Consider the following 143,822-nt stretch of genomic DNA (forward strand, 5'->3'; position numbering starts at 1 on the left):
CACTGAGAACATATGTATGTATCACAGTTAGTTAGTGCGAGCACCCTCTGAAGTAGCAGAATACAATTTTTTTTTTTACAATTTTTTTTTACTTACAACATTTTTTTATGTTAAATGATCAGATCATGATCAGACTAGGAGATTCACACCTGGTCCTGTTGCAAGGACAGCCAAAAGGTGAATGAGAGCAATAAAAACAGAGCCCAACAGTGCCAGATATGAATTAGTACTTCTATGCCCAACCGATTGCATTGTCATATATGTAACAATATTGACCACAATGGCAGTGAATCAACATTCAATAGACAAGATCTGATACCATTGCCCCTGACACTGAACCCTAACCCGTCTTTACACACACATTGCTGCATTTACAACCACAAAATAGGCTAATGAGCCGATAAGCCCCCTTGTGAGCAGCAATAAGCAAGATCAATTCACATTAGATCAATGTAACATCGCTCTGATTGTGGAAATCCTCGAGCAATTAGATAGTGCTCGAGGAAGGCGGCGTCCTCGTTCGTACCCAATTATGATTGGGTCAAATGTGCTTAATTGGTTGTCTAGTTTGTTGATTATCGTTGAGGCAAGTAAATCACCCTGCTTATCTTACTGATAGCGGAGAGGACCCTTGTTAATTCTGATTGAGTCAGCGGTAATAGTTGGTCAATTAAAAAGCAAATACGCCATAATATTGTGGTCGGTGTTTCGGGATAACCTCCGAAGTGATTAGTGAGAGGAACAGGCAGGATGTCCACTTCTGGAAAATTGAGGCGTTTCACTGAAGACTGACTGTTCACCATTTAAAAAGGGAGGCAATTGAGCTGAATTTGAAACCTTAGGATTTAAAAAATAAGTTGATTTCTGTTATTTTAACCAGCAAATTAGCACACAGATGTTTTTTTTGTGAAATTTAAGTTATTAAGTTTTACAAAAGTGTGAAACCTCATGGCTAGGATGGCGGCCATTAGGAAAGAGGAAAGAGAGAGAAGCTTTTTATGTCTATTTTTTTTGTGTTCAAATTTCACTATAATAATACTCAAATAATTGGATAAGCTTTCTGACTCTAAATGAAGCTTTGTGGCACCCTTTATTGGCCGCTCGCCACTGAGAAGGAGCCCTTCTGCTGTAAATACGACAGGCAAGATGTCTAGTTGTGAATATGACACTTACACCCATGTGGCTGTGCTGGCGTTGAGCGCGGCAGAGAGGTCAAAGGTCAACCGCTGGACTGTACAATAGGGGCTTCTCATTCCGGTATCAGATCGGAATAGGAACGATGGATTCCAAATTCCGGATTCTTCACAGATCGCCAGACCCGCTTTGTGTCGGGTCGAAGCCTCCCGATGACCGACAGCTCTTAGAGAGCCAGAGTCTGAATAATTAACCACAATGGAATAATAAACACGCTGTTCTCACAAGTTCTCCTCATTCTAAAAATGTCAAAAGCAGATGGCACGCTGCCTGCGGCAAAACACTTTGGCGTAGAGCGAAGAGAGAGGCGAGAGTGGGGAGAATGGGGAGAGCATAAAAAAGAAAAAGGAAGGCAAGATAAAAAATATAAGTCCAAGTGTTTTATGCAGAAAGATATAGATGAATGGAAGCCCCAGTTTTTATTTGTGACTCCTTAAAATGGATGAAAAAATGAGGTGAGTCACAAAAATAAAGTATAAAACTGCAAAGGGAATAGAACTGGCTTTGCTTCTATTTGCAGTTATGGATCATGCATGAGGTGATAGTGTATGTTGTATTGTATCACTGCATCACTAAAAACAGAAAAATAGGACAGTGATGGAAGCAACAAAGCAGGTCGAAAAACAGAGATGCTCACAGACGAACACAGATAAAATGTGTTGAGCCGAGAGAATACGAGCCGTTGAAAGTTGCATACACGCCCAACAATAAACAAATATGCCCGTCCACACGGTTTACTTTCTCTTGTCTGTTTGAGAGCAAATACGTCTGCTGCTGTGATGGGCGATCTTGTGTTTATCCATTTATTACTGTGGTTAAACGCCTTCTACATTTAGATTGAAGTCATGTGCACGCCATGGCCACTGAAAAGAGCATTGGCAAATATTTAAATTGCTTTGCTTTCCTGTCATCTTCTACTTCAACCCTACTTAGCATGGCAGGCTTTAGACTTCTCAACGTGGGAAAGTGACGCACATGTCGTTGTACGAAAGAGATTCTCCGCACGTGAGAGACACACACCCCAAAAAAACTAAACAAAAAGTGTCAGGAATGGATAAAAACAGTTTATTTCTCTGCTGTAACGTAAGCAAATTCATAACGTTAGCATAATAGGCTAACGCTAGCTAGCTACAGTAGCAGTGAGACAGAGTCAGACAGAGACTCTGGACACCAGCTAGAAATGTAAAGCCTGCTTTTGTCTACTTTGGCCTCAAATCAATAGCATATAATTGTTTTAATTACTAAAACTGCTACTTGGCTGTTTGAACATGTGACCTCTCCGCTACATGACAATCCACCACCACAGAGCTAGCTTGTTTGTACGGCGTATCGATGCCCATAGAGACCCACGGAGGGAAAAGGAATATCGGGTGGAGGTGCAGCTGAACACAGAGATGCAGTGAGGCGGGTGATGTGGGTGAGGCAGGTGAGGCGGTTGAGCCGGTTGCGGCTTGTGAGGCGGGTGATGTGGGTGAGGCGGGTGAGGCTTGTGAGGCGGGTGATGTGGGTGAGGCGGGTGAGGCTTGTGAGGCGGGTGAGGCGGCAGCAACAGTGATCACCCGACTGCCGTTGAAGGAAGCTGAATAAAACTTTCACACGTCTGCTCAAATATCTCAACCAAAAACCCCGACTCCTTTGCAGTCCGCTGGCCGAACTGATGCCAAATGTGTATTTGTGTTTGCATGTGTATTACTGTGTTTGTGTGCATGCAGTATATGTGTTTGTGTGTACAGTTAGTGTGTGGGAATGCCAATGTGTGGGCCTCTATCCGGCTGCTTGCACACCTGTGTTTACTGTGTTTCTCTGCCCTGCTTGTGTTTATTTGTGTAAATGTGAGTGTGTTTCTAAGATAAGATAAGATAGGATAATCCTTTATTAGTCCCACAGCAGGATTTGCAGGATTACAGCAGCAGAGTGGATAGCGCAAACGACCAAACAAGAGACGAAACAAGATCAAAACAAGTATAATAAATAAGTAATCACACAGTAACGGTATAATAAATTTGTTTCCAAAAATTATGTCTGCTCTTGCGAGGCTCGTTTGAGAATGGAGATATGTTTTGTAAGAAGGCTGTTTGGCTCGACCTCTTTAAAGAGCAGTCTGAGGGATAAAACTTGTTTTTTAGGGTTACGCTTGAATTTAGGTTAGGTCAAGCTTAGTGATTTAACACATCCCAGCAAAGAAGAAGATAAAAGCGTAATGGCACAATCTGGGGATGAACTGGATTTAAACATTTTATCATGTTGGGTGGAAAATTTACATCTGTGAGATGACAAAAAATACCGTTAAAGACACACAAAAAAAGCATCTTGATTTTCCCACTAAAGTTGGCACACTGTGACCAAAATCACAGAGTAATGGGTTTGACATTTTCCTGTTACTCACAGGTAACAGGAAAATGCAGGTTCATTTCCCAGTTTTGTCCATAATTTCTATCTTTTAATACAAAATTCAACACACCAAATGAATTGCACACAGTCGGCCAAAGTTTTAATCAGGAAGTTGGCCCGTAAACTGTGATTGAGCTAATAATCGCCTATTCAAGGTGAGCGATGCAAACCTTTGTTTCAATCTGTTTGATCAGTTTCCAGATGCAACGCCAAAACTAAAGCTAGAGACTTAAGTGGTGTGTGTGTGAGACAGTCAATCATCATTTAAGGATATTGTTCCAACTTTAGGGACTTCAATGAGCACCCTCTCAAGTAATGGAAGTACACCCGTGTGTTCCCCGTCTCTCTGGGATCGTGCTGTTAGAGGACGCAGCCATGCTCGCTGTAATGCCCCGATAACAGAGACCCTGCGGCCAGAAAAAGGATTAATTAAGGGGCCAGACTGGGACCCTCAGGGGAGGGCGCCCCCCTCCACTAAACACACAGACACCGGTGTGAATAAATAAAGCGCATGTGCACATGCATAGCCTCATAAACTTACGCACAGGTAAGCATGCCCCAGGAACACACACACACACACACACACACACACACACACACACTCACAATCGGGTTCAAAACATTCCTGTCTGCCCCGGCGGGTTTACATGCTTCTCTAACTAACACTGGCAGCGTTTGTACGACTCCAGAGGAAACACCTTGAGCACTTAACGGAAGCTTTTTACTCGCCTGCCTGGGCAGCTCAACACACTCATTAAGTTCCTTTCGTTTATTAGACCAAACGTATCGTTTCAGGATGAAAAGGTCTGCGGACCGAGGAAATGGAAGAAAATAAATCAAAAAGTCTAATCTGAAAATCTAATTCACCTGCATGAGTCAATTGTGTTTGTGCAGCCCTTTATCATAGTTATCATCTTTAACGGAGTGTAAAAAAAACAAGAAAACAAACGATTCAGGTATCCCAACATGAGCTATGCTGGTGTATTGCTCTTCAGGTAAAATAAACGACACAGAGGATTTGAGCTCAAATCCTCTTATTGCACGAACGAATGTTATTCGCCTTAAAATAAATCATTTTTTCTGACACCCTGAGAAATGAGGTGTAAAAATGGATGTGTCTGTATTTATGGGAAATTCATCAAAAGATTACAATGTCCAATAAAAAATAGCAATTCATTTGTCAGCGCTGTTCAGCCCCTGAAGGTGTCCCATATTAATCCTCGTCCAAGTGATTCAGCTCTCACCTTGTCGGCCATCGAATGAGAAGTAATACGATGTGTTGCCATAAAAAGGGAGCTCAGTCAGAAGTGACGAAGTTCCTAATCAGATGCTGCACTTCTTTTTTTTTAAGGCAGTGGTGTCGTGTATTCGTCGAACCAAGATCTTTCAGATTGAGCCGTTCGCCAGACACAGGCGCTGAAAAGTGATATTCACTTCGGAGTATCTGGTTCCTAGATTATTTTGTGCGACGGATTCTATAGATAACGTATCGAGTGGCTCGTCGCTGCAGAGGCAACACAGTGTGTCCTTACTGACCAGTCTCATTTGTTCTCCCGCACGGCTACGCTTTGTGTGATGTGGCTTTCTATGCCGGATAAACAGTCCTTTATGCGAAGGAAGGTTCCCAACTGAGAGAAACTACCCGGACGTATCTAAGTGGTATGCATTCTCTAAATGCTAAGGAAAGGTGCTTCAATGCGTCCTTTATTAGCTCCTTTAGCTTTATAGTAAAACACTGGACCTTCCTTCACATTTAAAGTGACGCAGCATTCGGCCCTTCACGAGAACAAGCGATCATGACGCAGATCATGTCAGTTTCAACAATCTGTAAAACTTAGAGAAAAGTAACCACGACTTACTATAACAATGGAACGTGAGCGCCAGAATATATCAGGACAACATAACAAAGCAATGCATAGTGCACTTTATACACTTTATACGTATTGTAGCAATGCATAGTGCACTTTATACATGTTTCTGGTCAATACTGTCACTATATTTTTTGCCTTGAGTTTATTTTATTTTTTTCCCTTTAACGTGTATTGTAGTTCTGTGTTAGGAGGACCCAGCAAAAAAAGCTTTTCATTGTACAGAATAACTGCCTGTTATCTGTGCATATGACAATACAAATATCTTGAATCTTGAATCTTGAATCAAAGGCCTCTCTGGTATAGGCGGCAATCGAACCAAAGACCCTTCGGCTAATTAATTAGTGCAGTGCGTTGCGGCACCACGAGTATTTACTTATCATAGAACACATGCATTCTACACTAAAAAAATGAAATTCGTAAATCACCATGTCCATTTCTTCATTGTTTTGTAGGTATAACATTACTGGTATTCCATTCGTACGTGTTTGCAATGTTTTTTTCGACACCAGGATATTCCAACTGTCCCTTCTCAAAGTAGATAAGTCAGAACAACTGAGAACTCTGTGAAAGATGTGTAGCCGATTTAAAACAATAAACATGACATTTGGTATGAATTCCAGCCAGTAATTCACTCTGATCCCATTTTAAACAATAATCTTATTATAGCAACAATTATGTAAAAACTATAATCGGATTATCTAAATCAGAAGAAGTGGTACGATCATGAAATTGATTGGCACAAATGGCCACATTCGTACTCGATCAATCTCACCACAAGGTCCATTTAGTAGCTCTTCCAGCGCTTTCGTTGATATCACATGATCTTCCAAGTCTGCCTTATTTGTGTGGTATTCTAAATGTTCAAATTTCCATTCTCACTGAGCACTTTGAGGATTTTAATCTGCTGCTGAAGATTATGTGTGTGATTGAAAGCTCCAGAACATCTACTAAATGGACCATGTCAAGAGATTCCAAATTCCAAGAAGAGAAAGTTAAACCTCTTAACCCTTTTTCTTCTTCTTTTTGTATCTTATATGCTTGGGTTTTGCCCTGCGTCTTGCCTTTCAGGCTACATACAGATTGCCTACCTTATTGCTGGAAGGTTTTTTATGGGCAGTGCAATATGCAGCCTGAAAGACAAATCTGCTGAAAGTACACCAAGGTGCAAAACGGTTTCTGTGAATTAACTTTTTCTACTTTCTTTAAGTAAAAAAATAAGTCAAATAAGGTGCACAGGAAGCTAAAATTAATTCAGATGTACTACATGCATGGAGGCTTTGGTTTATCAAAAACACTGAAGGTCAGACCATCTCAGTCTTAAAATAATCACGGTCAACCTTTGAATTTCGTCTGCTCACCGGGGACGACTCACACAGAGAAGTTTCAACAACCGAACCGAGATGCTCTCAGTATTAATAATAAATAATGCATTTTGTGATGTGTGCGGAACAGCAGGCCGGTACAGATACAGGACTTTGCTCCCGTAATCTTCCCGTCCAGACCATTTTAATCCAGAGTCTGCTGGCATCTGGCTGTCGGACATCTACAAGTAGATGAAAACCTTCGCGCCAAGGGCAGCTCCCTGGAGCCGGGCCCAGACCCGACAAAACCCTCGTCCATCTGTCTCCATCTGGCACCAGCGGTCGCGGTGGTCAGAACCACGGCTAACAGGCGGCACAATAAAAGCCTTTTTTTTTAATGTTTGACCTTTATTAAAGAGCGCTTCAGGCTACAATTTTCATCATTTGAGATGCGTCTTCCTCTTATTGAGCTGGGGGCTGCTGGCTCAATAATACGTGGCAGCGAGGAGGAGGTGGTGCTGGGGGTGAGAGGTCATTTTGAACTTCACACACTCCCTCTAATCTCACCTCTAATCTAAAGTACGGTAGCATTTTCGTGTGTGCACGCACGGGCGCTCCTGCACATCGAAATCAATTTGGTTCCAAGGCACATTGAGACAAAACACACCCAAAAAAAAGCACCTTTGCACTAATGCATCAAAGTGGCTGAAAGTTGGCCAGTGTTCAATGTTTTTGTTTGTGTGTGCGCTTCTTCTGCAAAGAGGGCGGGCATTAACCCAACAGGGGAAGTGGCAAAATGTGTGTGTGTGTGTGTGTGTGTGTGTGTGTGTGTTTGCAGGCCAGCCATGGTCAAGCTAAGAGGTTTGTTAACATGCAGCATTAATCTTGCTTGGGCTCACATCCACACGTTGCAAAATAAATGGAAACACACACACACACACACACACACACATTCCCTTAGTTCTCTGCGGCGAGCTGAGATGCCCGTGAGTACATTTTTAATCACAAGCTCTCTAATCACTCAGGCCCGTCTTCAACAGCAGAACCTCCACTCACACCACACGAGGAAGGCCCGTTGGTGACGGCGACCTCCGTCACCGACACCGGCGCTTCCTGTCGACGCCGAGACCAAAGACAACATTTCTTTTCTCTGCGCTCCGCCTCCGGAAGGTTTTCTGGTTGCTGGCGTTTGTTGTTTTTTCTTCTTCTCCTTCTTCTGTGAGCACACTCTCAGGAGACTCTGAGCGCGGCGCTGCTTTGCCGTTCCTTCAAAGCTTAGCTGCTGCTGCTGCTGCGGGTTCTGTTGCTCTTCTTCTCCCCAAATCACCATCAGGAGGAAGGGTTTTTTTCCCGGCTCTTCTCGAGACGCATCTCTCGTCATCACATGTAATAGTGGCATCTTAGTTTAAATAACGCTTCAAGGTGAATTCAATTACTCTTTTTACTATACATCTATCAACTAAATATAAATCAATAAACAGAGTGTGTTAGAACTTCTTTGACCTGTCGCTAAAAAATATGAATTGATTCCTTGATTAGTTCATTAAGTCATTTATCTGAGGATTTGCTGCTTTTGCATTTTGCATGATTTTAAATTGAATATAATTTGGCGCTCAGACTTTTTCTGAACAATCAATATCAATGACTGAACAGAAATTTGATTAATGGCAAAAACAAATTGTAAATTGCAGCCCTAATGCTGGTCATACAAACAAAAGATTTCATTCATATTGATGTAAAACTGGAGAAGGAAACTGTTTATTCTTGCACGGCAGCTGGCTTCTCAAGATGTCACGAGATCAAGCGAGATTGAAAATCCATCTTGTCGCGCTTCCGAGTAAATGCGTCCGTGTCCGGTGTAGAGCCAGAGCACCGACCAATCGGTGTCCCGCGAGGAGCCACTGGAGCGGTTTAGGTGTGTGCGAGATGGCGCGGATGTTCAGGCCGATAATGGCGGTTCCTCAGGAGATTATAGCGAAGATGCTGCTGCGGCATCCGTTATGTCAGGACTGGAGAGCATTTCTTCATTAGGACGCTGGCGGCTTTTGTTAATAGAACAAATGCTTTCGCTCTTTTCCAGAATGGCATTTGATTGACAGATGGTTCAACCAATCACCTGCCAGGTATTTTTTTTAATTTCTTATTTTGATAAGTAAATGTGATTATTCACACCAAGTAATATTAACTAAACTACGTAAGTAAACCTGGCAACTGGGCGGTATGGCCAAGCATTCATATCACGGTATTTTGTAAGATTCTGGCGGTTTCACCGTATATCACGGTATTTTTTTTTACTGTGTCGTGATGTTTTACCCTGTTAGTTGAGCGTTAGTTGTGGGTTATTCATTGTTGTTATAAAGTTAGAAACCATGACTCAGTTTCAATACACGTAATACAAGTAGCTATGAAAAATACATGTTGCTGCCTGCCTAAGAGCGACAACTGTACTAGACTCAATAAACGTCTAAAAAAAAAAAATGTTGTTACGGCTATATGACGGTATATGAAATCTCTATATATAAAGATTACTATCAAATGCTGAGTAAAGGAAGTAATCTCAGGAAGAAATTTTCAAGTCAAATTTACTTGACCATTTTGGATGAAAAAACATTGTTATTAGTAAGTAAACTTAACTTAAAAATTGTCTGAGTAAAAATTACTTAGAATTTCTGTGTGGAAATTGTTACCAAGCTTTTTTTAAGTAAACACTACTCCAAATTTTTTTCAGTGTGGCGGATCCGGTTAACAGAGACTGGGACAAATGGAGGAATTTATGTGACATACCAACATTTCTAAGTCTTTTTACTCCCGGGAGGAAAGCTGTAAACCGGCGCTGCTCTTTTGGCTCGGGGCCCGGCCGTCTTCGGGGGCCGCTGCATGTACTGTGCAGCGAGCAGCCACAGAGCTGTAGATCATATAGTCATATAGTCCACATTGTATAAATAAACTCCTTTCCCAGAGCGGCGGCCTTTAAAGGGCGCCCTCGGTCTCAAAAGACCCTTCTGATGAGGTTTAACACAACGATGCAGTGAATCTGAGTCAGCGCTTTATCATATCGACTTCTTTCCAGACGCCTTGCGAGCGTGTGTGAGGCTTTTATTTACCAGAGGTGTGTCACTGTTCTAACCCTCCCACACACACACACACACACACACACACACACACACACACACACACACACACACACACACACACACACACACACACACACAAACGGATGCCTCCATTGTTATTCTTTGCATTGTTATTCTTTGCATTGTTATTCCCCAAACAGAGCAAACATTCATCACTCGGTCTTGTGTCTTCCTTGCGGACATGCCGGGAGGGAAGGAGCCTTTTCAGGCTTGAGCTTGTAAAGGACCTGCCGCAAAAAAGGCTTTATGAAGTCACCTCCCCTCCTTTCCTTTCTCCTAACCTACTTCCTGAAGAAGAGGAGGAGAGGGACCGACACAAGGCGAGGAGACAGATAGACAACCAGGACAGGAGCGGGAACAGAGCGCATGTGTCCATAGTCTGGCTTATTTGGTAAAACCAAAGAATAGCTAATGAGATTTATACATCGGTGTATTCATCACTTGCAGATCATTTGTGAATGGGTGTGTGTTTGCCCCCTGCTGATCTGACTGTGAGTGAAAAGTGCCATCACAGCTTCCCAGTGACACAACACAGAGAAGAAATCCCCTTGCAGTTGAGAAGCTGCAGAAACAGCTACTGTTTAGCATTTTTTTGTTTGATTAAGGAGTCAATTATCTTGTGTTGCCCGTCTGAGCTGGAAGAATGACCCCCTCCTCTGCTGCTCTTCCTGGCATTCATGGGTTTTTTTTGGGGAAGGGTGGGATCTTTTAATCCAAACTGAGGCTCTAAAAATATCCTGGATGCAGATGCATTTGGGATTTTGTACATTTCTTGTCCATTGTCAAAAATCTATGACGTTGTTATCCTGAAGATTTGATCAAATCAGAGTCTCCCTGCATGTGGTGTTGGAGCTCTTCATTATCAACGCTGCCAGCTGCTCTAAATACAAACCTGCAATGCCATATTGACAAATCTAATTGATGTTGTAACACCAAACAGGGCAGATGGAAAAGAAAAAAAACTTCTGCCAACTTGCATGCAACAGTAAACTAATCAATGTATGGATCAAATCTGCCTTGTGGAAAATGATTGAGCACGCATGCAACAATTGGGGCCACAAAGCTGCAGATATCAATAGTTTGTCATGAATTGTTCCTCCAGGTGCAAAAAAAAAAAAAAACAAGAGTTCATTTGCTTTGGTAATATTGGGAATTTAAATCCGGCTGAAGGTGTTTACACACTCATAATCTGAATGAGCAGGCACATAATCGATCATCCAGAGGAGCCTCAGGCGCTCAAGGAGACGACCCCCTCCATCTTCTATCATCCTCCTCCTGAACACACACACACACACACACACACACACACACACACACACACACACAAACACACACACACACACACACACACGAAGCGTGTAACCTAACGGGACATTAACAACAACAAAAAATCTCCTCAAGAGGTCTCACACCGCGAGATGTGATCAGATTGGATGTTTTTTTGGGGGGGAGTGGTGGTGGGTGCGTGCTGAGTGAAATCACTCCGCCGGCGGCGCATCTCCAAACCGGTACACATGTCTGCGCCGTGGATGCATTTCTTTCCTGGAGACAAAGTGTCATCCGTTCAGCCGCTTTTATATCACAAAAACGGCGCGGCTGTCGGTGCGTAAGAGAGAGAGAGAGAGAGAGAGAGAGAGAGAGAGAGAGAGAGAGATAGAGAGAGAGAGAGAGAGAGGAGCTTCTGGCACGAACAGAAACACGTAAACGCGTCCAAATGAAGCCGCCACACCGGACCCGGTTTCCTTTTTTTAAAATATATATATATATTTTTAAAGGCGACACCAGACATGTCTTTACTACTACGAGTCCACTGTGGGGATTAGAGGCGCCATGTAGGACAGGCAGGGATGCTGATATTACACAATGGGAACACACGGTCACCCACCTTTGTCATCCCGGAGCTGTGATGTGATGTGACCGTCGTGGCGGTTGATTCCTCCCGCTGGACGAGCTCCGTGTCCCGGCTGCCTGCTGCCCGCTTTCCTCTCCTCCTCCTCTCCTTCTCTTCTTTTTCTTCTTCTTCTTCTTCTTCTTTTTCTTCTTTTTCTTCTTCTTCTTCTTTTTCCTCTTCTCCCTTATTGTTATTATTATTATTGGTAGGAAAGCCTCCGGTCCTCCTCCTCCTCCTCCTCGCCTACAGTTGGCTGTCCCTCATCTGTTCGGTGTCGGTGCTGCTGGTCGTTCAGGTGTCGCAGTCAGTGAGGCAGCAGATCTGCTGTCTGTCTGTCATCAGAGGCTCCTCGCGACTCCTCTCCTCGTGCAACAAAACGGGAGTCGGTCTCTCTCTCTCTCTCTCTCTCTCTCTCTCGCTCTCTCTCTCTCTCTCCAGCCAATGCGCGCGCGTTTGTGCCTGTGATGCAGGGATGAGTACTGCTGCTGTGCTTGGGGGTTGGCACGCGTTCACGCACGCACACGGCAAGAACATAAGGTCCTCTCTCTCTCTCTCTCTCTCACACACACACATACTCTCACACACACGTGCACGTAAACGCGCGTGGACAATCCTAGCGGACACTGTGCCTATTTGATACACTTCTAATACCTCTTCTCACACTGCTTGTGTAGATGTAAATGCACTGAGCTGTCTTATAAAAAAGCATCTGTCATGCAAATAAAGTTCATTTGAGTTTGATGTAAATGTAGCAGCAGGCCAGGGGCTCCTTTCATGATTAGAGGGCCCGAGGCCACACCAGGAAAGAGCCCCCCCGCCCGCCCCCCTCATGCATTATTCTCAGCCTTTTCCCAACAGAGAATGTTATTGTTATTCCTGAGGATGCTCATTGTCATGTATGCAGCGCTCATCTCCGTCCCCTGCCCCAAAGGTGTCTGTATTTGTATCCGACCAAAAGTGAGAAAAGACAGCAAGGATCTGTTTGCTTCTCATTTGGCAGTACTTGTCAGCGTGCGGAAAACAAAATGTCCCCCAAATTGGGTTGTTACTGCCATCCGGCATAACAAAGGCGTAACTGAGCGCTTCCAAAAACCCCGGTACAAATCACTGATTTAAATAAATCTGTTTCACGTCAGCTGGGCTGGAAGGCAACAACTACCCGGTTCACGGTTCGGGTTAGAATTGCTACTGCGTTAAAAGGATCTCTGTTGTCGTGGTAACAGAGCAGAGATAACCACTTTGAAAGACCACAAGGTTAAAAAAAAAAAACAACGGTAATGGTCGGACCCCTGCGTGATGTCACCGGGGTCATCTTGGTTTTGGGCTTTTAGACTTTAAAGTCGGGTCAGAAAACCTGCATGTTACTGCTGACTACTGTCTCTAATGTCTTTTGTCTCTGTGGTCTTTAATGTGTTTTTCATATATGTCTGACGAGTGTTGACGCTGAAGGGAAATGTATGATCCAGTGTGTGTGTTGTTTTTGTATCACTCGGCCGATACAAGTCAGGAAAGTATTGAATGTTTCTTGTGTTTCTTGTTTTTTTCATGCTAATTTGCTGGAGTGCCCCATTAATGGCTCGTCCACGGGTATCCTGGTGTCTCAGATGTTGAAAACACTATCGCAGCTTGAGGAAGTTATTTCTCTCTCTCTCTCTCTCTCCTCATTTCCAGCCCGCCTTCTTCTGCACACGATCTAATAAAAGCCACATTAAAAAAAAGGGCCCTTTTTTTGTTGGACAATAGTACATTTTTTTATGCTCACCCAGTTCCATGCCATTGGGGCCCAAACTGTGTCCATTTAAATCCATTGTATTTTGTCATCTACATTTACATTGAGCCCTTTATGTGCCTTTCTGTTCGTCACTACTGCGACACAAAGGCAAGTTCCTCTCTTTTTATTATCATCATTTCCTTCCACAGTTCCAGTCGAGACTCATAAGGAACCACTGTACTTACAAGACAATGTATTGCTTGTGACCTTTTGGTGTGCTTCTTGCTTTTACCTCCAATTAAATCCTACATTTTGATGTTGTATTAGTTCCCCTCTGTAATGAGGTGCTTCTCCAACAGAAGACACCTTCTGGACGCTGGTTATTTGAGCGATGATCGTGGCTCTGGAGCGAGATGATTAATATGAGGCGTTGTGTTTAGTGGGCAAACTATTACCCCAGGAAGGAACAGGAGACTTTGATTAGGCAACGCTGTGTCTTCTTCCTATTGATCCCCCGGTGATGAGCTGTAGAGTTTGTCCACAGCGTGTTAAACACCCCAGTTGCATTATAATTTATTGTTTTTAGCTTGTCTGTGGGTCACGCTTGATCCCACTGTGCTGAGTGGACAATATTAGTTCAAGGGGCTTTTATTTTCTTCTGATCGACTGGATGGATTCTTTTGTTTCCTCTCCTGCTTTTGTTGTTGTTGTTATTGTTGTTGTTGTCATGGCCTGAGATTGATTTAAGGGAGAGACGTTTGTAATGTGTTTACGATAAAGACAGCTCTTCATAAGTCTTTAATAAGTCATGCGCTTGAAAACGCATAACTCTAATTGACTTTATCCACACAGCAATCAGGCAAAGAGGACATGATGGAAGGTGGAGAAGCGACTGCGCTTCGAGAAACGTGATGAGCTGTGTTAGTCGCGGTCACTGTCGGGTTTGTGTCGGTTCCTGAGGTTTGTGGTCACGTATCGATGGCCGAAGAGAAAAACCTCCTATCTGAAAATTCACTTTTTTTAGAATACAAAAAAAAGCCTTGTTTTCTTGAAGAATGCTATTTGTGAAGGATACCCAATACAACACTTAAAAAAAAAGACAAAAATATATAGAAGGATACGAGGATTTCTCTCTTTTCCCGGATCATTCAGCACATAGGACGTTTTTGCACTTTGGCCATCGATATGAGCTATCTGCACGATGAGCATCATCATTTTTGGAAGTGTTTTATGATCTTTTTGGATTTTGGATTTAAAGGCTTCTTGCTCTCCCTACAAATGTCCATCTTTATGTGACAGACCTGTCCTCTGTATTTTCTCCAAGAAGGCTGCAGAGGGCTTGTGTGTGCGTGTGTGTGCGTGTGTGTGTGTGTGTGTGTGTGTGTGTGTGTGTGTGTGTGTGTGTGTGTGTGTGTGTGTGTGGGGACTCCGCTGCTAGACGCCGTCCCCCCAGACACGCTTGGCTTCATCTTCCATTTGAAGCTGTCAGGGTGCAATCAGCAGACACGGAGGCCGCTCTGGCCGGGCTGTGACATTGCTCTGACCTCTGCGGGGTCCCTCACACCACTAGCAGGCCCCTCCCCATGAGGTCGCGGACGCCGTCGCCTGGCAAAGCGCGGTCGGCCGGGGTGAACTGTTCGATTCCCTTTGGGATCAGCCGAGCTGTAAACAGTTTGCTCTTGTGGGGTTGTGAGGCGCGCTGTGTGCGTCACTGCACGCGGCGTATTTATAAATATTTCTATTATTGAGTTTTATTGGCCTCTCTGCAATCTGTCAGGCTCCAGCAAAGACATACTTATTGAATTTCATTTTATCTCATATGCTACTTGGACTTTTTTTTTTTTGGGGGGGGGATATTCTTGCAAAAGAAACTTTTGTGTGTTCATGTTTTGACATTCTTGATGGATGGAAAGCTGCTGTGTGGGTTGACAAAGTAACTGTACACTGATAATTAAAGCTTTTAAAACCTCTTTATAGCCCAGACATCAAGCTAAACACATCACGTGTTGGAGATATGAGGTTGTAACCTGAAAGCAGTGATACACTACCTTTTTTAAAAACATGCTTTGTTGTTGTTTCATGGACGTTTATTAACTGCATAACTATTGAGCCGAATGGTTCACAACACAACCAACAAGACAGATCTGTTTACTGCACAATCTGGATTTCGTGCACTCTTAGTTCAACATTTGTCAACAAAAACACGTCCCCTACATTTGTTTTAATGTGTGAGAGGAAGTCTGTGATTGTATCTGATTCCTAAATCATTTGATGTGTTTAAAGAACAATGCCGCTTTATATTGCGGCAATTGCCTCAATGACAACAACAGTATGTACATGATTGAGGAATTGGAAAAATGTGTTAAAAGCTATAATGAACCACTTTTTTTTTGCAATCTGGCATTTGTTTTTGCCATCAAAAGTTGCTTAATGCGTAAATAAAGGAATGTTGGACACTTTCCTGCAACTTAGCGGGACCACGGTGAATCTCTGGCACTGCAATACTTTCTATTTGAGCCTCCATGTCTCTGGGATCAACAACACAAGTCAGAACTATGGGCGTACCTGATGGTTCGTTTAACAAGAAAGACCACATTTGTTCATGACGCACCTGTTTGACAGGAGCTTTTGGTCACAGCACATGATCTTCCTCAGCACACAGTGTGCCCAGCTGTCATAGAATTGTATATGTGGATATTTACATTGTTTCTGAACACTTTCCGGGTCTCTCATTTCAATACGCAGCGTGTCAAAGTACTTCAAAAAACAATGAAACTACAAGGTCCTCTTGGAAATGTAGACGGCAATAATTTTGAACTACTGTCAACACTGAAGACCTTTTTAATCTGAAGTTTCAAAGAGTGCTGCTCTCAAAGAGGGATTTTTCCATTGGATGTTAGTTTATTGCAGAAGAGAAGCTCTGTGGCGAAAGAACAAACGTTTATCATACTTCTGATCATCATCCCCTATGAAAAGCTAACGTTAACCGAACTGCACTGCGGTCACATGACTTTCCTTCACCCCTGAGCCACCTTCTTTACGACACGTGAAATCTTCGAAATTCACAAGAGTTTTTTTTTTTGTTCTTTTACTGCCGTATTTAATGCCGTGGAACGAAACGTTCAAAATCTCTTAAGCTTGTGTTGATCGCAGACCTTCTTTCAGGCGTCGAGCCAAAATCCCATTTGAAGAGAACCCACTGACTTTAAGACGAGGGAACCAGAAGTCAGACAAACATGCTAACTCATTTCTGGGTTCTAGGACTCCTGCAGGATCCTATAATTGATAACAAAGCCCTCAAAGCAGCACATGGCCTATTTCTCTGACCTGCTTATTTTCAAATTATACTGTAGGTTACAGCCAAGGTTAAATGAAACATATTTTTGATGGTCCTACAGCTGCTTGAATACTGGAGACACGACTGTTTGACGAACTCGTGAGCGTTTCCGTCCTTTTTGCTGTTGCCTGAAGGTCACTGTGTCGTCCTCGCGCTAAAAATACAGTTTTGCTTGCGTTTAGTCGCTGAAACAAGAGCTGCTTCACCTTCTTGAAGTTTTTTTTTAATAAGAAGAACATAACAGACTTCAGGACAGCGCTAACAGGGTGGAGGGGGCAAAGAGGGCGGGGCCAGTGCCTCATTTAGTGCAGATAATACCTCCACTGTTCCAAACAGGGCTGTCAACGCTTCCTGTCAGCACTGCTGCACACACACACACACACACTGACACACACTCTTGTCTTTGTCAACTTCTTCCTCCTGCTTCTCCGTACCTCTTCTTCCTCTTTCATTCCCTCCATCCTTGCTTTCTCCTCCTTTTTTCCCTCCGTCCGATTCTGCTGGGGACAACGTTCGTGTAGTGATTAGGTTTCTCTGTGTGTGTGTGTGTGTGTGTGTGTGTGTGTGTGTGTGTGTGTGTGTGTTGGTGAAACCCCCCCTCCTCCTCCCCTGGGCTCAGGTGTCACAGAAGCTCTCCTTTGAACGGAGAGCTCAGTGCCGGGGATCAACATGAGGTTTTAGACAGTTTCCCATGTACTGAATAAATTAACTGTGTTTGTGTGTGTGTGTGTGTGTGTGTGTGTGTGTGTCTGTGTGTGCGTGTGTGTGTGTGTGTGTGTGTGAGTGAAAGAGACAGAGAGAAAAAGACTGCTCTGCACACAAAACACACAAGGCAGTGTTTTGAGCCTGGTGGCTCAGCCCCCTTAAAGCCTGTGGTCATATTACTGAGCGCGGGGTCAAAGGTCAAAGCCAATGAGCCGCCACATACAGAAGGAGCTGTGTTCTGACCGAGCTGCCACTCCGGCTTCCTTCTGTGTAGAACATCGGCCTCTCAGTGTTGCTTTGACGCGGACGACGGACACGTTTTCTCCGCATCAACACCCACCGTGGATGAGCGCACGCACGTGCACGGCGGCGGCGGATATGTGTGTCACTGTCGAAACTCATCATCCCAAATTAAGGTGGAGGAGGTTTGATGTTAGGATCTTTTATTTTAGGCTCACGACCCAGATTTTCTTCTTTTTTTCGCCACATCACGATCATCTGCTACCTCTTGTGGCTTATCTCCACTATCAAAGAAGATGAAAGGAGATGTGATATGGATGTATATAACACACACACACACACACACACACACACACACTGGTCTCCTCTGAGAAGCAGTCATCAGCTTAGTGGTGGTCTCTCTCTTACCGAACGCTTTAATCTGCAGATCGACTTTGTTACAATAATCTATACACATTATGAAATTGAACTGGAGGCCACAACCTAGCGCATGAAGCAATCACTATTACTGCTTCAACCTTCAGGGTGGTTTATCCAAACGCTGCAATCTTCTGTGTCCAGATAACCCCCCTCATCCTCCTCTTCCTCTGACCCTGATCTGATTGTCAGTATATTAGTGGATTGCGTGATTCGGCCCATTTATAAGCCTACTTTTACATGAACGTGTTTTGCCAACCTGAAGTCAGCTGATGGTTTCTTTTCTTTTTACCATTGTAGGAAAATCAGCTTTCAGAGATTTTAAACATGGGGGACATATGACATATATATTATATATATATATATATATATATATATATATATATATACCATAATGATATGCCTATGAGTCCTATGATATGCCATCATAGGACTGCTTCGTATTTGCTTTCCCATCTTCTTCAAATGGCCTTCCTTCTGCGTCAATATTTATCTTCTTCAAAGTCAAGTCAAAGTCAAAGTCAGCTTTAATGTCAATTTCCATTTGTGCAAACATACAGAAGATTGAAAGTACGTTTCTCTCCTGTCCAACACAAAGTGAATTGTGATCATAATAATACTAATAAAGTGCAAAACAGTTAAAACAAAGTTTAAAAAATAACAACATATCAATTAGGAAACTATAATAGACTATAAGTCTGTATTATAGAAGCAGTCAGACATGGAGTTTACAGCATTCAGACATATGAGTCTAAAAGAGGACGGAGTGGGAGGGTGGGGAGAGAGTTCAGCTTCCTGACAGCCTAGTGGAGTAACTGGTTGACAGCCTAGTGGAGTAACTGGTTGACAGCCTGGTGGAGTAACTGGTTGACAGCCTGGTGGAGTAACTGGTTGACAGCCTAGTGGAGTAACTGGTTGACAGCCTGGTGGTGCGAGCACGGAGGCTCCGGTATCTCCTCCCAGAGGGCAGGAGGCTGAAGAGACCGTGTGAGGGGTGGCAGGGGTCGCTCACAGTCATGGTTACTTTGTGCGGGTGTCATATATGTCCTGCATGGAAGGGAGTGAGGGGAGTGAATTTGGTGCTGCTCACTCGCTCTATGTCAGCGCCATTGATGATCAGTGGTGGGTGTTGAGTGGGGCCTCTCCGGAAGTCAACAACAATCTCCTTGGTCTTGCTGTTGCTCAGGAGGAGGTTGGTGTCTCCGCACCACGTGGTCAGAAGGCTGACCTCCTTACAGTGGTAAACCACACATCTAACATGTGGGAAGTCTTTTTTTTAGAGAAGAAGAAAAGTTGATAACACTCATATTCTCCTTGAAAACTTTCAAACCATTAAAATGATTTATAAATATATTATCACCCAACTTAAAACAAGGCTCAGAATATATATATATATATATATATATATATATATATATATATATATATATATATATATATATATATATATATATATTCTGTTTGCTGCATACATCTACTACTGGCCTACTGTATTACTAGCATGATTAAGTATTGATACTAGGAAGTACATTTACTGAAGTATACGTAGTTTTCACTTTCTACTCCACTATATATCAGAAATAAATACTATATAAACAATTACATTTTTTTACTTTGCAGATTAGATTTTACATATGGTGTAAAATATATGATCATCTTATAAATTGTATGGTTATATATTAATATAAATTGTATGGTTATATATTAATATAAATTGTATGGTTATATATTAACCTACTAGACAGAATATAGAGTGAAAATTAGCTCCACACTGACAAACTACAATAAAACAATTAATTCCGCATAGGGAGATTTTATTTAAATAATCGACGTTTTGATAATAATACTTTCTTATTATGTTTTACTTATTTATAAAGAGTAAAAATCCCCCTTATACGTCTCCTCCATGTGACACGCAGTTGCGGGTCGTCGACACGTGGCGGCGGTAACGAGCGCTGACGTCACCGTCCTGACGTCACCAGCATGGCGGCGCCCGTTCGCACTTTCAGCCGCTTCGCTTCCGCATCCAGAAAAGTGGGAAGTTATCTTTTTAACTCAGTTCTCATCGCCCAGGCGGCGACGTGCGGCGACAGAATGGACTCCGTGGGGCCGACCAAGGTTTGACTGCACTTCACGTCATTAAATAACGTCACCACGGAAACACGACACATTCAGCTGCTCGCGTGATGTGACGGTTAGGTAACGGGCGATAAGCTCGCGTGCTGTGACGACGTTCTTACGTGTTGTTTTGCATGCAGGTGTTTCACGCTTGTTTACTCCACAGCTGGAGTTCGCGGTGCAGATGACGTGTGAGAGCTGCGCAGTAAAAGTCAGGGCTGCTCTGGAAGGTAAACCAGGTAAGAGAGCACCCACATACAATAACACTATTTAATATGGCAGGAATCATAAAGAGGGACAACTGTCAAATGAATTCATCGATTGAATGCTAAACTTGTGCACAACAGATGTGCACAAGGCAAGCATGCAGTGCAACAGGTATGACAGTTAAATGCCTCTAGAAATCTATATTCATATAGTATGCACACCTTATTAGAAAAACAACACATTTTAGGGATGGGACAATATAGGGTTTCGAAAACACTTTAAATTCCCTTTTATCGGATGAATATTATCACTCGAGTGACACATAGAGCCTGATTTTATAAATACAGGAATTAGCTTGTGAGAAAGAAAAATTGTACACTGTTATTTTTGTTGTTATTCTTTCTGTCATTTATTGTGATTGTTTTGATTACCTCATTTAAGATTGCTTGTTTGTTGTGTTACGTTCACTAAATAGATGTGTCATCTCTGTGATGCAATATCAATATTATTTAGTTAACAGAATGCAAGTTAAAGTGATTCCAGTGTGTTGTAGTGCTATTTTGGGGAGATTTTTAGGCACATTTTGTTGATAATCATATCATGAAGTGCAATTATTTTGGCCAAGATTATTGTGACATTCATTTTTCATATTGTCCCAACATCGTCTCTCTTATCTCCTATAACTATTACCTAATGTCGTAGCTATTTACAGGAAACTTGATTAACCTGTTGAGCCCTAGCCCTTTTATATCAGGAAAATCAAGAAAAAAATCATGGTATAAATCCCTCCTCCCCCCCCAAAAAAAAAACATGTTAGGTATCAAATTAAACATAAAAATCAGGGCTACAATAATATATAATCCCGATGTACAACCTCTAAACACAACTCAAACAATAAATAGGGTTAGGGTTATTAGGAGTTAGGGTTAGGGCTTAAATGGCTACAGCAGATCATGTTCGTCCTTTGCGTCGACCATTCATTTACATTTTAGTTTTCCCTGCATTTGTGTAACTTCTCCCTTTTTTGTTTGTTTGTTTGTTTGTGTATCCATCAGGCGTGACGTCGGTCAGTGTGGATGTCGGTAAGGAGCGGGTGCTGGTGGAGTCGGCCCTGACCAGTGCGGAGGTGCAGGCGCTGATCGAGAGCACCGGACGCAGGGCCGTGCTGAAAGGCATCGGAGGATCGGAGCACGGTGAGAACCAACGGGACCGGAGCGAGGCTCGACACGTCCCGACGCCGAAGAAAAAACAAAAAAAACGACGCATCAAGTGATGAAGATGTTCAGATACTTCTGGTATCATTCTCTTGACTCAGATATTTACGCATTTAAATCAGCTTTAGAATGTTTTATAAGACTTTGTATGCTCAATGACTATTTTATTTTTTTAAAGTTCAAACCATGCATTGCCCGAATTAAAAAGTGTGTGTTTGACAGGATGAATGTGTGCCTGTGCCCGATAGAAAAACAACTCCAAAAGCTCATTTAACCTGTTGAGCCCTAGGGTCCCCTAATTATTATTATTATTACTTTTATTATGATATCAGGCCATAAGGTACAAATCAAGAAAGAAACGTGGTATAAATCCACAAAGAAACATGTTAGGTATCAAATTAAACATAGAAATCAGGGCTACAATAATATATAATCCCCATGTACAACCTCTAAACACAACTCAAACAATAAATAGGGTTAGGGTGAGGGCTTAAAAGGCTACGCACAACATGGTATGGTTATTTGGCTTTCAATGGTTGGAGAAGGAGTCGATTAGGCAGTCATTGATCCTGAATAGTTTGACCTAATTAAGTTCTCATATATCAATAAAACACGTGCTGGATTAACGTATCACAAGCAGAGGGCTTTAATGTTGTAGTGTGAAGGAAAATGCATCTTTGACCTCGTAGTGCACGTCCTCAAACATATCAGACGAGGATTTTTAATGCATTCCTCAACCATAAAGTAAAATCTAACGTGTCCATATGTGAGAAAGTGTGAACAGCATCGCAGACATTGACGGCGTCCGTGTCTGTTTTCTTTCACGGCAGACCTGGGTTCAGCTGTGGCCATGCTGGCCGGCGGGGGGAGGATCCAGGGGGTGGTGCGTTTCCTGCAGCTGTCCGAGCAGCGCTGCTTGATCGACGGGACCATTGACGGGCTGGAGCCGGGACCCCACGGCCTCCACGTCCACACCCTGGGGGACCTCACGCTGGACTGCCTCAGGTGGGGCGGCCGCGTCGTATGAGCTGCGTCCGGCACGAGCATTTAAAACCCATCCAGTGTTGTTTTAAAGTGTCTCGGTCTCGTTATTGATGGACAGCCACCACAGTTTAACATGCACTGCTGTCAAATGTTTCATTAAGTTTTGTTTACAGTTGTGGCGAGCACTACAACCCCTCTGGAAGACAACACGGCGGTCCAGGGGACTCTGAAAGGGTACATCTGCTCCTCAACTTCCCGCATGATCGTTCATTGTTATCATTATGGGAGACTACTTCGCTTCGAGCTGGAGATCATGTGCCTGAATATTTAGTCGTAAAAGGAGTTAGTAAATAATGGATCCCTTCATGAATTCTGACAAAATCTCTGCTTGAGACTTTATAAATATTTCAACATGAGCCAAATGGGAGATGTGATACCCGTGTCAGATTGCCAAATATGTCCCGCCGGAGCCATTTTTGAGCAGTTCTGCTCCAGGTGCTACATTTTCAATTAAGTGTGTGACAGTCTGAGCCCCAAGTCTTGAGGCGGCGTTCCCCAAACTGTAACTGCTGTTTACTCGCGCGTAGTCCGCCCCCACGGTTCAGTGTTATTTATGTGCGTTCTGTGTGTCGTTGTCGTGCAGCATGTGGGCGATCTGGGAAATATTGTTGCTGGACCAGATGGCAGAGCCTCATTTAGGCAAGAGGACAGTCAGCTAAAGGTAACAAACACACACACACACACACACACACACACACACAGACATATTGGTACTGGTAGACGTCATATTTAATTGACGTGAGGCTCCGAGGCAATAATGTCTCCTTTCTCCTCGTGTCTCTTCCTCGCTTCCTCTGCTCGTATCTCCTGAGGGTTGGTCTAAAATGTGAGGAGAGAAGGCATGGGAAGGAATTAAGGATGTACAATTTGGGGAAATGGGCAAAGGCCCCGAATGAGGGCTTTTCCTTTCTTCTCCATTGATGCCTCGATGCTCACGCTGCAGGTTTGGGACGTGATTGGCCGATCGCTGGTGGTGGACGCAGGCGAGGACGACCTGGGCCGAGGACATCACCCGCTCTCCAAGCAGACTGGGAACTCTGGGGAAAGGTGGGCCAACAGCAGTGGTTCAAGCTGGGCTTTTAGTATGCAATGTTACAAAGGGGGTGGACAAAATGATTTGGAAACGATATGATCTGTTCTGGAGCTTTTGATCATATGACATGAACTTCATCACCGGATGGAGTTTTCTCAGATGTCATGAAACGGCTCATTGGATTGCTGATTGTTTAAAATCTACTGTATTTATAAAATAGATATTGATTTCGACCACATTGCCCTGCTCAATGTCAGTAATGCATTTGTTCCCATTTAAAGTTGTTTTTGTTTGTTACTGGAGCTTGTTTGAGAGAGTAAATTATTTATTTTCAAGACGCATCTAGTCAAAAGGGGAATGATTTAAATACAATTAGACTTTGACAAAACCCCCAGTTGGGATTGTTCTGTCAAACTACCAGGTTGGGACTTGATCATAAATTATTCTAAGCTGATTTCCTACACCGTTCCTAACGCCGCCTCTTTTCCTCTCCGCTACAGACTGGCCTGTGGGATCATCGCCCGATCAGCAGGTCTTTTCCAGAACCCCAAACAGATCTGTGCCTGTGACGGGGTCACGCTGTGGGAGGAGAGAGACCGGCCGATAGCGGGGAAAGGTCGGAGCAAGGCCGGCACGGAGACGCCGGCAGCACACCTCTGAAACCTCGGACGCAGAACACCGGCCGCATCCGGGCAGTTTGAAGAGAAATGCAGTGGACGTTTGTCGGCAGCGGCTCAGAGCGCTGAGGAATATGTTCGCACACAGCTGGACAGATGACCAAAGGAAAAATTGCCTTATTTTCTTGAAATGAAATCCTTTTGCAGTCACAGTTGCGGTAGGATTTTAAAAGCACTGTAGCAGATTAAAACCGGGGCTTTGTGAAAGTCACCTTTTTGATTGGCTAGATGTCCCCTTTAATACTGTTATATGTTTGTATTAACAGCCGCCTCTGACACAACTGTCTCATCAGTGTCTAAATTAATATAATTCCCGGCTGCGGATAAATTAATTGAAGTGTCTAAGCTGATTATGCAAGCATCCTAAAAACAGTAGTAGCACTGATTTGTAAAAAGGCAGAAGCCCAATGCGAGAGTTGAAAGAGCTTGGAGGAAAGTAAAAATAAAAAAAGGCGGGTTAAATGTGTGACTGGGGTTCCTTGAAGGATTGTGTGCTCAGCAGCTTTTTTTTTCAACATGTTTTTTTAAGTGCATAGCTCCTTCATCCATCCGGCTTAAAACATTTTCACAAATTGTCCATGTTGATTGAAGTATAATCTAATGATGTGCCAAACTTCTAACTCGTCACACTTATTGATTTCTCTTAACACATTTCTCCTCCCAGTGACGCCATCAATATTGTGCGTGTGTGTGTCGTGTCGGCCATAGAGTGCGCACAGCAAGTTCTGCATTGATTGTCCAAATTGAGCTTCTGTCTTGTCCCGGTATTGCCTGAATAAGCTTATTGAATTTTCCTCCAAATGTTCCGTCGTTATCTCTTTTTTTTCCATTTGTGGCTGAGGGCTGTGAACGCCACTTGAATGTAGGGCTGCAACCAGTGTTTGTTTTATATTATAGATTGATGTGTGGATTGTTTTCTTTTTTTTATCAATACATATGTATCATATGAGAGCCTAAAGTAATGTCTTTAAATAGTATTGTTTGTGTCTGACAATCACAATAAACCAATGTACAGTGATATAATAAAATCAGTGAGAAACTGGAACCAGAAAATATGAAATGGAAAGTTTCTGCTTGATAAATAACTAAATCATTGGTCACAGACAGCCTGCATTAGCATTCATTCTGCACATGACCCGTCCTCTGTGGCTAAGCAAATGTGTAGTCTTTCTTTCTCTTTTTTTCATAGCACATAATGAGCTCCTTAATTGAACCCACTCACTCGTTTCCTGTCCCTTCGGAGCAGAACCCTGCGGCTTTGAGGGAGCGAGCCCCCCCCTTGTTTTCCTCTTCTTCTGCTGGCTCTGATGAATTAAACAGGCTCATACTCGGCCCTCGTGTACGTGCGTGTGTGTGTGTGTGTGTGTGTGTGTGTTTGAGTCATGCATTTGTGAGGATTCAGCATCCTCTGCTGCAGCAGCAGCCCTCCCCCTCCTGCAGAATGCCCGACATGCAAACGGAAGCAGGCGCTACCATTTTGAAACGCAGCACCGCCTAGGTAAGATGGTAGTTCCTTTTATTGAATCGCCTTTTTTTCTCGTTGCCTGTCGTATTATTCTCCTCTCGGCCACGTGGCAAGGTGATTAATTACAATTCGCCTTAAAGCTCGGGTGTTTTTCACCGTCGTGTTTTCGCGTCGACGTCCGTTAAACCGTGTTGTTGCACGGAAATCACTCGGGTGTTACACTGTATTCGTTCCTGTGCGGCGGGGAAAGGAACACTCTGTTACATTGTATCGCTCTCCTGTCGCGAGCCCGCTGGTCCGTCTGCTATTGTGTGATTTTACATTGTTGCGAAGACGTATATATTTTTTCTTCACGTCGGTTTTCGCTTTTTAGGGGTTTGTTTGCTTTGGACACCCGAGCGAAACCAACACGCATCCCCGTGTCGCCGTTCACATTTCCGACACGGAAAATACCGTAACACACACACACACACACACACACACACACAAAACAACCTGTCCAACGTGTCTAAACAACTTAAACGTGTGACTTTTATTTAAAAGACGCGAGGTGTGGAAATGTGTTGACTCGGCGTCGCGCTGCGTCATCAGAAAACCAGCGCTTCCTCCTCCTCCTCTTCCTCCCCCCTCAGTAGTTATGCCTCGGCGTTAATGCAGCAGCCATGTCTAACGGAGGGGTGCACTCGCACGTGGAGGCCCACGGCACAGGAACACCGAAGCTTGACCCTCTTCTAACACGTGTGTGTGTGTGTGAGAGAGCAGCACAAGAGGTGCAGTGGAAGCTGCCTGTAGCCTTAACACCCCCCAAAAAAAATAAAAAATGTCATTCTCTGGTGTCATGTTCCACTCTGTACTGATTTACAGCTAGCTATGAATGCTGTTTAGGAGGAGGGACAAAAAGGTGTCGACCAACCTGTAGAAACACTCGGTTTGATTTAGGAGAGAAGGAGGAGGAGGAAAAAGTGATATGGCAGCTTTTTCTTTTTTTTTCAAACACGATGGGGGCAATTCTATGGTCTCAAAGATCACCACTTTGAATGCCATGTGCATTGCTCTGCAGTGCTCTTACTTTGAAAGTAATGGGCGCCACCCCTTCAGAGGAGGCTGTAATTACAGCCAAGATATTTAACGTGATCCTCCTCCATTCTGCCTCTGCAGCAACGGTGTCTGCTGGAAATATTCTCCTCTGTTTGTTTTTTTGCATAATCTGAGTTTATCTGACCCGAGTGGCCGGCTCACAGGCAAATGTGAGGTCAGACACTTTGAATGTCAATCCGGCTGCTCATTCATGCACAGAGAGTTCTTTATAGATGATTAAATTGCTTCATTGCGTTTCAGTCATTCACATGCTTTAGTCTTTTATTTGGCTCATCTCTGGATAGTAAGCTGATAGAAGGCAGCACGTCTTGAAAGTCTTTTACATTTTGTTTTATTCAACGTCAGCAGTAAGTGAACCCTCCTCCCTCACAGATGTTTTTCAAGAAACTAAATAGCTGGGTCAGCTTTGTCCCTAAGTACTGCAGCCCAGCCCTGTATTCATATAATTACACTCCTCTACTTCCTCAGACTTTGTTCTCTCTCGCTCGTCGTTACATCTCGTGCAGCTGCTCGTCGCACTGTGTTTATCCGCCCCCCTTTATTATCTCTTAAGTGCATCCCTCCTCTGTTCCTCTGCAGCGCCATGGACAAGAGCAACACAGTGAAGCTCTTCGTGGGCAACCTGGCGTTGGACACCACCCAGGAGGAGCTGTCGGCCATCTTTGAACCCTACGGCCAGGTGGTCAGCTGCAGCGTGCTGCGGCAGTTCGCCTTCGTCCACCTGCAGGGCGAGGGCGCCGCCGAGCGAGCCATCCGGGAGCTCAACGGGCGGGAATTTCGCGGGCGGAATTTGGTGGTGGAGGAGTCACGGGGCAGGCCGTTGCACTCCACCAAGGTGTTTGTGGGTAATCTGAGTGGAATGTGCACCACCGAGGACCTCCAGCAGCTATTCCAGACATTTGGGAAAGTTCTCGAGTGTGATAAAGTGAAAGGTGAGCGAAGACCCATTTTAAGTTTTTAAAAAGCCCCCACCACCCCCTAGTAACATCTCTCAGTTGTGTGTGTGTGGATAGCTTGTGGAGCTAATGTATGAGTGAAGTCATGCTGTAGTAGGGGTAAGAGATTACATCTGACAGCTTCTATTCCCGTTAAGACATTTTGTGCTCTACTGCACAAGTCTGAGACCATGTGACGTGTTATTACGATACGCTAGTGCAAAGTTCTCAGTGTTGCAAAACAAGACACGCCCCCGTCCTTTTGGTGCAATTCATTCATCTTGGTAGCAGTAATAAGAAAGTGCCTGTGGCAATGCCACTGTGATCCTAACTGTTGTCCCTGCGCTCAATGACAGCCAGGCATTCCTCTTCCGCAGGCTATGCCTTTGTCCACATGGAAAACAAGGAAGACGCGCTCCAGGCCATCGAGGCCCTGCACGGCACCTCGTTTAAGGGCCGCCCGCTGTCTGTAGAGCTGTCCAAGGTCCAGCCCAGCAAGCAGGCTCCTACGGGGAAAATCCCCTGTGTTAACTGTGGAAAGCAGGGCCACTATGCTGGAGAATGCCCCGTGGGGAAGCCCTCTCTGGAGCAGTACCAGAGTCAGGCGGCGGTCCTGGCTGCCGCCGCCGCCGCCGCCGCGGGCCTCCCGCTACAGGTCCAACAAAGCGTGCACAATTCGGTGTACAACACCTCCACCTTTGATCCCACGTACGCGGCTCTCACGGGGATCACCACGGGCACGCGCACGGATGGAAACCCCGTCAATCCTGCTGTTTACGGCGCACTCGCCAGCCAGGTGTACGGCGCCAACGTTGCCAGTCAGCTTTATGGATCGGTGGCCAATCAGGCAGCTCTTACATCAGGCGCCGCCCAAATGTACAGCTCGATGGCGCCCAACATCTACGGTCAGATGACGGCCAACCCGGCAGCTGCTGCCGCCTACTCGCCTCAAGTTTACACCCCAACCATGGCCAACTCCCATGTCTACCTGACTGCCGCTCATGGACTAGAAATGCAATCGGCAGCGGCTGCGGTCAACCCCGGCTACACTGTATCTCCAGCTATTTACGGCGGCGGCGGACAGGCCTACGCTCATATAAGCGCCATGGGAGGAGGGGACCCCACCACAGCCATCTTTGAGGCCGCCAGACAGGCGCATTACTTTGCCCAGGGCCAGCAGGTCATGGCGGACCAGCAGGCGCAGGCGGCGGCGCAGGCGGCTGCGGCGAAGTCCGGCGAGCGGGACCGCAGTCCCCTGCGGCGGTCCCTGCTGCCAGACCCGGTGATGAAGCAGCACCAGTTCATGTACCAGAGAGCCAAGCCGCGCCGGCCCCTGCTCCCCACGCCGGCCGGCCGAGCAGCAGAAGAGGCAGCAGAGGCTGCAGAGGACCCCATGGCCAGGTAGGACATGATCCTCAAACCTCTTTAACCATCAGCTTCGCAGCACCACTGAAACATTCCCAGAGAGAGAGTCGAGTTTGATTCTCTACTACTATACGTGTCAGCTGTTTACCTCTAGCAGTCAGGTTATTGCGTGTTTCTAGTCTTGCTTTTACAATCTTGTTGCCGCATTCCGCTCAGTTGATTAATGATTCATTGCATCCCTCTCTTTCGCTTCACCGCTCTCCTGTTACTCCCACTGTGTCGCCCCTCCCTGTCCCTCTTCCTACCTAAACCCCCCCCCCCCCCCCCCTCCTTACCTTAACCCCTCCCTCCTTCTCTTAGGTACTACGCGGAGTACTACCAGCAGCTGCAGCAGTACCCCCAGTTCCAGTACGCCTACCCACCGCCGGGCGCCATGACGGCCATCCCCGGCATGCCGGGAGTGTCGGCGGTCCCCACCGTCTCCGCGATGTCGGCCCAGTCGGTCGCCGCGCTGGACGCCCTCAGGCCGGGGGTTCCCGCGGCAGTGGCAGCCGCCATGGCTGCGCCAAGGGTGTATGAGCCGCCGTTGCCGCCGCCCACGCGCAAGGAGGCCATCCTCCGCCGCCCCGAACTCTCCCTTCACACGCCTGAGCCCCCCTTCCGATAGTCGCACACAACTCTCTGCCCCACCCCTCCCCTCCCTCTGCGCCCTGAACCCCATCCCACATCTCCTCTTCCACCCCAAACTTGACCACCTTACAGCAGCTGTATGCGAGTGTGTGAGTGAGAGAGAGTGCGCGTCTGCGGGATCTAAGTGTGTGTGGGGGTGGGGTTTGAAACTGGGGGCTCCTTGGTTTATTAACCTGCTTTACGAGAGACTTGGTCGGCTAACCTTGGTCCTGTTTGCATACACACAGTGCAGCCATGAAAGGGAGGCTCTCACCTGTTGTTCGGGCATTCTTTATGCTTCTCAATTTTCCTTTCTTTTTTTTTTTTATCGTGCCAGTCTCACACTTGTGCCAGTATTAGACCGACCCAGTCGGTCGTTTCATATGCCTTTATTTCCGCGACCCAGTTATGATTTTCTACGGCCAAACCAACGATAAGATATTGGTTTTTATCAGCCAGCCTCCTTGGGCCTAGATGATCAGTTAGGGCAGCTAATTTGAAACCTTTTTTGCCTTATGTTGGAGAGTTTTGATTTGTAATGTAATTGGATGGGAAGCCAGATGAACACATTGTGTCCAGGCTGCATTGCATCGTGTCCAATAGAACCAAGGTTGACGTGTTTCGGGGGGGCGGGGGGGGGGGGGGGGGGGGGGGGGTGTTTGTCCTGAATGGGATGTGTTGTATGACAGAGAGAGTGCGGGCTCCTGACCTTGCAGCGCACAAACGCAGCGGCTTAGACTGCGCCTTGCAGAAAAGAAAAGAAAAAATCACATAAAGCACACAATACGTACTGTAATGTATGTTTGGATCTCTCCTTGACCCCCTTTCCCCAGCTGTCCTCTAACTACTACACTGGAAGACATGGCCTCATCTCTCTTTCTCTCTCTAACTACAGCTGCCTACCTCTGACAGTCAATTTCAGTCTATTTATTCTGTTCTATTAAACACTTTTCACCCAGTCGGCAGTTCATTCCTGCTCCTTGTAAAGGTACAGGGTCTTCATTTTAGGAGGGGGGGGTGGATTTCAGTGACAATGACTTTTGTAGATATTCTGAATTAAGTCCTCCTACATGTCCAGAGGCCTTTTAAGTGTTTGCGTTTTGTTTGTTTTAGTGTAGTTTTACATGTAATACAAGTCAACCTGGGGAGTATTGAAATGTAAATGGAGAGAATAAAGAAAACCCCCATGTGTGACTACTGAATGAGCTGTTTACAAAGGATCTGCATCCTATTAGGAATCATGACATGTGACAAGCTCAAATATGTGCCTATAAGCTTTGAGTGAAGTGCATTACGTGGAGCGATCTCCCATTTTTTTAAAGTGCTTTTTAATCATTTCAATGGGATAGCGGGAGCCCTTTCGGAGCTTTGTGTCCAGAAGGCTACAAGCTTTCTCGTGCACTTGCACTCCTGTATAGGATTTGTTTCAAATCGTAGTTTTTTTCTTTTTTATAGAAAAAAGCCACAAACTGAGCCTCACGGGTTCGTAATTAGCCGCTGGTTTTAAGCAGGAACGACAGTGATAGCACCAATGAATTGAGAGATGGGGAAATGTCTTCCAGATGCCACAACTATCTGACTTTGTTTTTTTTTTTTTTGTGTTTCTTCTTCAAATACCAGCCCTGCGTCAGATCGTAATTGCAAAAAAAAAAAAAAAAGTTGAGTGTCTGTTTTAATCCGGTTATTGGATCCGGCTGGTGGGGCTTTTCTGCATCAGGATGACAAAAGCTTTGCTAGTGAGGAGCAGCCACCGTCTGACCCTCACAAGCGTGTCCTGAGAGGGAAACCCCACGCATTTGGGTCCCAAAAACCCCCTTAAAACGATCACTTTTGTTTTGCAGCTACTGTTTGACAGCGGCCTGATGCACACGCAGACATCCTCTGAATTCACCTTACTGCCTCGCTGTTCCCCTCCTCCTCCTCTCCCTTCCTCCCTCCTGTGGTTTTTAGTGGTTAAGTGACTTTTGCATCTCACAGTGTAATCTTTCTGTGTTGTATATACAAACGCATACCAGTTGCATCCTTTGTAGAATTATGTGGTTTGCGAAATGTCTTGTTTGCCATGTTTGAGGCCGTATTTTTTTTAGAGAAGTACTTTAATTTTGCCTCTCTTTTTTTTTTTTCCTTTTTTTTTTTTTTTTTTTTTTTAGGAAAAGACAAAAACATTATGAAAAAATCGGCATGCTTTTTATTGAGAATATGTATACTATAATCATTATTATAATAAAGAATGTTTGGCTCACTACTGTGGTAAAAGAAAGCAAAGGGTTTGGACATTTCCCCTTCTTGTTTACGTTGTTCTTCTCCACTATCTGTTTCTCTCGTGTAAAATGAGCACTCGGGTGTAGATGCTGGCCCGGCTTTGCTTTCTTTGGTCAGGGTAAGTGCTCCTTTCTCTCTCCAGCCTCTCAAACTGGGTGCAAACCAAAATTTCTATGAAGAGGTTTGCACTTGACCCAAATGCACACCAGGATTTAATTCTGGCAAGAAAAGCTGGTAATGGTCCTTTTTTTTTTCTTCTTATTTTGTTTTTTTTCAATTGATTTAAACTTTTTGCATCCAGAATGGACACGATAGAAACTGTGGCATCATGTTGAGAGCTGGGGAGAGGCACACAGATAGAATGGCCCGGGTGCATTTTGATCTGTGGAGCGGTCCTGCTTCTGGGGTTGATGGGTGTGCGTCTGGTCCGGTCTCTCCCTGCTGCACCGAATTCTCCCCCCTCCGTGTGTCTCTGTGTCCACTCAGACCTGCATGTGTGATAACCTGTACCTCTGCCGCACAAGAGAAAACAAAAAAAAAAAGAGAAATGCCCTCCGCGACAGTCCAGCTCTGAACTAACTATCTCAACTGAATTAGGTCACCGGGCCACCTGGGACGGCCAGCGTGCAGCCGTGCGTGAGCCATGGGGACGACTTTTAAACGCGACGCCGCAGTGGGAGCTTGTTCTCTCTCTCCTCACCACCAAGGTAAATGAGAAAACGAAAACAAAAGCACTGACCTCTCCTCTCCCCACCTGCCGCCCCTCCTTTTGACTGTGCCTTGACAACAACACCACCCTCCTCCTCCTCTCCTCTGCCATCACCCCCCCCCCCCCCCCCCCCCCCCCCCTCCTACTCCGTAGCTCCTCCTCCTCCTCTGATGCAATGGCAGTGCCATCGTTGGGGGTGGCGGGTGGGGTGGGGTGTGTGGTTGAGGACCCCTTCCACAAGACTGAGTCCTGTCTCGCCATCAGCGTGCAAGACTGTCCCACTGGTGTCTGAACCAGTGAATAAAGGTGTGTGTGTGTGTGTGTGTGTGTGTTAAACGTATGGGCATGGGTGTGTTAAGAACCTTTTGGGTGGTGCTTCATTGATTGGTGAAGCTTGACCCTTACCCCTCCCCTGCCCGCTAGTCAACTCCTCTCCACCGCCGTATTCGCCTCCCTCCCTCCCTCCTTCCTCCCCGACCTCTTCCCTCCACCCTACTGTCCCTGTGCGCCTCCTCTCCGCCGTTCACACACACAGCGCTTTTTTTTTTTCCGCCGCCACCGCCGTCGCCCCCCCCCCCCCCCACCTTGGATCTGGGTTCGTGGCTCTGGCTCGGACTCAACTTCCCAGAACCACCCACCTGACCCAACCTCCTCCCCCCCGTCCTCCTTTGGTTACCATAGAGGCCAATGGACCGTGTATGTGTGGTGGCCCGCCGCCGGACTCAGTAACATGACACAGAGAGACTTCAATGTCGGACAAGTCGCTTCGCTAAAAAATTGTCGAATGCCGTGTTTTCTCCACATGGCTGTGGGAGGGATCCTAACTCCTGGTACCCAACAGAACTTGGCTCCATTACATCTTAAGTGATGGAGCCCTTTGGGTCCCTCACAGCCGGTGTGCCAACCAGAAACGTCCTATAAGATAGGCCGAAGTACGAGGCCAGTCTGACCTGTAGATTCTCAAGCTCAGGGTTCCTATAGGACTTTTCTGGTGCGGCAGCTCTATTCCTCTAACACTGGGATCAGCTGGACTGGCTGGGTACGTGCTCTATGTGACTTGTGTGTGTGTTTTATTTTTTGGTTACCTTGTTAAAATTGTCCATGTGCCAAGATCGAGAGCTTAAGCCTGGCTCACGCGACCCCCACCGCACTCGCAGGCTTTCAGATCGCCAAATGAGTTGTCCGGCATTTTCTCTGACAGCTGCAGGAAGAAGTCAAGAGGGCGGTGCCTTCTGTCTCCTCACCAACAAAGGAGAGGGAGGAATAGATGAGTTGGTTTCAAGGTGAGTTGGTAGTGGAAGGATCCTCTGTCCAAAGCTGCTCCCTAACCTCGCCTTCCTGATCTTGGAGGACCCTTATTGTAGATTACGGCGATACATATACGGGCCAGAATCATACTCATTTTCTCACCATAGTCCATCCTGTTAAAGCAGCTTTGACTGTGAGGGGTCCATTTCTTGGATATACTTCACCTTTTTGTTTACTAAAATGTATAAATGTGTACATACATTCATGACCCCCCCCAGATGTCAAAAATAAATACAAATTCTAGTTCTGGAATTGTGGAAAAACAATACAACTTATGGTATTAGAATGACCCCGAAACCTTTTAGCTTTAGAAGGAGAAGATGAAGGGCCGCCTCCTTTCCCCGGCCTCCATGATCAGGGCGCTCCACTGTTTTATTTCCCCCTCCGGCCACCTCATCCTCCCCACTCTCCCACAACGCCTCACTAAAGGCTTCTTCGGGTGCCGCTTGCAAGTCGGGGCTTCCCGTGCTTTAGTGAATGCCGCCACGCATCTCTTAAACACCCCCACCCCACCTCCGCCGCTCTGAATCCACAGTCGCACCGTACTGACAGCCAAAACTCGCAGCAGCCTCCTCACCCGCTCCCGTTGTTTTGATGGGATCCCAGCAGGGTCACATCTGTGCTCCTGCAAGCAGGTATGAGCTGAGATGTGCACCTGGAGCACACTGCAGTTTGGTTTGAGCACAACCCCACAGACCACGTTTGCCTTTTTTGGAGTTTGCAAGTTGAGATTCGGTAGGTTTAGCCGATGTCATCGCGACTATTCTAGCTCTCACGGATGTGGAACCACAGGTATCGGCATCCCGTCTTCAGATAAAGACGATAGCGGTGGAGTCGTACCTCAGCTGTTACCTCGTAGAATGAAGTTCGAAACAATATCCAAGCATTTATTAAGAAGCTCAATGTGTTTAATTCCCATTGGCTACTCTAGACGCCGCAGGCTGTGGTGGAGTATTGCCTTGAGCCACATTCTAAGGTGTTCATGTTATTTTGTCCACCTCTTCATCGCCACCGGAGGCCAAGTCTGTCTTCTTTTCCCGTGGTTCACGTTATCATCAAAACTCTCCCAGTTATTATGTTTACGGGGTCAACCCCGTCCAATTCCCTCGGCTCAGTAGCGGTAACCACAAATAGTCCCACAGTAGCGGAGCTCCTGCAAGTAGGTTAATGAGCCGAGTGTAGTTACTCTCATATGTCTGATTAATTATGATGTACATCATTCTAGTTTCCGAAGACACGTCAAGGGTGACTAGAATTATGCGTCACCTCGAGAGCAAAGCAATCTGAATGCTCATTTCAAGGAAATTAGTTTCAGCACAAAGTCGAATAGGAAGGCGTAGTTGATGAATGTTGGATTTAATCTTTACGTCAACATGTTTACTGTGAATGACGAGTCACGATACGAACACAAATTCTATTGTACGGTTATGATATGCATATATATGCCTTTTGATCTGTATTTCAGTCTGCATGCCAATCATGAATAAATTCTTTTTTTTCACATAAAAGCGCCTGAATCTCCTTTTCTTCTAATTGAATTGATGTACTTTGACAGTGCCTTTTCATATTTCATTATAAACTGGAGGCATTGTGGTATAGTTTATGATCGAAAATAAACAAGTATACACTGCTTTTACCTGCAGCTTGTGGAAAAAGACTATTTTGTTACTAGAAAGCTGTGTTCAGGGGAGAGAAGGGGGGGTTCTCCAGAATGTGGCCCCGACTGCTTTTGAGTAATGTTCATGTTCCTTGGTTCTGTTTTCTGGGAGAGGAAGGATGAAGCTTCAGAGACCCGTGTCTGCCGTTGAGGGTCACTAACAGCAACAGGTGCATTGCACAGGCCATAAAAACCTCTCTGGTTCGAGGGGGGTGTGAGTGACACCCCTCCTCGCCTCTCACAAGCCAGCTCCCCCTGCCAGCGAGAAACTGCCCCGCCTTTTAAACCTTTTTAGGGTCAGAACCTGATACCCCTGCTGTCGGTTCCCATACTTATTGGGGTGCGGTCACGTGTGACACTTTTGACCAGGAAAGGAGCACCGGACCAGCAGGGTTTTCTGGTAGTGGGAGCACCACCTCCGCACAGGCACCTCGCACCAGTGGCTCTTGCCCTCACGGCGCCGTCTATCGCTGATTTAATTTTTTCTTTCTATAAGCTGAGGGGGACGTGAAGTCCTAACAGAGGCTGCGCCATGACGACTGTCCAATCCCATATGACATATACCAACTCCTACACGATCAACGGGGACGAGGTGTACATGACCCAGGAGGACGACTGGGACAGAGACCTGTTGCTGGACCCTGCCTGGGAGAAGCAGCAGAGAAAGGTAGGTCTGGATTCGGAGGCGTATGCGTGTGCCGCCGTACGTAATTACGCACAGGTTGACCCACGCCCTCACACTGTTAATGCGTGACTTTTCCTACATTTTAACATGACAAATGGTATGGTCTCCCCCCTAATAGTGCAAAGTCTAAAACAGCCCAACTGGGTATGTGCCTTAACCGTTCTCGCACCTGGCACTTCAGTCCCGCTGGAAGCTGTGTGGGAAGATATTTTAGGCCCTGGAACTTTCCTCAGTGTTGTCTTTCAGTGGACTTACCCCTTGCATTGCGAAGACTGTCTAAATATAATACCACCCTCCCCAGGCTTATCTGCATTTTAATTATAAAATACATATCAGTTTTCCAGGGTTTTAAGTTTAAATCCCGACACTAACTGGGGGGTAAAGTGATGGGAGAGAAACTTCCATTTAGTCTTGATTTAAGTCACTTTTCCAGAGATTTTATTCCCGAGATAAGGTCTAAAACTGTGTCACTTAAATTAACAATATACACCAACACCTGCATTCTGTCACGTTACTTCTTAATTTAATTTGTTAAGTATTCAATTAGTTTGTTATTACAAGTATATAAGTATACAAATATTCCTGAAAAAAAATACTTTTATTTTTTTAAACCGGATATAGTCCGCCATACTAAGTTAGCCGTTTCCTATGCGACCAGCTGGCCCTGCCGCGTGGAGCGCGAGCTTGACAGGTGCGTTTAATTACTTGTCTGAGCTAAAAGTCAACTGACGCGGGTGACGTCATGCCGCCGCAAAAGTGGGACAGAAACAACATCCGCAAAAGTTACTTTGCGGATGTTGTTACTTTTTTCTTCTTCTTCTACATTTGTGTAATTGTTCACCTGACACACACACACACACACACACACACACACACACATTGTGCGCGCGCCGCAGTGGTCCAGTCGAGATGAAAGATATTATCGTCCTTCCCTGGTTTGTTAGTTTAACAAGTAACGGGTGCAACTGTTTGCTTCGGCCTAGGCGGTCGCCATTTTTCTTAGAAGTGACCAGAGTTGCATTACCAAGCTGAAAATAGCTGTCGGGCAGATCATCACCAGATTCACCAGCATGTCTTGTTTAGAAATACCATGAAGATCTTTTTCTTATAATAAGATTAATAGACGGCATTTTGCTGTAAAGCTATACACAATTAATTATCAGATTGTCTTATATATGTGTTTGATCCAGTTGAGCTGTTGTCTGTGTCAATATAAAAATATATATATATATATCACCTGTGATACTCATTTTTACAGGTAGACCTGTAGCTGATGATTAGCTCGCTGACATTGAATTTAGGCTAACAGCGAGACAGCACATTATTTTGTAGATGTTTCAATATCTTTTAAAGACTCTTCTTCATAGCTGGAGCAATAAAGTATTCAGTTTGTGGCACATTGAAAATAATAGTTGTGACTTTATTCAAATACAGCAAACTCCTCTTGTGCAATACAACTATTTAAATATAAATATTTCAAACGTGTATGTGTATACAATAATATAATTTAATATGCATTTTGATCACTTGACCAGTAGAAATAGCCACTTCCTGTTACGTTGCCATCTTTTATTGGAGCCACAATTTGGGAGACGGGTTGAATTCTTTGTTGTTGTGAAACCAATGTAATACTTTTTGAGTATTTCAGAAATGTGGAAAAGTCTCCAGAACAGCGTCAGTGCTTTCAAAAGACGTTTACGTCAAGCTACATGCTGTTGTTTCTTTAAATATTGTACACTAGTCGGATGATACAGATAGTAGTAGTATACTAATATAATATAATACATTTAATTTTCTTATTTTTGAAAAATGTAATCAGTCTTTGAGCTGTTTGGCTTTTTAAACTAACTTTTTTAATGTTGCTTTTTTATTATTATTTCAAAACGGGCAGTCTGTCAGTTGGCCAATTGGCGGCAGTAAAAATAATCTGACATATTTTATGTAAAGTTCAAAAGCATGCGGATGTAGTAATACGTCTATTATTAATTTATATACTTTATTCTTTGCTATATTCTATTTTTGAGCTTGTGTCACCACAAGATAATTTCCCTGCAGGGATTATCTACTCTAATCTAACCTAATCCAATATCATCTCATTTAATCTAATCTAATAACACCTAATCTGCACTATTGGAGCGTAGGACAGTGCGACAGCAGCGGTTTTTTTAAAAACAGGCATCTTCAGATGTTTCTTTGCGTCTGCAGAATTGTTCCTTCTCTGCAAAATGTCCCCGACCTACAAAGCCGGAGCACCGTGACAGGCTGAGAGACCTCAACAGATGGTAGCAGAGAGAGAGAGAGAGAGAGAGAGTGAGATCGCAAGGCTGGTAGATATACAGCCCGGGTTGGTTTCACAGACCTACAAATAAACATCTTCCTAAAAATACATTTCAACTTGCTCCGCTTCAACTTCCCTCCGTCCCTCGTCTGTCTTTCCTCCAGTCAGGGCGAATGTTTCCTCCCTCCTCTATTCTTGATATTTCCCTTTGTATCATTTTCCATGTCACACTTTTTTCTAGGCCTTTTTTTTCTCTCTTTTTTTAGAAGAGTCATTCACCTGCCAGTCTTTTGAATGTAAGACGATATAAAAGGCCTTGAAGGACCTCGCTCCGCCAAGCACGCCGCTCTCTTTAGTCCTCACCTCTCCACCTCCCGGGGGAGCAGGTCACCGTACCCCGTTGCTCTCCTCGGCATGTACGATCAAGCTTAAGGGGGTGATATCAGCCCATAAATATAGCCAGTGCGTCATTTTTGCAATGTAATGAATATGAAAGGAAATCTTAGCGCCACCTGCTCTCTCCTCTATCCCAGAAATTTCAGTGGAAAAAAAGCCGCTTGCCACTTGATGCGGTGGTTAAGTGTTTGTCAACACACAGTGATGCCGAATCCGATACTGGACTTTGGAAATATTGTGTGTGTGTGTCTGAATTGTACATCTTGACACACTGGTTTATATATGTATATCAAGAAGCAGCTCTTGTGAGATTGCTATTGAGTTTCGGGGGACAAATCACATTAGGTATTGCATCCATCAAACGCGAGTCAGATGGAATGAGATACGAAAGGACGGAGTGGTGAGATTGGTTGGGCTGCGTCTCGTCATATCCTGTCCTCAAAGCATCCGCAGCATCCCAGAAGTCGATGTTTCCATGAACCCCCCCCAAAGCTCATCGATGTCGGCCTCGGAGAGGTCTTACCCGAGCCCATCTGCAAAATGTAGTGATCTTTTAAAAGGGGGATCAATAGCTGTTTGAAGATGAACTCTCATCTCAGAGCTGTGCTCTCACAGGACCGGCCGTAATGTACATGTGGCTATTCATTAGAAAAGCACTATGTTAAGTCTGCTTGTGCACAGGGCTGTAGACCCTTCAGAAATCATGCTGCATCCATAACTAGTACTTTTCCTTTTTTGTGTATCGTATAAAAGTAAAAAGAATATTCACCTAGAGGTTCCCCGCTGTGACTGAAGTCATCTTCTGTTTCACATAGTTTGAGAGTTCAGCTGCTTGCTAAGTGAATGACTGGCCGCCTAGCCAAGCTTATGTTAGCAATAACCTATAAATACGCATTACATAGGGTTATCAACAAGCTTATGGGCGCAGCTGACCTATTAGCCTCACGTTGAATGATTAGTGTATTGATAGACCCTCAAACATCCTTCTTCTCTTCTCCCAATGTCCAAACTGATGTTTGTCTTAAGGAAGTGTAAAAATAGTCTTAACTTGTGTAATGATGGCTGACGACATTGATATGTGATATTTACCAAAGAGGTTAAAATCACACAGGGAAAAAAGTCACACTCAAGTTTATCCCATTTCTTGCCAAAATACTAAATTATCTCCCAGTTTCATGAGCAGGTATCATGTAAATAGAATGATAATACAAACGACAAACAGTATTTGGGTTATTGCCACATTTATTCCCATGATTAACAGTACAAAAATCCATTTTATTCAATTCCTATCTGCTCTGTTCCACGGGGGCACAACGGGAATGAAGTGGCCAAAAGACTGATCATCGCCAGCTTCCAGTGTTATAAAGTTACATCCAGTTATGGGATATTTATCCACTCAACCGAGTGTAATGTCCCTCTGTGTGGGCGGGGAGAGCGCTGAAGGTGCTGCGTAATCAAATCTATTCTGGTCTAATCTCATTCTGCACTTTAACAGCTCAGCCAGCAGTGCAGGAGCCAGACGGGGTCACAGCTCTTCACCTGTACCTGATGGGTCCTGAGACAATACTAAATTACTACATTGAGGAGAGCTTTTGCAAACGTTCCTCACTGGATGACGGCGATTTGTAATTGTAGCCCGTGGACATCTTTCTGTAGATGTCATATAAGGAAAAAGCTGTCCAAACAAGGGATTTGAAATGCTTCCTTGTGCACGACATTCTTGCCTTGAGGCCTCATGATGTTCTGTGCTTTTCTATTAATATTAACAGCACTACATATAGACTGTTAGGGTCCTTAACTAAACACTGGCTACACATCAATCTGTCAAGACCAACCTGAACATAGGGAACTCCCGTTGCCGTTGATAATTTGTGTTCCTTTCACAGTGGGAACAGGCTGCTTCATAATTATGTCGTATATAAGCTGCTCTCTTATCTGGGATGAAAGTACAGCGATCTTTTTCAAAGAGCGTATGAGACATCTTTCCTTTCTCTTCGACTTAATTTGCACCATTAGTGAAGAAATCCCCACATTCGGCTGCTTTGTGCCCACTGCTCGGCCGACAGGATCCAATCCCAAGATGCAACTTGGTATTTTAGATTCCCTCCCATAATTCCCTCTGTCAGGATCATGTGATCGCCATGCAGGAACAGTTACGCGTTGATCTCTGGATCTCTCCAGCGTATCGCCACTCACCGGACCAGTGGAGCAGACTGGGACTTCTTTTTGGGGGGAATGTGGGATTTTCTGATTTCAGCATTAATATGTTTGCCGTTTGTAAACAAACCAAAACAAGACGGGGCACAAACGGTTAGAAGACAAGGCGTCGAGGGCTGGAGTCCTCCTCGGCCCCTCCTGCCTCAAGAATACATGCAACTCATCCGGCATTTTCTCAAGAGAAATAAATAAGACATGACTAAGATACGTTGGAAAATTCTTTACGCAAATAGCTTTCATAAAGTAACAACCGTAGTTGGCGTTAGCTGGATATCGATTCAAACAAAATGTCCCTCTAAAGTTCATTCCAGGTGAAATAAAAGCATTGATTAGTGCAGCGCCCGTGTTGTGTGAGAGACGCAGCGACGAGGTGTACGAGGGTTAGATGTAAGTGGAGAGGTGAGAGAACTTGCAGTCAGATCAAATAGCAGTTGCTATTCCAGAAGCCGTGTCCATGTATGGAGGCTTCTATAAACTGCTTTAGTGCAGGAGCCCCGGGAGGCCGTAGGAAGGGCTGAGGAGTGTGTGTGTGTGTGTGTGTGCATGTGTGTGTGCGTGTGAAATTGTCTTCATTCACTGTATTTTACGAGAGCACGAAGGAGTCGTCTGTTTGAGTTCTTATGAGCATTGGGAGACACAGTTTGAAGACAGGAAAAGTTCCCGCAGAAGAAGCGGACGAAAGTAGAAATAATGATTGATGGGCTGTGAGGGCGGCCATTTTGATCGGATCAGAGCAATCCTGTGGGTCTGTAAATAGAATAAAAGGAAATTGCCTGGTTGACAGAGATGTGAGTTCCATAACAGTATATGATATAATATGCAGTTTTTGTGCGCAGACGAACTCAAACAGAAAACAACAACAGCGCAATCAAATGAATTTAACTTTGAGTTCATGCAGTACAAAGCTCCAACCAGCCCAGTAGATGAGGACGCAGAAGTCCGTGACCTCGGTAACGAATGACACACAGAGGATAGATGGCCTTTAAAATGTCACCTTGGGTCCTAATGGTGTTGCACTTAAATGTTGCATTCAATGTCGACCAGTCCGTTTCCTGTCGGTAATGAGACGACCTGAACACTGACCCGTCTTTGTATGAAGAAGAAGAAGAAGAAGAAGAAGAAGAAGAAGAAGAAAAACCCCTATGCTGTGTCACGCGATGGATATTTATAGGCAGGTGGGAGCAGAAGTTCCAGTCGTCAGTTTGACGTCTGCTGAGATGATGGGCCTCTTATAATAGGACTGAGGTCATGAAGATATCTGTAGAGCTGCGGTTGAGATAACGAATAGAAGAAGGCCGTCATCTTTGACTTCGTCCAACCTGGAGCTGTGACTTCATCTCTAAAGGGAGCATTTGAACGCACCGCAGAGGGGGGTCTGTTTGGATTCTGTGTGCGTTTCATGCAGACTGAAGGACGTTTATTAGCTGTTGCCTCAGGCGTTAACTGCTCTGCGCTAGCGGCTAAACCAGGACTTCCTGAATGACGAGCCGGGACAGCCGCAGTCACGCGCGCGCTCAATCGGGTCTCGCTTCAGTTTTACGACGTACACAATCACACAAACGAGGTTGTGAGTGGCGAGAGCGTCTGAGTAGAGCATTAAATAACCGTTCTGTGGCTCTCTAGTCGAAACGCAAGGTCAGCAGGGGCTTGGTTTTGGGCTGTACGTTCCTGGAGACAGCGTTACATCAGTTTCACACATAGGTTCTCATGATCAAGGCTCCTGTTCAGATGGAATTAGCTGACCCCAGATCTGCCTGTACAGTTTTGCGTCTTATTTCAGAGAAAGAACTTGCCTTCTGAAATTAGACACAACCCCCCCTCCTCCTCTTCCTCCTCCTCCTCCTCCTCCCGTCCTCCTTCTCACATCAGCCATAAATCCTCCGCAACCACTTACAGCAATTTACGCCTCTCGCATCCGTCCCCGCAGTCCAGGGCTCATTAAATGACAAAAGACTTGCTGCCGCCGTCAACCATGAACCTGTACGCTCACCTTTTATTCTCCTTCATCGATCACACACTCAGTCAATTCTTCTGATGGCTTGCGTAACGAGAGATGGCAGAAAGGAGCGAACAATGAAGGATCAGGACGCCCCGTGTGTGCGATTATGTGTCTGCAGCACAAGCAGAAAATCTGGGTTATTACATTCAACCTTACTGACAATTGAAAGTTGGAAGAAGAAAATGACTTTTCTTTGCCACTGTTAGTGACTTTTCCTATGTCACAAAAAAAAGGAAAGAAGTTGCTTTTTCTCTCGTGAAGACGTCATATTCGTATCCAAGCTGGCAGAGCTGCTGTTGGGATGAGAATGCACCGCTTTGGTAGAACATCTCTGCAGGTTTTGGAGGGATTGCCATGAGATGTCCCACATGCATTCATGGTGCCCAGAGGATGGACCCCGATGACTTCTCCCCTGGTGCCACCATGAGTTTCCCTTTGATGGCTTTGAGTGAAATGTCTTCACAGCTATTGGACAATCTTTGACTTTTGCCCCACCATCAGGTCAACATGTCCCTGTTTGTTTCTACTGGTTTTAAAGGCCTGCAGAACTACTGACATTCCCATCAGCCTCAGTTGTAGCTAACATGCTACGCTAGGTTGATGAACCCAGTCAGTCATTGTTGGGTTGTTCGCATACCGCTACAGAGCTCTTAGTCTTTCTTTTCTGCTTTCTTCATGATGCACAAAGCATAACAACTTCAGTCACAGATATTTGAGGAAGTATCCCTCCCATCATGTGTAACTTTGATCCCAATATGCCATCAACACTCTGCCCCCAAAAAAGGATTACCAACATCCTTGGTGAACTGAAATGACGTCAAATTACAGGAATCGTTAAACCCCCAAAATGTGAAAAGTGCCCCATCGTGTTCCTGCTCTTCCTTCTGCTGTCAGCATTTCCGGCGCCGCTAACACACACACACACACACACACACACACACACACACAGACGGTGCCGGAGGAGCTCATTGTTGCAGGTTTTGGCTCGTCAATCCGGAGGCACGGCGACCCGGAGCCCCGTGGCGGAGGAACACAATGCGGGGCGGCATAATGGAGCGCAGCAGGACCCACTGTGCCAAAAGCAATCAACGTGACGACGCAGACAGATGGCCGGGTCGAGACGAGCGATTGACTTCACCATCCGCGAGTTGTGTGCGCCTGCGTTGTGGATAATGTGCTGCAGGACTGTCGGCCGCAGTCCCCGCGCATCCATGGGGCGCCGTTTAGTTTCTCTGAGCACGGCGACACTCGACTCGTGTGCTGTGAATCAAAGTCGGATGTCTTCATCGAGTCGCTCCCGTTAAAATGCCACGTGTGATGTTGTGGGAGCGGATGTACGTTCCAGAGAGGAGCCTAATATCATATTCTGTTTGCACAAAACTCCTCCATGAATATTTCAAATCGTTGGTATTGTTCTCACCGTGTCGACGGGCGGAGGACTTTTGTCTTTCATCACCTGCTCCACCTGCTCCCTCACCAGCTGAAATCCCTTGTGCCCACAGTAGATCTCACTGGCATCTGGCACGGGGATGACACACACACACACACACACATACACACACATACACACACGCTTCCACTAGAAGAGGTGTGCTAGGCCTTTTATCCTCTAAACACGGGCATAAATCCATGGGTTTGGACTCGGGCCTTGCGGTGGCCCGTTGTCAGCCGGGGTCTCTGGGATATTAGCTCGTTAATCCTTTTATAGAGGTGCAAAGGAAGGCTGATAAAATGATGTTGGGGATTTATATACTTACAGCAGCTGATAATGTAACCTGGAACAGCTGTTCACTTAATAATAGCTTAATAGATTAAGAGAAAGGTCTTCCTACATCACCTGAAGTGACCTGTTGATATTTAGGAGGAAGGAGAAGTTGCCTGATTTCCTCTTTTTGTTTTCACTTTGCTTTGTTCCCCCTTTACTCACAGAACAATGGTATGCTGGTGCAGTGCCGTATTTTATAATCAAGCTGATGACCTTTGCACGTGGACGCACAGAGGTTCTGTTTCAGTGGAGCAAAGACGTTTGTCGTACGGTCGTTCTCAAGATTTTTGCACCATAACCTAATTTGACAGTTTTATCTGCCAATTTTTTATTTTTTTTTTATTACCTACACACATTTGTTGGTTTCATTCTAAGACACCACAGAATCCTACGTGTAAAATGATAAATCTTTATGCCAGTTGAAAAATAGTAATTAATCTGAGTAAGTAATGGTATTCAGTGGTTTCCACTGGTTTTACCTTTGGGACCCTTTAAAGTAAAGTAGTGTCTGCTCTCAAACCCTTTTCAAAACTACATGTCCACGAGGTGCAAGAACTAGAACAAGAGCAAAAACAGATTTCCCCTCAAAGATTATGAATTTGAATATCTTTTCGGGGCATTAAGACGTAACAAAGAGAAAGTATTTGAGAGTATTTTTCCACCTTTCCTATCTGGGGAACCATCTCACAACAGGTTTAGTGGAGTAAACCTCTGACTTTAGTCGGCTCATAACTTTAAACCGCAATGTACCAACGTCAACACTATTAGGATAAGGTTTCAGTTTTAAATATCGTTATGTATAATCATCGTTATCCTCATAATAGAGGAGCATTTTTTATTTGTTTTTTTTTTTTCACTTGAAAATGACGAGTAGTAATAAAAGGGGCCCGTTAGTGGTTTGTGTTGGCGACCTTTGGCTCTTTTGTCGTTGTCCTAAATTGTCCTTGTGGCTCCCAAGTTCAGGGCTCCGGGTCTGTTTTGAGGGTTATTTAAAGGGCCCACAGGGGAGGAGAAGGAGGGGCCTCCACCTGCTGTGTGTTGTAACTCCTCTGCCCTGTCACTTTATCGGCTCGGTGGAAGAATCCTCAGCCATTGTTGCGAGAGCTCTGACGCATGAAGTCAGTCAGAAACACAAATATCATCTGAACGCTGCCATCCAATGTCCGCTCCTCTTGTTGGTCTTTGATTAGATGGTTGCTCATTTTACTCTTTTTTTTTTCTTTATTGACAGTTTTTCAGATATTTAACATTTGATTGCTTTTCTTTAGTAAAAGAAAACATGTTTTTTTTATATATAGAAAAACACCCTCTTTCTTATAGTTAGTTATATCAAAAAAGTATATATTTGTGTGTTATGGTTGTTAAATTTTTTTTTTTTTTTCCTAATGCAAATGGTTTATTGCCATCTGTTATGATAAGATATTTTATTTACATTATTTAGTCACACAGTCATTGCAGGATTACAGCAGCGGACCGATAAAGTGCACACAAGAGACACATAGTAAAATAAAATAAAAAATCAAGTAATATAAATAAACAGTAAGGAATCCACAATAGCACTATTATGAATAAAATGTATTTATATTGCACCAGTTGAAGTGATTTAAAGTGATTTGAAGTGTTTTTTTATTATTATTGAATATTGTTGACACCATCTTTTTGAGGAAGCCTCCGATGAAAACTTTGAGGGGCCGATTACAAAGGGAAGACTCACGTAATATGACAATAAAAGAGTGAGAGAATAAACAGCATTTGATGTGACTTTGAGGAAAACACCCAGGTGGAGTTAGTCTTTTCGATGATCATTTACAGTACAACCCTCAGAAGTTACATATCGCTTTCTACCGAAAAGATGAAATGTGTCTTTTATTGCTTAAAAGGAAATCCAATAACTGAGATGAGCAGGCGCAACACCCTGTTGTTTTGTGTCTGTTTTTAATAATGCGGTTGGTTGACATTGGCGCTGCTGCTTTTATGGTTGTGGGGGAGGGGTGGAGAGGTTTCCCTCATTACCGGGAGACAGACAGGTGTTTCTGCTCCAAAACATCACGACAACGTGGCTTTAAAGCGCTAGTGTTACATTATTTCTCCGTTGGAGATTTGTGTGTTTATTACATGTTCTACGTAGGTTTTGGTGTCACTTCAGATCCCTGCTACACTTCACCTTTGTGATAAGACTAAATCTAAAACTACACCGTTTTGTTTTTCATTATCATTATTACAATGTATAAATCTACTTCTGAAAGCGTTTTGTGTTTTGTGTACGTCTAAGTAGGGATTTACAGTGTTTTTTTTCTTCTTCTTTTATCATGTGCTGCTATTGTTGTGTACACTGAGAGCACGTGAGCGGTGTGTGACATAAAGGTGGACAGGTGTGTGACAGGTGTGGATGGAGTCAACCTTGGAGACTATTTGTACACTGGCAGTGAGATATAAATACCTGTGTTTATTGAGATGAAGCAGGTTTTATACAGCGCTTTATGTTCACTTTAAACCCTTAAACGCAGCACTCTGGAGCAGCTCCTTCATAGCGACGCATTACAAAGCAATAAGTTATTATTAGTTACGAGAGTTTTTCGACTCAAGCTCTGAAAATTGCATTTTTCTTGTAATATTTTAATTATTTCTCAAGACGACAACAATGCAGACGTAGGTACGATGCATTATTGTTGTTAAATGTATTTAGATTGCTAAATTAAAAGGTTTAAACTAGAGCTGCACAATTATTCTAAATTGTATTATAATTGTAATAAGACCTGCTGCAGTTTCTTTAAATCACAGAAGGCGCAATACTGGTGAAAGACAAAATGTGTGTGACAAATGTTATTTTAAATAAAAGTATTGTCATATAAGTCATATCAATGTCAATTACAGGCTAATCGTTTCAATGTTTTTCATTATCACTCGCTCTAAAATTGCAAAACCCCAGTCAAAAATAAATGTTTTTTCTAAATCCTTCAGATCTTGCATAAATACGAAATGGGACGAAACTGAAAAACAAACAAAAAAGAAGAGAAGTAAACAGAAAACCTTTGTGTGCATCTTAAGTGCCACGTCAGGACTTATTTTATTCAAACTAACTGGAGTGCCAAGTGCTTCTGAATGGACCCTTTTTAAAAGCTTTATTGTTTTCTACATTATTGGCCTCATATTCTCACTCCGTGCCACAGTGGCTTTGAGCCAAGAGGTCAAACCAAATGCATCAAGTCTTGAAACACTTGAAGCACGAAGCTGTGCAGAAGTAAAAGAAGCTGCAGACGGATACGTGCAGTCAGTGTTCCCTGTCAGTCGGATGGAAGTAGCTTGCAAATTTGAAAACCAGACAAACGCACACCAGCATATTTCCCTGATTAGACCCGTCACCTGGTTTCAAGGTGCTAATTAGGGAAATCGGCTACCGAAGACATCATGTATAACTAAATCTGCACACGCCTCCGTGGCAAAAGACTGGACACCAGTGGAGGAGGATTGCAAAGAGGTGAGGTGCAAATAGAGACCGTCCTGCGGGTTTAATCAATTATACACCTCATTAGCAGAAATGTAATTAGGTGTATTTTTTTTGTCAAAGGATGATCTGAGACAGTTAACTGTTAAGTCTGTATGCGGAGAGGAGATCTTGCTCACAGAGCTTCACACTGAGTTCAGATCTCAGTCAAACCGAGTGGACTCATCCCCATACAGGGGCGAGCTAGAGCAAAGGGAAGAGAGGAAATGAGGACCACATTTTCTCATTTTGCAGCTTCAAAATAAAAGCTTTTAATTGAACAAAGTAACAGTTTTATTGTGAAAAATGTGGTTATCAGCGTTTTTAAAGCTGCTCCTTAGCAATGAATAATATATCTGATCACCGTCCGTATGGAAGTGTGTGTGTGTGTGTGTATGTGTGTGTGTGTAAGCACATATTTGGACACATCTGCCACATCCGATCACAAAAGTAGCGTTGGAAAAAGAAAAAAAAGTGTAACCAACGACCGGAGAAACTGAGCTCTGTAAGTGTAAAGAGCACCTTGACATAGCAGGAGTAACACTCCCTCTGGGCTAATCACCAGGTCAGCCACAGCCGGAGTGTGTGTGTGTGTGTGTGTGTGTGTGTGTGTGTGTGTGTGTGTGTGTGTGAGAGTTATGTGTTATCCTGGCACCAGAGAAGACGGGCGGTACATACCTGTAACTTAACAGCAAAACAGGAGATGGTCAACTGCAGGAGGCCATTTTGTGTCTCCACACTGGTGTGAGTTACGTCACCGTTAGCTGGACAGCAGCCGTTCAAACATGGAGCGGAGTAGTCTTGACTTGTAGTTTTTAATTAAAACCACACATGTGAAAAACCACACATACAGACCGAACACAAGTTCGGTCTGTAAAAGTTATTTTTGTCAAATAATTATGCCTCCATTTCCCAAAGAAATGTACAATATTACCATTTCCACCTAAATACATTATTAATTTCTACTCCAACCGAACTACATCAGGGCTCTGCTGATATGTAATATAAAGTACAGGTATTGAACAGGTCTGTTTGGTAAAAATGAATCTTGCTCATGACTGCCCCTCTGAGGCCAGCAGCGGTATCTCCTCCCGTCAGTTGCATCAGCTCCTTGATGGACAGCCGAGCGAGCTGACATTATTAAGAGCTCTGAGCCCTCTGACGGGAAGAGGTGTGTGTGTGTGTGTGTGTGTGTGTGTGTGTGTGTGTGTGTGTGTGTGTGTGTGTGTGTGTCAGCTGTATTGAGGGTCAGCAGCCCTGCTTCCCCTTGGGGGGGCCGTAGTTATGACAGGCATTCAGCTCGGCCACCATGACCTCATTTTACAAGAAGGACCTGTGAAAAGAGGCCGTGAGCCCGGGCCAGACCGACAGGTGCGGACAGACAGAGGAGAGACCGGGGGGGCGATGCCAGGATGGAGGGTGACTTCATGCCGGTGGACTCCGCAGACCACCACCGGCTTTAAAACAAACCCAGTGGGATGAGATAATAGCGCATTAGAACGCAGAGGACTATAAATAATAGCTTCTCTATCCTAGGTATGGCAGATAATTGTTTTTTTTATCCCGCGGTGCTCCGTTAAGCATATTGGATTTAATATATCCTGGGTTATGTTTGTATCTCCAGCTTTATTAGTTCAAATGAATCCCTTGATTTCAATTACCAGCCCGTTTAGTTTTCTATCAGCCTCCCTTTGATGTCGGCGAGGCTTCACCCCTCTCGTCTTACGCACACTTTCTCCAGTTATTATTTTATACGTCGCCGTGTTCTTCAATCCATTCTTTCCTTCTCCTCTTCTCTCCGTCTTGGACTCTTACAGTTCACCTAAGGAATCCTGCCTCCTCAGCTGTTCGGTGGTGTCCCATAGCGATCCGATTTAGCCTCCCCCCTCTTCACTTTTCAGTCTTTCCTCCTCCCTCTTCTTCTACTTCATTTAGCCCCCACCTCCACCTCCTCCTCCCTGCTCCTTTGGCTCCCTGCATCCTTCCTCCTGCATACACTTTCGTCTCCTCGCCGACTTGGCCTAGTGGCCCGTGTGTGCTGGATTAGGAGCCGGTCTAAATTTGGTCATGCGTGGCAAAGGAGACGAGCACCTGCTGGGACCCCGGCTGGTTGGACAGGCGGCCTCGCCAGACCCTTACATCAAATTACACCGGGGCCGGGGCATTCCTGTCACTCCTTCCCTTCGCTGCCTCGCTCTTCTACCAGTGTCTTTCTTTAGCCTTCAAATTCTGAAATTCACTTTGAATCCAATAATGTTTGACAGACGGGACATCAACATTTGGGCAATTTTTCTGCCCAAATGTTGCAACGTCAGCCAGTAGTGAAAGAAGTATTTAGATTTAAATGAGTACCAATACTGCAAAAAAGTAAAAGTTCTGCATTCACAAGTGTTGTTAATAAAATATACTTAAGAATTTAAAGTTTTGTTATATGTAATAATTCATTTGGACTAATATTGTATTTTTGTTGCATTAATAATTAATGAATTACATATTAGTTCATTATTACAAATTTGTACACACACTATATATATATATATATATATATATATATATATATATATATATATATATATATATATATAACTATATATATGTATATTATATTCTCACACAAACACTGGTTTATATAATATAATATAGTAGTAATATAATAGTAGTATTATAAGTATTATATAAGTATAGGAGTTTATGTCTATATGAAATACTTATTTGCACTAGTAACTGCAGGTGTCAAATAAATGTTACTGCTCTTGAAACGTTACGATTACATCATCACAAGAGCAACTGTCTCTCTTCTGTAACTCCAGACTCTGAACAGCATTCCTGTACTGCTCCCCGCAGATCTGATGATTTATACATTTAACACATGTATTTGGATTTTTGTGTTCCAGTGTAACATGTAGATGTTATAATAAAAAACACACTGACGTAAAAATCATTTGGTCTAAAAATTGTCAAATTAGAGCTCAATTTGCTTCTTTTGCCCAACCAGCAGTCCAAACCTCAAAGACGTTCAGTTTCCTGTTGAGAAAAGCAGAAAATTAGCAGAATAGATAAACTAGAAAACGTGTTGCTTGAGTTCTGTTCATTTTCTGTCAATCCGCTCATTATTTCATCTCTACAGTGCTGAGAGGCTGAGAGGCCACTCGCGTGGTTTCTCTCTGTCAAGAACACCGGTTTCTTTCCCCTCCCTCTCTTCCTGTCACCGTCTCGTCTCTTGTGCTTCCACTCTGTACACGTTGATCCGCAGTCACGCTTCAGTGCACATGGAAGATCACAAATATATGAGCGCACACACACCTGCACATGACGAGGACGTACACAGTTTCATTTCCAGACTGTTAAATGCCCCCCGCTGTCATGGAAATGTATGCTCTCACCTCTACTGAGCACAAACCGGGTTGCATTGCTGATTTATACATCTCTCTCTCTCTCTCTCTCTCTCTCTCTCTCTCTCTCTCTCTCTCTCCGCCCACACCATCATCTGTAGTTAGTTATTCAGCTCATGTACTTATTCTGCTTCTACTCCCACTCATCCTCCAAATGCTGGCAAAGTTGTGGCTCTACAGTAGCAGCCCTTACACACACACACACACACACACACACACACACACACACACACACACACACACACACACACACACACACACACACATCCCATCTTCACATTTGAAGCTAAACACCATGAAAGCTTCTCAAAATACCATTCAGAGATTGATTGAATGGCCTGATGGAACCAATTGAATTGTCCCTGACGTGCACGACTGACGCCATTAGGCAATTTTCCAGACAGACTAAAGCAAGCACTCAGCGGCTGAGAGCCATTTACATCCCGTCTGCTTTCTGCCCGGGGCCCACTGCAGCGGCGGGCTAAATGAACAGTTTGGTTTCTAAAGCCCAGATCTGGCTTTTGAAAGACGCGGCACCTCCTCTCGTGAAAATGTTCAACTCAGGTGGACCGAAGACTTTATAGCAGGTGACTCCCCGGCTGAGGGTTGTTACGCAAATAGACTCATCCTCATGGAGGAAAGTTAATAATGCGGGGCGACTGTGGTGAGCAGGGACATCCAAGAATCAGAGGATCGGCGGTTCGATCCCCGGTTCCGCTAGCCCATGTCGATGTGTCCCTGGGAAAGACGATTAACCCCAAATTTTTCCCGTAGCTGTGCCTACTGTGCATGAATGTGTGTATGAATGTTTGCTACTCCTGATGGGCAGGTGGAACCTTAGCCCCTCCCATCAGGGTGTGAATGGGTGAATAAAGACAAGTAGTGTGAATGCGCTTTGAGTGGTCGGAAGACTAGAAAAGTGCTCTACAAGTACAGGTCCATTTACCATTCACCAATAAGTGCAACAGAAATAAACAATGGAACAATAGTTGCACCAATCCAATGCTTTTTCAGACTTAATTCTACTGTCTTTGAGCTGTAAACGGTCATATTTAAAATATAAGCCAAAGCCAGTAATAAATAAATACCTGTTGTTTTGATCTAGATCTAATATATATATATGCAAGTGATTTTTGTGTTTATCTAGTGAGTGTCACAGGAATAGGATGATTTTTTTCCCCAAAAGACAAACCATGAAATAGACTAAATAACAATGTAAAGCAGGAGTCAGTTTCTTCTTGTTCCGGACCGTGGAGCCTCGTGTGCCGCAGCGCTCTCACCGCCAGCAGCCACGCCATTAAAATGTCTCAAATTGAAGTGGACAGTTCCTGCTTAGCGAAGCAGTTTTGACCCGGCTCTCGAAAGGGAAACGTCAAGCTGTGTGTGCGTGTGTGTGTGTATATATATATATATATATATATATATATATATATATATATATATATATATATATATATATATATATATAATGTGTGTGTGTGTGTGTGTGTGTGTGTGTGTGTCTGTGTGCAGCAGGTATAGTCATAGCGCTTGCTGTCAGTGTCTCAGTGTCAAACAGTCAGAAAGGTGACAGTGTAACCCCCTCTCTCTCTCTCTCTCTCTCTCTCTCTCTCTCTCTCTCTCTCTCTCTCTCTCTCCCTCAGACCTTCACAGCTTGGTGTAACTCCCACTTGAGGAAGGCCGGGACATCGATTGAGAACATTGAAGAGGACTTTAGAAATGGCCTCAAACTCATGCTGCTGCTGGAGGTCATATCAGGTGGATCTCATCATCAACAACACACACACACACACACACACACACACACACACACACACACACACACACACACACACACACACACACACACACTGGATGATACACTGTATTATACCATGCGATGATGCTGTTTGGAAACTCCTTTTTGCCATTTTCTTTGTAGAGAAGAGCCATCTTCATGATTTATGCTCTTAAACAATCATTTTAAATGTTAATAACTGATGCGTATGATCTCTCAAATGCTGAGGACATAATGCAAGCAGAAATCGATTTTTTCCATCATCATTTTAACCTTAATTCTTCTCGGTAACGTTTTACTTAGAGATGCACCTCAAAGCAACACAGGTGGTATGAAGTCAATACCAAACAGTTATTACACCTGCTGTTAGATCACCCAGGAATGATATCCTAAACTACACATTTATTGTCTCATGTAAAGCATTTTTTCTGCTTTAGCTGTACTGAATAGTTACTTTAACCGGGTAGTTGTTTGGCCTTCAAAATAAAATGTCCATCACCTTTTTTTAACGATACATATATAAAAACAGCAAATCTTGACATTTAAAGCCATAACTTTTTGACTTAAACACATAATTGTATATGAATAACTGTTTTTTTTTACTTTTCCCAGGTGAGAGGCTGCCCAAACCCGACAAAGGCAAGATGCGTTTCCACAAGATCGCCAACGTGAATAAAGCTCTGGACTTCATCTGCAGCAAGGGGGTCAAGCTGGTGTCTATCGGCGCTGAGGGTGAGTCCTGCTCTGAATAACAACGCTGCCTTTTGTTACCTCCCGCCCTCCGCTACCTATTTTTGTCTCTTTTTAAATTAATATACCAAGGTCACACACCATATTTGCATTTCTTGGACGTATTTTGAGCACCAGATGGCTGAAGTTCACAGCATCATGAGCTCAGATGAGACGAGGCAGGCAGGAAACAATGTGTGGGGAACAAACAATACACACATGTTTTTATTTATCTTTAAATACTTTAGTTTACTCTAAATATTGGAAGCTTTTTGTGAGATTCAAATAATAAAAAAATTGTAGTATATTAAAGTTTCTTCAAGAAAGTCATTCCTAAACACTTATTATTGAATTGAAATTCGATATACGATAAAGAAGGGAGGACCGAAGAGATAAAAACAACAGTAACTGAACTGGAGTTTGTTTTAAATAGTGAAAATGCTCCTAATTTACATTTGAATACAAATGTAATGCTCAGATTTAGTTTGTTATCCCTCTAAATCTGCGGGAGCTTTCTGCCCTGCTGAGTTTAGTCAGTTTAATCTCTTAAAAACAGCGAGTACATTTTCATGTGATTTAATTTTACTTTAATTTTCTTCATTCTAATTGCAGTCAAGATGCTTTTTGAGCCTTCAGGCCGCGAGAAATTCAACTTCAGCAACAGCAACAGCCTCGAAAAGCCGTTTGTTTCAATAGCAGACACAGAACGTCTGAGACTGAGATGCCTGCTTTCATATTTTACATCATATTATTCTGTGTTGACAGAAATCGTTGACGGTAACGGGAAGATGACCCTTGGTATGATCTGGACCATCATCCTGCGCTTTGCCATCCAGGACATCTCTGTGGAAGGTGTGTGTGTGGTGTGTGTGTGTGTTTATTAAGTAACATTGACTTTTATCCCCAAAAAAACTAACGTAACATTAATACACAACTTAAAGCTACATGCGTTTGTGTTAAACGTCTTTATTGGTCGAATGACATTAATGCTGTTTGTTTTTTTGTAAAAAATTAAACAAACATGTTAATTAGTTGCTCTCAGGGATGCTGGGAGATGGAGTTTGTTTTTACAGGCTAGCTATTTCCCCCCTCTTTCCAGTCTTTATGCTAAGCTAAGCTAACTGGTTGTAGCTTCACGTGTTCTCATCTGACTCCAAGCACCATTGAAGCCGACTGACTATCATCACCACGTCTGTCATATGAGCACAACATACATGTCACACACTCACACACTCATAATGTGGAACTAAATATGCCATAAATCACATTATATGATTCAGTGCATCTGACACATTCCCCTGAACTTCATCTGCACCGCATGTCCCTTTAAACAACCTTCATGTTGTCAGACAGGTTTAGCTCCCAATAAATTAATGCTTATAAAGTCTGAGACCTTCCTCACACCTCTGACCCTCACCTTCATCTTCTCTAACTCTCCTTTTATTGCTCCCGGTCCTCAATATCTTCTGCTGTCATACATGCTTGACTTCCTTTGCCATCAACCTCCACCTGACCTCTCGTAACACATCTTCTCTCATATCTGCACCAGCCTGACTTTAAAAGTAAAGTTAGTTTAGCATTAACAGACAAAACGATCCTTCTTTAACGCACCAGATCTTGATCCTATAGACACTTTTAAATCCACCCCTCTAACAAAAGACCCTGTTTCCTCCTCTCTTTTTTTAAAATAATAATGCTGGAATGAACAATACTTTTCCGATGCTCACCATTTCCTCCCCTTCCCCGTCTCCAGAGACCTCTGCTAAGGAGGGCCTGCTGCTGTGGTGCCAGAGGAAGACCGCCCCCTACAGGAACGTCAACGTGCAGAACTTCCACATCAGGTGGGTCCACAACACCGAGCGGTGGCTTCACCGGGAAGTGCAGCCATCTTTTTTGGTTCTTCTTGGATTTAATGTGTTCCTGTGTAACATGCTCCTCCCTACATGTAACACCCTTCCTTATCCGCTTTCTTTTGTTACCTTTTCCTCCTTCACCCTTCATGAAACTTCCTTCCTTCCTGCGGTCCTCCGCCTGTTCTCGTGGCTCAGTTGGAAGGACGGCCTGGCTCTGTGCGCCCTCATCCACAGGCACAGACCGGACCTCATCGACTACTCCAAACTGAGAAAGGTGCCCCGGCCTCCCTTCCTAGTTATCCTTTCTTCCTCTTCTGAGTCACTTTATTTTCTTTCTTCATTCTGAATTATGATGGTTGTCATCAGTTTTTCTTTTCATGTCTCTTTATCTTAAGATATCTCTTATCTTTCATTCCATTACTCAGTTTCTTTGCATTAGAAGTCACATACTGTGAAAATGTGTATCCAGTGTAAACCTAGTTCTGCAATGTCAAATCTTTTGTAGATGTGATAAAAAAATGTTTGCTATCCTTCATGCTCACATTTACAATCATATACATTAGCCAGGGACTCATATTTGCAGCGCTAACAAGTCATATAATACCATTTATTGTATGAATGGAATGGGATTTTAAAGGCAGACATCAATACCAGTATGTTTAGTTTACCGGCTGTCTGATGTTTTGTGCTGAAAATTGGAATGATATAATTTGAACATTTGCAAAAATAGAAGAAAAGTAGTTGCAGTTTGTCTTCCCACTGTGGTCAGATAGCAAAGTGCACACATCCTCTCTCCATGAGATCCACACACACAAGATTTAAACATTGATTGATTGAATACAGGTTATAAATCCTCTGTCCTTCCTCAAGTGTGTGTCACGATAATGGCCGTTCCCATGATTCTTGTCTGATGTGCAGAGCCGTGTGTGACGGTAATGTTGTGTTCCTGCAGGACGACCCCATCGGTAACCTGAACACGGCCTTCGAAGTGGCCGAGAAGTTCCTGGACATCCCCAAGATGCTCGACGCTGAAGGTGAGGGATGTGAAATGAAATCCTGAAACAAAACAATCAGAAAGACACACACCTGTTAGTAACTGCACAAAGTACAGTAGACACGTCTGCAGAAAGTAAAAGAGGAGCTTCATACTTAAAATTCAACCATCAGTAATTAGAAAATTATGCATAAATCACTTTAAAAGAATCTATTGAAGTACTGATGGTTCTGACCTAAGAAATGTGTTTGTTTTGGAGACAAAATGACTTAAATACAAGAATCAGTCAGTCAATTAAATAATGTTTAATTTTGTCATTTTAGTTTCAAATTAGGGAAAGGATAGATACATATTTTGTAATAATACTATTACAAGATAAATTGCAGATAAGGTATAATAATAATAATATTATTATAATAATACCTCGTTTGGGCTTTTTCCTCACCGGGGATGACTGTTCAAACGCTTTTCATAATATTTCAATGTTATCATTTCTTCCTCCCAGATATTGTGAACACCCCCAAACCCGACGAGAAGGCCATCATGACCTACGTGTCCTGCTTCTACCACGCCTTTGCCGGCGCTGAGCAGGTCAGATGGTATTTTGTTTTCATGTTGTCGTAATATATATATATATATATATATATATATATATATATATATATATATATATATATATATATATTATATGGTTTTAATATGTATATAAAAAAGGCTCTTTGGAGCATCGCTTTGTTTCCAACAGTGTAAATGTGTATTAAGTGTTACTCTCTCCCTCCTTCAGGCGGAGACAGCTGCCAACCGTATCTGCAAGGTTCTGGCCGTGAACCAGGAGAACGAGAAGCTCATGGAGGAGTACGAGAAGCTGGCCAGCGAGGTGAGAAACCGCTGCAGCCGTTTCCTCCCACGCTCCTCCTCTCCTCACATCCTCCTCTCCTCACATCCTCACATCCTCCTCTCTAGCGACAGTTTCCACTCGAGGGTTTTCTCCCGAACACAGACTTCACATGACACGTCGCTAAAATCAGGAGGGCATTTGCAATGTACAGAAATGCAGATAATCAATATATATGTATATAAATAACCTGTTATGATCAATGTAACACCATTTGCTGTTGAGTTGCAAATAAAAAAGCAAGGCACATTTTTTTGTAAAGAAGCTTTTAACAACTAACTACAACAAAGTGTTATGATTCTACATTCCTGGATCTGGATATCAAAGCCACATATCAAAGTGTGGCAGCAATACATATTTTCTACATTTTAATTATCCTATTGAGAGTTGATTTTAATTGATTTGCTTTTCCGTTGAATAGTTAAAAAATAATGACCAAGCGCATCAGAGGTTTTCACAGCAACAGCGTTCGGTCTTATAACTTCAAAGTGTGTCTTTGTGAAGCGGTTTAGAACCACGAATTTAAAAACAGTTTCGGCCTTTATAGTCATACATATGAAATGACCCAACCGAGACATGGATTTACCCAAATCTAGACATTCGTGTGAGAAAGTATTCCTCCTAGTAGTTATTAGACAGTATATAGACAAAGTATTACAGTCACAGGACAGTTATAATCTTCACATCCCCCTCCTGCAGCTGCTGGAGTGGATCCGCCGCACCATCCCCTGGCTGGAGAACCGCACGGCGGAGCAGACCATGCGCGCCATGCAGCAGAAGCTGGAGGACTTCCGAGACTACCGCCGCATCCACAAGCCGCCCCGCGTGCAGGAGAAATGCCAACTGGAGATCAACTTCAACACCCTGCAGACCAAGCTGAGGCTGAGCAACCGGCCCGCCTTCATGCCGTCTGAGGGCAAGATGGTGTCGGTGAGCGCGGCCACGCTCAGCTTTGACTTGTTACGTCTTTCTGTGTGGTTTTGCATCCCCTAAAGATGCTCAAATCCTTTCAACCCGCTGTAAATAATAATGTTTGACTCAAATATATAGTAAATATTTAGTTTGATTCATTTACACACACCCCTATGAAGCTTGATCTGTAGGATGAAGTCATTTCTCAGTCCCATTTGATCTCAGTCCCGCTCTCATTTTGACAGAAAACACTTCTACTCAAAAAACGACAATACAAAATTTGGTATTAGATATTTATTTACATTTATCTACCATTTTATTCATATATTCCACTGCTTTTGTCAACCTTAGACCTTTGGTAAACCAATTTCCATCACCAAAACTGTTTGTCCACATGAGTAAAAGTATGTTTTCACAAGAAATATGAAGAATTAAAAAAATCAAGCTTACATTTTTCAGCTTTAAGGCCATATTATCTCTTTACCCTTGTGCCTTTATATAGAGAGCTGAGATTGTTCTGCACATTTTGATATAACACACGAGTATGCATCTCATATGCAAGTGCCTTTTTAAAAGGTGAATTTAAGAAATTATGTAAAAATCAAGACAATGACCTCAGGGTGAACCCCAACAGCAGCAATTTAAAATAAGAAAGAGAAGGAAGGAAGAAGGAATAAATGAAGATATTAGTCTTTATTCACATTCTGAACACTCAATTCCCTCAAACATGTCTCAAAAGAAGGATTAGAAATCCTTGTATTCAAAGTATAACACCGATGAGGACGCCCCTCTCTCTCTCTCTCTCTCTGCCAGGATATTGCCAACGCCTGGAAGGGCCTGGAGGGCGTGGAGAAGGGCTACGAGGAGTGGCTGCTGACCGAGATCCGCCGCCTGGAGAGACTCGACCACCTGGCCGAGAAGTTCAAGCAGAAGTGCTCCATGCACGAGTCCTGGACTGGAGGTAGGGATGACCGAGCGTTGTGAGGAAACTGGGACCACGTTCGTACGTAGATGTGTTGAACTCTTTTCATTCCATCCTTTCATTTCATACACTACGACAAACGTGGCAGGGATTATGTTACCGTAAGCGATGCGAGTGTTAAATGAAGTTAATTCCCGCGGACATATTTTGCTATGTGTGTGCTCTAGATATTCACAAAACAATCAATACATCCGTGTGTGTTTCAGGTAAGGAGGGCCTGCTGTCCCAGAAGGACTACGAGTCGGCCTCGCTGATGGAGATCAGAGCCCTGATGAGGAAGCACGAGGCTTTCGAGAGCGACCTCGCCGCTCACCAGGACAGAGTGGAGCAGATCGCCGCCATCGCCCAGGAGCTGAAGTAAGAAGAGATCTGTGTGTGTGTGTGTGTGTGTGTGTAGCTTTAAAGACAGTGATGAGAAAGAGGAATAAGAATGGAGGTGACGGTGAGTCCAGTGTTTCAGGATCCGGTCCTGATGAGAGAGATACGAGGGTGTGAAGAACAAAAGTGTGACTAAGTGGACATCATATTAATGAGAGGGATAGAAAGATGAAAGGACGGCTCGTAGAAGTAGAAACCTTTGATCTCAACATTTGCTCATTCCGCACCACTCCTCTGGAGCTTTAGTTCACTGATAGTTTTGATATAATCCCTTTGATGCTCTGTACGGCGTTCAGCACCGTGATGCTGGATATGAATGCGTGCCACACATGACATCTGCTTTCGAAGGTGAAATGATGTACTTAAAAAGCAAAAATGTTCCCAGATTATAGTCAAAATCCAGTACAGTGTGACTCCAGATATTTGGGGGAAAGATTAAATCCAGGTGGGTTCAGACAATTTCACGTAATCTTTGGAAAGGAACTTGCGTGTGAGTCTACGTGACGTTTATTTGGTCGTGGGTGGAGATGGTTAATCGTCCCGTCTCCTCCAGTGAGCTGGACTACCACGATGCTGCCACAGTCAACGCCCGCTGCCAGGGCATCTGTGACCAGTGGGACAACCTGGGCACCCTCACCCAGAAGAGGAGGGACGCACTGGAGGTACACACAAACACAGCAGCACGGCAGGAGAGGATACAGTAAAGCTGTCCACGCCTTTAACTGTGTGTGTGTGTGTGTGTGTGTGTGTGTGTAGCGTGTGGAGAAGCTGTGGGAGACCATCGACCAGCTGTACCTGGAGTTCGCCAAGAGGGCGGCGCCCTTCAACAACTGGATGGACGGAGCCATGGAGGACCTGCAGGACATGTTCATCGTCCACAGCATTGAGGAGATCCAGGTATTTTTATACGCGCTTATCATATGCAGTCATTTAGCTTTTAAAGGTGCCGATTCGTTAACTCAGTCTTGTTTGGTCAAATCTATAAAATGCACAAGAGATTGTCATATTTTTCTCTAATTGGTAGTTTACTGGCAGGGTTCTTACGGTCATGGGAAACCTGGAAAAGTCATGGGATTTTAAAATGGTTATTTCCAGGCCTGGAAAAGGCCTTGAAAAAAATAAAATCGCAAAAGTTTTGGAAAAGTCATGGAAATGTGTTATATTCATGTGTTCATGAGGTTCATTTACGATGAGTTTGAAATAATTAATATGCTTTTAAAAGAAAGACGCTCAAAATATAAGCAGGCATACATACAGGCGTCTATATAAATGTTCATTCTTTTAATCAAACTATTGTCTCTCATTCATTTGTGTCATTTAAGGTTTACTGTATGCTTTGGAATTCTCATTGTTTGTTTAAATACTACATGTTCTCACTTTTTTATGTGTAAACCGAGATTTCACAAAAATGTTTGGTCATGGAAATTTGGTTAAAAGTCATGGAAAAGTCATGGAAATGCATTGATCAAAATGTGTATGAACCCTGTACTGGAATACATCTTAAGTCTGGTCCAGAAACGCAAAGAAATATATAGATTAAGAAAACATAGCGCTACTTACATGTTCTGCACTGACAGGAAAAAATGGTCAGTATTTTACCCATGCAGATATTGTACTTGTATAAGAGGACAGGTTGAGTTTTGTGCTAAACAAGATAGCATTCATAAGCTAACGTCTGATTCATTCAGCTCCTCATGAATTCACCTGTCAGACCTTCATTTAAACTGACGTGATAAATGAAGGTCTGTGGAATGCCTCCACGTTAACACCAGTCGAGTGTAACATGTCATTGACCCGATCTGCCCTTTCAGAGTCTGATCACCGCCCACGACCAGTTCAAGGCCACCCTGCCCGAGGCCGACAAGGAGCGCATGGCCACCATGGGCATCCACAACGAGATCCTGAAGATCGCCCAGACCTACGGCATCAAGCTGTCCGGCATCAACCCGTACACCAACCTCTCCCCCCAGGACATCAGCACTAAGTGGGACACTGTGAGTGGAATCTAAACGCAAAATCAAAAGAACGCATTTCGGTCAGATTGTCCCCTTGGAAGAAGCTCCTGTGAGCGCGTTGGATTGCTTCGCCTGCAGGTGAAGCACCTCGTTCCCCTCAGAGACCAAATGCTCCAGGAGGAGGTGGCCAGGCAGCAGGCCAACGAGAGGCTGAGGCGCCAGTTCGCCGCCCAGGCCAACATCATCGGGCCCTGGATTCAAACCAAGATGGAGGTACGCGCTCACTGGAACACTGCAGGCGGTCAGCGCTACAAGAAGGAAACGGGAAAGAATCTCCGTAGTTGACAAAATACAATAAAGTAATTTATTTAGGTATTTTTTTACATTTGGATAAGTATAAAACAACAGTGGAGTATTATGTAAAGAAAGAGTATTATGTAAAGAAATGCTAATATTTGTAACAGTCAGATGATTTATAACTGGTGACATGATTTACTTTTAGCTCATTGCTCAGATATTAATCGTGATCGAACACAAATGATTTAGAAGTAAAAAATAGATTATCTATATCAGGGGTTCTCAACCTTTTTTCAGTGATGTAATACCCAGCGCTGTGCCATCAGTGTCTGATTTTAATATAGAATATATACAATTCAGTTTGTGAACATACACTTATATTTGATTGAATATTTATTTGTTAAACAATTTTTTAGGATTTTTGAATGGATGCTAATTTTAAATATATATTTTTTTTAAATCTCACGTACCCCCATTTGAGAACCACTGATCTATCTACACCTATTACACACTTATTTATTTTTTACTACTTGTTTTATTGAGTTTTTTACTCCATCTTTTAATGTCTTTTTACTGTGTTTTTTAAACTGTACGGCACTTTGTGACCTCTTTTGTCTGGGAAATGTGCTTTATGAATAAAATCATCATTATTATAAGAGCGTGAATGACACTAATACATCTAAACATGCTGGTTATGACTGAACAGATATAGCGGGTGGTTTAAAACGTTCCCTCCCCCCCCTGCAGGAGATCAGCCACGTGTCCGTGGACATCGCCGGCTCCCTGGAGGAACAGATGAACAGCCTGAAGCAGTACGAGCAGAACATCATCAACTACAAATCCAACATCGACAAGCTGGAGGGCGACCACCAGCTCAGCCAGGAGTCCCTCATCTTCGACAACAAGCACACCAACTACACCATGGAGGTACCAGTGGGCCTCACTGCAGCCGGGACCACAGGATAGGCTCCTCCTCCTTTGTCTCTTGTGCTTGAAGTGTATTTTTCCTCCTCTTCCTCTGCAGCACGTGCGCGTGGGCTGGGAGCAGCTGCTCACCACCATCGCCAGAACCATCAACGAGGTGGAGAACCAGATCCTGACCCGCGACGCCAAGGGCATCAGCCAGGAGCAGCTCAACGAGTTCAGGGCCTCCTTCAACCACTTCGACAGGGTGAGGCGTTCACGGACCGGCTAAAAAAAAACTGGGCTTGATGACACACAGGAGCACGTTAACTAAAAGATAGAGCGTCTATTTTAATTCATGCATGATTTTTTTTGTACTCAAATTCAAAATAAAACGTGGGCTTTGTCATTTTATAACATTTGTGTTTTTTCTTTGCAGAAGAGAAACGGCATGATGGATCCAGACGACTTCCGTGCCTGCCTCATCTCCATGGGTTACGATCTGGTGAGCACGACACGCACAGTTTCAGGATCAACGACACAACCGAGAGGTTTCATTTAGCTCCAGAGCGTCCTCTCCAGAGTCGTTTCACGAACGCGTCGCTCTCCAACAGGGCGAGGTTGAGTTCGCTCGCATCATGACCCTGGTGGACCCCAACAACACGGGCGTCGTGACCTTCCAGGCCTTCATCGACTTCATGACTCGCGAGACCGCCGAGACCGACACTGCGGAACAGGTCATGGCCTCCTTCAAGATCCTGGCCTCGGACAAGGTGAGCCGGCGAACACGGCTTCCTGTCGGCGTCCGTCTAGCCTCCACAGTTACAAATATTACACATGAGAGCTAGAGCAGAGATCCAACATACCAAGAGGAGGCAATAGAAGAAGAAAAAAGTCCCTCACAGTCTTCTTCACTTGCATGCAGAGATATTTCCCGGCAAAGTATAAATCAAGCCCCGGGGTCTTCGTGCTTCGCCGCCATAACCTCCCCCTGCCTCTCTCTCTCTCTCTCTCTCTCTCTCCAGAGTTACATCACGATGGAGGAGCTGCGCAGGGAGCTGCCGCCCGAGCAGGCCGAGTACTGCATCAGCCGCATGACCAGGTACATCGGATCCGACGGCACCACCGGCGCCCTGGACTACATCTCCTTCTCCAGCGCCCTCTATGGGGAGAGCGACTTATAAACAAAAAGCTGCTTCTCCTCCTCCTCCTCCTCCTCCTCCTCCTCCTCTCCTCCTCCTCCCATCCCCTTCTTCCCAGCTCCTACTATTTCTCCAATGTGGAGAGAGCGACTAAACCCCTTCCACTGTCCTTCTATGCTAACATTTCTTCCTCTTTCAAATCTTAACTTTCTTCTCTTCCCCTCCTCCTCCCGCTCCCCCCTCCCTCCCGCCGCCCCAAAAACACTGTCCAGAGAGGATGAGAGTAGAAGGCTTTGCTCAATTCAAGCTGTTGGGACCGGCCAGCTCGTTTCTGTTAGAATGCCTTTTAAAATAAACCAGGAACGTGGCAGGTTTTGCACTGATTATGTAAGCAATACATATACCACACCTGCCTTTAGGAGACGTGGAACAGAAGGAGGTAATGAGGGAGAGAGTCGGTCAGAGAAAGAAGTTATCGTCAGCAAAGCCTCCTGCTCTCCCCCTCTCTCTCTCAGATGACATTTTTTTTTGTAGAAGGGTAATTAAAGAAGAAAACGTGATAAAAAAGCTGGTTGGTCAGTTGGTTTGGTTGGTTGTGTATTTGTGCAGACGCATGCTATGTTGAGGTTTAGAAACGCTGTCTTTGAGAGTCTCGGACTCCTCCTCCTTATTCTTATTATTCAACACAAACCGCATTACAAGGAGCCTGTTCACAGTTCAGTCAGCGGAGGAGCAGGTCAGGTGCTATGATGTCACAGAGCCAGTCCAACACTAAAAAAAATATACCCACTCCGTTAAAGTAAAACACCACAGCACTGTGAAACCTGAAGATCTTAAAGCATTGAGCTCAGGAACAAACGGAGGGTGAATGGGAGCACCTGAACATTAAAATGCATAGAGAGAGAGAGCGACTCAGAGCAAAGCACTATGGGTAAACAGACAGAGAGGGCCATGGCTGGATGGGGACTTAAGAACGAAGACAGACAGACCGATCCCACGCACCTCTCTCTAGAACGTCACATCTAAAACACGCCGAGGTTGATTATTTATTATATAGGGACAGAGAGAGGTGTCGAGCAGCGAGAGACAACAGGGCATCAGGGAAGTTATGGACAAAATAATGAAATTTAATACTGTATGTGGGACCACAGCAGGCCTATGTCAGCGACGAAGCAAATAGGGTTTTGGTCCCATCGGCAGGTCGGCCATGATGGTCAGTGCGAGTCGACTCCGGATGTGTGACGGTGATATTTTTAAATTGCATGTGCTCCAGTTTCTCATCATCAGATGCCACAAAAAAAAAAAAAACACAGTTCCATTTTAAAAAACCTCAACTTGGAATAAAAAAGGAAAAGTATATTACTAAACAGACGTCGTGTTGTCTTTTCTGTAGAATGCAAGGACGCGTACTTGTGGACTCGCAGATTCTTTCACCGCAAAGCAAATTCATTCAAATTGTTTTGTCCATGTGTAATAACAAGAAAACTGTCCGACCTTTGAGGTCACACGTCGTTGTCAGCGTCCCGGCCGAGGTGGGACGGGAAGTCCAGGCCTCTCTCGTGGGCGTGGCGTCTCCAGCGCTCCTCGTCCCCGCGGTGCGTCAGATACCTGCCGCCCCGCCGCTGCTCGAACTCCCGGAGGTCACACCACAGCTGGAAGTCCTGCAGCGGGGGAGATGAGGACGTGTCAGTTGGTTGCCAGATCATTATTTTTGTTTTAATCTAAAATGACGTGTGGGACAGTACGCCTTAGTTTTGTCTTTACGCCACTTCATCATATTGGTATAGGTAAAAAATCTACAGACAAATTGTTGCAATATAAAATAAGATAATCCTTTATTAGTCCCGCAGTGGGGAGGATTACAGCAGCAATGCACACCAGAGACACGTAGTCAAATAAATAAACAGTAAAAAACGTAATAGAAACAGTAAAGAATAAAAAATAGTTAAACATTTAAAATTGAATTGCATTACAGTTTATTCTACCTCCGTTAGTCTTTATGGGAGTGTCTTTCACGAACACGTTGCTGCTTCTCAACAGAAGCATTACATCGTGTAGTAACTCTCACCTGCAGCCAGGCGTGTCCCAGTGTTTTTCCCACGCTGAACCTCCGTCTGACCGACACCTGCAGCAGGTTATTGATGAGACTCACCGCTGGAGAGGAAAAGACAGTGAGGATTTACTCACTGTCCCAAAATGTGTGCACTGGTGCCACCCAGTGGACAACAGGAGCAAATACATGTGGAACAAGAGGATTTAAAAAAATCTTAAATAGTCTAAGTAAGTAACGTTTATTTATTATATTGCAATTATATGTATATTGCAATTATCACAGGCAAGAGGTCACACAGTGATGTACAGGAGTCAAAAGAACAAAAAAAAAAAAAATAGGCCTTTAAAGGTTTAAAACATTTTATGTAATTTTGAGAAAAGCAAATCCTGCTGAAAAAGATTCCTAGTGCTCTCCAATGTTTCCATAAATAAAAAACAAGCCGTATATTTTTAACAGTGATTCATGAATGAAGCTCTAAACGTTCACTGTTATGAAATCCTTGACGTACCAAGTAAGTTTGGTCATTACTTTATTTAAATTTCCGTTATGGTGATACAGCTACCAGCGTCTTTAACTCTCCTTGACGATGCATTCAAGGACATTCAAGGACATTTTAGTTGTGTTCATAAGCTCTGTGGTCAGAAAGTCAAAGCTAGAGGATAAAGAAAAAAAATCAAACCTTTGGAGAAGAATGATCATTTAAAAGCACCAACACAAAAGAAATAAAGAAACCTCCCATACCCTCCAGAGAGATGGAGGCCCACGGTTGTCGCGGGTACATGAAGGCGGCGTTGGTGATCTGCTGCCTGATGTCCTCGTCCTCATTGAAGGGGAACGTGCCGCTCAGGCTCACGTACATGATGACGCCCACGGACCACATGTCCAGGGAGCGGTTGTAGCCGCTGTTGCTGATCACCTCGGGCGCCAGGTAGGCCGGCGTGCCCACGACCGAGCGCCGGAAAGACTTCTCGCCGATGATGCGGGCGAAGCCGAAGTCGCACAGCTTCACCTGCGACACGGAGTGGGTTTTAACGTCCCGTTAAGGCGACTCGTCCTGAAACGTGAAACGTGTGAGGCCGTGTTTTAAGAGATCCCACCTGAGGAAAAGGGTCCGCGGAGGCCAACAGCACGTTCTCAGGTTTGAGGTCGCAGTGAGCGATGTGTTTGAAGTGCAGATACCTCAAGGCCTCGAGGATCTGCAACAGACAGGACAAAAACATGAGAGACCAGTTATAGTGCAATGTTTTTAAACTGTAGTTATGCAGGTCAAGAAAAAACATTTATATTTTAATGGATGCCGAGTAAAACTCTTTTGTGGTGCACCATTTTATGTCTGTTTATCAACTGAAAACTAGATTTTTTTTTTGTATTAAAACACACAAATCAAACTGAAAAAGGGCTTCAAATGGGACACGCAAGAACAAAATGTGGCTTTACTCCCAGTGTTACTGTTAAAACTACCCAGTGATGAAGATAAAGAAGCATTACAAATGTGTTCCCATTAAAATACATCTCATTGACCTCCGGTTCCCAACCTTTTGGGCTTGTGAAGTAATGAGGAGTAATGTTCCCTTCTCTGGTTGTTTAATTTGACTAGTCCAGAAAATTCCAAAATCGACAGTATTTCACACATAGAAAGTCTGAAATCCTGTCTCATCTCAGGATAGGAATTTATTTATGACAGAACCGTCCTAACAGGGATCTCTGAAGTTCGGGATCCTAATTTAGGACGGCAAAGACTCAAAATAACGACCATTAAAACATCAGCAGCTCTTATTAGTTCTGTGTGGCAATGACGATGAAGAACACCATGAACACTAAAATATAACGATTGAAATGCTACTCAAACGATTTAATGACGCTTTAAATAACCTGGACATGAATTAATGGCTAGATATCGACAGCCAAGACAATAATTCATTTTAAAAAGTGGGCTTTCTTCTCCACCATTAGTGCGCCCATGATCCAGGGGACGAGTGAGTCGTTAATGTTCTCATTATATTGTCCACCTCAAGTAACCTGGTGGTTCAGGTTAATCTAAATACAGGCCTGAGGGAATACATGTACGGTTATTGATGGGATTTGAGTTATAAGATAGGACACTGCCATGAGTTTAGGAAGTGCTTTTGTAACAGGAAACCATGATTCTTCTCCAAAAGTTAAGATAAAAGAAGCATTTATGATATTGTCTGTTTGGAACCACTGTCATAAAACACAAAACATAAAATGAGCATAATGGATCTCACCTGCGCGACCAGGAAGCGCGTGTTGCGTTCAGGGAGTCGGCCTCGCTCACTGGACAGGATCATCTCCAGCATGTCTCCGTGGAGCTTCTCCATGACCACGAAGACGTATTCCAGCGTCTCGAACATCCCCTCCAACAGAACCACGCCCAGGTGGGACAGATTCTGGGCAACACACAAATATACATATACAAATGGATGTTACAGAAAATAATCTGACAATAAATACGGAGATAAAAGATGCACAAGAACCTGCAAGATGGCCACTTCGTTTCTCAGCTGCCTCTCTAGCTTGGTGGGGAAGCGCGTCTTGTCGATGACTTTGATGGCGACCGGCCGACCCGACTTCCTGTGAGTACCTGAGGAATGAGGAATGAGACTCGTATTCACTTCTAATTTAGCAATTTTAAGTTCACATAGAGTTTGGTAATGCTGTACAATTACAAGTCCTTAATTTCATACTTATTTCCTGGAAAGTTTCTTAAAAAGAACCCGGAACTAGTGTTATTAGTGACCGTTCAATAAGCACAATTCTTATTAAATACAATGCATAATCAGGACACACAAGTCCCAAAATGTTATGAATGAATTATACTATATATGACGATGATGAATCAGTTTCCAATTAAAATCAAGTCAAGGAAATTGTTCTAGAAATCAACAAAAAAAATAATGTTTTTATAGTCTTCTCTTTAGTTAATACAAGATAACAGTGTTTTTTCAAGGAAACTTTTGAAGAACTTAAAGCAAAGAGTTCCCAAGAAGATGACATTTTTCTTTGCTGGACATCTGAACTTGTAATACTTGTAACAATAATAATAATAATAATAATAATCACCTTTGTACACCACTCCGAACTGGCCTGAGCCCAGCACCTCGTCTGTGGAGATCTGATACACCGAGCTGATGTCCTGCAACCAACGCACACACACTTCAGCACACTGAGGTAAGAAGTTCACCGGATTAAATATGAACCAATAAGAATGAGCATCCTCACCACGCCGTCACTGCAGAGCGTTACATCTATATCTGGAATCGGAACACAGAAACAAGATCGTTTTAATAAACAGAATTATTGTTATTAGACATAAAATGTGATTCACGCTTGTTCGGAGGTCGTCTGACTCACGAGAATATTGACAAGCATATTGGTTATATAACCCAGATTTGTTCTCACTAAATGCGTCACGTTTCAACGCCTCCATTATGTATTGTGTTATACTTTTTGATGTGTCGTTTATGGAACATTTTTCCGGCTCACCCCGGCTCTCCTCGCCGCGTCCTCCGCTGCTCTGCACGGGCATCAGAGCCCGCCGGACGGCGCTCTCCCAGGCCGGCCCGCTCTCTCCGGCCGCCACGCAGTACACCAGCGAGGCCGTGACCACCTCCAAGGAGTGGGCGCTGTCGCCTGGCAACGGGGCCACGGTGAGCTGGGCGGGGCCTCGGACCTGCAGCACCTCGGACAGAGCGATCTCCTGTGACGGCAGCGGGAGAGATTCAGCACAGACATCGTCAGTCATTCTTAGCTATTGAGTTAAAGGAACATCATTTTATTGTATTCTCTTGATTGTGTTCCTAACTCTTGTATGTATATAAATACATACATATATATATATATATATATCCTAAGAGTGTTTGCTGGTGCGTTCTACCTTGTAGTACTTGGTGCTGCTCTCGTTCTGGTACAGAGTGATGCTCTTCCAGTCCAAGATCCAGTAATGACGTTTCCTCTGGGAAGACAGACGACAGGAATAATTCATGATGATTCATTGTTCATGTTTGAGGGAAGTGAACGAACCGGTTAATCCCAAAGGACGCATTACGTCCGTCTTGTCAGTTAGGTCCATTTATGCCGACCTCTTGTCATCTCTATCGATCGGAGTGGCCATAAAACTCATACTTTGTCTTATGGCAGTCTTTGTTTTTTTAACTTGATGTTCCCGATAAAATCAAACGTATTAAATATCATTGTACGCTTTTAGTCTTGGCTCACGCAAAAAGTGAAGTTCAATGACGTGAACAGGAAGCAGTAAACCGTGGAAGGCGCTCACAGGAAGCGCGAGGACGGCAACAACTCTTGGTTCTCTTGGTCGGTGAGAAAGGAGAAGAAACAAGCAGAGAGAACAGGCCCTCCCATTTGTGTCGCGATAGAGTCGGAAAAAAGTGGACAGAAATTGATCCCTCAGTCAAATTCTTATCGCCTTTGTGGTCTACGGTGTCAGACTCAAAGTCTTCGAGTGCGTTGTTGGTTTGTGCGAGTTAAAAATAAATGAAGTCTCTTGAAATAAGAAACCACGACAAAAAAACTAATCTCGAAGAAAGAAACAGAAATCAGCAGATGAATAATGTTGACACACACCTATTCAGTTATACTTTAGCTGTAGACTATCAGCTTTTGGTTAAAGTCATTATTATAGTTGTTGATTGCTTCCCTTGATTCATCCTCCGGGCTCCAATCTGGAAACTTGACAACATATTTGAATAAACATGTGTTTTACTTTCCAAATGTGCCAAAAAGAACAGAAAATACAAAGAATTATGAGAAGATATACTGTATGTGCAAGTGTTTTTATTTACCGTTCATCTGCAGCATTTTCTTTTTTGGCAGATCACAATCGCACAGAACACTCAAGTGTTGCATCTCTTATACCAACAAACACACTGAGCTCTGTTTTAGTGTGTGTGTGTGTGTGTGTGTGTGTGTGTGTGTGTGTGTGTGTGTGTGTGTGTGTGTGTGTCTCACCAGTGTGTCAGTGTCGGTGTGATGCAGCAGCCATCCCTCTCTCAGGACTCCTCCCGCTCTCTTCTTTGAGTGATGCACCGACTGGACGAGCCTCATCAGAGGGATGTAGCTGCTGAAACACGGACTGAAGGAGGGGCGTGAAACAGAAGAGGCTGATTTAGGGAGAAGAACTGATTTAAAAGTCACTTTTCGTGACACTGAGGGAGCAGTTGCGCCCTGTAGTATCTTCTAAATGCCTCTAGGTGACAGTAAGCGCACTGCCCACAAAGTTGGGGATGAATTCAGTGATGGATAACAGGAAAGATGAGTGTTTCAGTCCACAGGAGTCACATCCATCACACTCTGGTGACAACGGGATGACATCATCAGAATACATTAACGACCCTCTGACCTCATCGGCTCTCGTGGTTGCTCGTCTTCCTTCGCCCCGGTCACCCCGTCTCCGTCTGTGGACATCTCGTCGTCAGAGACGTCCGTTGTTGTCGTGCTGTAGAGCTCTGATTCATTGTCCTCTGGGTCTGGTGGGCAGCTGTGACCCGCTGCTGTGGATTCTGGGAAAATGACATCATGTGCAAAAAAGATATTAGGACCATTATCTAGATATAACATTTTTGGTGAACTGATTCCTTTTTAAAGAGACAAAAATTAGAGTAACGCCAACATGAGGCGTTTCTCTTGTTTCTTGATTTGTTTGACTAATAAACCAAAACCTGAATTTATTCACTTTTTAATGATAAAAAAACAGAGAAACGCAGTAAAACTTATAATTTACTTTTGATTAATGTTCTGTTGATCAATTTATAGTTAAAAAGTAGTTGTTTTAATTGCTGGAAGGCACATTTTCTCACTTGATACCAAAGATGATATAAAATCAATAATATGAATATCACATCTTTGACCTGATTATTATTTTGTTAGTTTATGTGAGCATGCTAACATGCTGATGTTTAACGTTCACCATTTAAACCTGACACACACACACACACACACACACACACACACACACACACACACACACAGAGAATCTAAAACGAGTCCTGACTCCGTCAGACCTTGTGGAGACGGGACGGTGACTCAGCTTCGATTCGTCCCCGGGTCATGAGAACAAAGAGCGTGAGCTAACAGGGCGTTACTGTTCTGAGACCAGAGAGCGACATGGAGACCAGGCCTCCAGGGACCGACTGCTCACCTTCCCCGTTGAGGCCTCTCCTCTCTCCTGGACAGTCTCGGGGGACCAGCAGCTCGCAGCGCCGATGGCAGTTAAACCTGCAGTCTGAGAACAGTCGGAGACGAGAGGCGGCAGGTTGAGAGGAGGAGATGCACTCTGTGACATCGTGAGGGTGACTTTTAGCTCTGAGAAACACATTTAGGGGAAAGTAACAAAAGCTTCCTGCTTGTGTGTCTCTTTGGGCCCAAATACACACATGGCTCATATAATCTAAGGCGCTGCTGGAACAGAGCATCTAAAAATAGCCTCAGAGTAAGAACATGTTTGAATGTGTTGTTACAAGGCTCATTGCTGCAAAAACACTGTATTCATTGAACTCAAGGTAAACACTTTTTCATAGATTTCTAACAGCTTCCAAGCTCAAACAACATGCCAACTCCATCCACTGAGGAAGACTGTGGGACGTGGTTGAAAGCTCCATAAAAAGCTTGTTAATGATTATTAATATTCTCTTACGTTGCAGATGCAGCACTTTATTTACTTACCCAGGAAATCACTTCTTCATGTTGTGGTAATTTCATCAAAGTGTGATAATGTAACAAATGTTTGCATTGAATTACAAACGTCAGACTAAAAGTTGACAGTTGGAAGAGAAGATCTTCCTGCAAACGGGCCAACAAATAGCCTGCCGGTGTTGGGATTAAACTAAATTAGATTAATAAGTGTTAATAAGTGAGATTTGAGTTTCTGGTTGGTGGATTTTCTTTTAGCTTTAGATAGAGCCAGGCTAGCCGTTTCCCCTGTTCCTAGTTTTAATGCTAAACCAAGCTATGCTAATCGGCTGCTGGTGCTGGATTCTCCAAAAAGTGTTGACCTATTTCTTTAATCTCTTTTTACAAAAACAAACATCTTTTGATTAGGATCCCTTTAATTTTGTTATTGAAAAAAAAAAACTGTAACCAATGATGACAAAAGCTGCTCTTCATAGCACCAAAGGTTCTTGACCAAAAAGTGCAAACATGACCGTGAAGCATGACTCAAGAGACTAAGCGTTTCCATCCGAACACGTTCCTCTCACCCGAGCACTGCAGCCCCTGTCTGAAGAGCCCTTTGAGCAGCCGGTGGCAGTGCCGGCACACGGTGGGTTTGGTGTAGCTGTGGATGTGGAAGGTGTGAGGCACCTGAGCCCGGCTCACGTCGCCGGAGCCGACCCCCAGCCAGACCGGCGGCTCTGCCCAGGACACGGGCCGGGACGAGGGCTTGGACATGCTGATCTGGAGGAGGACGGACGGCGAGAGTCGTCAGTGGCACAGATCATCGCTCATCGCTTTGAAAGAACGTAAATGCGTGATGAGAAGTTAAGAGAACGGGCTCCAGTGACTCGGTACAGGAGACGATGTGACCTTTGACCTAAATCTCAGTGGACGTACCTCTTCCAGGCTGCCTCCGGCCTGATTGGACAGCGAGTGCGTGCGGGGTCGTCGGGGAGGGAACAGGGAGAGGCTCGCGCTGACCTGCCGCCGCGCTCGACTGCAGTCATTGGGCAACAGGAAAGCACAACGCTTATGAAAGTCCAAACCACAGCCTGAAGACGAGGAGAAGTGGAAGGAGAGACAGACAACTTGATATTAGAGGATGGGCAAATAAAACAACTTTTTCCCCACACTGTGAACATGGCGAGCGAGTGGCTTTACCGTCACATTTTAATCCCTGCCGAACGAGGCCCCACAGCATCTCCCCACAGTGGTGGCAGAAAGTGGGAGTCCGGTACGACTGGACCACCAGTGTGTGCGGACGGATCCTCATCTCAGTCACCGACGCTGATCCTGAGTCAGATTATTAAAAAAAAAGAGAAAAGAGATGGTGTGAGTATTTTCTGACTTGCGTTGCATCGTTTGGTTAACAAAGCTCATCTGTTTTGCATGTTTGTCTTCTGGTCCTGAAGCCAGGCGGCTACACTTTTGCATGTTTTTTTTTTTTTATGCTCAACATTCGCTTCTACAGCACGACAATCTGGCAGCGCACAATGGGTTTCAGGAAATTCCATTGTGTATTAGTATCAGTTTTAAAGGTGGAATGTATATTTCACATCATTTTTCAAGCAATAAAGATTTGTTTTTCCTGTGGTATTTTGCGTATTTCGTGGCCAAGAACTCAGCCGGATTCTTTTGTCAGGAGGGGAACCTGCCAGAGTAACCTTCACGGCAGGATTTAGTAGCTTTGTAAAGCGTGTTGGCTCTAATGCACCTCACAGATAACTTGACAGCCTGTGTGGATCTGGGCCGTGTGCAATGGTATCAAGGTGCACTAAACCAAAGGAAATACTGAAAACAAATATATATGTTATCAAGGCCTTTGATTTTTAAAATAATGTGTTCTTCAAGTATTTATGATGTTTCTCTCCAAATGAAGACTCCAATTCCTCTTAAATAACTGGAACTAAATGATGGCTAGTATCTGGCAGCCGTACTCTCCATCTCATCTTACGAATCACTTTCTGTGAGTCAGACAAGAAGATCAAGAATAAATAACTGCAAGATGATCCGGTTGTCCTGTTGGGCCGACCTGCGACGATGACCTCGATGAAGTCTCCATCCTGCAGCTCGTCGTGGTCCGTCAGACGTTGCAGCAGCTGCTCCGAGGCGGACTGATGTCTGAACAGCAGAATGTTCTCCCCCCCGACACCGACCACGCTGCAGTCTGGAGCCTGAACACACACACACACAGTAACACACACACAGTAACACACACACTCGTCACAGAGCTGAGGCTTCATCCAAGAAACCAGCTAAATTTAAACCTTTTTCCAAGTGCTGCTAGAATGAATTAGATCCACCAGCTGGGATGGAACCGATATACATAGATCTCCATATGTTAATACAGAACATAGCTATACGTCACTTATTAGTGTGTTGAAAGAAAGAGATGGAACAGTTTTCGTAAATCTTTTCACCAACTCAAGACATGACCTAGTTGTGCAGCCTCGTGCGCTCGGTAGATGTGAGATCGAAGATGATGTAAAACATGCCACAAGGCTGAGAGATCATTCAGATAACAGATCCCGTGAGTGGTTGGAGAACAAGTGAGTTGTGATTTGACGCTCTTCTTGGAGGGAAAAAGATAAACCAGCAACATAATCAGCTCGGTCTGTGATTTACTGAAGGGACATTCAAAGAGCATGACTACGGCCAGCAGGGTTCATTCCATCATCGAGGGTTTTGTTATACATTTAATTCTAACTGGGCAAAATAAAGTGGTGGACAAATATTAAAGCAAAGCAAGCTACAGCTTAATATTTAGGTACATTAATCTCTGGCTCACTCATCCTATGATCAAAAGACCAATTAAGTGTTAAATTTTTTTTATATATATAGGATTCTGAGACCTCGAGCGAAATAGGAGCATATTTCAGCGAATAATTTGAAGTATTATTGTAAGATAATACAATACAGGAATATCTTTTTCAAGTGGAGGTACTGGATTTCTTCCGGCAGACACACTAGTAACACTAGTAACATGCTAGTGAACGCTCTTCAGACCGAGCTGACCTGCTGCCGGGAAACTAAAGAAAAGATCAAAGTTGGAAGGTGCCTCGGTGTGAGCGAGGCAGTGTGTGTGTGTGTGTGTGTGTGTGTGTGTGTGTGTGTGTGTGTGTGTGTGTGTGTGTGTGTGTGAGAGAGAGAGGGGGAAGAAGCTGTGGTTGGAAAGTTTGCTGTGCTCTTTGTGACCACAGAGTCTCTAACTGAGGCAGTTTGAAGGCCAGGCCAGCCGACACAAGAGACCAAACAGCTGCAACTCACAAACATCTTTATTCGACCTCAACTACGGGTTCAATGCCCCACTAACCTACTGACTGCAGATTGTAATACTCTGATGAAAGACTAGTAATGACTTAATGTTCAGTGATCGCAGGTCGTGACATCGAGGCGTTTTACTAACTGACACAATCGGTTCGAAGGTGACCTTTCAAAGTCCACTTCCTGACTCTGATGAGAGGCTGGAAACGGCAGCTGAACATTTTCCAAGTGGTGCTTTGTTGAGTCAGTTAAAGATCACTCAAACGTGTTTTGTTTAATTACTAATAATGCCTTTTAGCTCGTTTTTTTTTGCTCACTTAAGCTCTTTGAGGCTGCTGCTAAATCTCCACTGGGGCATCTATGGGTTGAGGGCCGACCCCACGACCTCTCGATCAATGGGATTACATCATCAGTCAGACTACGCCTGCAGGTGTAGGATTTTAACAACCACACTCTGACCACAAGCTAACCAATGTTTCCATTTTAACCGGTAGTCTCAACGGCTTTTAAAAACAGTCTCTAATTTCTTTTAACCTGGCTCACAGAAGGAGTTTAGGATGTAGAGAAAAGGCGTTTAAAGTTAAAATCCACCCATCTGGGGTTCCAAGATGACCTTTTAAAACCAATCCCCCTCCTAAGGGGGCAGACTGAGCGATTGCTACATAAAACTGTAAATCATTGCTTGTTTTATGAAGAAAAAAAAGCCAAAATCTGCTGTATTTGGATGTATTGAACACCATAAGTAAAATACAAGTGAAATATATGGTTTGGTAAATGAAACAATTCAAATGTCACAAATGTGCCTCAATGCAAATTTTAGAGACCTCGCCTACTTACTCTATAACTCTCTCTAACTTTGTTCTGCTTCACTTTATCAAAGTCAACCTTTGCAGAGAGAATGTTCACATATTGTGTTATGATTTGGGTTAGACAGTGTTCACATATCGTGTTATGATTTGGGTTAGAGTTGGACCTTACAGCTGCATCATTTCAAAGAGATAATCATCCTGAAAGTGATTTTTTTCTCAGCAGACCTGAAACCTTTTAATTTTTTCCTGTGTGCCACCTTAATTTACTCTTAACCAGTAACATATAGACTGATGTGTACACATCTGAACAAAATCTCACATGTGTACATTTTATTATAACACCCAAATTATTCAAATAGCCCTAGTGGTTGCAGAGATACACTCTTTTTAGTTTGGGTATGCAATTTTTGTGGAAAGGGCGTAAAAATAGGTTGTCTGCCTTGTTAAATGTGGTATTAGACTTCCATAAAGGTGGTGGATTACCAGGAAACTGATTATTTTTGTTTTTTTAAATGGTCAAACTGATGCAGCAGAGGTTGCAATCTCCAGACTTTCCTCATGTAGTACGAGTCAGGTTCCAAAAAGCACATCCCCATAATGCCCAATAGCATCTTTCATTAGTCAATTTGATGAAATGCCCCTTTAAGGCTCCTCAGCTTCCTGATTCACTGTGTAAAAAACCCTTAAAATGCTCGAGGACTGCAGCATGAAGTGAGGATTACCTTGCGCTCTATGATCTCTGCAGCCAGCCTCTTGGCATGGCGATAGCTCCGGTTGCCGGCCGGGACTCGAACCAGCTCCCTGAACAGGCCGAGCTGGAACTGGACCAGAACCGGCGCTGTGAACCTGGTGGGGCTGGAGGGAGCCACTGCGAACATGGAGAAAGGTCCTGTGGCTACAGGGGATCAGTTCATTATAGGGAGAACGAAATATTTAGGACTACAGATTTTACTTTTAGAATTTCTGATAAAAATAGACTACTCATAAAACTACTCTTGGCGTCTCAAAACAAGCACATTAAATACACAGAAATATGACTTCTATCACCAAAAAAATACAAATCTCAATGTAAGTAACCTTACTTTCTGTATCCTGTTTCTTTCAAGCTCCTATCTTTGACCTCAATCGCAGGACTGGGCCCAACGGTGTGAGAGCTGATCGGTCTCTCGTGGCGCTGCAGACTCAAGGAGACTCTGGTGGTCTGGTTTCCTTTCTGTGGGGCTCGGCTGTCTATCGAGACAGGAAGTCGCAGCGAGAGAGAGAGACGCTCACCTCTGTGGAAGCTGTGATGGTGCAGCGTATGTTAACACCCCACCAGCCATAGCTGTGGAAACTCTCTCTCACACACACACACACACACACTTTGAAATGGTCATCACTCGCCACATGTTTCTGACAGCGGAAATGAAAGCGCACGAGACACAGAATTAGTTTGAAAAGTGGAGTTTGTCTTTATTGAACCTTTGATAAAATACACAATTAGGCTGGCCCCTTCACAATAAGAGCCGTCACATCTCCAGCCATATAGTAACCCCCCCCACACACACATCTACAAGGCCATCATCCACACAATTTAACTCCATTGACCTCCATAAATATTTGGACACCGGAGAAACCGAAGATCCCATTTGTCTTTGAAGCTTTGGATCAAAATCAGCAGCAGTTTTTTTTAATATGTTTTCTCTCATTTGCTTTAATAAGCAACATTGTCATAATGTTCATATATTTATGGAGTTTGCGATTAATAGTCAGATGCTTGAGAAATTCCTGAACTAATTAATACAGTAGAGGATGCTGAGTACTGGTCTTACAGTATTGTGTGAAGAGGAACTCAGTCAGGAAAAAAGGAGTTTATTTTTTTTTGTTTAAACTACAAATTAGTGTTTGACTAACTTCTGTACACAGCTACGTGGTGTCGCCTTTGCATGTGTGATTAAAGGAATTCCAGTCATTATGTGAACAAGTGACACACAGTTTACATACATATAAAGGTCTTATATACGGATCATTCTGTACATTATTTGCTGCGAGCGACACTTAAAGCACTTCTTTTCCTCCAGCAACGTCTTTCCAAAACACTTGTCATGATTTCTTTAGTAACGCCAACTCCTTTCCTGCTTTCACACACACACACTTTACTCATCTTTTCCTTTCCCTCATGAAACCTGCTCCACCTCGCACATTCAGAAGCTGATACAACAGTTAGCTCTAGTTTAGACTCGGCAATGTGACTTCATCCAAAAGGTGACATCATCAAAAGGTGACTTCAGGTCATTTGGGCGCATGGCGGCGGTGTGCATGCACCGTCGTTGACAAAACGCCATCGCAACAAACCTGCGTCTTCCCGTCTTTGAAATCAAAACTTCTTTTTTTTTTTTGCAGCTTTCTTGTATTTGAAAAATGTACAAATAAAGCAACAAAAAAAAAAAAAGAAGCGATTTCTTGACAATCTGATCACAGTCGAGGAAGCCGAGCCTGCCGTGATAAGACGTGTACATTCTGTGGACAGTTCTCTTGGTAAAGGTCATATTTTGGTGGAGTTTGCAAACAGCACAACAACATAATAAACCGAGTGTGAATGTCACCACACCCCACAATCTACATGAAATTTAACATTCAAATAATCAGTATTTTCAACATAAAAGCTCAGATTCAAAAACAGGAAATCAACAGAATTCAGCGAGGACGGATGCTCAACGGTCAGGTTTCAGCTGGTGAAGGCCAGCTTTGAAACCGCCCCGCTGAGGACTGTTTCATACATAATGTTATATATTCAGGAACAGTAAATGAACGAAAAACAAATTCACAGGAGAAGTCCCCGTTAATGAAAGTAAACGCCATGTAGCGGATGCACTGCATCGGCTTTGAGAAGATATTTACTGGTGTTCTTGAATGAGCCTCGAATGTCCTGATTGAACGATTGTAAACAAATGGGATTTAAATCTCTTTCACAGCATTTTCCTTCATAACATTCAGACTTATGGCTGTAAGCCTGGAGGAGGAAAGGTCCCTAAAAGTAATGATTACTGTGTTTAAGTTAACTTCCTGTTGTACCGCATACAGTAGGTAGTATTTAGTTTAAGTCTGAGAATGATTGAGGTTTATTTGTAAATTTCAAATAAACTTTCTGGCCTTTTTTCATTTTGGATTCTCAAAAAAGCGACCGAGAAAAATATGATCTTGACGTTAGTCGCATCGTCACGCTCAAAGTGCATTAAAACAGTTTAGACTAAATCATTGTTCCAGATTTCAGTGATTGAGGTACGAAATCAGCAATTTTTACCTTTTTTATTGACACGATGAACTACGTGCCCATTTCAATATCTCCTTTCATCTTTCCTTCTCTCACTCCCTCTCTTCCTTTCCTTCCTTTCCCATCCTCCCCCCTTCAGATAAGTAGTATTTTCTCATACAGAGACCTTCTTTAACCCAATAGTGTAAACAGAAAAGAAAGAAAAGTGCACTATATACAAAGAATGAAATATCGAATAATTTAAAACGGTATATACATAAAAAACCAAGAAGGCAAAAAGTGAGGTTTAAATGGTTAGTGCTAATGTCTTCATGAAAATCCCCAAAGATTGCTTGTGTGCCTCTGCTTTCCCCGTTAAATCGAAGCGGATCGTACCATTTATACCGTCTGTGATAAATGCATTCGATGGGCGGCAGCATCAGCAAACACTTCATGCTACCGGTGAAATATATACGGAGTGCAGAGCTTCTCTCGGAGCTGAAACCGGAACATTTAGCCGACCTACGGTTGGGTGTCTGCACATGGTGGAGAGCCAAGAAACGGCCTCATCACGATGTGGCTACGATGCTTTGCTACGGTGCTAGGAGTCAAACACGCGAGGCGTTCCGGTGCAGACATTCCCCGTTCTAGTAAGCAGCATGCTGATTAATGTGTATCTAAATATTCTCTTTTGTGATCGATGGTAGCGGTTTGTACAGCGAGGCGGCGGCGGTGTCTTACAGGATGACGTTTAGCGTGACAATGCTTTTTGTATCTTTTTGTTTTCTCTGTTTTCTCAGTGTTCTTTAAAAAATATGTTGCAGGTGCAAGTGTTTGATCTCGCTTTGAGCTTTAAGTGTGTTTGTTGGATCAAACCAAGCCCCTCCTCTCCTCGGTGGCCTGCTTTGTGTCTCCTGAGTCCCGCCTCCTGTCTCTGACTAGCCAATGAGGGAGCTGCGTCTGGAAAGGTCCACGTTGCTGGCGCTCAGTCCCCTGCAGTCCGAGAGGCCAGGGTTTACGTCCTAAACAGACCAAATAATGTTAAAACCACTGTTGGATAACATAATGAATGAGATTTTAGCAGGTCAACAATCCTTTGTCAGGAAATAACAATTACTGGTAGAAAACAGATTTTCTCATTTAGCTATTTCATCTTTAAAACAGTTTGTATGTTTTGGAAATACATTGAAATATGAAAGTATTTACAAAATGTGATTCCTATTGCACACACCTAGATAATCATGTGCTCTGCTGTAGAGGAGTATTGCATAAATACATTATTAATAATAATAATAATAATAATAATAATAACAACAATACCTGTATGGCCTCCTCAGTGCTCTTGTTGAGGAAGTTGAGGGAGCTTGCTCTCTTCATACTGAGCAAAACAATCAAACAATGAGCATGAACCATTAATAACATAATAAAATTATATATATATATATATATATATATATATATCTCAAATATGACCAACCAACATCATAATTAGACCACATTTCTATATTCATTCAGACATAGCTCATATTATGATTATTAAAGAAAACAATGAATTTGTTTTCACTGTAAATTTAAGGACAAAAAAGTGTGGAAGCTTATGAGGGTGATCCATAATTGATTTAAAAATAAGACATTTAATAACCGATCCTCATTTATCAAGCAAGAATGCCAGAGATTCACCGGCTAATGCTTCTCAAATGGGAGGAATTGTTTTGTGTCAAGGTCAGCTTTTAGCCACACCCACTGGCCGTCATTGGCTGATGGAGGCGGTCCAGACAGGTTGACCTTGTGATAACAATGTTTTGAACAACTGCTCTTAGATTAAGGCTTCAGGCTTCTTGTGAAATGTATTTGGGTTTTGGACTGTTGGGTCGGCCAAAAATGATAATTTGAAGAAGTTACCTTACCTCTTTCTGAAACTAAATCATATTAAATGAATGGGAAAATGATTATGAATACAATGAAAACCCATTAGTAGCAGCCTTACACCTAAAGCCGGACCGTATACATGAAAGCTTACACACACACACACACACACATACACAGAGTAAGCTAACCCTGGGTTGCGGGGCTCTTGTGGTCCGCTCCCCTGCAGCTTCTTCACCAGCATCTCGCTGCTCCGTCTCAGGGCGTCACGAATCTTCCCGAAGGAGCCGCTGCGCCGCAGAGACCCGTTGCCGTCCTGAGGAAGCAATGAAACAAACAAAAAACAAGTAAGCGTTGACTGGAGACATTAAATATGAAGGAGATTTCCTGTTGCGGTGCATCAGGCTACAAAGACTGGGCTCCCTTCTCGCGTTTAGCTGAGAGACATTTACTTTTTTTTTTTAATGCCATTACATTATTATGACTTTAACTGCCGTGTGTGGGAAGCTGTGTTGCCCTTGCACTTTACACGATGAACTTATTAATACTTTAATTAAATGGTGTCCATTTACTGACCCCGTTCCACTCGGCGGAGTCGTCGCCCTCGCTCTCCCCCCGCTGGCCCCCCGGACCGTTACTTCCTTCCCTGCTGTGTCGTCTGTCTCCCCTGTCGCCTCCGTCCTTCAGCAGCTCCACCACCTTACTCTGGTTAATGGCATCAATACCCTGAGAGAGAGGGAGAGAGGAGACACACACACACACACACACACACAAAGAAAAACAAAGATTGGAGAAGAGTAATTAAAAAGGGAATGAAAGGAAAACGACAGCCTTTTCACAGCTCACACAGCATATCTACGCTCCTTAGGACAACAAACACACACGTTAGCTTCGCGGCTGATCTTTAAAAATCATAGTTTACGGGCTAATGAATCACAGCTGGAATGCCTGTTGAACCAGTCAGGCTTCTCAACGGACCGAGCCGTTTGAAAAGAGCCCAGACGACCAATCTAACGGCAGTAATTCAAACCCTTGGAGTGTTTGTGCCGCACCTGTTTGCGTGACTTGCTGGCGCATTCCTCCAGCGTCTCTGCTGCCTCCAGTTTGCCCTGGCGACGGTACAACGCTCCCAGGCTTTTGAGGGTCGTGTTCACTGTGGGGCTGCAAATAAATAAGAAAACATGTAAGCCATTACCAGATGTTAAAATAAGATACTTCTAAACTAAGTTTAGTATTGGTTCTATTCATTTTCCGGGAAACATTTGTGATTTCTATTGTAATGCACAGCCTCCCCACACCACAGACACACTCAAATCAGACGGCAGAGCCTTTTGTCTTTAATGGACTTGAGTTTTGTCCGGTGTATGCATTTTTAATGAGGTGAGAAATAAACTCTAATGTTGCGATCTGTTTTATCAGTCACATCGTTTCATTTGGTTTTTCTCCCCGAGACAAACTGGGAGGAAAGGCTAGATTTGTTATTCGGTGACTTCCTTAAAATGATACAGAATTCAATATTTAATGTTCTTGCAGGGTAAACTGCAATATTAAAATGGCACTGATAACACATTTTGATTTCAATATTTTAACGCTACCGTATACAATATGTGTAGTGAGACAGTATTTACTCACTGCAGTACATCGCCAAACTCCAAAGACTGTTTATATTGTATGTAATTATATTTGACGTGTTGCTTGTATGCTCTTTGTGTGTTTTTTTTTTACTAATACGGCTGTCTCATTGTTCTGTTTCCCCTTCTTTGTTGACAGACATGTAGGAATGCATAATTATTTAATTCTTGGTATTATACAGCAATGGATTAGTTAACATTTTCTTAAAATAACAATTCTTCAGAGAGAAGCCATAACATGAGTCCACAATTTCTCTTGGCAAATAAATAGTCAACAATTTTAGACTTTTATATTTGAAAACAATATTTTATTTGATTAAAAATGTGTTTTTTTATACATATATTATTATTACATGTGCTTCCTGATTGTTGGAATGATTCCAGTGAGTGACTCACCTGTCCACTTTGCAGGCCTTGTACCAGCTTCCATACTCCACATACGGGCCAGAGTCCCTGCGCTTACCCTGAAGAGAGACAGAGAGGAAAGAGAGGGAGGCGAAGATGAAGCCAAATATCAAACATTACCATATTAAACAGCCCATTAAAAATGTCCCTGCTGTCATCCGTACAGCTCGCTGTTCTCCATCAACCTCATCTCCATAATAAGCTGCCCGCCAGCCAACGGCAGCAAAAGGTCAACCTGAAGAACTGACCTTGCTCTCCTCTCTCTCCTCTGCGTGCATCCAGATTGGCTTGTTATCATCTGCAAAAAAAAAAAATCATATAAATGCTATTTGACATTGAAGAACACTGAAAATAAGTTGCAGCAAAGATCAAACAAATGAGGAGGAGGAGAATAAATAAATAAATAAAACAACATGCATTCCTGGAACAAATCGGACAGAACTGGAAATTCTAACGGTTTTGATGACTTACATTTTTTTTATAAGCTTGTAAAAAGTTCCCTCCCCTTTTCTTTCGTGGCTCTACTCACTGTTGACGGATCCAAACTCCTTCTCGTGGGCCCGGGTCAGGATCTCTTTGTACAGAGCCTCCGCATCTTTGAATTTGCCCTGCTTCAGGTAGCACGTAGCCTGAAGAGAAGCAATGTTTAAATCACCCGTCTAAAGATGCAATGCTCGTTAAATAATTAACTATCTTTTAAATAACTCAGTAGCAACATGTAATCACGGGATAAGAGCAGCTTACAGCAGAGCAGGAAACAAGTGAAGACTACATTTATTTTAGTATTTATTTAATGACGCCCACACCAGGTTATTTTTGGTCTTGGCCACGTTGGGGTCATCGGCTCCCAGCTTGGACTCGTAGATCTCCAGGGCCCGCCTGTAGTAGTACTCCACCTCGTCGTACTTGCCCTGGTTCTGACACAGCAGGGCCAAGTTGTTCAGCTGCTTGGCCACGTCTGGGTGGTACTTCCCCAACACCTGGAGACAAATTCATAACCACGAGGACTTGTTAGTGATTAACGCATCCTTCATTCAGACAAACAAACACAGCTGTTCGCGTTAATATGATGTAATACATGAAGACGTGGCGGTGCGTTGTGTTTTTACCTTCTCTCTGATCTCCAGCGCTCTCTTGCAGAGCGGTTCAGCCTCCTTGTACTTGCCCCTCTTGCCGTACAGGACGGCCAGGTTGTTGAGGGTCGCGGCCACAGCCGGATGATCCTTCCCCAGTGTCTTCTCTCTGATGGCCAGCGCGTCGTTCAGGAGGTGAGCCGCTTCTTTGTACTTGTTCTGATCCCTGGGGGGGGGAGGACAAAACAGAGCCACGGCGTTTCGTTAAAAATCTGTAAATTTGACGCACAAAAAAATAAAAAAAATAAAAAAATAAAAAATCAAGAAGCGCTCATCTCCATCCCTCCCCACCTGTACACTAAGGCCAGGATGTTGAGCATGGTGGCCACGTCCGGGTGGTCGTGTCCGGACGTCTTCTCCAGGTCCTCCAGGGCTTGTTTGCACAGCGGCACCGCCACCTCGTACCTCCCCTGAGAGGCGTACTGGATCACCAGGTTGTGCAGCGTCCGGAGGCGGGCCGGGATCTCGTAGCCTCCCTGCTGGGCTGCCACCTCTCCGCTGGGCTGCGCTGTGGGACACAGGAGAGACCGTGCTGCTATTCGTCTGCTTTAAAGTCGCACATCCAGTTTCTGTGGCGGTCTCCTTTGGCTTTGATGTTCCCAAAACGTCCCCGCATTGCTCGTCAAAATCCAAAAGGCTTAGGTACGAAGAGAGAGCTGAAGAAAGTGGAAGATTCAAGTCCACTACTTCCTCTTCTGTAGTATCAGGGTGTATCAGGGTGTTGATGTGCAGAAACTGGATAAAGCTTTTTAAAATCTAATTTAAAACACTCTTGCTGCTATTTTCAGTTTTCCTCCAGGCTAATTTACTTTCCTCTCGTTGAGGTTTTAAAGGAAAAGTCTTTTATTCTGCCACGATTTATACATTATAAAAGAGACCATAATGTCACAATAGGAAGTTAATAGCTACGAAAAGATAAACTAGAACAAAATAACCAGAAAGAACAAATAGAATATATTTTGTGAACAGTACTTGCGCAATTGACTAAAAGTGAACATAAAGAAAAACGAAAAGCATTTATGAGAATTTAGTTATGAATTATTGAAGGCCAGTACGAGAGCACTTACCGGCTGTCTAACAGGGAGGAGGGCTGAACATGCTATACAGTGCATCACGTCGCATTAGTGTCCTTTTCTATCTGCAATTTGATTTCATTTAGTTGACGCAGATCCAGAAATCCATTACCGAGCTTCCGTCAAGACAGTGAACGCATCACTAACCAAACCACGGATCCCGTTACGAAGACGTTCTGCATGCCCTCAAAACGGTATCGCAGGTTAGGGCTGAACTGTGTGTTCTCCACTTAGGAACAACACAACTGAACTGGAAATTAAGGAATAACATACATATCACGCACTGGAGAAACCTAATGATTGAAAACATTTCAATGGAAAACCTAACATCCTCCATTATTTACAATTCAACAGAACACCACTCCATCTGGTCATCTTTCACTACGTTTCTACAAACATGACCAATTCTATTAATATTCACATTTTGGTCTTTTTTAGCCTGAAACCCAATTGAAACCCACGTACATGCATACACGGATACGCACGATGCTTTGCTGGCTTGTATCACACTGTTTTGTCGTCCTCTTGATGTTATGTCCATGTATTGTTTTTTTATTTTTACAATAAAAAAAGAATCAAAATAAATAAAAAATAAGTCATTTCTGGCTCTGTTGATGAGCTTCAGTCTTTACTGTCTAAACAGCTGTTCCATCCCAACCAGATATACATTCACTATGACCAGGAGCTGAAACTATTACTCAACTAATTGATTATTCCATCAAAAGAAATCGAATTTACAAGTACTCTAATAATTAATGAATGGCTTGAGACAAACATTTGCTGCTTTCAGCTTCTCTAAGGTGGAGTTGGCTGCTTTTCTTTGGCTTGAATGACCGTAAATTACTTGTTGGTCTAACTAAAGAAGCAATATGAATTTGTAACCACGAAAGGAAACACAATCTGTAAATTAATTGATAATGATGGCTACTTGCAGCCCCATAATAAACTGTGTGTTGTAATCTCCAAAAGCACAGCCGAGGCCTGTCTGGGGTCTAACCCCTGCTGCTGACGTCCTACCTGGTCCCTGGTCGTCATCGTTGGGGAACAAGTCATCCAGACTGTCCTTTGAAGTGTCTCCTCCACTTCCCCCGCCGCCCCCGGCGCTCTGGCTCTTCTCCTCGGAGGGCGAGACGTCGTCGTCAAACTTCTTGATCTGGTTCATGAACTCCAGGTGCTTCTTCTCCTCCTCCAGCTGGGCGACGCTCTGCTCGCTGCGCTGCAGCTTGTGCTGCGTTCCCGCCAGCTCGTCCCGCAGCCACTGGTTCTCCTGGCAGAGCCGGCGCACCTGAGCGCGCAGCTTCTGCTTCTCCGACTCCACGGCGCTGAGGTGGCTCGACAGGGCGATGATCACCTGGGAGAGGGGGCGGGGGGGAAGGAGGGAAATGTATCCTACACGTGCTGAAAACGTAAAGATATGTTTGGGCTCCTTAAAAGCAATCCTCACCTGTGCCTCTCCCAGGCCCAGCTCGATGGCCTCCATGCTCTTGCGAAGCAGCCCCGACTTCTCCTGGGCGGCGGGCGGCTGGCTGCAGTCCAGCAGCGAGTTGAGCAGCTGGGCGTGCTCGCCGCGCAGCGTCTCCAGGCCCTGCACGACGGCCTTAGTGTTGAGGACGATCTCATCCTGACTCAGTCGCTCCAGGGCTTCTTCACGTGGATACACCATAGCGGACATTGCCTGGTTTCATACACACTGCGGGGGGAAAGAATTGGAACTAAAATCAAATCAGTGGGAATGACGTGTTATTTTTGTGCAACAACGCCCTTTTCTGCCGGTCACTGAGGTCACGCGGAGGCGGACGGGACGACGAGAGATAAGAAAGGAAGTAAGTCGCTACTGCAAAAGACCTTTCCAGCAGATCTCCCTCTTTCTTTATCTTTCTGCAGTTTCTAAAGAAGTCAACAGCAAAATAATAGTTTCCCCATTTCATGATTGCAATACATGCTCCGTTGTAAGTTGGACAAGATGGAAAGTGATGACGTGTGTGTGTGTGATCGAGTGAGTAGTATATGTAGAGGTAACACCCATTCAGATTACTACAAGAGGATTACACCGAGCTTGAAACGGACGCAGCGGCTGCCAGGGACCAGGAGAGCCAATCAAAATGAGACGCCGTCACTGGAGAGAGACGCCGTTTCCTGGAGATCGATTCAGAGTGAGCCGACGATGACGAACGCAAACATCACAGTCACCGCTCTTTCGTGACCAAATTTAAAGCATTCTTATAAAAGTTTTTGATGAGTCATGTTTATGATGACCACTTGAGTCTCTAGACAAAAACCTGAATACACTGACTCACTACCTTAAATACCAACTGAGTGATTAGTACTGCAACTGATGATTATTTTCTTCATCAGTTTTCCCCATAAGTAATTTAGTTTAATGAAAATCCCCAGAGTCTAAAGAGACTTTGTCAGATCAACAGTCCAAAAGCCAAAGATTTTTAATTCACAATAACAAAAACAAACTGAGGAAAGCAGCCAACCCTCACATTTGGGAAGATTTTGTTCATGTTTTTTTTTTTTTATCATTTTACACGGAAGTTCTGTTTGGTATCCTTCAGCCAGAGCTCACAGATCAATACATCATGTATTCCTAGAGTAACCTTTAGGAAGAGACCACATTCAAGCTGCATCTTGATATCAGTGTGTCAACACACACCCCACAGCCAGACAGACAGAGAGCTCTGGCACAGTAAACAGTCACTTCCTGAGCACACAGCCTCAACATTGAGCGGCTGTAAATGAAACCATTGCAGCAGCAGGACAGGGGAGCCAATTGTGCAACATCGTGACTTTCCCTCTTTTCCTGCTTTGATGGTGGAGGCGCACCTGTTCTCCTCTCCTGCTCCCTCCCTCCCTCTCTCACTCACTCTCTCACTCACTCACCCCTCCTCCTCCTCCTCCCATCCGCCTCAAACACAGACTGCAATGCACCATTATTGAAACTTCCTCTTCAAAATGCAGCTAATGCAGAGGGGCAACCTGTGAAACGTCCAAATTAAAAGCATCCCGACATGAACAGTATCCCTTATCCAGGCGGATTGAATGGGACTATTTTAGGCGACAGATGGATAAAGGAGCCGGTGGATCGAGGCCTGTGCCCGGGAGGCGCGGCAGTGTTTGGCTTGGCAACGTATCAATCAAGGTGACCGACGAACGGAGAGCAACGATATATATATATTTAATAAAAAAAGGCAAAGTTGAGACAGACGATTCAAGCAATAATCAGTGAACCAGTCACTGAGAAAGCGTTGAAAGGTCTGTGTCCGCCATGTAAACAGTTTGTAAACAGTGCAGGCCCGAGAGATGTTACACAACACACACCGATGCACATTATACGAGGCGGCCGTCCTCCATCTACGTATCCACCACCTTCACAGATAAGAATAGCAGATGCATATTAAAAAAAAGGTGCTGTTTCGTAAGTAGAAACCCGAGCGGTGTCTCAGATGACACATTTACGGACCTCGCCGAGGATGCCGCGTTAACGTTGGATCTGACAGCTTCCGATATTATCTGTTTTAACTACGTATCCACGTCTTCAGGCTCGCTTAGATATTATTCTCGCTTATATTTACCTTCATCGAAGACAAGTGCGATGCTTTCTGTCCCTCGAACAAAGCGGCAGGACAATGTTGTGATGCTCCAGACGGACCAGCGTTAAATCGACTGGCGTCAAGGCAAAAACAAACAACTTCCGGATGGATCTTTCAAAATAAAACACCACTTTTTGGTCCGCAAAGTGGGACGACGTCGACGGTCAAAAGCGATAATGCGGGTTATCAGAGACGAGGAAAAGCATAATTAAGCATAATTAATAACATCATTCGTCATTTTGCGCTAACGTCATCTAGTAGCTACTAACTAGCTAACGTTAATGAACGGTATGCGAGCGCCAACCGTTAGCTTTACTTTGAAGGCAGCTACTAGCTAACGTTGGGTTAACGGTTCGTTTCACGCTCCTCGCGTTACTTTGGCTGAGCTCACCGAAATAACTCACACACCATTCATTTAGTTTAATACGATTACAAACACGGTGTGCAAGTTAGACTTGGCGAGCTCCTAACGGTCACTACCTCCTGCTTCACCTTAACTTACCCAGACTGTGTCACTTGACAATTGAGGCCAGCAAAACAAAACAAAAAGGCGCTTAAATGTGCCGTTACTGACACATTCCCTCGGACATTTTCTTTTCAGTAATAAAATACAAAAAAAAGTGATGTGATCGTAGATGTGCTTCAAATTGTTACAACTGGGACTGGGAGACGAAAAATGGCTGTTCTCCCAGAATCCAACAACCAAAGATGAAGCTAAATATTAAGATGAATGACGTTGGTCATTTTCCAAACGGGGCGGGAAATTATCTTGCGCATGCGTATAGCCTAAGTGCTTCTCCCAGCTCGCCTCTGATCGACTAGTATCTACTTCAGGCCATATATCCAGTTTTAAAGGTGTTTAAAAAAAGGATTATAGCTGGATTATTTGCATTTAAAATAATGTTAGCATTCATAGTCAACAAGTATAGTAAAACTAACTAAGTAACTAAGCGGTTTTATTTTTACAAAACAGGAGTAGATTGAGGTGCAGCTTCTTGCTGTGCTCACACTCTTTGTGTCCTGAAGTCAGTAGAGGCCCCATCCAAAGAGACCGAAGAGGGCAGCAGGCTGCTGAGAGGCCCACTGTGTACCACCGACCTGCTAAACAAGCATCATGTGCACTATTTATTTACACCACCTTCTGAAATACAATATTAACCTATCATGCTGGTTAATTCTCAATTAAAAAGCACTTTTTATTTACGTAATCTCTCGAAACAGTAGATTTTGGTTTCACCACTTGGTACAATTGCGGTAAAATAAATGTATTTTTTGTCCCACATGATTCTATCTGTCTGGATTATATGTTGTCTGTGATGTATTACTGCAGTTTTACAGGCTTGTATTTTTTTTCTGTCGTTTTGATTTTTCTTCGCAACCCATTTTGTTCCTTGACTTTTTTTTGGGTCATCTTTCTTTAGAAAACACTCATCGTTAAATGTGTGTTTTACACTGCAATCTTACCACCATTTGTAGTAAGTATAAAGAAGGTCTCATATTCATATATATATATATATATATATATATTCATATATATATATATGAATAAAAAAATATATATATTCATATATATATATATACATATATTCATATATATATATATTCATATTCATATATATATAAATATATATATATATATTCATATATATTCATATATATATATATATATTTATATATTCATATTTATATATATATATATTCATATATATATATATATTCATATTCATATATATTCATATATATATATATATATACATATATATATATATATATATATATATATATATACACATACACACACACTGCAAACACATGCACACACAACACATGCTTATTTATTAGAAAAACAAGAGACTGAGCTACAAATCAGGAATATTTTTATTTAAAAAAACAAATGAAACAATGAACACTTCCACTTCTCATCCCACATCTGTTTGATTGACAAACGTAATCATGAAAAAGCAGTACTACAAAACATGTCAAATTAAGAATAACAAAAAAAAACAGAACTAGAATACAATATAACAAGTACTATCTGATATGTACAAGCATTATAGTTTGTTACAGTTATTGTTATAGGCAAAAGGCAAACAAGCTGAAGACTGCTGCTGAAGAAACAATGGCATGTGCAAAATACTCTCCACAAAGTCCACAAGCTCAGGACGCTCTGCAGACGGCAGAATGTACAAGCTGTTAGTGAATGGGGACGATTGATTTCAGATGACTTTAGAAAGCTAAGCTTGTGGAGGCCCGGTGAAGAAGACTCATCATCAGAGGTATATCTGAGGAAGGTGGAGAGAAAAGACACTGCTGATCACTGACGGAGATTATTGATGGACCAGACAGCTCCTGATCTCTAACCACCGTTACACCGTCACAAGCACAGGTGGACACAGGAACAGAGGTACAGCTTCAAAACACACAGGAACGAGTCCAACACTTACACACAGGACAACCGGCGGCTTTTTTCAAAGAGACTTTAGGAAAACGTGTAAACTGGAAGAGTGACGGGAAAGACGGCTGATTAAAGAGTGAAGTGGTGAAGAAGAAGTTCCTCCAAACACTGAAACGGTGACTTCAGAACAAAGGATCACTTTGTTGACGATGAACAAATCCATCATTATAAATCACAACTTCTTTACATGTTAGTTTTGGCAGTGATTTTGTTTTTAATGCCTCTCTTTTAGTGGAATATTTCCAAGTTCAGTTCAATCTGTGAGCAGGGAGCCGAGGAAGCCGGCTGACCTTTAACCTCTCAAGCCAAACTAGGACTTTACACCAGGAACAGATCCCATCATAGCAATAATTTGACTATTACCAACTACAAGGCAACGGATATTTAGTGGAGGTTGTCCCTAACAGCAGATACACGATCACTGACACCTCCATAGTTACAGTTTACGGTTTAAAAAAAAAAAGCCATTTTATTCCATTTATACATTTTGGACAGATCTTTCTTTTTTTTTTAAGCTTTTTTTTTTCCAATTATAAAAACACAGTACCCTTTCATAATAAAGCCTTCTTTAAAAAAAGCTTTCCGAGTTGTCACTAATGACTTCATTAAAGGTTAAAACACATCGCAGAGAAGTATATTAGGTTTCGCTTTGCCTCATCTTCGTCCATCTACAGATACATTTACCTTTTAACTACACTCCTCACCACCGGTTTGACCTCGTAACTTCATGTAAGAAGACAAGACGCCAAATTTAAACTTAAAGCGGCATTATTTTTTCTTCTTCTTTCTGGCCACTTGGGGGCAACAGAAACAAACTGTGAACACAACATTGACATAGTCATTTTATTATTATTTTATCAACAATTTGGAAAACTATTTTTTTTTTCTGACCACCCGATGAATTTAAGTCCAACATTCCGTCTCATTGGAGCTCAGTTTGAGTCTCTACCAAATCCTGAGAGAAATATCTGGCTCTTGACCAGCTAAATGCTGCAGTACGCTCACCAGCTAGTCGCTAAGTGTGTTGGTCTGGGTGTTACACTGGGTGTTCAGATGAAACTACTTTAAATGGCTGGAAAAGACAGTCAGTTTGTGAGCCCTTTCACCAAAACGACGAGCTAAAATACCTTAAAACCTGAAGAGAACTTAAGAGCTGGATGATCATTTGCTGTTGGTTTGTCACTATGAGCCACACTTGTCACATGTAGTCATTTATAAGTGCAGCTTTAAAAAACACATTGTTTTTATATAAAGTTTACTTTGAGTACTTATAAAAGCGCTATATAAAATTAAAGTACTCTTCTTATTATATACTAGCCAAATTAATAACCCAATTCATGCATAATAACAGCTCAATCCAAAACGTTAATGCATTCTTAGACTATTTATTAACATTAGTGAAGTCATTAGTGGCAAACCCTTTCCAAGTATTTTAAGTGGCACCAAGATGATTGTAAAGTTTCCTGGATAACACTGAATGATTATATTGTAGCGACACATCTACTACCCGTGCCTTAAAACTGCCCATGTAAACTAAATTTCAAATACATTCAAATATTTGGAAGTACTTCTCGTCGGTCAAAATCGAGCCGAGTGACAGACGAGCTGGAAACCCTCCAGTGTGAACCCGTCAGTGTAACAGGCGAACAATGAGTTGTAACACTGTAATTTCCACACAGGAAAGAGACAACAAAAACAGCAGTTAAATCAAAACACTGGCATTAACACTATTTCAAAATAAAACCTATGTTTCTAATACTTTACTGGAGAGCGCTACGATGTAGGCGACACAAGGCAGAGCGGTGCAGCCGGGTGAGCGTTCAGAACGGCTGGTAAAAACCACCGTTGCAGATCATTTCATTGGATTTGCACCCAAGAGGAATTTCAATAGTACTCGCTTCAATAAAACTGAATTTTATTATGTGATTTTGTTTGTTTTCAAAGTGTGGAAAAAAATCATCTGCATTCGCCTTGTGCCAGACTACAAAGTAAAACAGGACGACCACTTTGTGCAGCCGCAATCCGATCATCAATGATATTAATAATGACGAGTCATCAACACACAGTGCCAGTGCCAACACACACACACACACACACACACACACACACACACACACACACACACTTTGCATGCCCTCTGTCGCATGGTAGAAAAAGTATTCCTCCTATTTAGTGATTTTTTGTTTTCAAAGTTTCTGACCACATTACATTGATTTCACCGCAAACACACACGCACGCGCACACACACTGTTACTGTACACTCACTAGTCACCTCACGACACCCTAGAGAAAGCATGGAGCGGACCTGTGTCAAAATGACTGACATCAACCCAAACACGTCATTTTCCTGATAGAAATACTTAAAATATATTTTTTTTACCAGGTCTGCTGTTTTCAATGAAGAAGGGATTATTAGGGGGGGGAACTGGCAAACAACATTGTGCTTTATTGCAGGTGTTTAACTCCCATTTCTGTGGTGCAGATACTCATGGAAAAGCAAAGTCTATCCATCATATTCCCATCAACGCCACCAAGTTTTGGACTAAATATGCATTTTTTTGTTGAAGCGTCCGGTTGCATGTTTGCTCAATTATTACCAGCCAGACTCTGCAAACACCCAGATGTGTCTCCGTAAGGCATAGCTCATAAGAAGATACAGAAAACTGCACATTGCAGTAGCCCCTGCTCTGAAATCCTGGAACTCTTCACAGAAATGTACACTATGCATCACAAAACAGCGTTAAAGGGTGGTACTATTTTTCGTTAAAGGGCGGTACTATTTTTCACAAGAGCACAATTAGAAAGAACAGACGCTTCCCTTTTATATATTTTCTGAATAGAATCGTTTGGCATTAGACATCCAAATGACTGATTTTAAATGATATGGAAGCCCTTGAAACGAAAATGAAAATAACGGGCGTGTCATGAAGGGCGTCTGCTGATGTATGGAGCAGAAAAATGATCAACATGCAGGCTTTTTATTTGACTGCACATCGTAGAGCAGAGGAGACTTTTCTCTGTGCTTTCACTGGCTCATGCAAAACACTGAAGCCCGTCACTTTGCATTTGTATTTTTGAGTTACTTCGTCTGGCACATGAGTGGTGTATCTGTAAGATTGGGGGCGTACGCTCGTGGGTCGGGTCAAGGTCGGGACCTTGGGAGGGGTCAAAAGTTGAGGGTCGGACTTTGAGGGCTTGAAATCGGTGAGTTGTTGCATGCTATTGCATTCCATAGAACGGAAACGTAAATGGCAGTTGGCTAATAAACTTGTGCTGTGGGCCCCTTGTAAACACACACACACACACACACACACACACACACACACACACTGTACATTCACGTGTGCATGCACACTCGCGACACACATAAACACACACAAAAAGGGGCATTAAAGTGACTAGTAACAACGCTGCACCCCTCCTCCTCTTCCTCCTCTTCCTCCAAAGAGAAACAAGGCGAGTGTAGCCTGAATGAAACTAAAGAAAGAAAACAAAACATCCAGCCACTCGACGTCTTCTCCCAGATCTGCAGGTGCTATGAGGCGGGGTGTTAACGTGGGATCGGGCAGAGTCGAAGGTCAAGTCAGGGTCAGAGGAGTCGGCTGGCGCTCGCCCCTAAGAGGCCGGCTTGCTGTAGCCGAAGAGTCCGACAGGTAGGTATTTGACGTGAGTGGGCCACTGGGCGGCCAGCTGGAAGAACTTAACCTCGTTCCACTCCACGCCGTCGATGGACACTGGAAGGAAACAGAAACAACACGCTTAAATAACAGAATTATGAAATTAAACTAATACAAGAACAGAAACACAACAAGTAGTAACATATAAATAAATAAATAAATAAATATATATATATATATATATATATATATATATATATATATATATATATATATATATTTAAATATTCTATTTTATTTTATTGTGTATATTTAAATATATATATTTATTTATATTTTACTTTATTCTTATTTTATTTGTATATATCTTTCATCCCTGTTGCTTCTTTATATATATTTTATCTTGTGTGTTTATTTTTATCTTCAAGTTGTAAGGCGCTACTATGATGACTACAAATTTCCCCTTGGGGATTAATAAAGTATATATCTATCAATCTATCTATCTATCTATCTATCTATCTATCTATCTATCTATCTATCTATCTATCTATCTAGTGAACTAAACACACAGAGGATATTCAACCGTTGTTTCCTTATAATGCATTTAATACTTGACTTATTCCTCTACAGGGCTTGAATAAAGGCAACAAAGTAGTCCCTGAATATGAGATATGAGGTCACAGATATTTACAATCCCTGCTCGATTTCGTAGTGGTTGTAATGCAGTAATGGAGTAATGCAACGGACAGCGCGTGGAGGTACGGGACCGTCCCGATCCTTCAGCTTACCTTTCAGGATGGTCTGTTGCTGCTTGGCAGAGCAGATGAGTCGGCTGATGCCTTCAATGACCTGGCTCTTGGAGTCTACGTCCTTCTCCTTTGGCTTCTTTCCCAGGAAGATGGTGGGAACTGAAGAGAGGCAGGGAGAGAAATTGCTAAAAGCACAGCCGTTCACATCATTACGGACTTGGACCGAGAACATGAAATGACTAATTCCTCTAAAACGTCTCCCATCTGGAGGATTCTCACCTTTCTTGTTCTTCTCCTTGGTGACCACGGTCATGGCCATGGTGCTGACCTGGGCGTGTGGTTCGCTGCTGCCCTCTCCTGGCAGCCTGCTGACCTGCAGCGAGCGGAAGGCGCTCTTCAGCGTGTTCTTGCAGCCCGTGTCGCGCCGCTCGCCGTCCCGCCGCTTCTCGGCCAGCGAGGCCAGCCAGTAGTCCACCTGCAGGCCGATGGCGTCCACGCCGTGAGACATACTGGGACTCCTGTGGACAGGCAGTGGTTAGGAAACCACAGTTTACACAGTCTTGAATTCTCGGGAACTGGTTCCCAGTCGAGATAAACAGGTTGACAAAATTGGTGCCAGAAGCAAAATATGCAACTCTTTGATCAAAGAACAAACAAAGATAGACGGTATTGTCAACATTTTAGACAGGAATATCATCTGACGGCTGCTAGGTATTTCAAAAGTCACAATTGTATATGCAAAACACATAAAATAAGAGGCATAAAGAAGAAGAAGAGAGAGAAAAAGGCGAGTCTTACCCTTGAACTGCGAGGACGCTGCCCATGGAGGGGGAGGAGGGAGGCGTGGCTGCCTCTTTAATCATCCCCGTGGGGGAGCCGTGGGAGGGGGGAGACGTGGAGGGGACGGCCAAGCTCACGGCCACGCCCTCTTCTGCGTCTCCTTGAAAAACCACGAAGCAAAAAAGGAACGTTACCGCATCGGCGGCAGCAACAATGAGCTCGTGGCGTCCGTTGAAACCGTTTGCTCGAACACTCACCTGTTGGAGACGGACCCGACTCGATGAGACCGACCTTCACCACCTGGAAAACAAGCAAAAATATGCAAACCATCATTGATAATCTATCATTGTAGCCTTCCATTGGTAATCTACTGCAACAGGAGTAAAGTCATACCCCTATGAAAGGAATAAACTTCTGGTAGGAGTCTTCATCTCGCCTGGAACGGGAGAGAAAGAACAGAGATCAGAGTGAACACACACACACAGAGTCATTTGTGTGTGTGTGTGTGTGTGTGTGTGTGTGTGTGGCGTCTGTACTCACGTCCTGTGTTTGCAGGTGAGCATGGCCTCGGCGATGGGCAGCTGGTGTGTGACCGTGGCTTCGCTGATGTACTGCGAGATTCTTGCCGCGACGTCCAACTGATCTGGAGGAGACGGGATGGGGGAAAAGGTGTGTGTGTGTGTGAACTGATCCATCACATCGTTGAGGTTTGCGTGTGTTTATCCGTGTGCGGGCGGCGGGTACCTGTCTGCGGCGGCTCGGAGCGGCTGAACACGTCTCTCCACGCCCCGTCCAGGAAGGAGGAGCTGTAGCGGTTGTCGAGGGCGCCGAGGTGCTTGGCAACCGGGTGGGAGCCTGATGAAGAGGATGGAGGAGAAGCGAAAGAGAATGGAAAAAGAAGAAATCAATTAGTGAATGAACTGTAGCGCCACAGTGCACCTTTCAAGATGCTTCTAGGTTTGTCGCTCCCCAGGCGGTTTTCCCCCCACAAGATAATAAAAACCCTGCTGCAGTATGACTCGGCAAGAGTTTCTTGATCGCCAAGGTAACACAAGCAGCCCCTCTTACCCAGAGGCACAACCAGGAAGCGCATGTGGTTGAGCCAGTCGGACGTTTTGTTGGCGAGCTGCGTGACAAAGAACTGCAGGATGGCTCCGAGGTAACTCTGGCTGCCCACCGCCGCCACTTTCACCGCCCTGGGCATGGACGAGTTACAGTTACAGCTGCAGGCAGAGAGGGAGAGAGAGAGAGGGGGTGTTACCAGTGCTGTGCTGGATCCATCGCACCGTCACAGCCGCCAAATAAATAAATAAATAAATATATATATATATATATAAAATGAGTATTATACTAATTGTTGGAATTAGATTCCAGCGATGGCTGCTTAGGATCGTTTCCGACTCGAGTGATTTAAACATTTTCAATAACTCAAGAGCGTCCAAAAGTAAAATCAGTCAACGCGACATGACTTTATTTACGTTGAAGAAACTGATGATTTATATTTATTTAAGAAAAAAAAAAAAAAGAGTTTGAGAACCGGTTTGTATCTCAACCACCATTTTTTTCTATTTTCTTTATCCCTCAATTCCCTTTTAGATGCTTTGGCGAAGTCAACAAAATCTTGTGAGAGCGAGAGAGGCAAAGGAAAGGTGGGTGAAGGGATGGAGAGAGACTAAACAGGATGAGGAGGAGAAAAGGGGCGATATGAAAAGTATTGCTTTGGCAGAAAGTGAAGTGAAGTTACAGATAAGGGCAAAGACGAGGAGGAAGAGGAGGAGGAGATGTGGGGGGGCCGGAGAAGAAGAGGAGAGGGTCAAACAGAGGACAGAGAACAAAAACATAAGGCTTTAGAGAAGAAAAAACACAAATGAGTCATCCTGCAAACCAAAGGAGGCTATAACTCAGATAGTGTGTGTCTGTGTGTGTGAGAATCACAAAGACTCACAACTTCTGGATGCGGGTGAGCACAGCCGACAGCACCGCCTGGATTTCAGCCGACGAACACGTGCAGACCACCGGGTGTCTCTGGACCTGGAGCTGCTCGGCGACGTACTGCAACACGCGGAAAAGGTCAAGCGCGCACAATCAAAGAAACGCCCACCGGGTGTCGTAAGGGGAATGCTTCACACACACACACACATACACAGACACACACACACACACACACACACACACACACTCACCTGCCCCTGCCAGTCGCTGATGTTGACCAAGATGAGGCTCTCTGGCAGCGCAGAGTCAGACAACAGAATCTGGTTCAACTGGTCGTACACTGCCTTCCTCAGGAGCTACACACACACACACACACACACACACACACACACACAGACACACACAGACACACACAGACTTACTCTTCAGATGACTCATCAGCACATACATAATTAATTTCTGAGCTCCAGGCGACTCATAGATCATCAGGATGCATTTGTGTTCTTTACTTTGGGAAAAGACCAGAAGGGAGCGAGTCGAGGAGGACACAGAACAAAGGCAGCTGCTGCAGCTGTTGCTGTTGTTGCTTCTTTTAAAGTGTAAATCCCTATACTGCAACTTGATGATGTATGTCTGTAAGCAAGGTTAAAATGGTTCTGCAGCTTATGATAAGATCCAGGGCGCTAACTTACCGGCGTGTTGTGTCCCAGCTCCGGGGATCTCTCCGAGTCGGAGCTGTTGGTGCGCTCGCTCAGCGGTTTGGACAGCTGCCTCTCCTTCATGGGGGTGCTGATGCGCTTCTGTCTGGGGGTGTGGCCTCCGTCCAACCTGAGGGGGCGCGAGGGACGATTACAAAAAAACAAGCGCAAGCATGACGTGTCTCCTAAATATTAGACGCAGAGAAGAGACTACACAATAATGACATCTTCTGAGAAGCTGGATCCTAATTTGAAAAAAATACCACTGCTTTAAAAACGAAGAGGAAAAGAACAAAAAGGCAATAAAATACGATTAACCTGCTGATTTTATTCAATAACTAGATTATTTATTCATACCTCGGCGATGGCATGGCCTGGCTTTCACTTTTGCTGATCTTCATGGGTGTACGGGGTTTCTCTGCCACTGACACCGTGATGCAGGGGCCCACCTCAGCAAACAGCTCCTGATCGGTTAGCTCCTACACACACACACACACACAATTAGTGTCAGAAAAAAGGAGATACAAGCAACCCTAAAGCCACCTTCTTCAACACTTCATTCCATTTTTGTTTCCCCCGTTTCTTCTGTTCTCTCCGACTCTCAATCTGTCTCACTTACAGCCCAGATGGTAGCGAATCCCCCCTGGGAGTGACATTAACAAAGATCCCGGCACACCATTAATTCTCTCTCCCTCACACACACACACACACACACACACACACACTCTCTCTAAGACCCATACCAGTGTGTCGGTCTCAGACAGGGCCTCCTCCAGGTTGCGGCTGCGGGAGAGTTTCATCTTCTCTAGAGGAGGCTGCTCCCCCTGCTGGTGAGACGAGGGAGGGGCAGTCAGTCTACAGGCTTAATGAGAACTATAACAACAGAATCAATTATGCAGCAACAGGAAGAAATAAACATCCGAACATAATCCAACGTAACAGCTACAATGCCCCAAAGGATGTTTGTTTTCTCCGCTTCTTTATGCGGCGGTTCGGTTTTACACCACACTAATGAATTGGACAGCAAAACCTCTTTTAAGGAAGTGAGCAGGCAGCAGTCACAACACCAAAAGGCTGCTTTCAGTATTACGATGAAAGGAGGAACTGCAGCTGTTTGAATGCAGCCGAGACATCCAGTGAAATCCATTCAACACACTTTTTATTGAGCAGACGGCAGCCGTCAAAGAAACATTGGGTTTCTGCTCCGTTCAGGAAATGTTTCTGAAATCGTATATTTGCACGCTGCCTCCCCGCTGGCTGATTTCCATTGGCTTTGGAGCCGGGATGTTTACCGCTTCGTGATTGGCGTGTTGTTCTCAAGATTATGCCGCTTCAACTGTTAAAGTATTTTGTGTTACTGTGTGCTGTTTAGTGCCGCGTGTAAATGTGAAATGACGAATAACCGGGTTAGGACTTAATGAATAAAGCTCACTGTGTTTTTGTTGCGACAACACTCAGAATAAGTGTAAATTAACTCGAAACTGCCATGATGTCAAAAAGGTTTCACTTTAATATAATGTAAAAAGAACAAAAGCAAAAAGAGAAAGAAAGCAATATGGATGCAATCAACTGGAGGCTAAAAGTTCAGGGAGTTTAAAAGGTTAACTTCAGTGCTATTTGCCACGTTTGTGTGGTTTAGTGACTAATGCGGACAAACGTTTCAGAAATAGTCCATTATTGAGGGCGAACCCGGCAGACGAAAGCAGCTCAACAGGCTGTAATGTCATCACTTCGGAGGGCAACTCCTCAGATTGTTATCCAAAATGTCAGACAACATCATCATCTTAAAGATTGTCGAAGAGAAAAGCTTTGTGGTTTTCTCTGTCGGGTTCTTTCCGATACGTTGTCAGACATCTAATAAGAACAATCTGCGCTCGTCAGCGGCACAAAAACAGCGCCTCTAGTGGACGTTCATTGCCATTGCGGCGGCCGTGTCTCCGTTACTCACCGGGCTGAAAGTGTCTCGACCCAAACTGCCTTTGCTGTTCAGGCTGCCGATCTCCGTCTGGGAGCTGGACTGAGACATACCTTCAAAGAACGGCCTGAAACGCACGGAGAGAGAAACACAAGGAAACCAGTTGTGTCTTTTGTTTGGGGACTTTTTTTTCCAGAGAAGACATTTTGAAAAGCTCGATAATGACATTAAACCTCAATAGAACTGTGTCACATGTATTTATATTGCTCCTTTGCTTTTCAGGCTTCATAGCACCGCATTACACCGACACCATCAAATAGCGCTATTCTGAGCGCGTTATTATATTTTCAGGCAGAATTGAGTTCAAAAGAAAAGGACTAAAAATAAGCTTGACGAGCCATTTAAAAATGCTGCATCTGCTGCTCTCCGCTTGTGTTACTGACAGCCTAAGAATGAGCCTTTCTGGAAGGTCATAGCAAAGAGTATTTATATTGTTGACTCATTCAGATGCTCAGACTTAAATAAATATAAAAGATCACAGGAACCCCAGCTGTGAATTTAAATCACTTTCTTAAACTTCTGCTTTAAATAAAATCGGGAATTCAATTTGTTTTTTATCCAAAATGTTTTTTTCATTTTGAGGCTTTGGTTTACATTTATGTTTGTCTACACTTCATACATAATTTGCATTTTTGCACTCCCCTATTGTTTGGTTATTGTTTGTTTATTTACACCTCTCACACTTCATATACACATACATACTTTGCATTTTTGCACTTCTATTGTTTAAGTTTAATGTAATTCCTAAATTAATACTGTTTTTTTTTGCTGTACGTACATATCTTTCATCCCAGCTATTTTCATTTGTATTAGTATTGTATATATCTTTCATCCCTGTCGTTTTTATATTTTATTTTTCGTCTGTAAATTATTGCTACTTCGACACCAAATTTCCCCTTGGGGATGAATAAAGTATATATTCATTCATTTGCATGGATTCAAAGTTGACTGACCCCCATTCTGGTTCATGTAAAGCGCAAATAAGCTTCAATACGTGACTTCAGCTAATAGTTTCCACCAACAGAGGGCGCTCTGACTCGTCAATGCGACTGCACTGCAGGTGTGCGATGGGGAGGCGTGCACTACCTCAGCTTGGGTTTGGGCGTGCTGAGGATGCTGTCGTTCTCCTCCATCTCCGGTCCGCTGTCGCTGGGGTTGTACATCTCCAGACTGTCGTAGAGCTCGTCCAGGTCCTCCTCCACCTCCTGGATCTGCTCCCTCGACACGTGCTCCAGGCCGAACCCGACCTGGACCAGAGGCGCAGGGCACACGGGTGACCGAGAGACACGTGAACAGCAATAATAATAAAAAAAAAATAAAAAAAGCAGTTCCCGCAGATAGGCGCTGTCAAACGCGTCAATGTTAACCTGCTCCCCTGAGCCGGGATAACCTGAGATGTGTTCGTACTAAAACACAGCCAGGTGTTCCTCCTGACATCAAAAATGTACCCGCAAGGCTCTGCAAGTCTGAGATTTATCAGGCGGAAAAAAAAGTGAAAGAAGGGAGATGTTTACATGCTACAGTGAGCAGTTCATTCAACATCTGCTCAACCAGGATTCTCATATTCAGTGTACACGTTAAACCGGATACTGCAGACCAGTTAGCCCCTAAAACTGGGATTAAAACTGGGATTAAAACGGGCTTCTTCATGCACGTGAACACAGATGGATACAGGTGCAGTTTGCCGTTGCAGACTGTTGCACTATTCCTATTTTTATTTCCCCTCCTGATACGGACGCACAAATTCTAAAAATCCAGTACCAATGCTCTTTTTTATCCATTATACTGGGTTTCATTTAAAACATATTTATCTCAAAGGGATTCATCGTGAAGGCACAAATTTGTAAATATACATGCAGACACTTTCACACAAAAGCGTTAAATTATGGCGAGTGAGGATTAGTCCGTTTGTGAATATACGACAGCATGAAACCAGATAATAGAAATAAAACAGATGCTTCAGAAGATAGGGGCAGGACAGAGGAAACGCATACTGGAGAAATAAAACAAAACGTTATTTTACAAATTACAAGGAAATGAATCATAATAAGAAACCAACAAGTGATGACAAAAGACACACACACACACACACACACACACAGAGGTGTAAGCAGCACCAGGAAGCACATTAAACACACTTCTGTTCTATTTTAAATCCTCAATGTTTAATGTTTCAGCTGAATCTGGGTTGTTCTGCCACATCTCTCCCTCCCACACACACACTCCGTGCCTTCAAAAGACAACATTTAAATACATGTTGACTTCACCTCCAAAGCAACACACACACTCCTGGCGCATGAAGTATGGAGGAGTGATAAAAAAAAAGTACCTCATCGGTGACTTTGAACCTCTTCAGCAAGGCCACGAACTTCTGCTTGATGTTGGGTTGCTATGGAGACAGAAAGAGGACAACGTGAGGCGACGTTTAGTTAATGGATCCGCCACCAGGACGTGTTCCTGCAGGTCGCCTCGAGCACAAGTGTTATCGATGCAGATGTTTCCTTCCCCGCATTATTTCACTGGAATATGCGAGAGCGTGCTTGTTTATCGAGATGTTTGCCCGAATGGCTTCAAAGGGCTGTTTATGTGTTGAACAAAGAGATGTTACTGGAAAGGAGAGAAAAAAAAAAAAGGCACAGCGCTGCATGGACGGGTTATTAAAAGTGACTCGGCAGCTCTGGGTTTTCTTTGAAGTCTGAAAAAGACTGGAAGTTGTGACTGTATTGTTCTATAAAAAGGCAGAGAATCTTCAGCTGCATGAACTATTTTCTGACCCTTTTTAACTCGGCAATAACATATTTTTTATTTATTTTGGGTCACTGGGGGTCACGGGAAACAAGCTGTGAGCACAACATTGGCCTTGACCTCGTCAGCTGATAGGACGACCTCGTTGCTTATTTACACATCAAGCAGTTACGTGTCCACCTGTCCAAGATTCACTCCTTTAGCTCCGTTTTTGTCTTTGCAAATGATTTGTTAAGATATTTGATTAGTTAAAAAAAAGGGAATACATTTGTGCCTGGTTATTTGATCCATAAACATTTTAAAAACCAACTTATTTTCAGGCCTCTGCTCGACTAAAAAAGGTATATCTCTGCAACCACTATTTGAATAATGTTGGTGTTATAATAAAAGAGTATAATGTGAGACTTTGTTCAGATGTGTAAATATCAGTCTATATGTTACTGGTTATGAGTAAATGAAGTTTGTATAGCAATGTATTTTTAACAGGTTAAAGGATTTGTCAGAAAATTGACTGTCTGGTGATGTATGATAATTTAAAACTATGAATATGACTTCACACCCGTACTGACATGCCTCATGGTGCTTCCATGTCCTCCACCTCTGTCCACATTACTGCCATCACAGCATTCTGATAGGATGACCGACACGCTTGAAAATGTAAACAAACAAAGTTATTTTTACTCATTTTCCTGCCGGCGACGACATTCTTGTGAATCATGATTGTTGGCGACAGAATGAGACGTGAATTTGACTTGATTACATTATACACTGAGACATTTATCCCTGAAAATATTTGAATATGAGTCTTTTTTTTTTTTACCCGTTTAATTTGGAGACATTGGAGTAAAAATGTGTTTATCATTAGATTTATTTCAAGAGACTCAGGTTTTTCCTCTCTACTATCTTCTAGCTGGAGGCAGCCCAGCGGTATTTGGATGCGTGGGTGCACACAAGTTCACATCGAGGTGTTTTTTGCTTGGAGCAAAGCTTCCATCAGCAGCGCGAGTGGAAGTGTGAGAGGCGTTAGAGAGCGGCTGTGGGTTGAAGGTCATGTCCTAATCTGCTGCTGGAAAGTGGAGAGGGCCGGCTTCATGCTGAAAAACTGGAGATGTAAATGTTTCTCCATTTGTGTGTGTGTTTGTGTGTGTGTGTGTATATATAAACTGCAGTACAGGGCAGTGGGTCTGTTGTAATGGCTTTTGAGAGCGTGCTTATGTTCAACATGTGTGTGTTCTTTAACTCAAGCAGCGCTGAAATTATGGTTATTTTGTGCCTGTGGACACCACACACACACACACACACACACACACACACACACACACACACACAGCTTTCCTTCGGTCAAATTGCAGGTCCATTATATTGTTCACGGTTGCTAACAATCTTGTGTGTTAATCTGTGTTCCTGCTGAGAGAGAGTGTGTGTGTGTGTGTGTGTGTGTGTGTGTGTGTGTGTGTGTGTGTGTGTGTGTGTGTGTGTGTGTGTGAGAGAGAGAGAGAGTCAAGGCACCACAGGAAGTGGTTAATGCTATTGAGGGAGCTTGTGGAAACTTGCTTCAATGTTTTTCTCCTGGAAAATTGGCCTGAACTACATGCAGCGAGAACATTGATTTAAAAAAAGAAAAGAATGACAGATGACGAAGGGAGGGAGGGAGAGATGGAGGAGCAGATAAGGAGGAGAGTTTGAATGAGGTTAGGCAAGAGGCAGATGAGGGCGAGGGCTGCGGAGTCCCATCACATCAAATATGTTTTGAAATGAAGCGAGTTTGCCGCAAATTGCTTTGCAGGCAAAACAAGTATGAGAGATAGAAAATCAGAGGGAGGGAGGGAGGGAAGGAGGAAGGAGGAGGGAGGGGTGAACGAGGTGATGGTCTTACTCTGGTGATGGCGGCATTGGAAGGGAGCTTGCGCCTGGGTTTCTTCTTCCTCACCTCGTCTTCTTCGTCAAATAGATACTGAGAGAGAGGGATAAGGAAAAAGGAGGCGAGAGGCAGAGGGAGGGAGAGAAGAAGGGGGCAGGCCGAGGAAGGAGGAGAGGAGAGGGAATGAGGAGAGGTGAACTCGGGGTTATTACAACTCGGGGTTTTTAAAAAAGGAGAAGGCCGTCGACAAATCCCATTAAAAGACCAAAAGCAGAAATGAAGTGATCCGACTAACAAGCCCAGTCTGTGAGCCTCCATTGTCGCTCTCTGTAATCCGTCCCACAACAAGTTCACTGTCCGGGGGCTGCCGATAAGCACGAGTGCAAATGTAGCATATTAATCCCCAGCTTAAAATAGTCCCAAACAAATGCACCATTTACTCTCGTTGGAGTTAGGTTTGATAGAGTCTTCGGTGTCCAGGAGTTTTTAAAAACCAACAGGTGGGGAAGTCAGAAGGTTTGGAGATAAGAACCGAGGTATTCTTAGTTTCCACGATAAGAAAAACACCGGCCGTATTCTTTTACACTTTAGCCATTGTTTCCATCGGCTGTGATAACATTGTACTGCTGAGGTTCATGGTGACATGCAACAAAGTCAAACCGGGTACGACTCGTGGGCGAGTGTGTTTAAACTGGTTTTCTTGACTAACGTAGGCGTGTGTTTAAATCCTGTCCTATCAACTTGTTTTTTTTAGCGTGGTCTCCCATCTCATGAATCGACTTGGTGGGAAAAAAAGAAGAAGATCCTAATTATGAAAGCAGCTGTGACCAATTTGGTCTTTTCCCCCCATTATTCTGTCTCGTCTCACTGCTCCGGTCCGGAATGAGGAAAACGCAGATTTACATTTTTTTTGGACCAGCTGCATGTAATAAAGCAGACAGCTGGATGTACATTGCAAAAAAAATAAAAAATGTCTATCACATGATGGGGGATTTTTATACTTCATGAAGCTTAAATAACTTAAAAAGCTCCATTTTAAAAGGCATTAGCATAATAATATTTAAACCAAAAACGACTGTTGAGGACAAACCCTAGTTACGTTATACACTTTAAATACACACACTGTATATACTTTGCATTTTATTCATTATTTAATTTCTTAAATTGAATATGTTCTGCTCTGCTATTTTATTGTATATATTGAGTATTTTCCATACTTAATATTTGTATGTCTCCTATGTAACTTTGCCTCCTGCTGCCACAAACAAATCTCCCCTGGGGATGAATAAAGTATCTATCTATCTATCTATCTATCTATCTATCTATCTATCTATCTATTTATAGCCGCACAGCACAAGACATATCAAGGACTAAGGTCATCGTTTACACCTCTCCAAACACACCTGTCCGTGAATGGGGTCGTCGCTGCCTTCCTGTTCCGACGAGTAGCTCTCTTCCTCCTCTTCGGAGTAGTTATCGATATCCGGAGAGCGATCTGGGGAGACGGAGGACGTGTGAGGAGAGACGCAGACGGAGCCAGAGGAGAGGCCGATGTGTTGAGACCACGTGCTCACCAGACATCTTGGCTTTGGGTCCCTCGTGGTCGATGGGCTGGCTGGACAGCGAGTAGACCCGGATCTCGGCGACGGGCACCGAGGCGTCCTTCAGCTGGCTGTGGAGCCCCAGCACCTGGGCCCCCTCACTGGGGTGCTGCATCACCTGGAGACGGACAACGTGGGAGTGAGCTGCGTGACATCTGTGTGTTTATCAAGGCAGCCTTCATCTTCCCATGATGCTTTTCAACATTTACAAATAGGCCTTTGGTGGACGCACAAATTGTTTTTATCAAAATGTTGTAGTTTATCACCTTTACTTGGGTAAAAAATAAATAAAAAAAACACAAATGTTTATTGAGTATACAAATTGCCATTCTGTGTCATTGATGGTTTTCCAACCATTTAAATAAGAAAGATACAGGTTTCTTAATTGTTCCTCAACTCGGAACGTGTCCGATTGTGGTTTAAATTAACTACAGATTGTACATAAATTAGCATCTGAATGCTGAAATATGGGGATGCAAATGCTAAAGATAAATAAATAAAATATATGTATATAGGGAAAGAGTCGCTCAAGTACACCGAGCAGGGATAAAAACACAGGACGGGGTTTTAAAGAGAGGCAGATGAGAGAGAGACTGAAACAAAGAAACGCAGAGACGGTTTCAGACGGGGAGGGAAGCGATGATGAGAGGAGGTTGATAATGGAACGAGGAGAAGACTAACAAAAATAGCAGTCAGGTGACAAAAAAAGCAGAAGCCGTCGCACCAACATGTGAGGAGTAACAAATAATTCCTCTGCAGCAAACGGCGGCATCGGGTCTCCTGTGTGTGTGTGTGTGTGTGTGTGTGTGTGTGTGTGACGCAGCCTCTCTCCGCAGTCTGGTCACACTTGGGAGAGTTAGTGAAGTCTGAAGGCTGGTTACGGAGACATTCTCAGCCTCACGTTAAAGAGAGACATTACTGCTCATTTTAACGCTTCTCCAGTCGTGGGAGACGAGTATGGAAATCAAAAAGGACGCAATGTGCACATTAAACGCCAGTTGAGCCTCAGCCAGGCTGCAGGTTCATCTTCAGAAACTGCTGCATTGACTCATGTAAATGCCTGCTGTGAATTCTTTCTAAAATGCTTTTACCACACGCATGTGCTACAGGCAAAATAGAAAATAAAAAAATAATATTTGAGGCAGAGCAGGCTTGACTCCTGTGACGCTGCACACTGAAGTCATGTTCGGGTAAAATGCAATAAATGCATTGGTTAAAAACAGTATATTGCGGAGGAAACGGTGCCGCAAAGGTTTTTGGCTACGAAAGAATTGTATGGGTACAACACTGCGTTTACAACACTGTTAACCTTAAAGGTCTCAGTCACATTAAAGCATCATAAAAGCACATGCACGATTAATTCATAAAAAATAAAAAATAAATGCAGACCCCGTAATTTTTATGTGATCTCACTGACATTTATTTCTTGTCAAATGTGTCTTTAGTGGGGACTTCATGGTTCACATAAGAGTAAAACCAGTGACTCCATATAAAACATGACACACGTTTCAAAGCTGCAGTTTGGAACCTTCTTCCTTTTCTTTAAAGTAACACAATGTATCCTTTAAAAGAGGAAACACTGCTGATGTAGCTTAATGTGGCTAATGTAAGCTAAAGTAAGCTTATGCAAGCTAATGTAAGCTAAAATAAGCTAATGTAAGCTAAAGTAAGATGATGTAAGCTAATGTAAGCTAATGTGGCTAATGTAAGCTAAAGTAAGATAATGTAAGCTAACTTCAGATGGATACTGTTTAACTGACGTTCATGAGTACACGTGCAGACTGATCTTTTGTCTGCTTGTGCTGCTGAACGTAAAAGCAATGCAAGGAGTTAACTGTTGACGCATAACTTATAACTCTATTTTGTGTCATGTGTCAACATTGAGCACCTGCCGTTGTGAAGTCGCCGTGTTTACGCTCAACAGGAGGTCTGCGGGTCAGTGGTTCGTCGACTTCCTAAAAGTTTTCCACACTCAAGCTCCAACAACAGAAACTTGCAGGAGAAAAAAAAAAAACTAGAGCTGGAACGGTTGGCCGATTAATCTATTATTATATTAATTTGAAAGAACATGAGTCAATTATTACGGGAATCAGAAAATGGTTTGTCATTTTTCAAGCAAAAATGCTGCTTCCAGTTCTCAAATTCTTTTTTATATATAAAAAAAGATATAATGCTTAAATAAATATATTAAATGTGTTTGGGTTTTGAACCGTTTGCCAGATAAAACAATCACTTTGGGTTTTGTGATATTTTTTCAAAGGCCTCTGGTTGCAAAACTAATTCTGGTTGTATAGAAGTCTATGAGAAGATGACTTACATCTCACCTGATTTATTCCCTCAATAAACATTCTCAGTCTCTAGTTTCAAGTCTTGTTTATTTAGTAAATGATGGTCCATTCATAGTAAAATAGACCATAAAACAAACCAATGTGTTTCACTACTTTTTTAATGTCTCATAGATTTAAACAATTAATCAAAACCAATATGAGTTTATCAATAATAAATGAGGGTGAATTCAACATGAAGTTGTTATTACCACTGTGCTTTTATAATGTTTCCATTTTGAAGAACCTGTTCTCTGTAAGAGCTCAAGGGTCAGCAGTTCATCCTCACAATGAGTGAGTGGAAACATGTCAGATCAGAGTAGCGCCATCACAGTGACGCTTCTTTGTGACTTCTGATGGGTCGGCATGAGCAGAGTGCGTCCCCTATAGCATGCGATTGTTTTGACACACACACACACACACACACACACACACACACACACACACACACACACACACACACACACACACACACACACACACACACACACACACACACACACACACACACACACACACACACACACACACACACACACACACACACACACAGACAGCTTGTGGGCCCGTGAAGGAAATGAGTTTGAACCTTTCATGCGTATGAGTCTGCACTTTGTGTCCTTTGCCCTCTGCGAAGCACAACCTGTCTGCTGGAAGAGCTTCATGAATAAAAACTTTATTTTACATGCAGAGGCAGCATCATATAGCCAGCAGGCCGAAGACGGGAGCAACACTTTATTTCAGATTAAAAAAAAAAAAAGGCTTTTCTAAGCAACTGGGCTTTAAATTCACTGGGACTATTTCTATATTTGCGTAGTCCATCAGCTTATTTCCCCGTTGAATATTTTGATAAACGACTCCCGCCAAACCCACTACTTCATCAAGTCTGTATTTATGTCCTTTTCTGTCCGTTTTGTGGCGAGCCGGCTTGTTCAAGGTGGTTCACACTGTAAATAATGCTGCGCCACCTGACATTCATAAAGTCTCAGGATCATCAAACGTACACACACACACACACACACACATATATTTATAAAGGTTTCATATTGACGGAGAATTGCGAGAGGCTTTTGGCAGAGGCTTAACATTTTATTGGGAGTTTGATTTATTGCGACATTTATGAGAAGGGGGGAAAGGGGAGGAGGGCGCCGGGCCAGAGATCGAAGTCTGAGTTTTATCTGAAAGTGCACTCGCTTGAATTGAGTTTGAACGAAGGTCAAATGAAGGTGAGTGATAAATAAGTTTTAAGATGCAACGCTGCGAATGCAAGTTTCAAGGAGGACGATAGAATAACAGATCTGCGCGAGAGGAGACCATCTCTCATATTGATATTCGGTTAGAAATCACTTTGCGACGACGCCTCGAGAAGTCAAACTGAGATTGGATCGAAGCAGAAGGCTGCCCGTTTCGGGGAAATGAGCCTCTGACCGGTAGTTTGTTGGGTCAACGGCTCCGATCAGCTGGGACGTTTGCGAGGGTGAAGAGGACGAGACTCTGCTGACTCGGCAACTCGGAAGTACGCGAGAAAATGACCCGAGCAGCTGGGAAGAGGAGCCTCTCCTACATGTATTCTGCAACAGTGTGCAAATTAACCATTTGTTTGTGTTTTTTTGTTCTTAGACTTGTTTTTAGTTTTTTTGCAGGAGCAGAATCTTTAAACCCATTGTTGTGTCGCAACAAGCCCAAAGGTTTTGTGTGCAGAAAGACGTTGTGTATTGTTCTTTACAGTCAATAAGGTCATCTTGAAACAGTTCAGAGATGAAACAAGTCCATTAAACCATTTCTAAACTGACTGAATATTGTGATGGGTAATTTTCACTATTTTCCATTGCGTATATTAAAGGATTAAATCAAGAAAAAATAACAAACTAGTTCAAATAGAATAACGTTGCAACCTGATTAATTCAGTTTACTGTACATCTGTTTTTAAATTATTAAAATATATAGTTGGAAACAGAAAAATAGAAAATAATTAACTAATAATATCAAAGCAGCTACGAGATACAGAATTTTGCCTTTTAGTGCAACTGCCCCTTTTTATTTTTAGACAGGTTTCTGTCTAAATGTTTTTTAAGGGGGTTTAAACGTGATAAATGCAGAGAAGTGAGATACTACCGCAAGCAGAAGTAAATGTGGCGTGTTGTGTACATGTAAACACGTCACACGTCAGGCCCTGCACAGGGAGAGGGTTCTGTGTAAGAGCTACCTCGGCCATGTTGATGAGGCCCAGGGCCAAGGTCTTGTAGCCCAGGATGGTCCGGTTCTTGTATCGCTTCCGCCGCTGCAGCATGATCTGAAGCTTGTTGGCGTCCCTCTTCAGGAAGTGCGGGTACTGCGGGATGCAAACACACACACACACACACACACACACAGCGGTCAGGTGCCGTGACATATGTTCTTGAGGTCGTGATCGTCAGTTTGGACCCAGTTTGTGCCGACCCACATCCTCGCTCCGACATCATTAAGCGTCTCACCGGCTGCACTATAAATGGAACAAAACCTACTCCTGCAACAACGTTCAACGCCATGAAATCACTCCGCCGCTCCGTTTTAAATGGGCTCCCACTCCGCAGCGCTGCTGCTGCAGGAAGGTAAATGTATAATGTATAATGTCTGGCTCACCGCGCTCGCTAAGATCCAGAGAGAGCAACTCCATGACCTTTTAGCAGCATTTAGAAACATGGAAATTGGAAAGGAGGATTTTGAGCAGAAGAAAACCCTGCAGGGAATTACATTAACCGAGCTGGGCCTGAATGCACCGAGGCAGAGCATGTAAGACGCCGACGAGTGCAGGGGTCCGACGTTCATCACACGTAGGGACGGAGGGAACCCTTTTCATGGCCATTGGATGAATGCATACAACTACTTTTAGTAAGTAGCATTCAGCTAACCTTATGAGAAGATAATGGGCATTGCACATTTAACTTAATGTCTGCTAACATGCCGATAGCACTGCTGTCCCCCGAGTGGAGCCTCACTTTGCCCTGAATTCACGTTAAGCACGGTGGAACCAATTTTGGTTTTGGACTTTTTTTTCTCTTTTCCCCTTTGTTTGAGTCGTCGTAGGAACCCAAAATTAATTCCAATACTTGTGTTTATTGTATGTATTTGTTCAGCAAAGTCTTGGGAAAAAAATGTATATCTGCAAAAAAAAAAATCACTTTTAAAAGATATTTTGATCAAAACTATGAACATCCACCACGATATGCCACAAAAGATGCCTCCTTGAGCGGTCACCGAGTTTTTCAAACTGTATTATGGTGCCCTAACTTCTCACAAGGGTTGCTGTATTGTAGCAATTTAAATGAAGTTAAACAACGATGTGGTTCTAGAGATAATGTGTTGTTGTTTTTCGTCTGATAATAGGCGCAGGGGGATTTTCGCACCCTGTTTTTAAAGGGAAGACAACACGTTCCAAAAAACAATTGTTTACTTTAAGGTTTTAGGTTGAAGACGGTGCCAAGTTTTGTTGCAGAACACATTGGTGAATATATTTTTATGCATTTTTCTACTCTCATTGTTTGTTTGTTTTGCAGAAGATTAGTTTTTTTTTCTGCTCACAGAAAATAATTCCACATCCAATTTAATCTTCTACCCAACAGCAGCAGGTACACAACCCCTGAATGTAAATAGTTCAGCATGGCATCAAAGCTGTTAACGTTACATCATTTATCTGTTGTGCGTTTCCACCTTTAGAGGGAATTCACTTCCGTGAAGGAAGGAAGATGTCAAAACTTGTTGGGTTTGTCAATTTATGTAGGACAAAAAAAAAAGCATTTTAACCGACAGACCCCCGACCCCACTGAACCGTCTGTCCTCACCTGCAGGGAGAAGGTGAGCTGCAGGTCGGTCTCCGTCAGACCCGCTGAGGACAGCAGGATCTCGTTGGAGCGCAGGATCCGCTTGGAGCCCTGAAGGAGGAGACGCAAAAGAGGAGGAGACAAAAAATGAGAGAACGTCATGGGAGCAGGGAAAAGACTATCGTTGGTACTCCGGCCGAGAAAAACATAGCGAGGGAAAGGAATCGTGGGAGGAAAAGTAGGTCGAGAGAGAGGAGGAGGAAGAGGAGAAGAAACTGACTGATGGGTGGGAGCAGAGAGAAGAAGAAGAAGAAGAAGCTGCTGACTGATGAGAGGGAGGGAGCAGAGAGGGAAGTGGCGGCAGCAGCATGGAAGAATTACAATCGCTTAAAGTGAATTAAGTGCCAGAAACGACAGAGAATCTCTCGGTTTACTGCGAGAGAAAACAAGACGGTGAAGACTGCGATGAGAGAAACTGGGAGTGGAGCCACAGCTCTCATTTGTATCATGTGTCACAATCTGAAAGGATTTAGTCGTTTTCCTTCTATTACGGACGAGACGAAGAGCAGACGAAAAGAGCAGCGGCGGTGAAGAATTTAAATAATGTAACTATGATTGATGAAGTAAACACTGACACACTCTTGTATTACCGTCATAACTGCAATCTGTGGAATCCCAAAAATCGGAGAATACTTTATTTGCGTTGTTCGTGATCATTTTCACTTACTAGACTTTTAACGCCAAGAAATATGAACTTCTCCCCTCAAGCGTGGGAAAATGTAGAGCATACGACTGTGGAGGAGTTGCACAAGTATTCGGTCTGTAAACAGAGAGGAGGAAGTGTCGGGATCCAATAACCCGACTCCACAAAACAATAAACTATGTTATATGATGATTTTCTTCAACAAGCTCAAATCAATTAATTCAAGTCTGTTTGTTACTAATTTCTTGCTAGCTTGTGGGCTTTATTTTAGGGGTAACGTATCACATGACCGAGACCAGCGTCTTGACATGTCAAGAGGCACAGAGGGATGCATCTGGTAATTTTTCAAAATAAAACATTTCGGACCTTGATAATCAATCACATTTATTTTATTTTTCTGTGCGGCCCGGTACCAAAGGACCCACGGACCGGCACCGGTCTGAGGCCAGGTGGTTGGGGACCGCTGCCTTAATTCACACATTATTATTATTATTTTTTAAATGTATCACATAAAAAAATATTAAACCTGACAGTAGTACAACTTAGAATTTTGACATAACGTTTCTGATTTTTATTTGTTTTCCGAAACACTTGTTTTTGTGTGTGTTTCAGGCGCAGCAGGCAAACAAACTAGCACGATGGAGAAAAAGGCTGAACGCTATAGAGTGAGCGCACTGACAAAAGACAAGGAGAGCACGAACACTGAATGCACAGAGAAAGGAGGCTGACGAGACACAGGTGGAACCAATCAGGGCAATCACACAGGCGGGAAACACACAAAGGTACTTCAAAGGAAAGGCGAGGTGAAAAATAACACGGGAAAGAGAACGAGACTTTCGGTTTAATAACAGGTTTACTGCTTTAATTCTGCAAAACCTGCAGACTGGTTCTTTCAGTTCTCCAGTAAATGCCAAGTATTTCTATCTGCATTATACATACATGAATCATATACTGTTAAACTGTCTTGTATATGAAACACCCATCCCATGTATCTATATAGTATGATATGAATCTGCTAGGTGCGCTACTACCAATATAATGGTTCTTACAACCGTTGCCCTCTTATTCTGAAATGAAATAACTGGCGGTGCCTTCAATAGAATTAAGGTAGTAAAATAAAAAAGGTCAGTGCCTCTTATTAAGTCCTTGTATTTTGTGTTCAACTGTTCAAAGCGAAGGAAGAAGAAAAATGCTGATTTAAAGCAGCGCCTGAAAAACTGTTGAGTCCGTTATTTTTTAGGAAACTTATCAGACATAAACCTAAATTATGTTTCCTACTTATTCTGGAATATAAACAAAAAAAATGTTGCTGCGATGATAATCATGACGTTTCTGGGTTCGGACATCTTTGTGTTTCATATAATCTCTTCAGGTTAAATTGGATTATATGTCCGTATGTGTACAGATTGTAAAGCCTGAGGCAAATTTGTGATTTTGGGCGATACAAAATGAATTGAATGTACAGAAGTATAGTTTTGTGAAAGAAACCAAGTCAATTGAAGCAGTTCAGGCTTCATGTGCGACTGTCCATATTTCTCCTACCTGCAGTTTGACGGCGATGACCACGGAGGTGAGGTCTTTATCCAGCTCCTTCAGCATGATCAGCTTCTTCAGCGTCAGGTTGAACAGCCTGAGGACAAAACACGAGGAGACGAGGTCAGAGGTCGGCGCGGTGCTTCGCTAAAGGTCTTTTAACGGCGGTCCGTTGATTCCGTACAGAGACGGTAAACAGACCGAAACAAAAGAGCCAAACTCCTTCACACACGTATTAGAAATCAGCACCTATTCAGATGTGTGCGCTCCTTATTTCATGAATTTCCTGTGAAAGTGCAAAATAGGTGAGAAGCTGTCAAAAGACAGTGAAAGAACTTTTACTCTAAGATCAGAGAAACAAACATCTCTCAATTCCGAAAGCGGTTTTCTTTACTCTTTTGATTGATGTGTGGGAAGTAACCTTCACTGCATTTAACGGCAACGTAAAAGCACGAAAGGCCAAAGTAAATGAAGCAAAAATAAAATTTTAAAAGTGACACGCTATGTGTTTTTTCTGATGTCAAGCTGTTCAAAAATAAATAAAAATCAATTATGCCCCCGATGGGACAGAAAATAGTTTGCTATTCTTGTAAAAGTGTCCTTTTTCCAACTGAAGCCTACATCCGTATCCTTTGATTTATTTATTTCTGTTTTGTCCTGATGTGGACCAGAGAATGGAGCATTTTTATTCCCTTTTTTAAATGTTTAGTACACACACAAACGCACATACATTCGAGAGCTGTGGACGAAAGAGGAGCTTGTGAAAGTAAAATCTGCATCTCAGCCACAGGCTTCCGAAGAAAAAATGCACACTGAGGCAGAAAACTGTCCAAAAACCCGGCGATACGTTCAAGACCAGGAGCCCCGAAAGCGGCGAGATGTAATCGGAGGAAAGACCCAAACAGCAGCTGTGCAGCCAGGGGTCAGTCTGTTCAATAATTCATCTCCAGGGCTTTAGAGGCAGAAAGTAAACCACTAAAATAGACCTGCAGGGCCCGCCTGGAGGGATTCAGAGTGATGGAGAGAAAACAAAGAGAACATCCAGAGATAGACATAAATGTTATGTGAATGAATGGCATGCAGGATGAAAAAAGACAAAGACAGACGGACAAAGGACCAGACAAAGAGGAAGATGAGGAAAATGACAAATTGAAAAAAGCGGAGATGTAGCGATGAATACAGAGAGGAAGAAACAAACAAGAAATCAGACAATGGAGAAAGACGAGACAGTTGAGATCTGAAAGAGACTGACACAATGTGTTATTTATTTATATATATATATATATAAATAAATAAATAAAATGTATGATGACATTTAAATGCAACAGGCCCAGCAATGAGGTCATTCCTGATCATTTAAAAAGGGAATATAAATGCTCCATTCTCTGGTCCACATCATCAGGACAAATCAGAAATAAATAAATCAAAGGATACGGATGTAGGACAAATCTGTAGCCCTGTTGCCAAAAATTCCAATTTAACAGTTTCACTCATTTATGAAGAAAAAAATGCCAAAATGTGTTGGTTCCAACTTTTTCAATTTTCTCAAACAATTTGCTGCTTTTCTGTGTTCTGTAGAATTTTAATTGTAATACATTTGGGGTTTTTGTGTGAATAAAACCAGCACTAGCACTACGAAGGCGTCCCTTTTGGATCAGGCACATTTTCCACTACATTCTGTGATTGTATGAGCGGATTCAGACCAGCAGCTCAACAGGTGAAAGCCCACCCCATCCCTGCTCTGTACATAGCAATCCATTCAACGTGACTGAAAACAATAGAAGAGAAAAAAAAAATACTATCAACACGATCAATAACGAAAACAATCGGCTCTACATAGATCAATAGTCCAAGTAGGGGGGACTTCTAAGAACAACTCTAAAGAATAAAGGCAGGCAGAGTGGACAGACCACTCTCCTCTCATCTCACCTGGGCCTTCCTCCAAACCTGCCTTTCATCTCCCTGTCAGACTCCCATCCCGACGCTCTCTGCACAAGATCAAAGTGTCCGGCAGAGGCGAAACCTATACGACTAAAAAACTACTTTTGAATCAGTCTCGCCTCAGATGGAAAAGGGCCATCTGAGTGCAGAGTCTGCTCACACCTGCTGGACCTGAGAGGAGGGAATCCAGGAGGAGAGGAAGTCGATTCAGGGATGGGACCGAAGCACTTGGGGTACGTGGGGTTGGGAAATGGGACGCGGGGGAGAAGGGGTGGGGCGGTCCAGACAGTGCTGGGGGAGTCAGAGGTGAACCGGAAGTCGTGGCTTTTGCACTGATGCATTTCACAATCACGTTGCTTTAACGAGAAAGCTGAAGAATAAAAGGATTTATTTTTTTAAATGCACGGGGAAAAAGAAATGACAAATCGTCCCGTCTGAGGCGAAAACAAGAGGATGTTCGGCCTTCTGGCACACATTAGGAGGACAGCGTCGGCCTGCACCGCTCCCCTCCCACAGCGTGATCCATCACAGCTGTCGAGCAGCTAAACGTTTAGGACGCCGCTCATCGATGGACTTCCTCGCTGTATGTTATAGCTTCTGGAGGGTCCTAAAACTCCTCAAATTAATCAAATCTGGAATATGATGTCGCTTTTCAGGGCCTCAAATGTTCACAGAATCAATGCCGTGGAAATTGGAAAACTCAATTTGCAGTGGTGGTGCTACTTGCATAAGACAACACAGTAATTCCCCTTGAGATAAATTGGAAAATAAATAGCCGAGAGGTACTTTATTGTTGCTCAGGAAATGAATCCAAATGCCAGCGGGACTTCTGCATTATTATTACCTCTGTACCCGTCTGAAATTAACTTTAGCTTGACTCTTTTACAGCCAACACAAGAAACAGCAGACAACAGAAGCGCCTATGTAGAACAATGAGGAGTGGAATTAAAATAAACAACAATTATGGTCCTTAGCTGCCGTTCTTAATAATTTTCTGACAGTAAAAACAGCTATGGCCTGTCTATCTGCGGCACTCTTTGCTTTAGTACAGTAAAAATACCCTCCTGGATGAGACAATCAGCCACATGATAAGAAATAAAAGGAACAAGCCACGCTGTGAAAGCACTTGTCTCCACAGACGACGAGGGGCATCACACCGTAAAGGTCAAGGCCTCCTCCCCGGTCGGTCCGGTTCTCACCTCTCTGGCCCGTCACCACACCTCCACCGTCACAACACATTACTGACAATGTGGACGAAAGGGGGTCGATGGAGGACTCGGAGGAACCCGCACCGGCTCCCGATGGCGGGGAGCAGCACAGACACCAGAGCCTCGGGGAGGACGGAAACATGGGAGCACGGCATCTCCTTTCTTGCACAAATAATTACAAAACTGCTTCTACACCGAAACAGCTGGGATATAATTATAAGCTGCAATGCATAATGGAGGGGGAAAAAAACACAAAAACACGACAAACCAATTTGTGTTTTAGGGAGTCCAGCTAATCCGGGATTTCAATTAATTCCCAGCAGGATCTAAATCTCTTGGATCCGACTTTAAACTCATACTTGAGGAAGATTTTATGTTCTGTCAACAAGTCCGACATGTTGGACATAAATCACCTCAACGGCTCTATTCAAATCAGTAGGAAGTGGAAAAGCTGCACCGGTCTCCATTTTCTCCTTTATTAACTTTCTCTCTCGTCAACCAGAGAACGTGCTGCATCTTGAAAAATGAGAACAAAAATAATTTCACATATTCTTTTTGGGGACTAATTGTTTCAGCAGAACCAAAACTTCTTAACAAGACCTCATTAATGGATAATGCTGGAGCTATTCTCTATTCATCATATTGTCAACAAATCCCATTACAAAGACAAATAATAAACAACGCATCACTCCGGCTCAGTACTTCCCTTAGCTGGCTGGGCGCTGTAGTTTCAAGCCAACGGTACTACAACTGGAGTAAATAGTGCGTCTGTTGGGGACTATTTTCAGTGGCGGATCAACACACACATTTGATAATTAGATTGTGAAAAAAGCCCATTCACTGAATGAGCCCTTGAAACCTGAACTTTAAACTCGGTTGGAAGCGGTTGTGAGTAAAGCCGTTGTTTGTCTCTTATCTCAGAGGCTCGTGTTCAGATCTGGTGTAAAACTAGTAATTACTCAAACGTGTACTCAAGGGGAAAAGCCTTCCTGTGGTCGTCTACACTCGCCGACTCCTGCAGAGGATTAGACTGAATGGAAGGAGTGCGAGCAGATGTTCTTGGACCCTGCAGCTAGCTTTACGTCACATGATCAATGAAACACAGACCCCCCCCCCCCCAGTGTTTTAACCGGACTATCGATAATGTCTGGATGTCTGGACCGAGCCGCAGCCAAGAGTGAACGTTGGAGCCGATGTGGAAGTGCCTCAGGTTGCACTTCCTCTAATGGCTGCCGGCGCCAAACCATTTGGGAGAAAAACACCACAGATTCTCTTGAAAAACCCGTGTCGACACACAGTTTCATTTCTTCTAATTCCACAAACTCTAGTTTCCCGTGAAGACGAGTGGAGGAGTTTGCGGACCTGGTGTTGTGTTTGCTTTATTGGCAGGTCTCAGACAAACCCCCCTTTGACTAAATTTGGACATTTTTAGGCTTCAAACAGCTGAGAAGAAGACAACAGGGAGGCTTTAAAAACTCCTTTCACAAACACGCGTCAGAAGTTTTGCTTTGATGTTTTCCAAGCACACAGCGAGGATGTGAACACTGCTGCCGTGCGTAAAAAGCACGTCGCCGCCTGATTTACTCAATTAATCGATAAGCAAAGATTTTGCGATTGAACAGTAGGAATCTATTTATTAAAAACGCTTATCTGGACACCCCTAAAGAAAGTGAAAGCTATTGCTTTGAATATTTTGATTAAATCAATAAAGTCACTCCGCAATGCCAAATAATAGTAGTTTCCAATGTTCAAGTTGCTGTTTTTCCCTGTTCTTTTTTTGTGATCACATTTTTATTGATTTTCTAGATATGCATATTAAGAAAAGATGTGCACAATACATGTATATAAAGACACAAATGCACATAATCATGCAAATAAAAAACAACAATACATAGGTGTATACCCGCACATACACACTGTTTTTCCTGTTCTACATCTTTTTTTTGTTGTTGCGTATTTGAGGGTTTTTTACTGTCAAATCAACTCTAAGAAGTCACGTAGCGCTTTGACAACATTTTAAGGGCATTTTTCACATTTTTGGTCTTTTTCTTTTGGCATCTTTGGTTGTCAAGTCCCCATGCGGGGCCTTGATTTATGCCCCTGTCCCGTGTTGTGAAACTGTGCTGCTCGTTACACATGACGTAATCGAGGACAGGAAAGTCCTCCGTTTGCAGTGTTGGTGTGTAGCAGAGGAACAGTGTGCGTCCTCAGTGGGTTACCGAGTGCATCCATTTGTCATCGCAACGCCTCCGTGCTTCTTGCAGGACAAACTGGGGAAGACCTCCCCGCCTGACTCACCACCGCTGAATAAATGTTTAATGACCCTCGTGGCTTCCAGCGCCGCGCGTTTCCCCAAGTTTATTAGTTGAAAAGAGAGGGAGGCATGGGCGGGCGACAGCGGGGGAGCTGACAGCGGTTCAATAACGTCTGTGGGAAGATTGACCCTCTGACATTTTGGAAAGGCCAGCCTCTGAAAAGAGACGACAAATGTAGTCATGCGCATTAAAACAATATCAAATATCAAGCTACTGGAAGGAAAAGCCAGTTGGAGCGAGACGCAAACACATTTTATAGTCTGTAAAATGTCAAAGAAAACAGTGAAAAATGCAACTCACAATCTCCCAGAGCCCAATACGACTTCTTCAAACTGCGTTTTTCTTTTTGGATGATCAATGTGAAGAAATTTGCACTCTTGGATTTCGGCTATTAATGAGTTAATATGCTGAGCATACTATGAAATGTGAAGAATCTCTTTGGATGTAAAAAAGGGCATTGAGAAAATGTATTGCACGTCTGGAAAGTGAGAAAGAATAAGAACATTTTAGAAGTGGGTTTTCTTTTCTTGATGAATGACTCAACTGAGTAAACAATGATCAAAACGTCAGACAATCAATCCGTTGACTCATCATTAGTGCGTGTGTGTCTTTAAGGAGGAAGGTGCCTATGGTTCCCTTGACAACAGTCCATCACGGGAGCTGTGACCTTGCCGTGTCACAGGAGCAAAACAACATGCTAAGTACACGGTGCGGTGGGGAGGCCGACCTTCACGCCGCGCCCACTCCTTTATTTTCTCTAACTTTCCTCTCGTTCTCCCTCCTATCTCACCCCCATCGCCTCCCTCTATCATCACTCATCACCTGTCACCCTCCCTCCCCTCCCATCGTAAGCGATTCGTCTCTGTCTCCTTCTCCGTCTCCTCTTTGTCTCCTCTCCGTCTCTTTCTACGTCTCCTCAGTCTCCCTCTCCTCTTCTCTTCCTCTTCGTCTATTCTCCCTCTCCTCTTTGTCTCCTCTCCATCTCTTTCTACGTCTCCTCAGTCTCCCTCTCCTCTTCTCTTCTCTTCCTCTTTGTCTCCTTCTTCGTCTATTCTCCCTCTCCTCTTTGTCTCCTCTCCCTCTCTTTCTTCGTCTCCTCAGTCTCCCTTTCCGTCTCCATCCTTGTCTCCTTTTTCGTCTCCTCTTAGTATTCTTTTTTGTCTCCTTCTTCCTCTCCTATTCCTCTCAGTCTCCCTCTCCATCCTTGTCTCCTTTTTCGTCTCCTCTTCGTATTCCTTTTTGTCTCCTTCTTCCTCTCCTCTCCTCTCCCTCTCCTCTCCTACTCTTGCCCTGCTCATCTTCAAGTTCATATTTTAAAGTATCAACAGACTACGAAGATACAACATTTGTAGCCAATCATAGGAGCGTATAAGCTGAACTCAACATCAAATCAACCAAACTAATTCCTCAATTATTATATATCCAATATCATAATATCATTAAAGATTACATAAATACTCTGCTATGCAGAAATTGAATCAAAACAATGCAAAAAACAAGGACCTGTGTGCCACTTTTGCGTTTATCATATCGGGAAAAAAATCTCATTTTGTTTTAATTACAATTTGGACAACTGAATCTTATGAAACGATGACACAATGCAATCATCCCATCGCACGAGTCCTCTTAAAGACAACAGGCCACCTGGCACTGCCGGTTGAACACGTGTTTTTGTTATTGATCATATTTTAAACGTCTCAAACAATACAGTGAAACGTGACGTTGAGCTAACGGAGTCACAACAACGTGGACTGATGTTTTTCACATTCACAGCACAATAGAGTCCACTTCTCCGACACTTCCCACAGGTACCCAAATGCACCCCAAGGGAAGAATTTCCAAAAGAAACTTAACTGCAACAGCGAGGGCGTGCTGCTGGATGTTTAAAGACCGGGCGTGTGAGATTCTGCAGACTAGAGCTGGAAAAACAACGGCTCCGTCTGCTCTCAACTCGGCCTCCACGCGTGTTGCTCTGAGGACGTCGGAGCAGAGGGAACAAAAGGATTCGACAGTCGGACTGACTGAAGGCTCTCTTGATGGGAGATTTGAAAGCATTTGATTTGAGCAGCAGAGGCAGGAAATACGGGAAGTGAGAAAGAGGAAGGACACGCAGCAGAACTCTTCACTCGGCTCCCAGGGAAGATCTCCATTTAATATCTTACCCATTCAATACAGTACGGTTTGCAAAAAGGTTTTTTGTTAATATTATTATTATCCTCGTTGTTTTGTATACACTACCCTTGTGGAATAAAAACATACAAATATATTTCACAGTTTTCAAAGACAGCCTTAGTACAACTGCCCGAAAAATCTGGCATGAAACAGAGTTTAGAATTTGAACTGTGTGTGTGTGTGTGTGTGTGTGTGTGTGTGTGTGTGTGTGTGTGTGTGTGTGTGTGTGTGTGTGTGTGTGTGTTCAAGTAGAGGTGGGAGCTGATGAGGCTTAGAACGTCACATGGGGGCTTTTTTTTATTATCCCGAGAGGTCCTCAATAAGCTTATCGTTGGACTCCACACGCTAACCTCTGTCACATTAATGTGTACACACACACACACACACACACACACAAATTAACTTGTCGCTGAAATCCATCCGCGTAGAGACCGAGCAAGACGGAGAAAGAGTGGAAGAGAAGGAGAGGAGGCGTAACAATACCTCACAGGCAGAAACACAACAAGCATTTGGTTCCTCACTAACAACGGTCTTAAAATAGCTCACGGCTAAGTGGAGACCGCCTGTAAAGATGTCAACAGTTTGGCAGAGCAGCGCCGAATCTTTTTTGTTGTTGTGGTTTCTCTTTATATTCAGATGCAAACAGAATAAATAATGCATCTGAAAACAGATCTGGAGCTCTGAATGTGCATCAGTACAAGACACATGAGACGCATTGTGTCATTTAACGCCTCAGACTCAGATTAACAGTCTATATGTTTATAATACCTCACATTGACAAATAACTCAGTGTTTCATTTTAAGTGATGAATAAAACCCATCATATCAAAACCCATCATGGAGGCTCTCTGTGGAATTAATTGGCTGCCCAGCATTTTCAAAGTCACATTATCTCAAATTCATTTCCATTTCCGTCTTCCCCCTGAACGACAAGATGGAGCTCTGGCTCCGATCAGCCACGAGCTGAACACCTGAGGACCATGTGAACCCGAAGGCCCCTCTATAGGAGCAGAATGAGTCATAAAGCTCTGCAGTCTGCTTCTCATCCGTGACCCGCTGACAGCTCCGGTGCAGCCAATGAGCTGCCGGACAGGGCGGGGCTTAGCGAGGCATCGATCATTGAGGAGAGGAATAGTGTTCCGTCTGGAGATTGGAGCGAAATTGGGAGCTGGAAGAGCGTGTGTGCGTGCTGTAGGTGTGTGTGTGTGTGTGCATGTGCGTGTGCGTGTGTGTGTGTGTGTGTGTGTGTGTGTGTGTGTGTGTGTGTGACCCCCTCTAGTCTGGTCTTACTCTTGATTAGCATGCTGGTCACATCGGCAGACTCCAGCCAGACTGAGGCTTCCTCGCCTGCAGTGGCGCAGCACACTAATGCTCATAACATGAGGATGAAAAGGCAATACAGTGCTTATGCACAAAGGAGGATATGTTTATGTGTGTGAGTGTGAGAGAGAGAGAGAGATTCCTTTATCTACATATGAGGCCCACATTCATCACAGAGACAGATAGGTACGTCGTAGTTTTGCCAGTTTATGTTTCCTCGATTGATTTTACACATCAAAGTCTGTTTACAAGTAAAAAACTGTATCTTTATAAAAGCCTTTTTGTGGCTCCAGAAGGAGCAGTGTGAAGCCCGATAGATGTGTCTCACACACACACACACACACACACACACACACACACACACACACACACACACACACACACACACACACACACAAATGTCTACCAATATCCCAAATCAGGCATTTAAGGATTATGGATTTCTTGGTACGGACATGAGTTGTAAATGCATTTCCCTTTGCCGCCACACAGCAAGTCACATGTGTAAGTATGAACTGTGTAAGGTACACATTTAAGAAGTTAAATTGGGGTTAACTGTTCATATAGAAGTAATGTATCCTGGACGCTCCGCTGGGGCATCCCGCCGTGAGGAGCCTCATTAGTTTGGGTTTCTCATATTCATAACTCTTTTGCTCGTGTGACGGTGCAAAAATGTTGACGCCAGCAAGAGAAGAAAAAAAATTGTTATCGGCTTAAATGGAGCCGCTTTGACTTTGAGCATTCATTCCCCCGTGAACACCAAACAAAAGCTCAGTCTGTCAAGGCGTCCGTCGGGTGGAGCGACATGCTCCCTAAAATAAACTCAATAAACTGCTAGAAATGTGCTTCTGGCTTCCTGTTCCCTCTGAGCTCTTATCCTGCTCTTTTCAGATCTGCTCAAAAAGGCAATAATAATAATATGACACTAATAGATCCACATTGACGTACAACAAGGTGAGTTTTCATCAAACAGAGAACTGCCTCATCAGCGAATGGCTCTGCGAGTCGCTGCCCTCCTTTCTTTTCTAATGGCTGATTGATAAAAGAGACGAGGACGGGTTACCAGAACATTCTGTTGGGGAAGATTAGGCTGTGAAATGAAGCCCCGCGTCAACCCGTCTCCGTTCCTCCTCGGTGACACGCCCCCCTTCTGACTGAATCCATTATTCATTTGGCCGGCCGGACACAGACGCTGTGCTGCTGTAAACGTCGAAATAGATCCGGTAACAAACTTGGAGGGTGTGTCACCTGCAACGGTCGGACGACAGGCTCTTACAACGGGGACACGGTCACACTGACACAATGCATTAGCGCCCAGTGTGTGTGTGTGTGTGTGTGTGTGTGTGTGTGTGTGTGTGTGTGTGTGTGGCAGGCTCTTTATTTCCCCGTTTTCTTATCTCTCCCAGCAACACAAGCTGTCCACCACTGTCCGCCAACAAAAAGCAGCACAACCCCCCTCTCTGCCTCTCATCTTCTGCCCACCACCACCTTCTTCTTATTTTTCTTCTTCTTCTTCGTCTTCCTCTTCCTAGGCTTTTTTCCCCCGCCATTTCTCCTGTGGCGATCCCACAATGCTCCATCCTCTCCATCTGCCTCATCCGATAGCCGTTTCCCTCCATCCCATCGCCCTGCTCCTCCCACCCCTCTCTGCAGAATCTGTCTAATTGGAATGCCGGTCCTTAATTAAAAATTTAAAAAAAATCTGTGTCAGTTCGATCTCAATCTTTCTCCAACATATGATTTTGATGGGTTCCGTCTCTCTCTCTCTCTCACATCCATCTTCACTTTATGACGCCGGCCGGGTCCCTCTGCTAACCGTCTGTCTTTTAATACCTTTTTAAATATTAGCCATAAAGGGTTCTTACAGTCCATTGAATTAAGAGTAGCACCAATAATATGATATACGATGATATGTCATTTTTCACCACTAACAATATAGAGATGGTTTGACCTGCAGCTGAGCGCATCATGTACATCATCAATGTTATTGTCACACAAGTATTGGACCTCATGTGTATATATACATACATATACACACACACACACACACACACACACACACACATATATACACAAGTATATATACGAATCCGGTATTGGTTGTACTTTCTATGTAATTTACCAACCGTAAAAAAAAAACTCTGGTGTGGTTAAAAACACCGCATCACAATCTAAATGCAACAGGATTTCAGATGGATTTATTTTATATTAACCGTTATTTTCAAAAGACCTTGAATGTGTGAAGATACCTAAGGCTGCCGAATAATAATAATAATAATAATAATAATAACAATAGAAAATCAGCATAACCAGCTAACGAAATCACCAAGACTGACCTTCGCAAACACACACACACACACACACACACACACACACACACACACACACACACACACACACACACACACACACACACACACACACACACACACACACACACACACACACACACACACACACACACACATCTCCTCATGATGCGATGAGCTCCCACGCATTCGTGTGTGTTTGCATTGATGAATAATCACATCATTCTGCCAGCACACATGTATGGGTGTGTGTGTGTATAAATGTACGTGTCAGTCCGAGTGTGTGGGAGCAACAGTCATAGGAAGCAGAGTGGGTGAGTGTACATTGGCATCAGTAGGCTACAGATAATGCGTAACACAGATCCAGTAAGTGGCTTTAGGTAAGGTGTGTTTTCCTTCTCTGTGACTCGCTTTTTAATGTGAAAGCAGGGCAGAAGTGATCCCTGCATAACAGCAAATATGTGTGTGTGAGTGTGTGTGTGTGTGTGTGTGTGTGGACCTATTGCTCACCACAGTGCTCATCAAGACCAAAACCCTGGCATGGCTCTCTCCTCTGTGAGCTATTTGAGCGTGTGACTGCATGGAGGTGGGTGGGCACTTCATTTTCTTGATGTTGTGATACTGAGCTAACTCCAATGTGTGTTGCTACGTGGGTGGCAGCCGCCTCGCTTTGGAAGGAGAATGTGAGCGAGTGAGTAAAAAAAAAAAAAGAAGAAAAAAAAAAAAAGGCTTGGGACGGTTCAGCGGTTTGTCGTTTCTGTGCTTAACGTGAAATGACAGCGAGGAGAAGAGAGGAGGGAGGAAGTGAAACCTCCACATCCCCTGGATGCAGCGAAATGAAGAAAAGAAAAAAAGGAGGGGTGGAAACGCAGCACGAGAGAAAGGGAAGGTGAGCGCGTTGAGTCAGCGCGCGAGACAGAACAGAGGTGTGTTGGTGACGGGAGGTGAGGAACAGGCAGAAATATACGAATGTGTGTGTGTCTGTGTTTCCCCGGGGGAGGGGCTAGTGTTGCCATCTGCACAATAATGTGTACGACATCTGCACTGGAAGACATAAAAACACAAAATTCACATCCAATTCCCGCGACAAGCGATACGCTTATCAGCATGTTGCGCAACCCTGGGAACAAATGGCTTTTCCTCGCCGATGGAGACAAATAGCAGCAGCAGCCTTATGGCCTGAATTAAATCTGTGAAGCGAGAGAGAGACGTATAAAACCAGGAGGCTCTTGGGATGAAGACGACCAGCATTTAGAGTTTGTGCTTTAGTAAACGCGGCTCTTGAGAATGTGGAGCGATAGCGATAGCATATTTGTCCACTATCTTATCGCGCTGGTTGTATGAAGGGCAGGTCAAATCTCAAAAAAAAGGTCCACGCTCCAATGTTTGGTGCAGCTGCACGACGCAGAATAAACACCGCCGGAGCTTTTATTAGACCTCGATCTCACAATATGTATGGGACAATACGTGCGAAGCCGGCGAGTGTGAAAACAAAAAAGCACCGTCTGGGTGCAACGCGCTCGGCCGAGTTAAACATTGTTAGACGGCCTTTTGGAAATGTGCACTTCAATGTGTCAGGAAAGGAGGAACGAAACTGAAAACGAGCCAAGTTAGACGAATGCAATGAAATAGCAGTGTGTTCCACTGTGATGAAAGTCTTTCACAAATCAGACATTTTGAGGAAAGGTCAATTAGATGTTTAAGACAGGATAACAATCGAAACGATGAGCAGCATTTATCAGGAGCGATTACACAGAGAGGAGCCGCTGTAAAAAGGACAAAAGAAGCACAAAATAAGAAGAAGAAGAATAATTGCAGCTTTGGCCTTTGGTTTAGAATAGAGTTCTTTAGAAGGGGAGGACCCACGATGGCACCTTGGTGTGTCGACTGCTACGGGAACAATGGCGTCAAGAGGTGAGGATCCATCACGGCCGAGGAGGAGGAGGATGGAGGAAGCTGCACGTTGGCTTTGGTGGAAAACTCTGGGGGTGGAGGGAAGACCGTCGGCGGATGAAGGAGAGACGAGTGGAAAGGTGACAAGGAAAGAGGAAGGAGACGAGAGGGAGAATCAAGAGAGAAGAATAAAAGTAGTCTTTTTCCTCGTGCTCCCTTCACCCTGGCTTTGATGTCGCCCTCTCTCCCTTATTTCCTCCCCCATCGTCTCACCTTCATCCACTCCAGACCATTTTCTCTCCTTCACAGCCTAATCCCCTTTTCTTTTTGTTCCCTCTCACCCTTCGGCTTTACGCTCCCTCCCCCCTTGACTCCTCTTCTCGCTCCCACCGACCCATCCTCGCCACCCTCCGCCTCGTGATCGGTGCACAAGGTTTTCCCTCGGCTCCACCTGGAGCTTGACATTCAGACTGAATGACCCTTTTTGTTCGCACTCCATTATTCAGTCCGACGTCGCCTTTTGGTTTTTGCCCCGACAGATCACTTCGAACTGAGATACTGTTAGCTAGCGTACGTTTTGCAATGGCAGCAAATGCAGTAGATATTTTATTAGATGTATAATGAATATTTGGCGAGATGAGGCGGGATGTTCACAATGCAAAACAAGAGTCCCCTCCCTCTTTATTACAAATAAAATGATTATTATCGTAAGATGGAAACCTTAAAAGGAGCAACAGACGAAATGCAGTATTCGCTCCATTATGCCGAGACGCTGCCATGTTGAAAGCCATTGAGAGGCAATCAATATGCTCTCAATTGGTACTTTTACTAATGGACTGTTACCATGACAAAACAAGCATTTTGAAGATGCCGCCTTGGCCTCTGAAGAAATTGTGATCAATAGACTAATGATAAGAAACAAATAATCGACAGAATAAATAGACAGTGACACTTTAGTCGTGGAAAATCCAACTGGTTCGCTTGTCTCTCAAACCATGAAGAGAAACTGTAGTTCACGTGAGCGACACCAGACCTCGGTGTCGTCGCCGACAACATCGGAGATGTGGGGCGACAGTTCAGCGGTCTGGAATCAGGCTAACGTCACCCTGAAGACGCCCCATCCTCCCTCTCCCTAGTCTCTCTTCGCCTGTGCCTCTGTAGCGAGCGACAGTCAGCCTGCTGACATGAGCAGACACGTTGCCTGAAGCACACACACACACACACACACACACACACACACACACACACACACACACACACACACACACACCCAGTAAAGCGATGTTTGATGCAAGTCGCTCGGTGAGGCAAGACGATTTTCACTGAAGCAAACAGTGATAAAGAAAAAGGCAGAAATACAGGAGGAGCACACACACACACACACACACACACACACTCACACACACACACAAGTGCAAGGTCAGCCCAGACACTGATCTGAGAGCTGCCAAACATATCCTGAAAATGACACCGCTGAAGGCGACATTTAATGTGGAAGCCCAGCATGGACAAACAATAACAAGCGCGCACACACACACACACACACACACACTATTTGATGTAATGTGCAGGTGAGACAGCTAGATTCAAGTGCGGCAAAGAGTTCCATGAAGACACTACTTAAAAGCAGCAGAAAGAGTGCGCATACACACATACATGCACACACACAATGAAAATCACACCCTAAATTTCAGCATGCAGCGCGAGCACACAAAGATACACAAGCCAACACACACACACACACACACACACACGCATCCTTTGTATCGAGGTGCAAGGTAACGGAGATGAAGGCACAAGCGCTGCAAAAAAAAAAAAAACGACAATGACAAACACACGATGACACGTTTGCGCACACAGACGCTGGCGCGTGACGGAGGCTCCGAGTCGAGGCCAGATGCCGGTTCCACTCCCGTCGCCATCATTGCTGAGAGGGGTGCAGGACACAATGAACAGAAATGAATGCCGTTTCACAGACGGACTCTCTGAGATGTGACTGCGAGGGCATTTTCCTGTTGTGTTGACACGCGGGCAGAAAAAAGGGGACGTTTTGTCACTTCGGAAGATGCTTAATTGACTATAAGTAACAGGTGAGGGAGTTGTGTTAGACAATTAAATATAATTCACGAAAGCCGTTGTGAGGGATCATCAGATGTCAAACCACTGCACATAACGAGATGGTCAGGTGACAGGAAACTGTTTTATTCTACCTTCGCTCAATATGAATTTTCACTGAATAGCGCTTGAACGCACCATAATGTGACATACGTTAGCCAGCGTTAACTAGCGCTCTGCGGCTATGCGGAGTGATCGGGGAAAATAGGACGCACAAGAGTGTTTAACCACCAGGGGGAGTACTAGTTTGCACATGTGCAGTACAGATCAGACCCGTTAGCGAGTGACCCTGTGTTACATAAATAAATAAGCTAATAAATGACATGATAACGTGATGTCAGACTGGTGACTATACTCTCACACTAAGCGGCTCAGACTTTAAGTCACTTTATCATCCGGTACACCTTCTCTGCAGAGACAAGCATGTGCATCTTCGGAGAGACGTGACCTAAAAACATAACCACAAACCAAGCCTTGAACACAGAGTTTAACAGTTCAATTGTTGGGGTCGGTCCAGCTTATTGTCCCAAAAATGAGGAAAGTCCCCATAATGTGACAGTTTAAATATATTTTAGTCTTCCCAATGCAAGTAAGCCAAGTATATATTCAGAATGAGCACAAAGAGGCACAGGCCGAGGTGTCTTGTGTCTGCTCATGTTTTCCTACTTTCTATAGTCTCTCTCTCGTGCTCTCGCTCTATATATTTAATTCCATGCCAACCTCTCTCTCTCTCTCTCTCTCTCTCTCTCTCTCTCTCATCACTTTCCGCGTTGCTCTACTTCCTACAGCCACAGGCAAGGACACGCGGAGGCCTGCTACTTTCTAAAGGAGGGCAGAGTCAACCTTTTCTCACACACACACACACACACACACACACACACACACACACACACACACACACACACACACACACACACACAGTCAAAGTCTATCTTGTGTTTACAACAACAGAAACGCATGTGCGATTGATTTGAGGTTAGCACGAGTTGCAGCGTTCATGAGCCAAATAAAAAAAAAAAACACCCTGAGCGCAAGTCTTTGTTGTTGTTGGCAAGTTTGCTAATCATGTTTTTGCTGGTTTGCACTTCTGTTAAACCCAGAGCACAGGGCTGCTGTCTGGACTCTCCCCCTCATCTAGGCCCGCAAGACTTAGCATGTGACCTGCAGAATGTGTGTGTGTGTGAAAGATAAGGTCTGTGCTGAGAGAAAGTGGAAAAGGCTAGCTTGCAAGCTATTCTGTGTGCAAGTATCTGTGTGAGTTTACAATAAAAATAAAGATCTCACACATACAGAAGGAATCCTCTTGTTGTTGTGTCTCTCTCACACACACACACACACACACACACACACACACACACACACACACACACACACACACACACACACACAATATCATTGACCCTACGTTTAGAGCGATTACAGATTAATGAGCACAGCAGCCGCCTAATCCAGTTTAGCGCGAGCGCAAAAGAAGACAATGCTATCGGAGCTCGCTGTCCGCCGAGGAACAGGAAACCTCTATCTGGAAGGGAGATCGTATTAGCTTCCTGGTTATCAACCAATCGGAGCCGCTCCTGCCTCGATGCAGCCAGTATCAGAGTGACAGTGTAGGTCAAGCAGCGACCGCTCAGCCATGGAGGATACTACGGATATGTTTGTTTCCCCAGTGTCATCTCTTTGTTTCTAAGCTGGTTATGCGACCTGAACTCAGGATAAATCGAGATTTTGGGACATTTAGCCCATTTGTTTTTTTGCCTCATTTATATGAGGAGAAGGCAGTTAGCTTAACTTAGCATCAAGACTGGAAACAGGGGAGGACAGCTAGCCACGGGTACAGCTAAATAAAAAGAATTCCACCTAATGGCACCTTATTGTATGTTTTGTACAGATTAAATGGCGAGCAGATTGTGTAACTCTGCCATTTCCCATCGCTTCCAGTGTTTATGCTAAGCTAACAGCCTCCTGGATGCAGCTTCATATTTACCGTGCAGACATGACAGCGGTATCAATGCCTCTCTGCAAGTATCTCATAGCTAGTTTTTATTTAGCGATAAAAAGGAAAGGTGTCATTTTCTAAATTGGTTTCACTTACTCCTGCTGTGTTATTGAGGTAATGCTTTAGTGTTTATGTAACACATCTTAAAATGATGTATTGCTGCTGCGCTCAGCCTTTGAACAACGTCTTGCTTACTTCCCATCGCAACCAGCTCCTTGTTTAAAAAAAAAAGGTGCATGCTGGGTAAATTATCCTTACCTCGCACTGCAGCTGGATTATTGCGACGTCACGAGTTCATGGGAGAATCGCGATATCACATATCACACGGAAATCCATCTCGCCGGGCTTCCAGTAATGCGTGAGTGAGTACAGGGGAGGAGCTACGTGGCGACGCAGAGAGGCTAAAACAACAATGGCGGCTCCTCAAGGAGTTAATTTAGATGCTGCAATATAAATCAGATCTATAGATTAGAGTATTTCTTTATTGACTGAAGAGCAAAGAACGGCTTTGAAGGCTTTACTCGTGATGTTTCCCCTCGTCTCCCGCCAAGAGTTTGATTGACAGATGGTCCGTCCAATCCCACGCCAAGAACTTTTTTGGCACATGACGCCCTTTTCCAAACGGTGCTTCCTGCTTTGGCTTGTCAGGTAAAAAAAAAAATAAAAAAAAAAAAAAGATAAACTGCTCGATTAAACACTTTGGAACAAAACACATGTTGCCATCTAAGTAATTAGAAAAAGCAATCTTTTTTTTTTCTGCAAATAAAAACATGAGAAAAGTAACCGGCAGTCATCCTAAATCAGAATCCTACACAAACAGAGCCCTGCAGCAACATCCTGCGTAACGACCCCAAGAATGAAAGAAACGCCGATAAATGGCCGTCCGTGATGCTAACGGGCGCAGTGTCGAGGTCAATCTGTGTTAAGTGCATTACAAGCTTGCGTTGTTATCGCCCCTGAGAAACTGTGTGTGTAACCTGAGCTTGAGGGGATTACAGCCGGGGTTGCACACATCATTTGCATCGGACTGTGCGGTTATACAGCAGCAGCACAGAGGAGGAGATGTAGCCGCTGTCGAGTCGCGTACATCCCAGCGCGGTTTGTGCGTTTGTCGCGAGTCCGTGCGCACACTCGTGTGTGTGTGTGAGTGTGTGTGTCTTTGTTTCCACATCTGAACAGTGCAACTGCGCTGTTGGCAAGAGAGACCTTGCAGACAGCTTCCTCCCCAGATACGTGCAGACATGTGCAAAAATATGAACAAACTCCGGCATGCACTGAATGGGAAACCTTTATTTTTTTCCAGGGGGGGAGGGCGGGAATAAACGCTTTGTCATAACATTATCCAGTGTGAACGCCTGTGCGATTATGCACCTGTTGTCGGCATGGTTTGTGTTCCCCTCGCAGCATGTCCTTTTATGTAACTGGATGCCACTGTGCCCTTGTTTATAACACATTAGGTGAAAGCGAAAGCATATGCCAGTGACATTGTCCGCGAATGGGTGTCACTCCGTGTGTGTGTGTGTGTGCGTGTGTGTGTGAGAGAGAGAGAGCTGCCAGATGGGAGTCTATGGTTCCAAAGCAGGGGGATCACTGCCAGGAGACATAAGCTCTAAAAAAAACACAAACCTCCACCGTAACAAAGGCCCTCAGACCACAGCAGTGCTGGTGCACAAACCTACCACAACATCTACGCAGAAAGAAGAGGAGGAGGAGGATGAAGAGGAGGAGGATGGCCACTCATTTTCACTCCCTTTACTCTCACACATTCATCACTGGGCGGGTGCTTTCTCTTCCAATACGCACGTCCAAGATGTCGACGACGGCGGTCACATAAACAGATTTGAGCTGAGGACCATCATTCCCTATCATTGAAGCCTTTACATCCACCAGAACAGGTGTTTTCTAATCAAAGTCCGATACCAACACGGATGCTTTTGACTCATTTTCAAGCCTCTGTTGTTCTCTTAGGAGCGTCTATGAAAGAGCATGTGTGCCACTATTTGGACATCCCATCTGAAAAGGCACAGCAGTGGACATTTGTTTGAGTGGGTTAGCAGCTTTTTAAAGCTGGTGAGAGTTTTCGCTGCCGTTTTCTTTTTTTCTTCTTTTTAAAAGCCTGTCAGCTTCCAAGCTACCGAGAAAAAAATAAATAAATAAAAGCAGGAAAAATACTCTCTTTTACTGGTTTCAACTGCAACATAAATAATACATTTGTCAAAAACCTTCCAGACTCTTTCCAAAGCCGTCGGATAAACAGATCATTAAAACGCACTAATGGCCACGCGTGTCATTATCTCCCGTCTCTCCCTGAAGGCTCGAGGTTGGAAGGCGTTTATCAGAAAGAGTAACTAATCATGGAAAGTCAGGGCGAAGAGGGGGAGGAGGAGGTTTACACTTTACACTCGCTATCTCCCTTCATCGAGCTGAGCCGCAGAGGAAACTTCAGACCTCTCGGCCACTCAGCTGTGCGGAAGAACGAGCAGCGCCAAGGCAAGTGGCAAAGCTTCCTAATGAACACCACTACCCGTCTGTGTGTGTGTGTGTGTGTGTGTGTGTGTGTGTGCACACAATAGCCTGTTGGCACCATCTCCATGTCTTTCCGTTAGTGTGTGTTCAGCAGCCGGGGGGCGGAGGGGGTCTTCAGGGGGCAGAGTGGATAACGTAATGCTGACACTCGAGGAACAAGTGTCGTCCCACTATTGTGTTGCGGGGGAATTATAGCAAACGGGTCTAACAAACGCACAATGTATAATTCAGAACATCCTGCGTTTCTGCGCCGCTTCTACATGCCAACAGTGTTCATTACGGGGCCAGCAGATAAGCATTTATTGTTAATGCCCCGCTGCTTTCACTGGTTTACATTACACTTGATGGATTACAAACACTACAAACGACACGTGAGCATTGTTGAGGTTCCTGGGGCGGTTAGGTTCTCGTACTGGCTACGCCAAATCTTTCATATCTCGGGATTGTGGTTCCCGATTGTAATTTCCTCGAGCGGTTTAGTGGTGAAGACTTCAACAACAACAATAAAAAAGGAAGAATTCTCTTTTTAATGGTTGTTTCTTTGATTACAAGACGAAATCCAGTGGCTGACAAACAGTATTTCAGTATTCTAAAGTGCTAAAATTAGAGAAAATCCAAAATGAATCACTTACACATTAAACATATTCTAACATGTTGTAAGTCTCTCTGCGACTACATACAGCCTATAGTTCGTACACCAAGTACGAAGCTAGCTGTAGGAGGCATTAGCCTAGCCTAGCATGAAGACAGAGAGCCGGGGGAAACAGCTAGCCTGGCTCCGTCTTCGTCAAAGCTTCTAAATCTACCTAGCAACACCTCTAGACTCTGCAATTATTTATTCCATTTTATCTGGTTTGTTTGATTCACACAAACACACTAAAACACACAAGGTTTTAGAGGGCCGTGGTCAGGAGTTATTGCCCAAGTAAAAGCTGAAACCTTTCCCTCTCCTCTATTCTCCCCTCCTTCCTTACGATGCGTTTTTGCTCTGGGAAAGAAAACTAATGGCTTTTGGAAGCCACGTTTGAAGCACAGAGCCGCCATCCATCCATCACGGGACTTCATCTCTGTAAGGGCGCCTTCTTTTCGTTAATAATGCATGGCGAGGAGCTCTGCGGTGGGGGGGGGGGAAGGAGGGCCCATTCCTGGAATACCTGACTCCTTGTGTCGCAGCACAAGGAGGCACGAGCTAAACTCCGCCGGACGCCGGAATCCAAACCATTTGTGGTGTGAACACCGGCAGGCTCCGCCCACATTCCACCTGACGCCGAATACGCACGCTTCACTCTGTACGAGTGAGGCGAGGGGAGCAGCTGCTGTACTCGCCGGTGGGATTATTCGGCTGCAGAAATGGTTCCTGTACATAAATGTGTGTAGGTGTGTGTGTGTGTGTGTGTGGATGGCACTGCAGAGAGAGGAATCACCCACTACACCGGACTAAAAGAGCTGGTTTAGAGCCAGTGAAATGATATATTCCTCCCATGTAAACGGTGGAATAGAAGGTCAGGGGAGATGAACACTGACTCAAACAGACTTTCAAAACTAAATATTCTCGGTATCCTGGTCGCTTGAACTGGAGCACCAGATGCAGTGCATCACTCGCGGTGATATTTCCTGTCACCCCCCTCACTGAATACAACCACACACAAAACAAACAGCCTTCGTGTGACACACGTTCAGTATTTTTCCAGATTTCAATACAAATGTCAGAGTAAAGCGAAAGCTGAGTGCATGTTTGTGCCTGCCAGGGTAAATTCTATCCGCAGCGGCGCTGCATAAACAGCATACCAAGTGGCATTTTGGGTCGACAGGAAGAGGTTAGAGCAACAACACCTCTGGGTGGGGGAGTGCTTCTTGCAGCAACAGAGATTGCGCAACAGGGCAACGTTCAGCTGCCTGCTAAACATCCCCAGGACTGACTGCGAGCCTTTAGAGGACGCAGGTTCTTCTTCTGGCTCTGGGAGACATGCGCCACAGATTAGTTGCACTTTCCCACCACTTGTGTCTGAGATAAATCCCATTTAAATGGAGATGACAGAGCCGCCGCTTCTTCTCCCATCGCTCACTCTCATCCTCTGTTTCTCTCCATCCCCTCCTCCTCTGTGAGTCTCTCTCTGTCTGTTGCTGCAACTGCAGTGAAATCAAAATATATTTGACAGACTGTGACGCCTGAAATAAATAAAAAAAAACGTCCACCAAATATCGTCTGTGGATATTTGCAGGCAAACACAGACAAAAAAAAAAAAAAAGGTAATCCTCCGTAGTCTCAGAGGAGTTCAGGAAGGAGATATGTAAAATGTAGGCTAACAATGGATGTTTTATTCATGAGAGCTGTTCCAAAATATAGAACCAGGACTGCATCATTTATTCACAAGCGCATGGTGCGTACACACACACATACACACACACACACACACACACACACACACTGCCAAAAACGTTAAGAGGCAGGCAAAACATACCCTTGAGGCTTTGCCTCTAACCCAGCAAAGCCCCGGAGCATTTTCGAAAGCAGCATTAAAATGTCCGCATGTGAGCTTTGTATGAAGCTTTTTATTCCCACTAATTGCTTTCAGTAAACATCTGGAGGGACACAGCTCAGTCTTTGGACGAGGGGGAGAAAAGCAAAGGAGGCAAAAACATGCACAAGTCGCGGATTTACGAGCCGGGTGTAACAGGTGAAAACGGCAAAAGAAGGTGGAAATGTTTCTGTCAGCGTCAGGAATATGAATACATCTCCAGCTTTTGCTTTCATCCTCTGTTTGATTTGCTGTAAAACAACAACAACATACATATATATATATAAAAATCCATCACCAGCTCTGGCACATCGTATATGCTTAGCCGGGGTCGTGAATCACATGAGCTCCACTTCAGCCTCGGCGGTAAGCCCTTGACCTTGAATCTAACTGGTGACCTCGGCTTTCACGAAACAGTTGAAATCTCTTTGTTCAGGCGGGCCACTGTGACCTTGCACCTGAACATGCGTTGCAAGTTTTGCCTAAATGCTCAATCGTGGGGTCTGGATTGATCCGGTGGGCAACAGCTGAGGCGATCTACTGGGGAAAGGCTGCACCTGCTCCAACACAAACAGTCCTTATGGCCAGGGGGGGGCGTAAGATAAGGGTTGTAAAAGCCACTGGGTGATGGCTATTTAGGTGAAGTGGTGGTCGTCAATCTGGGGTCCCCAAGGGTCCTAAAAGGGGCTACAGTGGTCCAATCGGAAAGAAATCAGAGCAAAGAAAAGGGTAATTGTTGCCTTTAATGGGACCTTCCTACACTGACAGCAGAAGAGGTGATACTCTCTTCAAGAGGGCACCCACGGGTGTTGGGCAATATGAAAGTCCCCAGTGTAAACACACATACTGAGTCTTTCCCCATTTATGAACACCCCCACAAATGATAAGTCTCTGTCCCCCCCCACATACCTCGGCACACAGCTGGGCGAGGAGCGGTCCACCTCCCAGGTGGCGTACAGGTTCATGTGGACCGGCCGGTTGGAGGTGATGCAGACCGGCTTGGAGGGCTGCATGTGCGGCGACGGGACGCCTCCAGTCCGCGGGAGCCCTCCTCGCTCCGACATCCTGGAGGCTGAGGACGAGAGGAGGAACACCCGTAGTAGCCTGCCTTCTCCGCGACTGTGTGTGCGTGTGAGTGTGTGTGTGTGTGTGTGTGTGTTGTCCTTGTTTTGTTTTTTTAAGTCCTCCTCTTTTTGTTCGGGCTCCTTGTTGCTGCTGCAAATGCGTACAACGCTCCCGCGTAACGCACAGCGTCTATTCGCCGCCGGATAGAGGAAACATCGCGGTCGTCGGAGGGGTTTAAACCCGAAGGGCAGGCGCCAAATCCCCGCGTCTGCGTCTGTGTGTGTGGGTCTGTGTGTGTGGGTCTGTGTGTGTGGGTCCTCTCCCGAGCCTGACTTCGCGTTGCTTGCTGAAGGGGTGAGGAGGGGGAGGGTTGTCGGTGCAGGAAGCGGAAATGTCTCTCGCTGTAGTCGGTCGCACAATGGCAAGAAACCAGCGAGCAACGCCTCTTCTGGGAGGACAGAGAGAGAGAGAGAGAGAGAGAGAGAGAGAGAGAGAGAGAGAGAGAGGCGCTGGCCAATAGCGTGCTGGTGTTTTGAGGCTGTGTTTTTTTTAAATCCTGGGTTTCTGTATGTGCCATTTATTCTACATTTACTGTACTAATGTATATGTACACACACTACTACTATACTGTATATCTGTATATGTTATACATGTTGTATGTTATATTATATTTAGGCTCCAGTTTATTCAATTGGACCTCCTATGATAACAGTCCACTGGATTGCATGTTTTATTTAATCAGCTATTTTTAGTTAAATTCAGTTATTCATTCATTTTTTTTTAATTAACATTTTTCATGATTGTTTTTATTATTATTAATTGTTTTTACTCTTTTTGTGTACAATAATTAGATTGTACTGCTTCTTGTATTTGTTATCAATCGGTAAAAAACACATTATGAAATTATATGAACTATCATAAATAATATTATAATGTTCAAACAAATAATTGTATATATTATACTTTGGTATATTCTATTGTATCAATATAAAATATATATATTTTCTCCTAATTATTGTTTGTAGCACTTTTTCTTTCATGATATCGCTTTCATGTAATGCTGCACAACATAGCTTAGTTTAGTGTATGATGTATGATGCATTTTTGGCTCACACTGGATTATTATACTTATGTGTAAACCATTTAATTGTGCAACCCTGTGTTGTACAATGATAATAAAGAAACCTTGTGAACAGAATATGCAGAGTACAGGATCCTCAGATGGATGCTAAATAATCAGCCAGCGCTTCACCCTACAGGTGAGCATTGTTGCTGTATTACAGTATTACTCATGCAGGAGAACAATAGGTATGCGGTTTGTTTTGCTGAAGGATCAGTGCTGCCCAAATGGCAAAAACTCACCTGAGGCTCAGGTGTTTCTGTAATGATTCCCATTAGTCACGTGCGCGCGCATCTTCCTTCAGCCCGTGTGAACACGAAGGTGCAGAACCGGTTACAGTCTGAGAAGTACCTCGCGTTTAAATTTACACTCTGAACTTGTTAACTTTCTCCCTGAAGTGTCACTACAACCAGACATGAAGACTCAGCCTCCATGATGCCACTGTGACGTCAACATGTACCATGCGTGTGTTGTTGTTGTTCTGTCCTTTGTTTCCCGTGGGCTGCGGTGTTTGCACCCTCGGGTGACAAAGCCAGGCCTTGCGGTGTTACATATCTGAATATGAATATGAATCAGAAGGTGACCTAATCGCTCCGCCCGCGTCACAGCGCGGCTGTCTGCCACCAGCTGGACGGTTCTTTATTGGCAGATTATCACCGTGGGTTCTCACACACACACACACACACACACACACACACACACACACACACACACACACACAGCTTTCAATGCTCGTGAGGAACACAAATAACTGCGATAATTTAGATTCAGCTAAAGTAGCATTCAGGGGATGTTGGAAATATCACAACTTAATAATTGGCATTGAAGGCAGCATTGCGTTATAAATTGCTGAGCATTGTCTGATACTTTTGGTGCAGAGTGAGCGTTGTTTTATGCATTGTGTGTATGTTTTAATTTATATTAATTCGTATTTTATTCATCCTTATACTGAACTTGAATGATTCCACACACTGTCTATCTCCGTCCCTCGCTTTGGATCATCAGCCCGCGGGATTTAAACCCTCCTCTGCTCTTTTTAACGCGCTTTTCTCTCATAGAGAGATTAGAATCACGCAGATTAAAACACAGTCACGGGATAATCCCGCGGTTACTTTTCACACAGCGCCCCCGAAACCTGCAGGTCATCAGGTAACAATGAAGCCGACGTCGAAATCAATTAGGTTTGCATGTCTCTTATGATGAAACGCCCTCTTGTTTGCAATATAATAGTTTGGGATTCTCTGAATTACACTGATGGGTTTTGGATTACTTCAATTATTTGCAATATTTAACCAATTCATAAAATAATCAACCGTCTACTCTTTCAATCAATGCTTTTCCTTGTTTCTATTTGTTGAAAATTAACTTGTCTCTGTACATTTGTAAGTGAAATGTAGCTGTACAAGACTGAATGCGATCCACTGGATGGATCGATATCTGTCCCAAACTGAAACCAACCGAGTGAGAGAAGACATGCGTACTCGCCAAGCGATGATGTCATTAACCCCCATGGGGCACGTGACCCACTCACCAAGGTGTCACTGCGAAACACTTTCCTTTTTTCTTGAAAGGGACAATAAAACACGTTGACTTGGCACAGGCTGTTGCTCCGTGTGTGTGTGTGTGTGTGTGTGTGTGTGTGTGTGTGTGTGTGTGTACTATTGACCGAGTCAGCATGTGGCTGCTGCAGCTATTTAGGTCACTGTGCTTCCCACGCGGTCAGGTGACTGCTGCGTTCAGGGTCCTTTACTGCCCTCCAGCGGTAGAAACGTGAACTACAGCGTGTTGCATCGAGCCTGCATGCTTTTTGTGTGT

General features: G+C 43.8%; 7 protein-coding genes across 7 annotated transcripts in view; 3 read left to right on the forward strand and 4 right to left on the reverse strand.

The window, feature by feature from the left end:
- The window catches only part of gal3st3 (galactose-3-O-sulfotransferase 3), a gene marked incomplete at its 3' end in the record, with an annotated part of 24,796 nt that extends 12,927 nt beyond the window's left edge, over positions 1-11,869 (reverse strand). The window contains exon 1 of the mRNA XM_079216356.1: positions 11,777-11,869. The remainder of the gene's footprint in view (positions 1-11,776) is intronic.
- An 8,306-nt stretch (positions 11,870-20,175) lies between these two features.
- ccs (copper chaperone for superoxide dismutase) lies at positions 20,176-25,468 on the forward strand (the record flags this gene model as incomplete). The annotated part of the gene is made up of 8 exons (XM_079215798.1): positions 20,176-20,310; positions 20,477-20,549; positions 21,573-21,710; positions 22,562-22,736; positions 22,889-22,949; positions 23,359-23,436; positions 23,719-23,822; positions 24,309-25,468. 8 exons carry the CDS (start codon positions 20,176-20,178, stop codon positions 24,466-24,468), a joined length of 924 nt encoding a protein of 307 aa, XP_079071924.1. The 3' UTR covers positions 24,469-25,468.
- Positions 25,469-27,631: 2,163 nt separating this feature from the next.
- On the forward strand, positions 27,632-30,015 carry rbm14b (RNA binding motif protein 14b; the record flags this gene model as incomplete). The annotated part of the gene is made up of 3 exons (XM_079215515.1): positions 27,632-27,980; positions 28,361-29,384; positions 29,709-30,015. 3 exons carry the CDS (start codon positions 27,632-27,634, stop codon positions 30,013-30,015), a joined length of 1,680 nt encoding a protein of 559 aa, XP_079071641.1.
- Positions 30,016-36,336: 6,321 nt separating this feature from the next.
- On the forward strand, positions 36,337-66,340 carry actn3b (actinin alpha 3b). The gene is made up of 21 exons (XM_079215554.1): positions 36,337-36,620; positions 53,813-53,927; positions 54,559-54,678; positions 55,441-55,527; positions 56,429-56,516; positions 56,724-56,802; positions 57,481-57,562; positions 58,028-58,113; positions 58,307-58,399; positions 59,117-59,347; positions 60,143-60,290; positions 60,518-60,668; positions 61,243-61,351; positions 61,446-61,586; positions 62,501-62,683; positions 62,783-62,917; positions 63,689-63,868; positions 63,966-64,112; positions 64,284-64,349; positions 64,459-64,617; positions 64,870-66,340. The coding sequence occupies exons 1-21, from the start codon at positions 36,486-36,488 to the stop codon at positions 65,026-65,028; spliced, it is 2,694 nt and encodes an 897-aa protein (XP_079071680.1). The 5' UTR covers positions 36,337-36,485; the 3' UTR covers positions 65,029-66,340.
- Positions 66,341-66,488: 148 nt separating this feature from the next.
- On the reverse strand, positions 66,489-78,677 carry prkd4 (protein kinase D4; the record flags this gene model as incomplete). The annotated part of the gene is made up of 18 exons (XM_079215799.1): positions 66,489-66,647; positions 67,055-67,140; positions 67,781-68,048; positions 68,137-68,235; positions 69,286-69,447; positions 69,535-69,641; positions 70,121-70,193; positions 70,280-70,305; positions 70,544-70,757; positions 70,935-71,012; positions 72,026-72,149; positions 72,417-72,576; positions 73,215-73,298; positions 74,272-74,467; positions 74,624-74,778; positions 74,888-75,019; positions 75,759-75,900; positions 78,522-78,677. The coding sequence occupies 18 exons, from the start codon at positions 78,675-78,677 to the stop codon at positions 66,489-66,491; spliced, it is 2,421 nt and encodes an 806-aa protein (XP_079071925.1).
- A 2,838-nt stretch (positions 78,678-81,515) lies between these two features.
- klc2 (kinesin light chain 2) lies at positions 81,516-88,811 on the reverse strand (the record flags this gene model as incomplete). The annotated part of the gene is made up of 13 exons (XM_079215423.1): positions 81,516-82,053; positions 82,352-82,409; positions 83,089-83,213; positions 83,474-83,623; positions 83,950-84,058; positions 84,925-84,992; positions 85,182-85,231; positions 85,463-85,562; positions 85,740-85,913; positions 86,043-86,232; positions 86,358-86,574; positions 88,157-88,490; positions 88,584-88,811. The coding sequence occupies 13 exons, from the start codon at positions 88,809-88,811 to the stop codon at positions 81,970-81,972; spliced, it is 1,887 nt and encodes a 628-aa protein (XP_079071549.1). The 3' UTR covers positions 81,516-81,969.
- A 7,994-nt stretch (positions 88,812-96,805) lies between these two features.
- On the reverse strand, positions 96,806-140,886 carry pacs1 (phosphofurin acidic cluster sorting protein 1; the record flags this gene model as incomplete). Its single annotated transcript, XM_079216286.1, has 24 exons — positions 96,806-96,924; positions 97,596-97,715; positions 97,836-98,074; positions 98,355-98,496; positions 98,594-98,636; positions 98,730-98,772; positions 98,877-98,979; positions 99,081-99,191; positions 99,405-99,559; positions 100,282-100,388; positions 100,520-100,624; positions 100,961-101,096; positions 101,324-101,445; positions 101,710-101,793; positions 102,915-103,008; positions 104,028-104,188; positions 105,271-105,330; positions 107,563-107,640; positions 108,951-109,042; positions 109,122-109,266; positions 113,679-113,804; positions 115,294-115,383; positions 117,518-117,605; positions 140,732-140,886. 24 exons carry the CDS (start codon positions 140,884-140,886, stop codon positions 96,806-96,808), a joined length of 2,718 nt encoding a protein of 905 aa, XP_079072412.1.
- Positions 140,887-143,822: the final 2,936 nt, after the last annotated feature.

The sequence above is a fragment of the Taurulus bubalis genome (assembly GCF_910589615.1).
Source record: "Taurulus bubalis genome assembly, chromosome: 3".
NCBI classification, from domain to species: Eukaryota; Metazoa; Chordata; class Actinopteri; order Perciformes; family Cottidae; genus Taurulus; species Taurulus bubalis.

Excerpts from the sequence above, each read along its gene's own strand:
- actn3b (XM_079215554.1), top strand. The coding sequence starts at position 36,486 with ATGACGACTGTCCAATCCCATATGACATATACCAACTCCTACACGATC. Across the intron at positions 58,114-58,306 it reads CCTTTGCCGGCGCTGAGCAG|GCGGAGACAGCTGCCAACCG; the intron begins GTCAGATGGTAT and ends TCCCTCCTTCAG. Across the intron at positions 62,684-62,782 it reads TCAGCACTAAGTGGGACACT|GTGAAGCACCTCGTTCCCCT; the intron begins GTGAGTGGAATC and ends CTTCGCCTGCAG.